This window comes from Cherax quadricarinatus, chromosome 32 (genome assembly GCF_038502225.1).
Source record: "Cherax quadricarinatus isolate ZL_2023a chromosome 32, ASM3850222v1, whole genome shotgun sequence".
Classification (NCBI taxonomy): Eukaryota; Metazoa; Arthropoda; class Malacostraca; order Decapoda; family Parastacidae; genus Cherax; species Cherax quadricarinatus.
The window spans coordinates 23,191,529-23,335,707 of NC_091323.1; the positions used below are offsets into that span (position 1 = coordinate 23,191,529).

At 41.3% G+C, this 144,179-nt stretch overlaps 4 protein-coding genes across 21 annotated transcripts in view; all 4 read left to right on the plus strand.

Moving 5' to 3' along the window:
- Nucleotides 1-58,265: 58,265 nt before the first annotated feature.
- Nucleotides 58,266-80,769, plus strand: LOC128690124 (beta-1,3-galactosyltransferase 5-like). 2 transcript variants are annotated; one of them, XM_053778685.2, is made up of 3 exons: nt 58,266-58,560; nt 59,816-60,731; nt 78,705-80,769. In XM_053778685.2, the coding sequence occupies exons 2-3, from the start codon at nt 59,818-59,820 to the stop codon at nt 78,853-78,855; spliced, it is 1,065 nt and encodes a 354-aa protein (XP_053634660.1). In that variant the 5' UTR covers nt 58,266-58,560; nt 59,816-59,817; the 3' UTR covers nt 78,856-80,769. The 2 variants fall into 2 exon arrangements, with proteins under 2 accessions (XP_053634660.1, XP_069946844.1); XM_070090743.1 differs by lacking the exon at nt 58,266-58,560 and adding an exon at nt 59,456-59,719.
- Nucleotides 80,770-83,294: 2,525 nt separating this feature from the next.
- LOC128690295 (integrator complex subunit 15) lies at nt 83,295-108,471 on the plus strand. Of its 3 annotated transcripts, none has more exons than XM_053778910.2 (9): nt 83,295-83,497; nt 84,100-84,192; nt 84,363-84,469; nt 86,679-86,903; nt 88,825-89,005; nt 91,181-91,352; nt 100,049-100,277; nt 107,609-107,768; nt 108,230-108,471. In XM_053778910.2, exons 2-9 carry the CDS (start codon nt 84,120-84,122, stop codon nt 108,310-108,312), a joined length of 1,230 nt encoding a protein of 409 aa, XP_053634885.1. In that variant the 5' UTR covers nt 83,295-83,497; nt 84,100-84,119; the 3' UTR covers nt 108,313-108,471. The 3 variants fall into 3 exon arrangements, with proteins under 3 accessions (XP_053634885.1, XP_053634888.1, XP_053634886.1); XM_053778911.2 differs by having other exon boundaries at nt 83,315-83,383; XM_053778913.2 differs by lacking the exon at nt 107,609-107,768 and having other exon boundaries at nt 108,230-108,465.
- An 11,888-nt stretch (nt 108,472-120,359) lies between these two features.
- Nucleotides 120,360-144,179, plus strand: part of LOC128690290 (uncharacterized) — a 60,206-nt gene continuing 36,386 nt past the window's right edge. For 2 of the 15 annotated variants that reach the window (XM_070090505.1, XM_070090516.1), the window contains exons 1-4: nt 120,555-120,787; nt 125,527-125,730; nt 139,659-139,746; nt 141,083-141,226. In XM_070090505.1, the coding sequence (XP_069946606.1) occupies nt 125,537-125,730; nt 139,659-139,746; nt 141,083-141,226 (426 nt within the window). In that variant the 5' untranslated portion in view covers nt 120,555-120,787; nt 125,527-125,536. The other 13 variants (XM_070090513.1, XM_070090507.1, XM_070090511.1 and 10 more) reach the window with 13 other exon arrangements.
- The window catches only part of LOC128690292 (phytanoyl-CoA dioxygenase, peroxisomal), a 166,927-nt gene continuing 156,571 nt past the window's right edge, over nt 133,824-144,179 (plus strand). Inside the window, exon 1 of the mRNA XM_070090526.1 lies at nt 133,824-133,937. The gene's annotated coding sequence lies outside the window, so the exon portion shown is untranslated. The remainder of the gene's footprint in view (nt 133,938-144,179) is intronic.

Consider the following 144,179-nt stretch of genomic DNA (forward strand, 5'->3'; position numbering starts at 1 on the left):
CGACCACTGCATCAGTCTATTCAGATCTTCCTGTAGCTCTCTAGTGTCCTCTTCAGAATTAATCCCATGGCCCATTTTGGTGACATCGATTTATTCCCTCATCTATGTCGTTTATGTATATTGCAAACAACAAAGGATCCAACACTGACCCCTGTGGAATACCTCTTGTGATGCGTTCCCACTTTGACTTCTCCCCCTTAATGCAAACTTTGTCAACCACGCCGGTGGAACTCTATCAAAAACCTTACTGAAGTCAACATACACAATAACATATTCATTACCATGTTCTACCTCCTCAAATACCCTAGTGAAAAAAGTTTGTAAATTCGTAAGGCAGGAACGCCCCTTTGTAAAACCGTGTTGAGATTCATTGATCAATTTGTCTTTCAAGTTGGCTTCGAATAGCCTTGGCAATTATTGATTCCATCAATTTTCCCATAATGAAGGCTAGGCTTATTGGTCTATAATTCGAAGCTAAGAACCTGTCTCCTGTTTTGTAGACAGGTATCACATTTGTCATTTTCACTCATCAGGCACTATGCCAGTTTGTATTGATATGCTGAAAAGACTAGCCAGAGGTTTGCTAAATTCCTCCTTACATTCCTGTTTAACCCTTGAGAACAGTTCATCAGGGCCCGGGGATTTGTTGGGTTTTAATCTTTCTGTTTGTCCGAGAACCATGTCACTAGTGACTTTGATCGTGCATAACTTACTTTCGTTCTGACCTACATAATTTTTTATTTTCGGAATTTCCCTATTAACATCCTGCGTGAAAACTGACAGGAAATAAGTGTTAAAGATTGTACACATTTCTTTGGCATTGACAGTGAGCTGACCTGAACAACTTTTATGTGGGTTTATCTTGTCCCTAATCTAATTCCTATATACCTGAAAGAAACCTTTTGGGTTGATCCTCGAATCCCTTGCACTTTATAATCTCTTTTGGTTTTTCTTAATAATTTTTTATGTCTCTTTTCATTTGAATATATTGATTTCTTGAGTGCCCCCCTCCCTTTATGATTCACCAGTAAATGCCTTTCTTTTGATCTATGAAATATTTTAATCTATTGTATATCCATTTAGTGTTTATGCAATACTGGGCGGTATTTATATGGTATTTGGTGGTGTTTGTACAATACAGTGTCAGCATTAGTGCTGGTTATACATGATCCTCCACTGAGTAAGACAGCACGTTTACCTCTCTTACCAAGACTGTCAATCACATGGAATTGCAGCAGCTTCAAAACCCAAGTTAACATGGTCTAGAACAGGTCACTCCTGCTTTTCGCAATTGCTGGATCATTACGACATGGCCTTGGATACACTGGTAGACAAACAAAATGTAGATGTAGTATACACTTTGCACAGAAATTGCGCACGAAAGGAGTAACTGAAAAGGTTGCAGGTGAATATTTAGCCTTTTAATAGAACACTTTCTAATAAAAATCTCTTTAGCAAAAGTAAAGAGTATAATCAGGGACTGCTACAGTAAAGAGCTGTGTCCCCCAAGGCACGATACTCGCCCCACTTCTTCATTCCCATATCAAACATAGAGAGGGGACATAAACCACTGTATCATCCTATGCACACAACACTAGAGAATTTGTATGAGAATGGCATCCACAGAAGACACAGCGATCCTTCATGCTGATATAAACCCAGTCCTCCAGTGAGCCACTGATAATATTATGTTCACTGAGTTCAAATCTCAGTTACTACGTCACAAAAGAATGGAGGAAATAAAATCAAGATCAGAGTACAGGACAAACTCAAGCCACTCAGTAGAGGGTAAGTGAGAGACCTGGGAGTGATAATGTCAGATCATCTCACGTTCAAAGCAGCACAACAATGTTATCATCGCAACTACAAGAAATATGATCAGGGCCTGATCAACCAGGCTGTTACTGATGGACGCACGCAACCCGACGTACGAACCACAGTTCGGCTTGTCAGGTACTGACTTTAGGTGCCTGTCCAGCTCCCTCTTGAAGACAACCATCTCCTCTTCTGTCACTAATTCATGGAAGTCTTAATATAGATAGAAGTGGGTGAATCTGACACTTGTGCAACACCTGGATATCTATATTTTAAAGATATTTCACCAATCATTGGTTTTATCAATTCGATTAACAGCGTATTAATTGGAGACTGTAAAAGATGAGCTAATCAGTCCCTCAGCCTTGAATATGTTGAACCTAGAGACAAAAGATGAGCTAATCAGTCCCTCAGCCTTGAATATGTTGAACCTAGAGACAAAAGATGAGCTAATCAGTCCCTCAGCCTTGAATATGTTGAACCTAGAGACAAAAGATGAGCTAATCAGTCCCTCAGCCTTGAAAAACGTGTTAACTAAGTCTTGTCAGTACTGTATATCATTAATGTCTAGAAAAAAGTAGAATGTTCTCAAGAGGTTGCGTCAGTTGTGGACACACAACTGCCGTTTTTGGTAATGAGTGACTGAACAGTGCATCTAAAACTACAAAGCACTTGAAAAAGTCTTGGTAGTACTTTTCGATCACATTTACAAAATCCCATATATACCTTTCCATAAGGCATCGATAGAAAATCGGAACCATAATTGGTTCACAGCAATATGAGGAGAAAAATGTCTGTCTACAGTTAGATGATAAAACTTAGAACTCAAGTCTGACAACAGAGAAGCATTCTGGAAAGTCAACAGCAGACTGAAAAGACTTCTTCAGTGGACACGAAATAAATTCTAGGAAAGCAAAGGGAGAGGTATGACGAGAGACTAGTGTGTATCACTACTAGAGAAAACATAGAGAAGTTACAAAGAAAACAAGACCCAGTTAAATGAAAGTCACACTAGACACAGTGTACGCCAGCTATGCTAGACACAGCTACACGAGAGATCCTAGACAGCCAGGGCGCAGCTACTCTCAGCCAGGGCGCAGCTACACTCAGCTGGCATGCGGCTACAGCCAGGCAAGGCGTAGCTAAGTAGTGGGAAGAGGTCAGTGTGGACACTCAGCCGTCCCTACAGGTGAGACTCTCTATCAGCCTCCATGCGTGCCTCACTGGCCTAACACCAGCTTTGAACCTAACATCTAGGGTCTCCTTGGTTCAGACGTACACCGGTCCTTGGTTCAAACCTACACCGGTCCTTGGTTCAGACCTACATTGGTCCTTGGTTCAGACATACACCGGTCCTTGGACCTGGTTGAACAATGCCAGGAGTCCACACTTGCGGTCGCTAAACGTCCACTTGAAGCCTCCACTCAGACTTTCTGAAGCCGTTCTTCAAAAGCTCAAGATGGACCCTGAAGACTTTGACTTGACACTCCTGCTGGGTAGTTCCTGTTACATGCAAATATGAGGAAGGGATTAGCGAGACATACATCAGCGAGCATCCTTCACTGATCCTCCCTCAAGAAGTGTGCTGAACTGGCGAAGGGCTTTTGTTCCAAGGAATTTAAGTTACCGGTTCCATAGATTAAATCTGCCTTTCCCATTCCCCAGGTTCTGTATGATCCCCTCACTGAACATAATATAAAAGTAACTGTTCAGGTCAACGATGACACGGCAGCAACTGTACTCGCATTTCTGCTCTCTTGGTCACCTTGTTGCCTGGTTTTGATATAGCCGCTTCTTAACACGGCTCCGCTCTTCCTTCTTCCCTGAAATCTAGTACAGTAGAACTTAAATCACAAGAAAATTAGACAATACTGAAATAGAAATTGTCTGTCAATCATACTTCATTCTCGTTCTGTTTTATATATATACAATGTCGTGCCGAACATACACGCACACTCATTGGCAACTGGGCAGGTCTTTCCCCTTTGCCCCCACAAGAGCCTGAATTCTTCATGGCATGGAATAAAGTGCTGCAAACATTCCTTAGAGATTCTGGTCCATGTTGGCTGTTGATTTGTCCATAACACATTCAAACTGCGAATTTCTCATTCCACCACACCTCAGAAATTTTTGCCAAATTCTAACCCTACCATTTGCATATCTCAAAAGAAATTGCGATTTTGTCAGACAAGGCGACTTTTTCAAGGCTTTACCAATCTAGTTCTGGTGAACCTGTGCCCACTGTAGCTTCATTTTCCTGTTCTTAGCTATATCCCATCCTGTTGCGATATTTCCCATCCACATCAAGGTTCGACGTGTTGTGCGTTCAAAGTGCTCTTCAACATCCCACTGTTATATCATGTGGATATTTGGGTTACGGTCTCCTTGTTAGCTTGAAGCAGTTTGGCCATTCTCCTCTGACCTCTTAACAGGGAGTTTTCGCCCACAAAACTGCCGCTCACCGGATGTTTTGTGTTCTTTACACCATTCTCTGTAAACTCTAAAGACTGTTGTGTGTGAAAATCTCAGAAGATCAGCAGTTACTGAGATACTCAAACCATCCCGTCTCTCTGACACCAGCAATCATTCCTCGGTCAAAATATTTTTTCTTCCCCATTCTGATTTTTAGTCTGAGCCATAGCCGAACATCTTGACCATGTGTGTATGCTTTCAAGCCTTGAGGTGCTGCCACGTGACTGCCTGATTGCATATTTGCATTAACGAACAGGTGTACACAAAAATGTGGAAACTGAGTACACATATACACATACACATACACACACACAACAAGAGAGTGCAGCAGGTTCATCAGCAGCAGATTTATTAGCAGCAGGTTCACCAACAGTAGGTTCACCAACAGTAGGTTCATCAGTACAAGGTTCACCAGTACCAGGTTCACCAGCAGCAGATTTATTAGCAGCAGGTTCACCAACAGCAGGTTCACTAGCAGCAGGTTTACTAGCAGCAGGTTCATTAACAGCAGGTTCACTAGCAGCAGGTTCACCAGTACCAGGTTCACCAGCAGCTGGTTCATTAGCAGCAGGTTCACTAGCAGCAGGTTCACCAGTACCAGGTTCACCAGCAGCTGGTTCATTAGCAGCAGGTTCACTAGCAGCAGGTTCACCAGTACCAGGTTCACCAGTACCAGGTTCACCAGCAGCAGGTTCACAAGCAGCAGGTTCACCAGCAGCAGGTTCACCAGTACCAGGTTCACCAGCAGCTGGTTCATTAGCAGCAGGTTCACCAGCAGCAGGTTCACCAGTACCAGGTTCACCAGCAGCAGGTTCACTGGCAGCATGTTCACTAGCAGCAGGTTCACCAGCAGCAGGTTCACCAGCGGCAGGTTCACTAGCAGCAGGTTCACCAGCAGCAGGCTCATTAGCAGCAGGTTCACTAGCAGCAGGTTCACCAGCAGCAGGTTCACTAGCAGCAGGTTCAATAGAAGCAGGTTCACCAGCAGCAGGTTCACCAGCAGGTTCACTAGCAGCAGGTTCAATAGCAGCAAGTTCACCAGCAGCAGGCTCACCAGTAACAGGTTCATTAGCAGCAGGTTTACTAGCAGCAGGTTCACCATCAGCAGGTTCACCATCAGCAGGTTCACCATCAGCAGGTTCACCATCACCAGGTTCACCAGCAGCAGGGTCACCAGCAGCAGGTTCACCAGCAGCAGGTTCACCACTGGCTCGCCGGCAAGGAGCTCTCACCACTCTCACAAAATCCATAGTATCGCCAGCCATGTTTGTACAGGCGTGTCCTCAGCCACCATTTTGACTCAATATACTTGCAAATGGAGGGAGAGGAGCCTCGCCCTGATCCCTCTCCTCTCTCCCTTCTCCCTGGATTGTTGAGCCGCTCCCTCATTCTATCTCCCTGGATTGCTGGGTTTTCCGGCCTCCTCCGCCATCCCTCCCTGTCTTCCCCTCCACTCTCTCTCTCTCCTATATGCGATAATTCTGTGTGTGTGTACTCACCTAATTCACCTAATTGTGGTTGCAGGGGTCGAGACTCAGCTCCTGGCCCCGCCTCTTCACTGATCGCTACTGGGTCCTCTCTCTCTCTGCTTCCTGAGCTTTGTCATACCTCTTCTTAAAACTATGTATGGTTCCTGCCTCCACTACTTCACTTGCTAGGCTATTCCACTTGCTGACAACTCTATGACTGAAGAAATACTTCCTAACGTCCCTGTGACTCGTCTGAGTCTTCAGCTTCCAGTTGTGACCCCTTGTCCCTGTGTCCCCTCTCTGGAACATCCTATCTCTGTCCACCTTGTCTATTCCCCGCAGTATCTTGTATGTCGTTATCATGTCTCCCCTGACCCTTCTGTCCTCCAGTGTCGTCAGTCCGATTTCCCTTAACCTTTCCTCGTACGACATTCCCTTGAGCTCTGGGACTAGCCTTGTTGCAAACCTTTGTACTTTCTCTAACTTCTTGTGTGTGTGTGTGTGTGTGTGTGTGTGTGTGTGTGTGTGTGTGTGTACTCACCTAGTTGTACTCACCTAGTTGAGGTTGCAGGGGTCGAGTCCAAGCTCTTGGCCCCGCCTCTTCACTGGTCGCTACTAGGTCACTCTCCCTGAACCGTGAGCTTTATCATACCTCTGCTTAAAGCTATGTATGGATCCTGCCTCCACTACATCACTTCCCAAACTATTCCACTTCCTGACTACTCTGTGGCTGAAGAAATACTTCCTAACATCCCTTTGATTCATCTGTGTTTTCAACTTCCAATTGTGTCCCCTTGTTGCTGTGTCCCATCTCTGGAACATCCTGTCTTTGTCCACCTTGTCAATGCCTCTCAGTATTTTGTATGTCGTTATCATGTCCCCCCCCCTATCTCTCCTGTCCTCCAGTGTCGTCAGGTTGATTTCCATTAATCTCTCCTCGTAGGACATACCTCTTAGCTCTGCAACTAGTCTTGTTGCAAACTTTTGCACTTTCTCTAGTTTCTTTGCGTGCTTGGCTAGCTGTGGGTTCCAAACTGGTGCCGCATACTCCAATATGGGTCTAACGTAGACGGTGTACAGGGTCCTGAACGATTCCTTATTAAGATGTCGGAATGCTGTTCTGAGGTTTGCTAGGCGCCCATATGCTGCAGCAGTTATTTGGTTGATGTGCGCTTCAGGAGATGTGCCTGGTGTTATACTAACCCCAAGATCTTTTTTCCTTGAGCTAGGTTTGTAGTCTCTGGCCCCCCTAGACTGTACTCCGTCTGCGGTCTTCTTTGCCCTTCCCCAATCTTCATGACTTTGCACTTGGTGAGGTTGAACTCCAGGAGCCAATTGCTGGACCAGGTCTGCAGCCTGTCCAGATCCCTTTGTAGCTCTACCTTGGTAGCTGTGTGTGTGTGTGTGTGTGTGTGTGTGTGTGTGTGTGTGTGTGTGTGTGTGTATGTATGTATGTATGTATGTATGTATGTATGTATGTGTGTGTGTGTGTGTGTGTGTGTGTGTGTCTATATATATATATATATATATATATATATATATGTCGTGCCGAATAGGCAGAACTTGCGATCTTGGCTTAAATAGCAACGCTCATCTTGCCATATATGACAAGGGAAAATTTGTGTATGCAATAATTTCGCCAAAATCACTCTGAACCTAACGAAAAAAAGTATATTTCATTGTGTTTGTATAGTATTAAATTATTGTAAACAAATCTAAAATATATTTAGTTAGGTTAGGCTAAAATAAATTGTTCTTGTTATAATAAGGTTAGGTAAGTTTCTAAGTTTCTTTTGGTGCAAAATTAAAAAATTTTACATTAACGTTAATGAAAAAAACATATCTTTAAATGCATAAGAGAAATTTTTAGAAAGGGCTTAATTTTAAATGAGTTCTTGCTAATTGACCAGTTTTACGTATTCGGCACGACATATATATATATATATATATATATATATATATATATATATATATATATATATATATATATATATATATATATATAAAATTTATTTCAGTCTTTCTCAATATTTGCTGAGGCAGGAAGAGACAGATGCAGGGAATTTGAGTCTGCCTTGCCGAGCTCCCACATGCAAATGCTGCCAAGCTGTGAAAGTGACTGCGGGTTTAACTTATCCCCAGCTCGTCTTGTGCACGATTTATCTCAGGTTTGGTTTACACTGTGCACGCCTTACATCAAGTTTCTTGCTTTGTTTTACCTTTGTGCGCACGACGACTTGTTTTATTCATTGGGGGTTGCTTTGGTTATTTCATAGTTTGTGTGTGGGTTATTAAAAAAATATCCCGTTCACTCTTTCCCCAGTTTATTTTTGTTTGGGTCTTCGTATGTGCAACTTTATTTGGGTTTATTCATATTCGCTTCGTTATGTTGACGTTTTATCGAAATTCTTTTTGGGTTCAGGTCTTGGAAAGTGTGTGACTCGATGCTCGTAAACGACTCTTGATTCAAGGGACTGCAGCTGCCCTCCACTTACTTGTATCATAATGGAATTCCTCCCATTAATTAACATTGCGCTGTGTGACCCCATCTGCATTAGTACATCTGTATGACTAGGATGGTAATGTTTAGGTTCACATTTTCTGCCCACTTCATGGGCAACTGCTGTTGTGATGGGTCTTCCATGTGATGGGTCTTCCATGTGATGGGTCTTGTATGTGATGGGTCTTCCATGTGATGGGTCTTGTATGTGATGGGTCTTCCATGTGATGGGTCTTGTATGTGATGGGTCTTCCATGTGATGGGTCTTGTATGTGATGGGTCTTCCATGTGATGGGTCTTGTATGTGATGGGTCTGCCATGTGATGGGTCTTCCATGTGATGGGTCTTGTATGTGATGGGTCTTGTATGTGATGGGTCTTGTATGTGATGGGTCTTCCATGTGATGGGTCTTGTATGTGATGGGTCTTCCATGTGATGGGTCTTGTATGTGATGGGTCTTGTATGTGATGGGTCTTGTATGTGATGGGTCTTCCATGTGATGGGTCTTGTATGTCATGGGTCATGTATGTGATGGGTCTTCCATGTGATGGGTCTTGTATGTGATGGGTCTTGTATGTGATGGGTCTTGTATGTGATGGGTCTTCCATGTGATGGGTCTTCCATGTGATGGGTCTTCCATGTGATAGGTCTTGTATGTGATGGGTCTTTTATGTGATGCGTCTTCCATGTGATGGGTCTTGTATGTGATGGGTCTTGTATGTGATGGGTCCTGTATGTGATGGGTCTTCCTTGTGATGGGTCTTGTATGTGATGGGTCTTGTATGTGATGGGTCTTGTATGTGATGGGTCTTCCATGTGATGGGTCTTGTATGTGATGGGTCTTCCATGTGATGGGTCTTGTATGTGATGGGTCTTCCATGTGATGGGTCTTGTATGTGATGGGTCTTCCATGTGATGGGTCTTGTATGTGATGGGTCTGCCATGTGATGGGTCTTCCATGTGATGGGTCTTGTATGTGATGGGTCTTGTATGTGATGGGTCTTGTATGTGATGGGTCTTCCATGTGATGGGTCTTGTATGTGATGGGTCTTCCATGTGATGGGTCTTGTATGTGATGGGTCTTGTATGTGATGGGTCTTCCATGTGATGGGTCTTGTATGTCATGGGTCATGTATGTGATGGGTCTTCCATGTGATGGGTCTTGTATGTGATGGGTCTTGTATGTGATGGGTCTTCCATGTGATGGGTCTTCCATGTGATGGGTCTTCCATGTGATAGGTCTTGTATGTGATGGGTCTTTTATGTGATGCGTCTTCCATGTGATGGGTCTTGTATGTGATGGGTCTTGTATGTGATGGGTCCTGTATGTGATGGGTCTTCCTTGTGATGGGTCTTGTATGTGATGGGTCTTGTATGTGATGGGTCTTGTATGTGATGGGTCTTCCATGTGATGGGTCTTGTATGTGATGGGTCTTCCATGTGATGGGTCTTGTATGTGATGGGTCTTCCATGTGATGGGTCTTGTATGTGATGGGTCTTCCATGTTATGGGTCTTGTATGTGATGGGTCTTCCATGTGATGGGTCTTCCATGTGATGGGTCTTCCATGTGATGGGTCTTCCATGTGATGGGTCTTGTATGTGATGGGTCTTCCATGTGATGGGTCTTGTATGTGATGGGTCTTGTATGTGATGGGTCTTCCATGTGATGGGTCTTGTATGTGATGGGTCTTGTATGTGATGGGTCTTCCATGTGATGGGTCTTGTATGTGATGGGTCTTCCATGTGATGGGTCTTGTATGTGATGGGTCTTCCATGTGATGGGTCTTGTATGTGATGGGTCTTGTATGTGATGGGTCTTCCATGTGATGGGTCTTGTATGTGATGGGTCTTCCATGTGATGGGTCTTGTATGTGATGGGTCTTGTATGTGATGGGTCTTGTATGTGATGGGTCTTCCATGTGATGGGTCTTGTATGTGATGGGTCTTCCATGTGATGGGTCTTGTATGTGATGTGTCTTGTATGTGATGGGTCTTCCATGTGATGGGTCTTGTATGTGATGGGTCTTGTATGTGATGGGTCTTGTATGTGATGGGTCTTCCATGTGACGGGTCTTGTATGTGATGGGTCTTGTATGTGATGGGTCTTCCATGTGATGGGTCTTGTATGTGATGGGTCTTGTATGTGATGGGTCTTCCATGTGATGGGTCTTGTATGTGATGGGTCTTGTATGCGATGGGTCTTGTATGTGATGGGTCTTGTATGTGATGGGTCTTGTATGTGATGGGTCTTCCATGTGATGGGTCTTGTATGTGATGGGTCTTGTATGTGATGGGTCTTGTATGTGATGGGTCTTGTATGTGATGGGTCTTGTATGTGATGGGTCTTGTATGTGATGGGTCTTGTATGTGATGGGTCTTGTATGTGATGGGTCTTCCATGTGATGGGTCTTGTATGTGATGGGTCTTCCATGTGATAGGTCTTGTATGTGATGGGTCTTGTATGTGATGGGTCTTCCATGTGATGGGTCTGGTATGTGATGGGTTTTGTATGTGATGAGTCTTGTATGTGATGGGTCTTGTATGTGATGGGTCTTCCATGTGATGGGTCTTGTATGTGATGGGTCTTCCATGTGATGGGTCTTGTATGTGATGGGTCTGCCATGTGATGGGTCTTCCATGTGATGGGTCTTGTATGTGATAGGTCTTCCATGTGATGGGTCTTCCATGTGATGGGTCTTGTATGTGATGGGTCTTCCATGTGATGGGTCTTGTATGTGATGGGTCTTCCATGTGATGGGTCTTGTATGTGATGGGTCTTGTATGTGATGGGTCTTCCATGTGATGGGTCTTCCATGTGATGGGTCTTGTATGTGATGGGTCTTCCATGTGATGGGTCTTCCATGTGATGGGTCTTGTATGTGATGGGTCTTCCATGTGATGGGTCTTGTATGTGATGGGTCTTCCATGTGTTGGGTCTTGTATGTGATGGGTCTTGTATGTGATGGGTCTTGTATGTGATGGGTCTTGTATGTGATGGGTCTTGTATGTGATGGGTCTTGTATGTGATGGGTCTTGTATGTGATGGGTCTTGTATGTGATGGGTCTTGTATGTGATGGGTCTTGTATGAGATGGGTCTTGTATGTGATGGGTCTTGTATGTGATGGGTCTTGTATGTGATGGGTCTTGTATGTGATGGGTCTTGTATGTGATGGGTCTTCCATGTGATGGGTCTTCCATGTGATGGGTCTTCCATGTAATGGGTCTTGTATGTGATGGGTCTTGTATGTGAAGGGTCTTGTATGTGATGGGTCTTGTATGTGATGGGTCTTGTATGTGATGGGTCTTGTATGTGATGGGTCTTCCATGTGATGGGTCTTGTATGTGATGGGTCTTCCATGTGATGGGTCTTCCATGTGATGGGTCTTGTATGTGATGGGTCTTGTATGTGATGGGTCTTCCATGTGATGGGTCTTGTATGTGATGGGTCTTCCATGTGATGGGTCTTGTATGTGATGGGTCTTCCATGTGATGGGTCTTGTATGTGATGGGTCTTGTATGTGATGGGTCTTGTATGTGATGGGTCTTGTATGTGATGGGTCTTGTATGTGATGGGTCTTCCATGTGATGGGTCTTGTATGTGATGGGTCTTGTATGTGATGGGTCTTCCATGTGATGGGTCTTGTATATGATGGGTCTTCCATGTGATGGGTCTTCCATGTGATGGGTCTGCCATGTGATGGGTCTTGTATGTGATGGGTCTTGTATGTGATGGGTCTTCCATGTGATGGGTCTTGTATGTGATGGGTCTTCCATGTGATGGGTCTTCCATGTGATGGGTCTTCCATGTGATGGGTCTTGTATGTGATGGGTCTTGTATGTGATGGGTCTTGTATGTGATGGGTCTTGTATGTGATGGGTCTTGTATGTGATGGGTCTTGTATGTGATGGGTCTTGTATGTGATGGGTCTTGTATGTGATGGGTCTTGTATGTGATGGGTCTTCCATGTAATGGGTCTTGTATGTGATGGGTCTTGTATGTGATGGGTCTTCCATGTGATGGGTCTTGTATGTGATGGGTCTTGTATGTGATGGGTCTTGTATGTGATGGGTCTTCCATGTGATGGGTCTTCCATGTGATGGGTCTTGTATGTGATGGGTCTTCCATGTGATGGGTCTTGTATGTGATGGGTCTTCCATGTGATGGGTCTTCCATGTGATGGGCCTTCCATGTGATGGGTCTTGTATGTGATGGGTCTTCCATGTGATGGGTCTTGTATGTGATGGGTCTTCCATGTGATGGGTCTTGTATGTGATGGGTCTTGTATGTGATGGGTCTTGTATGTGATGGGTCTTGTATGTGATGGGTCTTGTATGTGATGGGTCTTGTATGTGATGGGTCTTGTATGTGATGGGTCTTGTATGTGATGGGTCTTGTATGTGATGGGTCTTCCATGTGATGGGTCTTCCATGTAATGGGTCTTGTATGTGATGGGTCTTGTATGTGATGGGTCTTGTATGTGATGGGTCTTCCATGCGATGGGTCTTCTATGTAATGGGTCTATGTGATGGGTCTTCCATGTGATGGGTCTTCCATGTGATGGGTCTTCCATGTGATGGGTCTTCCATGTGATTGGTCTTCCATGTGATGGGTCTTCCATGTGATGGGTCTTCCATGTCATAGGTCTTCCATGTGATGGGTCTTCCATTAGTGCCCCACAAAAGGGCCACCGAGGCTGCGTCTCACCTGTACACTAGTCAAGAAAACTTAAAATATTTAAAACAAACACTAAGCTCTCTGTGTATTTACACTGGGAGAGACAAACTTCTCGGTGTATATACCGTATTTACTGCGGTCTTATTCCGCCACTGCCTTCGTATATCCTACAGCTGCCATCAGTCATGTCCTCATCTATGTCGTGTATATAGATCGTTAACAAGAAGGAACCCATCACTGACTTCTGTACAACGCCAGTTGCAACTAGTGTCCATTTTCATTCCTTTCCTGCAGACTCCGCATTGTGTTGTCTTCTTCCGTGCTGTAGTAGTACCTCATGTGTTAATACGAATATTTTTAATACTAAAATACATGATACCAATAATTATTTTAATGGAGTGTCTTGGTATTGGTATAAAGCTATCGATCCAAAGAATCGAAATGGCTATTTCCTTTACTCGGGTCAAATCTAATTACCTTCCATTCCCCAGGTGAGGTATGACTCTTAGGGGTTGAGCACTTCCCTGTAAAGCGAATAATAATAATGTAGGTGATAGACCTCAGGGGAAGTCTAGATACAGCTTTAAATGATTGTGTCAGCTTGCCTCTGTTACTATAGTCTCTTTTTAAAACAAGTGGTTGGGGAAGCTTATGTATTTTGTAAGTAGCTAAATCCATATGAATCATTCATCGCAAGTAATCGGCGTCCCACATCATAGAAGCTTTGAAAGAGTTTTATGCATAGAGACTGATAAACACAGATTCGCAATAATTGCATAACTCAGGGCAACATTGGTTTAGAGAGAACTACAGGTCTCTCCTGGACCGCTACGACGTGGAATACAATCAAAACGCAGTAGTAGTGTACACAGACTTTACAAGAACCTTCTGTAAGCGTGATCATGGTGTCATAAAGCACAAAATGCGTAAAAAACGAATAAGCTGGAAAAATAAGCAGATGTATATTTAACTTTAAAAAAAAAAGTAATAGAGAAGAAAGTAAAATCAGAGGCTGACGCAGTAGAGAGATCTTTCCTCTAGGAACATTACTCACCCCAAGTCCTTCTTACATCCTCATATCTGACAGATAGACCAAAAAATTATAGCACAGTATTGTCCTTTGCAGAAGATAATTATATTCCTATTCTCTTTCTTTTTTCATTCGTTCCTCTTTAATTTCCTCCTTTTTTCTCATGAATCTTCCTAATCTTCTCATTTTCCTCCTCATTGCTTTGCTTCTTCAAGCCTTCCTCATTCTCCTTCATTTCCTTAATATTTTTCCATATTCTTTATCATATTCTATTCCTCTTCTCTGTTCTCTTGCGCCCCTTCTCATTTTCCTATTCCGTCTCTTGACATCTACATCCTTTTCCCTCTTCAACCATCTCTTCCTGATCTTCCTCCACTACCTTCACCAGTCTACTTTCACCTCTTCCTCTACCTCCATCTCCACTACCCACTACTCTCTCTCTCTCCCTTTACCCCTACTTCCACTACCTCTTTTATTACATCTTCCCCCTCCTCCTCCTCCTCCTCCTCTCCACTTCCCTCACTTCACTTCTCTTGAAAGGCTTTGGCTCAGACTGGTGACGGAAAAATAAATTTGGAGAAGCTGTCGTATGCAAATTAAATTATTTGATGGCTCGTCATTTGTTATTAATACCAGTGAATATTCTCCTGTGATGCCAGGTAATACCACCCTCACCTGTGATGCCTGGTAATACCACCGTCATCTGTGATACTTGGTAATACCACCCTCACCTGTGATGCCTGGTAATACCACCCTCACCTGTGATGCCTGGTAATACCACCCTCATCTGTGATGCTTGGTAATACCACCCTCACCTGTGATGCTACGTAATACCACTCTCACATGTGATGCTTGGTAATACCACCCTTACCTGTGATGCTTGGTAATACCACCCTTACCTGTGATGCTTGGTAATACCACCCTCACCTGTGATGCTAGGTAATACCACCTTCGCCTGTGATGCGTGGTAATACCACCCTCACCTGTGAGGCTTGGTAATACCACCCTCACCTGTGATGCTAGGTAATACCACCCTAACCTGTGATGCGTGGTAATACCACCCTCGTCTGTGATGCGTGGTAATACCACCCTCACCTGTGATGCTAGGTAATACCACCCTCACCTGTTATGCTTGGTAATACCACCCTCACCTGTGATGTTTGGTAATACCACCCTCACCTGTGATGTTTGGTAATACCACCCTCACTTGTGATGCCTGGTAATACCACCCTCATCTGTGATGCTTGGTAATACCATCCTCACCTGTGATGCCTGGTAATACCACCCTCACCTGTGATGCTAGGTAATACCACCCTCACCTGTGATGCTTGGTAATACCACCCTCACCTGTGATGCTTGGTAATACCACCCTCATCTGTGATGCTTGATAATACCACCCTCACCTGTGATGCTAGGTAATACCACCCTCACCTGTGATGCGTGGTAATACCTCCTTTACTTGTGGTGCCTGGTAATACCTCCCTCACTTGTGATGTCTGGTAATACCACCCTCACCTGTGATGCCTGGTAATACCACCCTCATCTGTGATGCCTGGTAATACCACCCTCACCTGTGATGCCTGGTAATACCTCCCTCACCTGTCATGCTTGGTAATACCACCCTCACCTGTGATGCTTGATAATACCACCCTCACTTGTGATGCTTGGTAATACCACCCTCACTTGTGATGCATGGTAATACCTCCCTCACCTGTGATGCTTGGTAATACCACCCTCACCTGTGATGCTTGGTAATACCTCCCTCATCTGTGATGCCTGGTAATACCACCCTCATCTGTGATGCCTGGTAATACCTCCCTCACCTGTGATGCTTGGTAATACCACTCTCACATGTGATGCTTGGTAATACCTCCCTCATCTGTGATGCCTGGTAATACCACCCTCATCTGTGATGCCTGGTAATACCTCCCTCACCTGTGATGCTTGGTAATACCACCCTCACCTGTGATGCTTGGTAATACCACCCTCACCTGTGATGCTTGGTAATACCTCCCTCATCTGTGATGCCTGGTAATACCACCCTCATCTGTGATGCCTGGTAATACCTCCCTCACCTGTGATGCTTGGTAATACCACCCTCACTTTTGATGTCTGGTAATACCACCCTCACCTATGATGCCTGGTAATACCTCCCTCACCTGTAATGTTTGTCAATCCCTCCCTCACCTGTAATGTTTGTCAATCCCTCCCTCACCTGTAATGTTTGTTAATCCCTCCCTCACCTGTAACGTTTGTTAATACCTCCCTCACCTGTGATGTACATTTCCCCTCTCCTGATGTATCGTAGAGAGGATACAAAATAATTCAGGATTTTATCATACACATGTTTGATACAATAATTCAGGATTATATCATAGAGATGTTTGATACAATAATTCAGGGTTATATCATAGAGATGTCTGATACACTCTCAGTGTGAATATGCTGAGACTTCACGGAGTATTAAAATGAGTTGTGCCAATATGGCCCTAAATTCCGTTGGCAATAAGAACGAAAACCTCATCGGGTAAACACGAAGGATAATTCTATTGGGCGGGGAGAATGCGGCGGGGATGAATGTAATGGAGAGTGGGCCTTAACATCAGATGTTTCAAGGGCGACGTTAGCGTAACCCTGGCGTCCTGAGCACTATACTTGGTGTAAGAGAGAGTGGATCTTAGCGTCAGGTGCAGTAAGGGCGGTATTAGCGTAACAAGGGCGTCTCACACACTATTTTGATAGCATGATCGCCCGGAATCCTTCACACAAAAGGTTTATAATTGGAATGTTGTCCAGCCGGGGACAAAAGATTGCCTTTTACGCCAAGGTTTTTCCACCCATTCCACAATGAATCGCGGGCGTGAGGCGAGAGAGGTGTTGACGTGGGCGTGAGGTGTTGACGTGGGCGTGAGGAGAGAGAGGTGTTGTGGGCGTGAGGAGAGTGTTGATGTGGGTGTGAGAATGTGTTTTGGGCGTAAGGAGAGGTGTTGACGTGGGCGTGAGGTGTTGACGTGGGTGTGAGGAGTGTGTTGATGTGGGCGTGAGGAGAGGTGTTGACGTGGGCGTGAGGAGAGGTGTTGACGTGGGCGTGAGGAGAGTGTTGATGTGGGTGTGAGGAGAATGTGTTGTGGGCGTGAGGAGAGGTATTGACGTGGGCGTGAGGTGTTGACGTGGGCGTGAGGAGTGTGTTGATGTGGGCGTGAGGAGAGTGTGTTGATGTGGGCGTGAGGAGAGGTGTTGACGTGGGCGTGAGGAAAGTGTTGATGTGGGCGTGAGGTGTTAACGTGGGTGTGAGGAGTGTTGCTCTGGGCGTGAGGAGTGTTGATGTGGGTGTGAGGAAAGAGACGTGTTGACGTGGGCGTGAGAAGAGAGGTGTTGATGTGGGGGTGAGGAGTGTTGATGTGGGCGTGAGGAGAGAGTGTTGATGTGGGCGTATGGAGAGAGACGTGTTGACGTGGGCGTAAGGAGAGAGAGGTGTTGACGTGGGCGTGAGAGTGTTGATGTGGGCGTATGGAGAAACATGTTGATGTGGGCGTGAGGAGAGACACGTGTTGATGTGGGTGTGAGGAGAGACACGTGTTGATGTGGGTATGAGGAGAGACACGTGTTGATGTGGGCGTGAGGAGAGACACGTGTTGATGTGGGCGTGAGGAGAGACACGTGTTGATGTGGGCGTGAGGAGAGACACGTGTTGATGTGGGTGTGGAGAGACACTTGTTGATGTGGGCGTGAGGAGAGACACGTGTTGATGTGGGCGTGAGGAGAGACACGTGTTGATGTGGGCATGAGGAGAGACACGTGTTGATGTGGGCATGAGGAGAGACACGTGTTGATGTGGGCGTGAGGAGAGACATGTGATGTGGGCGTGAGGAGAGACATGTGATGTGGGCGTGAGGAAAGACATGTGATGTGGGCGTGAGGAGAGACACGTGTTGATGTGGGCGTGAGGAGAGACACGTGATGTGGGCGTGAGGAGAGACACGTGTTGATGTGGGCGTGAGGAGAGACACGCGTTGATGTGGGCGTGAGGAGAGACATGTGATGTGGGCGTGAGGAAAGACATGTGATGTGGGCGTGAGGAGAGACACGTGTTGATGTGGGCGTGAGGAGAGACACGTGATGTGGGCGTGAGGAGAGACACGTGTTGATGTGGGCGTGAGGAGAGACACGCGTTGATGTGGGCGTGAGGAGAGACACACGTTGATGTGGGCGTGAGGAGAGACATGTGATGTGGGCGTGAGGAAAGACATGTGATGTGGGCGTGAGGAGAGACACGTGTTGATGTGGGCGTGAGGAGAGACACGTGATGTGGGCGTGAGGAGAGACACGTGTTGATGTGGGCGTGAGGAGAGACACGCGTTGATGTGGGCGTGAGGAGAGACACACGTTGATGTGGGCGTGAGGAGAGACACGCGTTGATGTGGGCGTGAGGAGAGAGAAGTTTAGACGTGTGTTTTAAGACACGTGTACATAACACATGTGAAAGACACATGTGCAAGACATGTACATGACACATGTGCAAGACATGTACATGACACATGTGCAAGACACATGTACATGACACATGTGCAAGACATGTACATGACACATGTGCAAGACACATGTACATGACACATGTGCAAGACATGTACATGACACATGTGCAAGACATGTACATGACACATGTGCAAGACACATGTACATGACGCATGTGCAAGACATGTACATGACACATGTGCAAGACACATGTACATGGCACATGTGCAAGACATGTACATGACACATGTGCAAGACATGTACATGACACATGTGCAAGACACATGTACATGGCACATGTGCAAGACATGTACATGACACATGTGCAAGACACATGTACATGACACATGTGCATGACACATGCACATGGCACATGTGCAAGACACATGTACATGACGCATGTGCAAGACATGTACATGACACATGTGCAAGACACATGCACATGGCACATGTGCAAGACATGTACATGACACATGTGCAAGACACATGTACATGACACATGTGCAAGACACATGCACATGGCACATGTGCAAGACACATGCACATGGCACATGTGCAAGACACATGTACATGACACATGTGCAAGACACATGTGCAAGACACATGCACATGGCACATGTGCAAGACACATGCACATGGCACATGTGCAAGACACATGTACATGACGCATGTGCAAGACATGTACATGACACATGTGCAAGACACATGTACATGACACATGTGCAAGACACATGCACATGGCACATGTGCAAGACACATGTACATGACGCATGTGCAAGACACATGTACATGACACATGTGCAAGACACATGTACATGACACATGTGCAAGACACATGTACATGACACATGTGCAAGACACATGCACATGGCACATGTGCAAGACACATGTACATGACGCATGTGCAAGACATGTACATGACACATGTGCAAGACAAATGTACATGATACATGTACATGACGCATGTGCAAGACACATGTGCAAGACATGTACATGACACATGTGCAAGACACATGTACATGACGCATGTGCAAAACATGCACATGACACATGTGCAAGACACATGTACATGACGCATGTGCAAGACATGTGCAAGACACATGTGCAAGACACATGCACATGACGCATGTGCAAGACACATGTACATGACGCATGTGCAAGACTTATGTGCAAGACACATGTGCAAGACACATGCACATGACGCATGTGCAAGACACATGTACATGACGCATGTGCAAGACACATGTGCAAGACACATGCACATGACATGTGCAAGACACATGTGCAAGACACATGCACATGACATGTGCAAGACACATGTACATGACACATGTACTTGTGTCTTAAAAATAAAGGATATTCCTCTCATCTGTTTCCTACTTTCTCATCCTCTCTCATATTCCCTCTTCCTCTTCCTATGCTGCGTCTTCCATCTCCTCCTCTTCCTCCATCTATTCATCTCGTCTTTCCCATTATCCACCCCTCATATCCTCTCTCATTCTTCTTCCTCCTCATCGTCTCCCCCCCCAGTTCCTTCTCATCCTAGTTCCCTTCTTCCTCCTGTACCTCCCCATCCTCACATCTGTCAACCTTTCTTCCTCCACCTTTTCTTCCTCTTCCTCCAACTCCTCCGCTTCCTCTTCCTTCTTTTCCTTCCCTTCTACCCTCGTATCCTCTCTCATTCTTTTCCTCCACGTAATGTTCCTGCAGTTTTCCTTCCTGCCCGCTGCTGCTGCTGTTATTGCTGCTGCTGCTGCTGTTATTGCTGTTGCTGCTACTGTTATTGCTGCTGCTGTTACTGCTGCTGTTATTGCTGCTGCTGTTACTGCTGCTGTTATTGCTGCTGCTGTTACTGCTACTGCTGTTGCTGCTGTTACTGCTATTTCTGCTGCTGCTGCTGCTGCTGCTGCTGCTGCTGTTACTGCTGCTGCTGTTACTGCTGCTGTTGTTGCTACTGCTGCTACTGCTGTTGCTGCTACTGCGATTGCTGCTGCTACTGCTGTTGCTGCTATTGCTGTTGTTGCTGCTACTGCTGTTGCTGCTGTTGTTCCTATTACTACTACGGCTACTGTGTCACCCGCAGCAGTAGATGACAGTAGTGGTACCTGGGTCACACCTCCCCTAGGCTCGTTACTCACCTTAATGACCCCTGACGACGTTAAAAAAAATTCCTGCGGGGCAAAAACTGCTTCTGCAGCGACTGCTGCAGAAGCAGACTACTATAGAGTGTTGTGAGGGAGGAAGGGAGGCTGCTGGGAAGAGCAGGTGATTCTGGAGTGTTAGGTAGGGAGGCTGCTGAGAGGAGTAGACGACTCTGAAGTGTTGTGAGGGAGGGAGGCTGCTGGGTGGAGGGAGAGACGGAGAATGATAGGGAGGGAGAGGATGTATGAGGGAGGAAAGAATAAGAAAGGAGAGGTGGTGTGGAAGATGGGAAGGAAAGAGGGAGAGGTAGATATATAAGAGGGGAAGGAAGGAGGGAAGGTAGATATAGGAGAGGTGGTGTGGGAGATGGGAAGGAAAGAGGGAGAGGTAGATATATAAGAGGGGAAGGGAGGAGGGAAGGTAGATATAGGAGAGGGGAAGGTAGATATAGGAGAGGGGAAGGAAGGAGGGAAGATAGATATATGAGAGGGGAAGGAAGGAGGGAAGATAGATAGATATATGAGAGGGGAAGGGAGGAGGGAAGGTAGATATAGGAGAGGGGAAGGTAGATATAGGAGAGGGGAAGGAAGGAGGAAAGGTAGATATAGGAGAGGGGAAGGAAGATAGATATAGGAGAGGGGAAGGAAGGTAGACATAGGAGAGGGGAAGGAAGGTAGATATAGGAGAGGGGAAGGAAGGTAGATATAGGAGAGGGGAAGGAAGGTAGATATAGGAGAGGGGAAGGAAGGAGGGAAGATAGATATAGAGGGGAAGGAAGGAGGGAAGATAGATATAGAGGGGAAGGAGAGGTATGAGAAAGGGCTGATACTGAAGGCCAGGAATGAATGTTTTGTGAGGAGAGGAAGGGGGAGAAGGAAGAGGAAGGAGGGAAAAGAGAGAGGAAGAAGGGAGAAGAGAGAGGGAGGAAGGAGAAGAGAATGAACGATACAAACTTATTTCCTTAGTCCTCTCTTCTTCGAAGTGTATTAATCTATCTAATTCACATCTCGTTTACAAGATGTGAATTAGACAAGACATTTCAGAATATTATGAAGTGTTCCAGCCACAACTCGTACATTACTTCTCAAATGCTTCAATTATGATTTTGTGGATGAGTACTGAATTGATCACGAAATCGCTAGGCAAACAACTCGTTAGGGAAACTAAGTCTTCCAAAGCACCTAAGTTTCTGTTCCAGAGCCTCAGTGTTGAGATCCAGAAAGGTAACGCCTGTTGTATCTTAGCCCCCCACACCCCATCTCTGAGGAGCTGTATGTACTTGAAACAATTGTCACCACATCTTGGTGCTTGTATCGTAGCCCTCAAAGCAATTATAACATTGAAACAGGTGAAATTAAAGAGAATGTAAGGCACGATATATATATATATATATATATATATATATATATATATATATATATATATATATATATATATATATATATATATATATATATATAATATTGTGCAGACAGGAGAATTGAATATAAAGGAAAATATTAAAATGGAAGAAGTCAAACAGCATCGTCATATTAAAGGAAAGTTTCGGTGGAAAGAGGTGAAATTAGGTGGTTAAATTTGGAAGTAGGTGAGAAGGGAAGAAAATGTTGTAGATGTGAATATATTACCGAAGACTGATGATAGGACAGGTGTGAGCAGATGACTGCAGGTGTGAACAGATGAGGGAGGGCGGTAACGGACGAAGGCAGGTTTGGCTAAATAATGTCAGGTGTAGGAATATTCAGGCAGGTGTATAGAGGCAATAGGCAGGTGAGAACAGGTGAAGGCAAATGAGTGGAAAGAAAAAAAAGTACCTCACCCAGGTGAGTACAGGTGAAGGCAACTAACGACAGCAGGTGGTGGTGGAGTGGCGGTGGTGGAGAGGTGGTGGTGGTGGAGAGAGTGGTGGTGGCGAGAGCGGTGGTGGTGATTCACTGAACCAAGGTGTGTCAATATCCATAATATTGTGCTTCTCGCCAAGTGTGCCGCTGTGGGGGAAGATATACTTCATGAAGCTCAACTTATCTTGGTAATGCGCACCTACAAGATACTAATAAGCAGTTTTAGAAAAGTTATCGCCGATAGTTTAAAAAAAATAATAAGACACATACCTGGAGGTTACCTGGAGGTTATTCCGGGGATCAACGCCCCCGCGGCCCGGTCCATGACCAGGCCTCCCGATGGATCAGGGCCTGATCAACTAGGCTGTTACTGCTGGCCGCACGCAGTCCGACGTACGAGCCACAGCCCGGCTGATCCGGCACTGACTTTAGGTATCTGTCCAGCTCTCTCTTGAAGGCAGCCAGGGATAAAAGTGGTTTTAAAAATTATTCCGACAAAAGGCTTACAGACGACGATCTCTTATCTTACCTCAGTTTTTACAATATAACAGATTTTATGTAATAACACTAGAGTAATAGTTTCTACATCTATGACAAAAACAACTTGATAACCACTAAAAGACTGACACTACCAAAACAACCACCATTATACCCCGTCGCCACCAAAACAACCATTATATCCCCTCGCCACCAAAACAACCATTATATCCCGTCGCCACCAAAACAACCATTATATCCCCTCGCCACCAAAACAACCATTATATCCCCTCGCCACCAAAACAACCATTATATCCCCTCGCCACCAAAACAACCATTATATCCCCTCGCCACCAAAACAACCATTATATCCCCTCGCCACCAAAACAAGAATTATATCCCGTCGCCACCAAAACAACCATTATATCCCCTCGCCACCAAAACAACCATTATATCCCCTCGCCACCAAAACAACCATTATATCCCGTCGCCACCAAAACAACCATTATATCCCCTCGCCACCAAAACAACCATTATATCCCCTCGCCACCAAAACAACCATTATATCCCCTCGCCACCAAAACAACCATTATATCCCGTCGCCACCAAAACAACCATTATATCCCCTCGCCACCAAAACAACCATTATATCCCCTCGCCACCAAAACAACCATTATATCCCCTCGCCACCAAAACAACCATTATATCCCGTCGCCACCAAAACAACCATTATATCCCGTCGCCACCAAAACAACCATTATACCCCTTCGCCACCAAAACAACCATTATATCCCGTCGCCACCAAAACAACCATTATATCCCGTCGCCACCAAAACAACCATTATACCCCGTCGCCACCAAAACAACCATTATATCCCCTCGCCACCAAAACAACCATTATATCCCCTCGCCACCAAAACAACCATTATATCCCGTCGCCACCAAAACAACCATTATATCCCCTCGCCACCAAAACAACCATTATATCCCCTCGCCACCAAAACAACCATTATATCCCCTCGCCACCAAAACAACCATTATATCCCCTCGCCACCAAAACAACCATTATATCCCCTCGCCACCAAAACAACCATTATATCCCCTCGCCGCCAAAACAACCATTATATCCCCTCGCCACCAAAACAACCATTATATCCCCTCGCCACCAAAACAACCATTATATCCCCTCGCCACCAAAACAACCATTATATCCCCTCGCCACCAAAACAACCATTATATCCCCTCGCCGCCAAAACCACCATTATCCCCCTCAATACCAAAATAACCACCATTATCCCCCTCACCACCAAAATAACCACCATTATCCCCCTCACCCCCAAAATAACCACCATTATCCCCCTCACCACCAAAACAACCACCATTATCCTCCTCACCACCAAAATAACCACCATTATCCCCCTCACCACCGTCAGCTTATAACACCCTACCATAACTACTCTTGCCCAGGACTGCCACCATCCTGCTTAAATGGCAGCCCTGGAGGGCAGCAGCTCCTGCGGTCTGGCACTTCTCAAACTCACGCCCGCTCAGGCCGCTTATCTCGCTCATTTGCATGTCCCACAGTAGATGATTGTGATGATATCTTCCAGCATCCGCACCCTTGAACATCTGAGGCCGCAGAGACGAGATGCCTCTCTCTCCCGTCCCTTTGATGTGTGGGGAAAGACGAACACTCTGGCCACAATCTACTAGGATTTTGAGCGATACCTTGTGTGTGTTGTGGGGTGTATTTTGAACAGTGCTTTGTGTATTTGTGTGTGCTCTATGGCTCCCATTTGTTTGCTTTTAGTGTTGAGGAAGGGTTGTAATTTAGCTATGTTGTAGGTGTTGTAAGTCTGTGTGTGGTGTGGGCGTACGAGAGCCGAGGTATCGAGTCTATATCGGAAGGATGGCACCGTGTCCTCTTCATTTAGAAACATTGTAATGTGTTAGTGCCAGCCTTGAAACACCTTGCGGGTGCCGTGGCACCTTTGTGCGGCCCTCCAGTGTTGTCCCTGGGATAGTAATCACCTCGTCTCGTTTAATGTTAATACTGGAAGACACACACGACGTCTGCCACATCCTCTGTCCGCTGCTGTCTCCCCTTACTCCTCCCCAGGCTGTCTCGGACACTATAATAATTATACAGGGAGGGTGTATTATACAGGGAGGGTGTATTATACAGGGAGGGTGTATTATACAGGGAGGGTGTATTATACAGGGAGGGTGTATTATACAAGGAGGGTGCATTTTACAGGGAGGATGTATTATACAGGGATGGTGATGATGAGTTTCAGGGATATTACACAGGGAGGGTGTATTACACAAGGAGAGGGACTGACCTCCTCAAATACTTTTTCTCCAAGGCTGATGAGCTGATTACATCATTATTATTTCATTACTACTACACCCTCTGTATCTGAAGAAACCTACTGTGTAGTCGAAACGTTTCATCAATAAAGATACCCAACTGTTGCACGTGTCTTAATCTTCAACTTGTCGGTATTTTATACCATTTTCAACAAGGCTGCTGTGTGTTAATACTGTGGTGGGTCGCAACCAGTGAAAAATATGTAAGGAAACCAGTGCTGCTGGAATGTCACATCCTGTGTAAGAAAATACTTCGACCCTGTGAGGCGAGCTTTGTCAGGAAACAGAACAAGTGTTTCCTGACACGGGTCTTAGCCATATGATGACCCGCCACTCGAGCTTTCGGTCGTCTGACAGAGTCCTTCCGCTGGCTTACCTGTCCATCTCTTTAAAAATTAAATTTAAATATTTTCGATCCTGGGTCAAGCAATTCTAGCACCTGCTGAGTGTGTTGGTTTTAAGATATCACTATACCTAATTACAGTAATCAAAAATGGTGTGTTGGGTCACCAGACAGTGTATCTCTGGGACCTCCTGGCCCCACGTCGCCTGCATGACCCTCACAGTTGCACGTCAGGGAGTGGCCAACGTCGCCTGCATGACCCTCACAGCTGCACGTCACTATTTACACACTACAACCCGCAGAGTACATGCTTCTTCTTACAAAATTATGTCAAATGTTTCATTACTCTGGGGCGTAGATGTTTATGTTGTTAGTCCTCGTAGAAATTAGTTCCTAGGTTTGTTGTATGACCCTCCACAGGTTTATCTGTGACCTCCGGTTAGTGTATTATGCACCCCATATCCATCCTGCACAGGGCAGCGCAAGAGCATAAGGATATACAGATAACCTATGAACTAGGCTCTAGAGAGGATTAGCAGGAGTACATCTATATTTATATTTATGGGTGTCTTATCTGTTGCAAGTAAATTTAGGATACTTGCCCTACAAGCATGATGGATTTGGGATACACAGTACACTAGTCACTACAGTCCTCAGGATGGATTTGGGACGCACAGTATGTCAGCATAGTTGCTGATCCCTGTGTTATATAGCATAGCATATTAGTATCATCCATGTGCTTTAGATAGGAGATCCCTTGTAGGCCTGTGACTGTGTGTGACGTCACGGGATGCGCATGTGTAGGCTCGTACCTCTGCCTCCCCCTCACTCAGTCGGCGTAGACCTGCAGGCGAAGACAGGCACAGGCTGGGCTCCACATTCATCATCACAGTCTGACAATATATATGTTACCATCCAACAAGTGTGTCTACCTTCAACCCTCGATATCTCCATTTAAGAATCCCTTACGATAAGTACACTAGTCACTACCGTCCTCAGAATGGATTTGGGACGCGCAGTACACTAGTCATTACCGTCCTCAGAATGGATATGTGACGCACAGATGCCAAGCCAATGATGATCCTTTTTAAATCACTTGTTCTTTCTACGCTGGAATACTGCAGTACATTAACATCCCCATTCAAGGCAGGTGAAATTGTAGATCTAGAGAATGTACAGAGAACCTTCACTGCACGTACAAGTTCCATCAAACACCTTAGCTACTGCGAGCGCCTGGAAGCACTTGACTTGTACTCACTGGAGGGCAGGCAGGAGAGATGTATCATAATCTACACCTGGAAGATTCTGGAGGGACTGGTCCCTAACCTGCACACAGAATTCACTCCCTACGAAAGCAAAAGACTTGGCAGGCGCTGTAACATACCCCCAGTGGAAAGTAGGGGCGTCACTGGTACACTAAGAGAAAACACAATAAGTGTCCGGGGCCCAAGACTGTTCAACAGCCTCCCACCAGCCATAAGGGGCATTACGGGAAGACCCCTGGTTGTCTTCAAGATGGAGCTGGACAGATACCTAAAGTCAGTACAGGATCAGCCGGGCTGTGGTTCGTTCGTTGGACTACGTGCTGCCAGCAGTAACAGCCTCGTTGATCAGGCCCTGATCCACCAGGAGGCCTGGTCATGGACCAAACCGCAGAGGCGTTGATCCCCGGAATGCCCTCCAGGTAGACTCCAGATAGTAGACAACGTACGATCGAGATTTTACAGTAAGCCCTGCACTGGCAGAAGTAAGCCGCCCATTATTTCTATATATATATATATTTTTTTTTTTTGTTATCAGGTAATTGTGCGTAAAAATGGGTTAAAATAACTACGAGATCAACTAGGTCAGCCGGTGATATACCATGTCAGCCTCTATAGTTATCAACGTTATCAGCAGGCGGGCGTCAGCTCGGGGCGTGTAATCAGCGTGACGAAGTGTCTCCTAGCAGTTAACCTCGTGGGTGCTCGACTCATTACGAGCAACGAGAGCCAGACCTGGGCAGTGATGGTGCCCAGCTGCCCCGCTGCCCGACAACTACACTCACTCGTCTAAAACACTTGCCACATAGAAAACGCTTCTCAGACGCCCAGCACTAAACACTTGCCACACAGAAAAAGGTGTCTCGGGTTACCACTTAGACCTGTTTGTGGAGATTAATAAGTACATAATGAATCAATACAAGCGTATTCTATCAGTGGGATGTATATACAGAAGTAGCCCATGCAGGGAAGGAGAGAAAATTGGTCTTATCGTCAGAGAAAACAAGGTAATTACCTATCCAAATACAACTTGATATCAGCAGCCCCCTCGAGGGAATGATGGCACTCTTCTCCCGCAAATTGGATGCGATTTGCTCCTGTTACTGCGCTAATTGAGGCGGTCATTCCTCATGTCAGTGCGCTCTTGATTTAAGATGCCGGTGAACTGATTCTATCTTGATCTGCTTGTGGACCTTGTTGATTTTGCGATTAAAAATATGTTGAATTTTCTGTTTTATCATGTTGAATGCAGGTTATCCTTTGAGGCTGCCTAATAAATGAGTTAGATTTATGTATGGTAATCTAGCGTCAGTGTAACAGATGACATAATATACGAATATCCAAACACACTAATGTCACAAACACTGGTCGGTGGCACAAAAGAACAAATATACAGAGAATAAAGCAGAAGTTTGGATAAATGCTGTACATTTCGGTCTACCAAGGAGGCCGTCTTCAGCAGACATCGCAGGACCTCGGTGGAATGCCGGAATATTATTTACCCTGATTATATTGTGTTTTATTGTTTCCATTATAAATTTTGTATTAGGTTTTTGCTTCGTGTTTGTTGTAGCTTGATGAACCTTACCTTTTTATTAATGTCTGTTTACTCTAACTAATTACGTACTAGTACGTATTTACTTGTACCTAGTTACAAGTGGGTCTATGTCGATATGTCTGCTGGTGCAACAGCAGTCAGCAGAAGACAGCAGTCAGCAGTTGCTAAAAGTTCTTGATAAATTCTTCCTTCATACAACCTCACACTTATCTGTACTCTCAAGCATAAATTAGGAAGACTGGCTGTGGCCTGCATGGATGTCGTAGTGTGATGACGGGCCACTCAGATAGCGGGATGAAGGGCCACTCAGACAGGAGGATGAAGAGCCACTCAGATAGCGGGGTGGTGAGCCACTCAGATACTTCATACCGAGACTGGGACTATAGACAAGATCCTTACAAAAACTTCAGACGTCACAGGGAGAGAAGTAGGAGTTAGCGGTGATGAGTCTACACTGGTAGGTGGAGATGGTAGTCTCTCTCTCTCACGATTAGGTTGGGTTCGTCAGGAAACAGGACAAGTGTTTTCTTACTCGGGTCTTAGTTATATGATGACCAGAAGCTGGAACTTTTGGTCAACTGTTTCCCTCACGAGTCACTCTCCTTCACACCACTGACGGTGATGACCTTCAGATAGCGGTTTCCTGACGGTAATTCTCACTGGATGGTTGCCGATCATCGTGCCAAGTTTGCTGAAACCAGCAAGGGCGGTGCTGAGATTTTGCATGTCAGGAGAAATAAGAATATTTCTCCTGACATGAGTTTTAGACATATGGAGATTTTTGTTACTTGGTTACGTAGATTTTCTGAACAAAAATCGAAAGCAGATCGACACTAAATTTTGAGGTATTTACTTATGAGGCAGACATAACGTTAGTTGGTTAATGGAGTTTAAAGCCTATGGAGTACTCTAGGGTCATTAAGGCTGCACGTAACCTTTCCACCACTGACAAGAATACTTTAATCCCTAAAACCGGGATTAAAATTAAACTCTGAGCATATATACACTGAGAGGCGTCCATCTCTCGTTGTATATATCCCGTATGAACGTAAGTATTTAAATTTCCCTTCCATGCTGTGCATACTATGGCATACAAATTCTTGTGTATTTTTGTATAATTATTTGAAATACTAAATTATTTATTATCACACTGGCCGATTCCCACCAAGGCAGGGTGGCCCGAAAAAGAAAAACTTTCACCATCATTCACTCCATCACTGTCTTGCCAGAAGGGTGCTTTACACTACAGTTTTTAAACTGCAACATTAACACCCCTCCTTCAGAGTGCAGGCACTGTACTTCCCATCTCCAGGACTCAAGTCCGGCCTGCCGGTTTCCCTGAACCCCTTCATAAATGTTACTTTGCTCACACTCCAACAGCACGTCAAGTATTAAAAACCATTTGTCTCCATTCATTCCTATCAAACACGCTCACGCATGCCTGCTGGAAGTCCAAGCCCCTCGCACACAAAACCTCCTTTACCCCCTCCCTCCAACCTTTCCTAGGCCGACCCCTACCCCGCCTTCCTTCCACTACAGACTGATACACTCTTGAAGTTATTCTGTTTCGCTCCATTCTCTCTACATGTCCGAACCACCTCAACAACCCTTCCTCAGCCCTCTGGACAACAGTTTTGGTAATCCCGCACCTCCTCCTAACTTCCAAACTACGAATTCTCTGCATTATATTCACACCACACATTGCCCTCAGACATGACATCTCCACTGCCTCCAGCCTTCTCCTCGCTGCAACATTCATCACCCATGCTTCACACCCATATAAGAGCGTTGGTAAAACTATACTCTCATACATTCCCCTCTTTGCCTCCAAGGACAAAGTTCTTTGTCTCCAGAGACTCCTAAGTGCACCACTCACCCTTTTCCCCTCATCAATTCTATGATTCACCTCATCTTTCACAGACCCATCCGCTGACACGTCCACTCCCAAATATCTGAATACATTCACCTCCTCCATACTCTCTCCCTCCAATCTGATATCCAATCTTATACTAAATTATTATTATTAATTCAAACACCGTAGTTTATAAAGTTATGTGTAAAATATACCACTGCATGTTTTATACAATAATAAATTTATACCAGCGACTTGAATAAAATAGCAGGTTAACATGCTAAATAATATGACCTTAAATATCTGTAATACTGTTAAATTCATGGGTCACGCAGCGCCTGGGGAAGGGAAGGCAATCAGGTTCGATCCTAGGAAAAGAAGGGTAGCTTAAATTCCTTTGATTAAGAACCCTTCACTGGCACTAAGGTATTCTCCCCTGGTGGCTAAAGCTCTCCTTCACACACGGAGAGCCCGGGTTCGATTCCCGACGGGGTGGAAACATTTCGACGCGTTTCCTTACACCTGTTGTCCTGTTAACCTAGCCGCAAATAGGTACCTGGGTGTTAGTCGACTGGTGTGGGTCGCATCCTGGGGGACAAGACTGAGGACCACAATGGAAACAAGACTGTCCTCGATGACGCACTGACTTCCTTGGGTTATCCTGGGTGGCTAACCCTCCGCGGTTAAAAATCCAAACGAAATCTTATCTATCTTACCCCTAGTGAAGGGCCCGGGAAAAAAGGGGGGAGCCCCATTATGACCCCTTCACCAGCATTAATTAACCCCTCCCTCATCCCTGAAGGGACAAGGAATGGAAAAAGAATTCTACTAAGTTCTCTTCACTAAGAAGCTCCAATAAGAGACCTTCACCAGCATAAAATCATCTTCCCATCCTTGAAGGATACTCTAGTACTCTACCTTGACAAAAAAAAAAGTGAAGATAGACTGCAAATCACCCAGAATAAAATGGTAAGATTCATCCTGGACCCGAGTCCACGAGAACATGTAGGCCTGGGTCCACGAGAACATGTAGGTCTGGGTCCACGAGAAAATGTAGGCCTGGGTCCACGAGAACATGTAGGCCTGGGTCCACGAGAACATGTAGGTCTGGGTCCACGAGAACATGTAGGTCTGGGTCCACGAGAACATGTAGGCCTGGGTCCACGAGAACATGTATGTCTGGGTCCACGAGAACATGTAGGTCTGGGTCCACGAGAACATGTAGGTCTGGGTCCACGAGAACATGTAGGTCTGGGTCCACGAGAACATGTAGGTCTGGGTCCACGAGAACATGTAGGTCTGGGCCCACGAGAACATGTAGGCCTGGGTCCACGAGAACATGTAGGTCAGGGTCCACGAGAACATGTAGGTCTGGGTCCACGAGAACATGTAGGCCTGGGTCCACGAGAACATGTAGGTCAGGGTCCACGAGAACATGTAGGTCTGGGTCCACGAGAACATGTAGGCCTGGGTCCACGAGAACATGTAGATCTGGGTCCACGAGAACATGTAGGCCTGGGTCCACGAGAACATGTAGGCCTGGGTCCACGAGAACATGTAGGCCTGGGTCCACGAGAACATGTAGGCCTGGATGAATTACAACAATTGGATATGCTGAATGTTGAAGACAGAGTAAAACAACTGAAGTTAAATCAAGTTTATAAAATTACTCACAATGTCCAGAATATCTTACTGCCAATTTTGTCAAGGTTGGGAACCGCAGCAATCATAGTACTAGGGGGAGAGAACACAACACTGTAGCACCCACAGTCAGTGGCCAGGCTTCAAACACCTTTTACTGTTCAGCAATAACGGGATGGAACAGACTTCCCGTACATGTCAAAGCCAGTCATAGCATGAGCCAGTTCAAGAAGAGAGCCAAAAGGTACCTGATGAATGTAGCGACAGAAAGGGAGGAGAATGGTTTTTTTTTTTTAAGCTAACACATATGTAAATATAAATAACTCATTTTACATTATTACTAGTATATCTCCTTTATAATATAATATTATTATTATAATCAAAAAGAAGCGCTAAGCCACAAGGACTATACAGTATAATATAATAAATAGATATTATCTCTAAAAGAGTATAAAAATAATAAGGTATTAAAAGGACCCTCAATGGAAATAAGTCACTCTGACTTTTTTGGGTTATCCCAGGTTCTCTACACATACGCTGTTATGTATGATGTAACTGTATTTATATATACCTGAATAAACTTACTAAGAGCCCATCAACATTAAATCATTTCTTTCCCATCTTTGAAGGGCCAAGGAAGGAGGAAAGAAACCCTTATCAAGAGCCCTTCAACATTACATCACCTGCCTGCACACCTTCAAGGCCCAAGGAGGAGATAGGAGCACTATTTATAGCCTTCACAAGGGAAGGAAAACTTTAGTTAACCTTAAAGTTGTCTTTTCTGTTAAAGAAAACAATAATGTTATTACAAAAAAGTAATTTTTAAAAGGAAGAGAGATGTTAAGATTTACTTCTTTTGTAATAAAGAGTTCGGGATACATAAATACACACATTAATATAAATTAATCTTTAATATATAAAAATCAACTATCTTTGGTCTAGAGGTATTTGAACTATGATATAATAATATGTACATGTTACTATAATAAATTATAATCAGCATTTTACTAAAATATAATTAATAACCCTACACAGGGTACAATTCTTGACACTACTGTCACTATATATATATATCTCTATGCTAAAACAATAAATTATAAATAACATTTTTATAATAATAAATTACAATCAACTGCCTCTCACGACACGAAGTCAGTCACACGACACTGTTCAGTGTACACTACAACCAGGCCATCTTCAGTGTCCCACGACACCCTTTTCATCTCAGTGTTCCACTACGGTCCTGTGCATATCTCAGTGTTCCACTCCATCGTACGTCCCTCAGTGTCACACTACGGTCCTGGCCCAGTTCAGTGTAACACTCCAACCTTTTCTTCATGTAATGTCCCACTAAACAGCATCTGACGACTCCGGCCCACAGTTGATCAACGTAGACGGTGAGTCCACAGACATCACCGGTAGTCCAGTAAATCCTCTCCAAAGGCGGTTGACACACCGCTAGCCGAACACCATGCTGCAAGCTCACTGAATGCGGCCGTCAAGTAACTGAGGCCAACAGACTCAGTGAGCTGCGGTGAGCGGTTCTTCTAACGCCAGTAGATAGGTACGATTCGGTGGTCAGGTACCTACTGCTTAGGTGTGTACAGCGAGGCGCTCAGGTACATAATATTTCTAAAGCCAGTAGACGTGTACCCTTCGGTGGTCAGGTACCTACTGCTTAGGTGTGTACAGCGAGGCGCTCTGGTACATACTGTTACTAAAGCCAGTAGACGTGTACCCTTCGGTGGTCAGGTACCTACTGCTTAGGTGTGTACAGCGAGGCGCTCTGGTACATACTGTTACTAAAGCCAGTAGACGTGTACCCTTCGGTGGTCAGGTACCTACTGCTTAGGTGTGTACCGTGAGGCACTCAGGCTCTTACTGCTCTAAGGCCGGCTCAGCAGCCCCCACATTGGGTTTGATGACGCACCCAGTGGTACTGCCGGCCGGCAGGTTAACTATTTAACCGCTAGTTTGGCAGGGGCCGCAACAAATGTTAAAGGGTAAACTTTGACCAAAAAAAAAAAAAAAACTGCCCTACTTCAATACGTTTTTATTTAGAATAATTCACAAATATTTTAGAAACACAAATATATATAGAATATATGATATATACTATACATTTGGGCTTAACATTTAGGCCTTGTGTGTGTGTGTGTAATCGCAGTATGTAGCATTTAAGTTACTGTATTGGAGGTTAAAGAGAATGCGGTATTTTAATTTAATATGGTTGGGTACTATTTTAGTTTAAAAAGATCAATACCAGGCACCTACCCTACCCTTCTAGGGTAGGGTAGGTGCCTGAGCCCGAGCCTTTAGCTCATAAGACTGTCATTCCCATTAGCCCCCTTGGGGCGGGGATGGCAGACCAGAGAGGCCTAGCTTGTGGCTAGGCCTAGGGACAGTTAGTCCCAAAGATGAGGAGGAACTTGTGCCTCCTCCCATGGGAGACTTAGGTCTCAGACACTCCCTAAAGAGGGAGCCAAGGCCGGGCCACCACTTGGTAAAGGCCCGGGCCGGGAGAATACCGGCGAATCTTTAATAATAATAATAAGTTTAAAAAGTTACTGAAGTATTTTTAGTAGTATTCCTGTATTTTTAACAGTGTTCCTACATGCAAAGGTTACGTGTAGCCTTAAAGCTTTTATTGTCAATTTTATTTGTCAAAAACAAATATATAAAAATCTGTTAAGCAATAAGTGATTATATTTTTTTTAAATATTTTAAAATTAATGTATTTTAAAATACTTTACTAAACACTGCTAAATTAAAACTTTATAAGGAGCTTACATAAAAACTTTATACGTACTTTTAGGTAAAGAATAACACTGTCTCTTCTTTCTCCAAAATTATAAATTTTGCATATAGTATTATACTGTAAATTTTGAAGCACTTAATTGTGTGAATAATTGTCTGGTGCAAACAAGTCTCTGATTATACAAATAAACAATGTCTTAGTCTGCTGTTACAAGTAAACAATGTCTTAGTCTGCTGTTACAAGTAAACAATGTCTTAATCTCTGCTGTTACAAGTAAACAAGGTCGACGACAGGTCATCCTGTCGCAGTTAACGTCACTTGTTACCTCGCAGTTAACGTTACTTGTTACCTCGCAGTTAACGTTACTTGTTACCTCTCAGTTAACGTTACTTGTTACCTCGCAGTTAACGTTACTTGTTACCTCGCAGTTAACGTTACTTGTTACCTCTCAGTTAACGTTACTTGTTACCTCGCAGTTAACGTTACTTGTTACCTCGCAGTTAACGTTACTTGTTACCTCGCAGTTAACGTTACTTGTTACTTCTCAGTTAACGTTACTTGTTACCTCGCAGTTAACGTTACATGTTACCTCGCAGTTTATAACATCACTTGATGCCTCGCAGGCAAATAACGTCAGTGATAACAGTTGATAAACATTAATATAAATGGAAGTAAATAGTGCTCGACCGATGTCCCCGTTGTGGTCACTAGAAGTCCTCTGAGAACTGTCTTATCAAAGTACTCCCGTGAGTCATTGTACTTCGTCCGTGGGCTACCGCGAGTGTCTATAGGACACCGGCGGTAGTCTGGAATGATCCACGGCAGTAATCGAATAAAGAACAGCGAAGAGTGGCGTTATCTCGGGGCAGTTTGATGACCTCTCTGTCTGCAGTGCTGGACTCTTGTCTCCCACTTTCTCTGATCATACCTTAGTGTTCCCATTCCCCTGTCACTGACCCCTACGAGATAATAATAAAGAATAATATAGAAGTGTTGAGATGAGTTGAAGCTGAAATGTAAGTAATGAACTCAAGAGTGTAGATGTAAATACTGAAAATTTACCCACCTCCTTTATTACTCCATCACATCCCTCTTGATTCAACACCTCCCTCATTACTCCACCTCCCTCTTTATTCAGCACCTCCCTCATTACTCCACCTCCCTCTTTATTCAGCACCTCCCTCTTTATTCAGCACCTCCCTCATTATTCCATTATTTAGTCCATTACAGCAATAGTCTCTTTTTTACGTTTGGATTTGCTAGCTGTGTGTGTGTGTGTGCGCCAGCTGTACAGAAGTTTAAGTCTTTCTCTAAATGCTTCAGTTTCGTGTGTGTGTGTGTGTGTGTGTGTGTATGTGTGTGTGTGTGTGTGTGTGTGTGTGTGTGTGTGTATGTGTGTGTGTGTGTGTGTGTGTGTGTGTGTGTGTGTGTAGGAGGGGAGGGCCGAAGAGATTTCTCGTAACATATTGAGAGAAGATAATTTACTTATGCGTGGTGGATCATTATTTATTTAGATTATTTATTATTTAATGTATTTAGTAGAATGTGTTAAGTGTGTGTGTGGGTGGCTGAATAATTACCTGCACAGGTGGTCAAGGGTCCACCTGCTCCTGCTCATGTACACGCACACAGGCAAATACACTCATTCATGTACACACGGAAGTATACACTAGGGACCTGATCTGCTTTTATGCAGTGTTAAATGTTAAGGTGTTGTTCTAGTGTTTCTTAACCACCTTCTCAAGTGTTGAGGTGTTCTACAGTGTTTCTTAACTTTCTTCTCAAGTGTTGAGGTGTTCAACAGTGTGCCTGAACATTCTTCTTAAGTGTTGAGGTGTTCAACAGTGTGCATAACATTCTTCTCTCCACATAGATACATCAAGAGCCTAACATTCTTCTTTCCACATAGATACATTAAGACTGTCGAGATGGTGGGCTTCTCTCCTAGTTCTCTCCTACAAAGTGAGAAATATTCTCCTCGGAACGCAGCAGGTTGTCTCAGTAAAGAACTCTTCGGTGCGAACAAAGGCAAGATATTTTTCCTGAGTCGACGCTGCTGGTGTAATTGGGCAAGATGTTGTGTGTAGCAGCTCTGAGCTTTTTTTAAAAGGCTGAAGGTGCTGAGCCTTCTAAATTATGTAAGACTTAAGGCGATCACCGACACTACCGCTATTATCACACGAGCTCAAAAGATGGCGCCACCGGCAATAACAAATATTTGTGTTGTGACTAAATCTGCCGCTTGAAGTGCAGTGTGCCAGCCACTGCAACACCACCCAGGGCAAAACTGTTGTTCTGACGCCCGGAAATAAGGGGTAGTTTGGGATGACACGGAGTGGGTTATTACCTCGCAGCGCCCTGGGTAAGAAAGAGCGTCAAATTTTCCTGCTTATCCTGGGCATTAGAGCGAGCTGTCACAACACGCAACTCGGGGAGCGTTAGGATAAACTGTCTGCCTGAGGTTGTTTCCTGATCACATCATGATCTTGTCTCTCCGAGCTTGTCTACTGATCACACCATGATCATGTCTCCCCGAGTTTGTCTACTGCTCACACTATAATCATGTCTCCCTGACCTTGTGTACTTATCACAGCAATCTCGTGTGTCTGCTTTATAGACAGTGGTCACCCTCGTCACCTCAGGTTTGTCACGTAATACTCTCAAAAGTCAATGTCTCACGTACTCACCAGCCCATCCTCTTAGTACGTAAAGAACGTGCGGTTCTTCGCGGTTTCGTATTTTTAAAAGCTGTCACACGTTTATGCAGTGAACTATTCATATGTATACGTTCATTTAAAGTGAAAAGAAGTACTGCAAGCGCATATATATATATATATATATATATATATATATATATATATATATATATATATATATATATATGCGCAAAACAACCACTGTGAAAAAATAGTGAAATTCCAAGCGCATTTGCGACTATTCACATTATCAAGGAACAATAAAAGTAATATATCAAAGGAAGGCATACAAAGGGTCTAGACCAAACCTCATCACATCCCACAACAAAGCAACACCTGACGCGCGACGATGCGTGACTAATAAGAAAGCGAACACCACAGCAGGCCCGCTGGCCCAACTAGACAGGTCTTTCACAGCATCCCACAAACAAATTATTTTACCCAAGAATTAAGATTTATTATTTGTCCAATGTATTATTAAATTATTCCCAAATTCTACTATTTATAAATGGATCTAATTTATATAAACCAAAGGAAATATTCATATTGTCAAAACTGCTTTTTATCAAACAAGATTCAATTATATTCCTGTGGACCATGAACTTGCTTGATACAACTTTCTCAACTTTTTGAAAATCAATTGGATGGTTAAAATCTCACATGAATAAATAGAGCATTGGAATATTGTCCAGTTCTAATGCTATATTTATGTTGTTTTAATCTTAGTTCGAGACTTTTACCAGTTTGACCGTAATAAACTTTATTGCAAATTTTTACAAGGAATCTTATAGACATCCGTCAGCATTTTGGGGGGAATTCTTTATCAAAATTTTTTTTTTTACTGTATCAAGATTTTTATATGCAACTTTGATATTAAAAGTCTTAAGAGAAGGCATATCAACCAAGTTTTCATGGTAAGGGAGAACCAACATATTTTTAGTTGACTAAGGTTGGTTGTCCCTTTTTGGATTGTAAAAAGTGTTTCTAGCAATTTTAAAAGATTTATCGATTACGTTTCTTGGGTATTTCAGATCATTAGCTATTTCATAAATTTTGGATATATCTTCATCTATGAACTCAGGACTACAAATACGCAAAGCTCTCAAAAACATTGATGAGAAAACAGACAGTTTAACTCTATCTTGATGTGAAGAATAATAGTGTACATAGGAACAGTTATTTGTAGGTTTTCTGTTAATTTTAAATTTGAATTCATTATTATCCTTAATAATTAAAACATCTAGAAAAGGCAATGAGTTATTTTCCTCAAACTCAACAGTAAAGTTTATAGAATGGGCTAAGCTATTTAATTTAACAAGGAAATGGTGTATATCTACATTCTTGGGCATAAGACACAAAATGTGGTCTAGACCCTTTATATGCCTTCCTTTGATATACGTATTACTTTTATTGTTCCTTGGTAATTTGAGTAGTCACGAAAGCGCTTGGAATTTCACTATTCTTTCATAGTGGTTGTTTTGCATATCCTGAAATCGCCTGTTTACTGTGATCATATATATATATATATATATATATATATATATATATATATATATATATATATATATATATATATATATATATCTTTCAACACACCGGCCGTATCCCACCGAGGCGGGGTGGCCCAAAAGGGAAAACGAAAGTTTCTCCTTTTACATTTAGTAATATATACAGGAGAAGGGGTTACTAGCACCTTGCCCCCGGCATTTTAGTCGCCTCTTACAACACGCATGGCTTACGGAGGAAGAATTCTGATCCACTTCCCCATGGAGTTAATAGGAAATAGACAAGAAAAAGAACTAGAAAGAAAATAGAAGAAAACCCAGAGGGGTATGTATATATATATGCTTGCACATGTATGTGTAGTGTGACCTAAGTGTAAGTAGAAGTAGCAAGACGTACCTGAAATCTTGCATGTTTATGAAACAGAAAAAAGGACACCAGCAATCCAACCATCATGTAAAACAATTACAGGATTTCGTTTTACACTCACTTGGCAGGACGGTAGTACCTCCCTGGGCGGTTGCTGTCTACCAACCTACTACCTACTATATATATATATATATATATATATATATATATATTATGACCACATAGCATCGACAGGTGTTCTTTACACTTGTATGTTATTCGCAATATTGTAAAATAAGATGACAATCAAAAATCGACGTTGTTTAATACGTAAGAAAAGCAACGTTAGTTGATTGAGTTTAAAGCGTCATCAACTACATGGGGGAGGGGTCATTAAGGCTGCTCATAACCTATTCGCTACAGGTCAAGAATACTTTAATCCTTAAAATAGGCATTAAGGTCAAGTATGTGTCAGTGTACATACACTGAGAGATACACTTCTCGACGTATATGCCTCTTTGTTGTGTAGTAAGGATGAGTTAGTCACGCTAGTGATGCCAACACATTCCGATTTCATTAAAAAATTGTGGCCACTGAGACAAGCCAACAAGCATTCATAAAGTCACGTAATTAAGAGCCTTCATTTGTCACTCAGCCTTGGTGGAGGACGGACGTTGGCAGTTGAGCTAGCACCTGTTGGTAGCACTGAGTGATTTTCACAAAATGGCGCAGGCTATCAGGCGGAGAATCAACACTGTGTGTATTGAGGTGTTGAAAGGAGCAGTTTATCAAACCAATGCCTCTGTTATGCTGCCTGCTATACTACGGGATACCTACTGCATCAGCAAAGACGATCTGTATGGTATCGCCTTAAATGGAGCAACAAGGATATTTGTGAAATTTGTGACGGCTGCGACTTATGACAAGATGGTGGAAAAATACCAAGACGTGTGTATGACGGTTAATCCTGGTCTGGAAGTACGCATGAGGGACGTATCCAAGTATTATACTTGGGTAAAGTTACGGAATGTCCCATTTGAAGCGGATGAAGAAGATATAAAAGCAACATTCAACGAGTATGGTGTTATACATCAGGCAACAGTTGGAAGGTGGTCTGATAATATGTATGGTGGACTGCGTGAGGGCTCCTTTACCCTCAAAATGTCTTTGCGCAAATCTATACCATCATATGTGACTCTGAGTGACTTTAGAATACAGGTATATGTAACATATGCGGGGCAAAGACGAACCTGTAGACTATGTGGAGCCTTTGATCATATAGCAGCAATGTGTCCTCGTCGATCAACACCTGAGAAAAATGGAGAGGGAAAAGGTGTGTGGAAGGAGAGAGAGGTGACGACCCAGTCTACAGGGGAGCATCTTCAAGATCATAGAACATGGAGTGAAATCGTGGAAGACAATCCGGAAGAATGTGTAACATTACCGGAGGTATCTCAGGTTATTGAGAATATGCGTTTGGAGGATGAGGTGAGACGAGAGGATTTGGGTAGTCAGGTTACGGCTACAATAGATAATGTTATTCAAGAATTCTTAGGTAATCAGAATGAGGGCGAGACACTAAGCATGGTGTCAGAAGGGAAACTTATAGGTGAGGAAGGAATTGAAGAGGTGAGTAATGTGGGTGTTGGGGATAAGCAATTAAACAGGATTAGTGAGGTTGTGGTTGAAGTACACAACGTAGATTGTGGAGATGAGGGAATGCACATAGTAGAGGCATCACGTAAGAGAGAGGCAGGGGCTTCTGATAGTGATGATGTCCTCACACCAGCGCAACGAACTGGTAAGAAACTATCAGTGGATGTAAAAAAAAAAATAACAGGGGGGGGAGGAAAGGGGCAGAGGAAAGGTGAGGCAAAGAATGGACAATGCGATCAGAATGTTCAGCAAAAACGTAAGGAAAGGCAAGGATATCGGTCGATTGGTAAGCCCCCGATAGCATTTTTAAGTGTCTAACCTTAAATGTTAACGGCCTAAGGGCTGATGTAAAGCGTAAGATATTTAGTGTTTTTTTAAAGAGACTTGGCATACAAGTAGTATTTTTACAAGAGCATAATTTCAGGTATGGAAGGGATTTGTCGGTAGATGGATATAAAGTTTATGCTGGGTATACTGGGAAGCTTAAGGGAGGTGCTGCAGTTTTAATAGCTGAGACCAGTCCGTTCCAATTGTTACATTGGGAAGAAGGGGGAGATGGGAGAGTAGCGAGGGTGGATGGGACATGGGGTGGGGTACGTGTGTGTTTTGTGAGTGTATACATGCCGGCGGACAGTAATAGACGTGTTAAAGAGGAATTTGTAAGGGACACACTAATTTATCATATGCGGGGTTTACCTGTTTATTCATTATTTGGAGGGGATTGGAATAGTGTGATACGTAGAAAAGATGTGGAGCCGAGGGATGCAGGGTGTGTTCTGGGGGTTTTACGAGATGTTTTAGGGGGAGTTGGCTTAACGGATGTTGTGAGGGGGGAGGGGTGGAACGTGGAGCATACATATGTGAGGAGAGGATACGCGGCACGACTAGATCGTATTTATGCTTCTCCCGGGTTACAGGTGGCTACTACAGAAACTATAAATGTAGTGTTTTCAGATCATAGAGGAGTGGTCGTGGATGTGGGATGGGGAGGTTTACCAAAGCGTTACATGAGTTATTGGAAACTTAATGTGAGATTGTTAGATGAGCAGGAAGACGGTGATAGTTTTGTTGAGTGGTGGACAAAGGAGTGGAACAAGGGGAGAAAAGGAGGTGATATCCTACGATGGTGGGAGGAATATGCCAAACCAGGAATCAAAAATTTTTATATGAGGAAAGGAAAGGAGGTAAGTCAATGGAAATATGGCTTACAGAGATATTTGGAAGGGCTGCTGAAACAGTGCTATGAAGGTTTTAGTGGGGTTTATCCAGTACAAGAGATTGAGGGCATCAAAGCGCAATTAATGGAAATGCAGAATGCAAGATTTGATGGTGAGAGAATGAGAGGTGGATTGGAAGATGTTTTATGGGGAGATAAGCCATCCGCCTGTGTTTTGCGGCGATTAAAGACGCGACAGAAGACAATGACTATGATGAATTTGGACGTACATACGGATGTGGGAGGGTATACGATGGGACAGAGGTTAGTAACTACGGAAAGTATGAGTGGTTATGCTGATAAGTGGTTTGAGATATATATGAGAGGGGGAAACAGAAAGATAGCGGATATGAAGATTTTAGAGAAGGGGATACAGAGCAACATAGAGTCAGCAGATAGAGCGATGATAGAAGGGCCTATAGATGAAGAGGAAGTGAGGACGGCATTAAAAGGGATGAGTGTCGGGAAAGCACCTGGGATAGATGGAATCCCAAATGAATTTTATTTGAGCAACTGGGATGTCATGAAGGAATTCTTGGTGCAGTTGATGAATGTAATGAAGGATAAGGGAAGCATGAGTCTAACACAAAGGACAGGTGTAGTAGTTATGGTTCCAAAGGGGGAAGTACAGAATAGCATCCTAGATTATAGAGGTTTATCATTAATGTGCGGGGATTATAAATTGTTTGCCAGGGTGTTAGGTAATAGATTGCGTAAAGTAATTGGGAAGGTTATAGATGGGGGACAGATGGGTGTGCCAGGGAGAACAATGTTTAGTGGGCATGGGAGGATAAAAGGTTATATAGAGGAGCGTAGGATGGATGGTGGAGGTGTTCTTGCGTTGGATTGGAAGGCGGCTTATGATTGTGTAGAGAGAGAGACATTATGGATGATTATGAGGAAGATTGGGTTCGGTGAGGAAATCGTGCAGTGGGCGGAAACTTTATATAGAGGTGCAGAAATACGAGTGCAAATTAATGGAAGGGTGGGGAAGATGGTTAGTATGGGTAGGGGGCTGAGGCAGGGATGCCCCATGTCTCAGATCCTATTTGCATGTCTGCAAGACCCATTATATAGGTTGATAAATGTTGGTGTAAGTGAGGGGGAGGTAAGACTTAGGGGTGCTACGGGTATAGTTGGCTATGTAGATGACACGACGGTCTTAGTGGGGGGAGAGGAGGGGTTAAAGAATGTAAGTAGAATTGTTGAAATATTTAGTGGAGCAACAGGTATGAATGTTAATAGTGAGAAGTCGAAATTACTGGAGGTGGGGTCATGGGTGGGAGGGGAACTGGGAAAAAAGTTTGGATGGCAGGTAGTAGAGCAGTTAAAAATTTGTGGAGTATTGTACAGAGGCGCAGCGCAGGAGACTCGAGAGGCAAATTCTAAAAGGGTAGTGCAAAGAGTATTGCTTAGGTTAGGGGGAATAAGAACGAGTGGTTTGACTATACAACAGAGAGTCATTGTAGTTAATACACTCATTTATCCTAAATTGTGGCACGTGGCTGTGGTGTATCCATGGATGGCGAAAGATGTGCGGCAAGTGCAAAGGAAAGTAATGAATTTTATATGGGGATATGGTTGTCATTGGCTGAGGCAAACGGTTGTAATGACACCGCTGGCAAAAGGGGGTTTAGGTTTAATTCCTTTGGGTAGCAGACTGAAGAGCATGTACGTGAAGCATTGTTATCTGAGATTGGGCGGGGAACGTGGTGTCAGAGTGAGAAAAGTGATGGAAGATGTGAGGCGGTGGTGGGGGGGTAGGGAATTAGAGGAGTGTACGAGTATGTTGAGATACTTATTACAAGTAAGAAATCCGGAAAATGTAACGGCGTGTGTTTTGGGGAGGTTGGAAAGGGTTCAAGAGGTGTTGGAAGGGGAGACAGTTTTTCCATTATATAATTGGACACGAATCTGGGGAGACTTCAGTAAGTTACGGGTGAAGTCAAGGGTGAAGGAAACTATGTATAGGTTTTTACATGGGATTTTGCCAACTAAAGTACGACTGTATCAGATGGGAATTTTGAAGTCTCAATGTTGTGTTTTGTGTGGGGGGGAGGAAACAGCATATCATGTGGTGTATTTCTGTGAGCATATCGAGCGGGCACGTCTATGGTTACGCAGAGTGTTGGATATGGTGGGTGGGAGTGGGTTAGTGGTATTAAGGGCACTAAGTTTGGATATAGAGGGAGTGGGAGATAGTGTGAGGAGGGCCGTCATGTATTTAGTGGTAGATTATGTCTATATATCGTGGGTGATGAGGGAAGTGGGGGGGGAGGAACGAATAAGGGCTTTAGCAGGACACTTCTATAGAACAAAGTGTATAAATGAGGTAGTGTATGGACGTAGATGGGCCAGAGATTTTCCGGTATCGTATAGAGGTATGACTGTGAGAGGGTTGCGCGCATTAGTGTCGTAATGGCTGGGTGGACTGGTCTCTGTAAAAGGGGGGAGGGTAAAATGAATTATATGGATATAGAATATCATGATTATTAAGCATAGTTTCCTGAGAAGCAAGAGGCGGCTTACCAATTCGATTAGGGGCTATAATGTTGTATTATTAACCATAGTGCGTGAAAGAGCAAGTCTAAAAATCGCTCTGAAACATGTCATTAAACATCTAGAATTTGTTGAACAAGACAATACGTGTTTAATAATATACATTCTTGGTATATGTAATACAAGTGTGTATTTCAATATCCAGTGTACAGTTATCATATTGTTTGACATTGTTCACTATAGTAAAGCAGTGTTATTATACAAATATTGTCATAAAGTATAATAGATGTCAGTATTTTAAAAGTTCATTGAATAGTTTTAAGATGTTGTGGAGTCTATGTTTCATGTCGGCTCATAGATAAACGTGTAAGTGTATTGCACATATGTAATTTCATTTAGTTCTGTGGAGGATCAGCTAAGGCGTCTTTTCTTTATTAACGCATAGTAATGTTTTAAACTAAAAATGAGAATGTATGGAGTATATAATACTGTTAAAGTACATGTTCATCATTGTGGTTTAGCGCAACTTTTTGAGTGTAATAATAACAATTACGTAAATGTTGGGGGGGGGGGGTGAGTCACTAATATTGTAAGTGCTTTGTATCATTGTACATTATGTTAGTTATGTAGTTAGGTGCATATCAGACTCATAATGAATAGTGTTACTTAGTGGGCAGGAAATTAAGAGCCTTCCCTTTATTTACACCTAAGTAAAGTTTAAGATCTGAAGTCTAAATCAAGACTGCATTATCACTACAATAATGGTATGCAGTGCCTATAAGATAATGAATTAGACACATGAGCAACACTTGCGTATGACTTCTGCAAGGCTGACTGACGGATAATTTCATCTTCGTCTGTCATCTCTGTATTGAACTGAAAAAATCCACTTGTTGGCGGAACGTCTTCAAGTAAAAATACCCTTGTGTTTCGCATGTGTCTTATTCATCAGGCTGCATTATGAATCGTTTGTGTGTCGTAACTGTATGAAATACAAAGTTGATAATGCTGTATTAGACCAACCTGGACCTCTATGATGGAGTCACTAATTAAAAAGACTACACGCAGTCCTTCCATAAATAGAAAGGAAAAGTTTTGGACGGTTCGTTACCTGAGAATAGACGTGAATCATTGGACAATAATTGTGTGTCTGCTGCCTCGCTGAGACCTGCCTGGCTGCTGTGTGTACTCACTTATATAGTATATATATGTATGTGTGTGTATGTGTGTGTACTCACCTAATTGTTGTACTCGCCTAATTGTGGTTGCAGGGGTCGAGACTCAGCTCCTGGCCCCGACTCTTCACCGACCGCTACTAGGTCCTCTCTCCCCCTGCTCCATGAGCTTTATCATACCTCGTCTTAAAACTATGCATAGTTCCTGCCTCCACTACATCGCTTGCCAGACTATTCCACTTTCTAACTACTCTATGGCTGAAGAAATAATTCCTAACATCCCTTTGACTCATCTGAGTCTTCAGCTTCCAATTGTGACCCCTTGTTTCTGTGTCCCATCTCTGGAACATCCTGTCTCTGTCCACCTTGTCTATTCCACGCAGTATTTTGTATGTCGCTATCATGTCTTCCCTGACCCTCCTGTCCTCCAGTGTTGTCAGACCGATTTCCCTTAGCCTTTCTTCATAGGACATTCCCCTTAGCTCTGGAACTAGCCTTGTTGCAAACCTTTGCACTTTCTCTAATTTCTTGACCCCTCAAGGAAGGTTCCTTGATGTTGGTGAGGGGCTCTTGATTTAGGGAATTGGATCTGTGCTCCAGTTCCCCGAATTAAGCCTGAATGCCTTCCACATCCCCCCCAGGCGCTGTATAATCCTCCGGGTTTAGCGCTCCCCCCTTGATTATAATAATACTAATAATCTAATTTCTTGACGTGTTTGACCAGGTGTGGGTTCCAAACTGGTGCTACGTACTCTAGTATGGGCCTGACGTACACAGTGTATAAAGTCTTGAATGATTCCTTACTGAGGTACCGGAACGCTATTCTCAGGTTTGCCAGGCGCCCATATGCCGAAGCAGTTATCTGGTTAATGTGTGCTTCTGGCGATGTACTCGGTATTATACTCACTCCTAGGTCTTTCTCCTTGAGTGAGGTTTGCAGCCTTTGGCCACCTAGCCTATACTCTGTCTGTGGTCTTCTTTGCCCTCCTCCGATCTTCATGACTTTGCATTTGGCGGGGTTAAATTCTAGGAGCCAGTTTCTGAACCACACATCCAGCCTGTCCAGGTTTCTTTGTAGACCTGTCTGGTCCGCGTCTGATTTAATTCTCCTCATTAACTTCACGTCATCTGCAAACGGGGACACTTCTGAGTCTATCCCTTCCGTCATGTTGTTCACATATACCAAGAATAGCACTGGTCCCAGGACTGACCCCTGTAGGACCCTGCTCGTCACTGGCGCCCACTGTGATACCTCATCACGGACCATGACTCGCTGTTGCCTCCCTGTTAGGTATTCTCTGATCCATTGCAGTGCCCTTCCTGTTATACGTGCCTGTTCCTCTAGCTTCTGTACTAATCTCTTGTGAGGAACTGTGTCGAAGGCCTTCTTGCAGGCCAAGAAAATGTAATCAACCCACCGCTCCCTCTCATTTCTTACTTCAGTTACCTTGTCAAAAACTCTAGTAGGTTTGTGACACAGGATTTGCCTTCCATGAATTCGTGCTGGCTGTCGTTTATAATCTTGTTCCGCTCCAGGTGCTCCACCACTCTCCTCCTAATAATCTTTTCCAAGACTTTGCATACTATACACGTCAGTGACACTGGTCTATAATTTAGTGCTTCATTTCTATCTCCCTTCTTAAAGATGGGGACTACATTTGCGTGCGTGTGTGTGCGTGTGTCTACTCACCTAATTGTACTCCCCTAATTGTGATTGCAGGGGTCGATACTCAGCTCCTGGCCCCGCCTCTTCACTGATCGCTACTAGGTCCTCTCCCTCTGCTTCCTGAGCTTTATCATACCTCTTCTTAAAACTATGTATGGTTCCTGCCTCCACTACTTCACTTGCTAGGCTATTCCACGTGCTGACAACTCTATGACTGAAGAAATACTTCCTAACGTCCCTGTGACTCGTTTGAGTCTTCAGCTTCCAGTTGTGACCCCTTGTTTCTGTGTCCCCTCTCTGTAACATCCTATCTCTGTCCACCTTGTCTATTCCCCGCAGTATCTTGTATGTCGTTATCATGTCTCCCCTGACCCTTCTGTCCTCCAGTGTCGTCAGTCCGATTTCCCTTAACCTTTCCTCGTACGACATTCCCTTGAGCTCTGGGACTAGCCTTGTTGCAAACCTTTGTACTTTCTCTAACTTCTTGACGTGCTTGAACAGGTATGGGTTCCAGACTGGTGCTGCATACTCCAGTATGGACCTAACATACACAGTGTACAGTGTCTTGAACGATTCCTTATTAAGGTATCGGAACGCTATTCTCAGGTTTGCCAGGCCCCCGTATGCTGCAGCGGTTATTTGGTTGATGTGTGCCTCCGGTGACGTGCTCGGTGTTATGGTCACCCCAAGGTCTTTCTCCCTGAGTGAGGTCTGTAGTCTTTGTCCACCTAGCCTATACTCTGTCTGCGGTCTTCTTTGCCCCTCCCCAATCTTCATTACTTTGCATTTAGCTGGGTTGAATTCGAGAAGCCAGTTTCTGGACCACATGTCCAGCCTGTCCAGGTCTCTTTGCAGTCCTGCCTCATCCTCATCCGATTTAATTCTTCTCATCAACTTCACATCATCTGCGAATAGGGACACTTCAGAGTCTATTCCTTCCATCATGTCGTTCGCATATATCAAAAATAGCACTGGTCCTAGAACTGACCCCTGTGGGACCCCGCTCGTCACAGGCGCCCACTGTGATACTTCTTCACGTACCATGACTCGTTGTTGCCTCCCTGTCAGGTATTCCCTGATCCATTGCAGTGCCCTCCCTGTTATATGCGCCTGATCCTCCAGCTTCTGCACTAATCTCTTGTGGGGAACTGTGTCAAAGGCCTTCCTGCAGTCCAGGAAAATGCAATCAACCCACCCCTCTCTCTCGTGTCTTACTTCTGTTACCTTGTCATAAAACTCCAGAAGGTTTGTGACACAGGATTTGCCTTCCATGAACCCATGCTGGTTTTCATTTATAATCTTGTTCCGTTCCAGGTGTTCCACCTGGTGTGTGTGTGTAATATGCTGAAACAAATGAGTTTGTTTTGTAGTCTGTGTTTCTTTTATACAATTTAAATGTTAATTTTTTTTAAGTTAGGCTGTATTAGATTATGTTAATTTAAGCTAATTTAAGCCGGATTAGAGAACATAAAACAATGAAACCACATATTTAATTACAAATGTCTGGCAACTTGGTGGTCGAGGAAAAACAAGAAACGCGTAAATGTGTACGTTTACAACTCTAGATGCCAGAACAGGCTCAGGTTAAGCACCATTGGGTTGGGTCAGTAACTGAGAATAGCCTCGCCCTTGGATTGGATTGACTGAGGTTCGCAGGTACTGTCCTGGTCCGGGTCTTTTCCAGTTGCCTCGCCCTTGGGGAGGAAGACAAGAGTAAGCTACGGACTTATCATCATTATTATCCCCAGAGTGGTGGTTGGCAGAATCCTCCCCCCCCCCTCCGAAGTATCATTTTTATTTCGTCCGTGCGATGAGCTCTTATGCGTCGGCTTTAAATTTTCAACACTGGTGTACTGTAATTCAGCCTACTAACTCATTAATACTCATGCACTCATAATCAAACTCGTACTCAAACTTATGTATACTTTTTAAGTTGTGTAATAGCAGGATTCCAAATCTTCCATCATTGGGTCCAGTTTCTATTTACTCTAAGAGAGGGTATTGTATGAGGCGGAAATACGATTGAAATGATGTATTTAACTAACCAAGATAAGCTAAAAAGAAACTAGTCAAGGTTTTTAGTCACAGATGGCCAATAGGTGAAGCTAGACTAAATGTACTTTTAGCCAGCTCTGAGATTTTGTCACCTAAGTGGCTAGTATATTAGGAACCCCGTATCTAATAGATCCTGTGGATGGTAATGGTTAGATTCTTGTGTATCTCGTAAGTATCGTGTGAACGGTAGCGCAGAAGTATACGGATACGCTAAAGCCTAGTATTAAGCCCCTACGATGGTCAAGAGGTATACATTTTGGTATATTTATTGTATTTACAAAATGTCATCGAGTGAATCTCTCCTCAGCCTGTCATCCCACGCTCGATTCACCTACACCCTCGTCAGTAAACAATGAGACGCAGCTAAAAGTAAACGCTATGACTAGCGAGGGGTTAAAAGCAATAGGTATGATATCATGATTTATTCCTGTCACTTTGATTAGCACACCAGAAGAGCTAAGAACTGCTTAGGAGCTATGCTGAGTTTCCGCTTAGGCCAGGGGTAGCTAGGCGGCAGGCAGCAAGACTCACGAAATCGTAATGACACGATTGCAAACAAACCATACCACGGGCGGGATTTGAACCCGCGGTCAGATTATTATCAAGGGGGAAACGCTAAACCCGGAGGATTATACAGCGCCTGGGGGGGGATGTGGAAGGCATTCAGACTTAATTCGGGGAACTGGAGCACAGATCCAATTCCCTTAATCAAGAGCCCCTCACCAACATCAAGGAACCTTCCTTGAGGGGCCCGCGGTCAGAGTCTCAAAACTCCAGACCGTCGCGTTAGCCACTGGACCAGCTAGCCACAATAAGATTCGTCCAACTAGGTCCAGTGGCTAACCCGACGGTCTGGAGTTTTGAGACTCTCTGACCGCGGGTTCAAATCCCGCCCGTGGTATGGTTTGTTTGCAATCGTGTCATTACGATTTCGTGAGTCATGTTGACGGCAGTGAGGGGACTTGAGCTAGAGTTCGTCACGGCCACGCTAGCTGGAGATTCATCTGTAAAAACTTGCATTTGTGGTCACAGTGGTGCCTATGCTAACCTTCCTATGGTGTAGAAATATACCTAGTTGGACGAATCTTATTGTGGCTAGCTGGTCCAGTGGCTAACGCGACGGTCTGGAGTTTTGAGACTCTGACCGCGGGTTCAAATCCCGCCCGTGGTATGGTTTGGCAGGCAGCAACCATGGAAGTACGTACTAGACTTTCCAGCTGTCATATGACCGGCTGGACCACGGGAGTTACTGGTTATTTAGTTACTTGAGCAGTCGATACACAAGGGTCAGGGTCATTAAGGCGGCATGTAACCTGTTCACCACAAATCGATAATACTATACGTAATACCAAACATCGACATTTAGAGATTAAAGTAAACTCTGTGCATAAACTGAGATGACTATGTTCCACGTGTACATTCACTGTTCCTCTCAGTGCACACACATCAAGAGAGCTGTACACTTCAGAATATATATACAAATTGTTGATCCCCAGACCCCATGAACAGATATTGGCTGAGGAGACGTGAAGGTGATAGCTTGCTTCAGTGCAGTCACAGGTGCTGAGTCACACTATTAAGAGTGTTGATAGAACTATGCACTACTCTTGCTTGGCAAACCTCCAGCACAAGTGATGGTATGAAGCTGTGTCCATCAGTCTGGTTACAATGGCCTACAAATTTTGAACAATTTTGTGCTTCGGAGGAAAAACAAGGAATTAAATTTTGTTTTTTTGTGAACGAATATGACCATAATGACAATAGATTTGTTAAGGAAGTTTATATATATATGTATATATATATATATATATATATATATATATATATATATATATATATATATATATATATATATATATATATATATATATATGCAAAATAACCACTCTGAAAGAATAGAGAAATTCCAAGCGCTTTCGTGACTACTCACATTATCAAGGAACTATGAAAGTAAAGCATCCAAGGAAGCTATATAAGGGGTCTGGCCAACACCTCACTATCAGATCCCACAACGGTTAAACACCTGACGTGCGCCGACCCAACTGGACAGGTCCTTTGCACAACCCACCAACAAACTATTCTACCCAAGAAAATTTTAAAAATTATTATTTGTCCAGTGTATTATTAAATTCTTCCCAAATTCTGTTAATTATAAATGGATCTAATTTATATAAACCAAAGGAAATATTCATATTATTGTCAAAACTGCTTTTTATGAAACAAAATTCAATTATATTCCTGTCGACCATGGACTTGCTTGGTACTTGATATGGTGTATATCTACATTTCCTTGGAAAATTAAATAGCTTAGTCCATTCTTAAACTTTACTGTTGAGTTTGAAGAAAATAACTCATTGCCTTTTCTAGATGTTTTAATTATTAAGGGTAATAATGAATTCAAATTTAAAATTTACAGAAAACCTACAAATAACTGTTCCTATGGTTTAGAAAGACACGTAAGCAAACACTATAACATATTTATTAGAAAACGTTTCGGTCCTGGGACCTTGATCACTTCTTACAGAAGTGATCAAGGTCCCAGGACCGAAACGTTTTCTAATAAATATGTTATAGTGTTTGCTTACGTGTCTTTCTAAACCAACTTGTCGGTATTTATTACCAAGGTTTATACCAACTGTTCCTATGTACACTATTATTCTTCGCATCAAGATAGAGTCAAACTGTCTGTTTTCTCATCAATGTTTTTGAGAGCTTTACGAATTTGTTGTCCAGAGTTCATAGATGAGGAAATATCCAAAATTTATGAAATGGGTAATGATTTAAAATACCCAAGAAATGTAATTGATAAATCTTTTAAAGATGCTAGAAATACTTTTACAATCCAAAAAGGGACAACCAGCCTTATTCAACTAAAAATATGTTGGTTCTCCCTTACCATGAAAACTTGTGGAAAAAGACACTTATGTACAGTTCAGGACATTTATTAAAGGAAACGTTTCGCCACGAGTGGCTTCTTCAGTCCTAATACAGAGAAAACTAAGAAAACATTTATATATATAGTGGAGAAAATGCATTGAAGCTGCACTAATTTCTGTCAGTAACACTATAAAGCAAAAATCCGGTAGTTACAGTATTTCAAAATTACTAAGCAAGAGGATATTACCCATCCTGGGAACTGGTGTTACATGATGCCAGCAGGTCCCTCTCTAGCCTCACCTCCTTAGTTCCATTACTACTACTACTACGACCACCTCTACCCACGCGTCACCTCACCTGACTCCTGCCACTATATACATAAATGTTTTCTTAGTTTTCTCTGTATTAGGACTGAAGAAGCCACTCGTGGCGAAACGTTTCCTTTAATAAATGTCCTGAACTGTACATAAGTGGTGTAAGAATGGTATATAATACCGACAAGATGAAATTAAGACACATGTGCAACATCTAGGTATCTTTATTGTAAACGTCTACAATAAAGATACCCAGATGTTGAACATGTGTCTTAATGTACATAAGTGTCTTTTTCCACATCTTGTCGGTATCACCATACCATTTCCCCATGAAAACTTGGTTGATATGCCTTCTCTTCTTAAGACTTTTAATATTAAAGTTGTATTCAAAAATCTTGATACAGTAAAAAAACTTTTGATAAAGAATTCCCCCCAAAATGCTGATGGATGTGTCTATAAGATTCCTTGTAAAATTTGCGATAAAGTTTATTACGGTCAAACTGGTAAAAATCTCGAACTAAGATTAAAACAACATAAATATAGCATTAGAACTGGACAAGATTCCAATGCTCTATTTATTCATGTAAGAGATTTTAACCATCCAATTGATTTTCAAAAAGTTGAGAAAGTAGTATCAAGCAAGTCCATGGTCGACAGGAATATAATTGAATCTTGTTTCATAAAAAGCAGTTTTGACAATATGAATATTTCCTTTGGTTTATATAAATTAGATCCATTTACAATTAACAGAATTTGGGAAGAATTTAATAATACACTGGACAAAAAATAATTTTTTAAATTTTCTTGGGTAGAACAGTTTGTTGGTGGGTTGTGCAAAGGACCTGTCCAGTTGGGCCGGCACGTGTCAGGTGTTTAACCGTTGTGGGATCTGAGAGTGAGGTGTTGGCCAGACCCCTTATATACCTTCCTTGGATGCTTTACTTTCATAGTTCCTTGATAATGTGAGTAGTCACGAAAGCGCTTGGAATTTCTCTATTCTTTCAGAGTGGTTGTTTTGCATATTCTGAAATCACCTGTTTACTGTGATCTTATTGCACACACACTATATATATATATATATATATATATATATATATATATATATATATATATATATATATATATATATATATATATATATATATATATATATATATATATATATATAGGGTGTTCTGGGGTCAACGCCCCCGTGGCCTAGTCCATGGCCAGGCCTAGAGGTGGATCAGGGCCTGATCAACCAGGTTGTTACTGCCAGTCGCACGCAAACCGATGTACGAACCACAACATTGTGGGTATGAAGCAAGAAGCTTTCTCTTGTACAGTTTATTTACACACCTTCCTTTCCAGGTCAAGCTAACAGCAACTAGCCGAGTCCATACCTGGAGTCTACTTGAAGGGTGTTTCGGGGGTCAACGCCCCCGCGTTGGTGGATCAGGGCTTGGTCAACAAGGCTGTTACTGCTGGCCGTATCTTTATAAACAGAGCCAATTTGCAAAGGGCTGGTTGCATTTTCGAGGCATTTTTGCCGTAGACCAATGTTGCCGGGTTGATTGGTTAAAAGGGTTTAAAACCTACACTATGGTCATTAAGGCTGCACGTAACCTTTTCATGTACACCTTTCGGCGTAAGATAAGATTTATTCGGATTTTTTACCCGGAGGATTAGCCACCCAGGATAACTCAAGAAAGTCAGTGCGTCATCGAGGACTGGTTGTCTTATTATCATTGTGGTCCTTCAATCTTTTCCCCCAGGATGCGACCCACACCAGTCAGCTAACACCCAGGTACCTACTTAATGCTAAGTGAGCAGGGACAGAAGGTGCAAGGAAACGTGCTCAACGTTTCTACCATTATTATTGTTAAAAATACCTCATCCTCTTTAAACTCAAATACAGCAACTTTCTTGAATTAAAATACATATTTCAATTACACAAACATAAAGCCTACGTGTAAAGCCGAAATGTATAGTACATATTATAAATTGTTTCTAAAATATTTGTAAACTGTCCTCAATAAAAGTTTACCCTTTAGCATTTATCGTTTTCTTTAACTGAAAAGACAACTCGAAGGTTAACTAAAGTTTTATTTCCATTGTGCAGGCTATAAAAATATATGTTAATAGTGCTCCTTTTCCCTTCCTGGATGAGAAAGCGATTTAATGCTGGTGAAGGGCTCTTATTGGAACTTCCTGGTGAAGGGGTCTTATTGGAGCTTTCTGGTGAAGGGCTCTTATTGGAACTTCCTGGTGAAGGGCTCTTATTGGAGCTTTCTGGTGAAGGGCTCTTATTGGAACTTCCTGGTGAAGGGCTCTTATTGGAACTTCCTGGTGAAGGGGTCTTATTGGAGCTTTCTGGTGAAGGGCTCTTATTGGAACTTCCTGGTGAAGGGCTCTTATTGGAACTTCCTGGTGAAGGGGTCTTATTGGAGCTTTCTGGTGAAGGGCTCTTATTGGAACTTCCTGGTGAAGGGCTCTTATTGGAACATCCTGAAGGGCTCTTATTGAAACTTCCTGAAGGGCTCTTATTGGAACTTCCTGAAGGGCTCTTATTGGAACTTCCTGAAGGGCTCTTACTGGAACCTCCTGAAGGGCTCTTATTGGAACTTCCTGGTGAAGGGCTCTTATTGGAACTTCCTGGTGAAGGACTCTTATTGGAACTTCCTGGTGAAGGGCTATTGGAACTTCCTGGTGAAGGGCTCTTATTGGAACTTCCTGAAGGGCTTACTGGAACCTCCTGAAGGGCTCTTATTGGAACTTCCTGGTGAAGGTCTCTTATTGGAACTTCCTGAAGGTCTCTTATTGGAACTTCCTGGTGAAGGGCTCTTATTGAAACTTCCTGAAGGGCTCTTACTGGAACTTCCTGAAGGGCTCTTATTGGAACTTCCTGGTGAAGGGCTCTTATTGGAACTTCCTGGTAAAGGGCTCTTACTGGAACTTCCTGAAGGTCTCTTATTGGAACTTCCTGGTAAAGGGTTCTTATTGGAACTTCTTGGTAAAGGGCTCTTACTGGAACTTTCTGGTGAAGGGCTCTTATTGGAACTTCCTGGTGAAGGGCTCTTATTGGAACTTCCTGGTGAAGAGCTCTTACTGGAACTTCCTGGTAAAGGGCTCTTACTGGAACTTCCTGAAGGTCTCTTATTGTAACTTCCTGGTGAAGGGTTCTTATTGGAACTTCCTGAAGGGCTCTTATTGGAACCTCCTGAAGGGCTCTTATTGGAACTTCCTGGTAAAGGACTCATATTGAAACTTCCTGAAGGGCTCTTACTGGAACCTCCTGAAGGGCTCTTATTGGAACTTCCTGGTGAAGGGCTCTTATTGGAACTTCCTAGTAAAGGACTCTTACTGGAACTTCCTGAAGGTCTCTTACTGAAACTTCCTGGTTAAGGTATCTAATTGGAACTTCCTGAAGGACTCTTATTGGAACTTCCTGGTGAAGGGCTCTTATTGGAACTTCCTGGTAAAGGACTCTTATTGAAACTTTCTGAAGGGCTCTTACTGGAACCTCCTGAAGGGCTCTTATTGGAACTTCCTGGTGAAGGGCTCTTATTGGAACTTCCTGGTGAAGAGCTCTTATTGGAACTTCCTGGTGAAGGGCTCTTATTGGAACTTCCTGGTGAAGGGCTCTTATTGGAACTTCCTGGTGAAGGGCTCTTATTGGAACTTCCTGAAGGGCTCATATTGGAACTTCCTGAATGGCTTACTGGAACCTCCTGAAGGGCTCTTATTGGAACTTCCTGGTGAAGGGCTTTTATTGGAACTTCCTGAAGGTCTCTTATTGGAACTTCCTTGTGAAGGGCTCTTATTGGAACTTCCTGGTGAAGGGCTCTTAGAAGAACTCTTTTTCCATTCCTTACCCCTCCATGGATGAGGGAGGGGTTAATGCTGGTGAAGGGCTCATAATGGGGCTCCTCTCCCCTTCCCGGGCCCTTCACGAGGGGAAGGGGAAAATGCCTTTGTGTCAGTGAAGAGTTTTTAATCCAAGGAATTTAAGATAACCTATTCTGCCTTGGATCGAACCTGATTGCTATCACTTCCCAAGGCGCTGTGACCCATACGGGTTTAGCACTTTCCCATGAAAGTAATAATCCCCTTGATAAATTAGACACATGTGCAACTCTTGGGTATCTTTATTGAGGAAACGTTTCGCCACACAGTGGCTTCATCAGTCCATACAAAGGAGAAACTTGAAGAACAGGAGGAGAATGAGGTAATCAGTCCCTCAACCTTGAGTCGATGTGGTCAGTCCATCAATCTTGTATTTTATTCAAGATTGATGGACTGACCACATCGACTCAAGGTTGAGGGACTGATTGCCTCATTCTCCTCCCTTTCTTCAAGTTTCTCCTTTGTATGGACTGATGAAGCCACTGTGTGGCGAAACGTTTCCTCAATAAAGATACCCAAGAGTTGAACATTCAATCAACTTCGACAACCTCTACTAGTGAGAACGGCTGGATTTGAGAGGGACCTGACCTCCCAACATCTGCGTTCTTACTTCTACTAGTGACCTTCGTCTCACCTCCTGGCGCTATATAAGGCTCCATCCTGTCACTTCAACTCCATATTGTTTCAGACTATGGAACAATGCTCTTCTCCAGACTGAGGGACTGACCACCTCAAAACTTTAAGGGTGATGGACTGATTACATCGTCTTCAAGTCTCTTCTGCTTCTATCAACTTTTCTGTACTCGACTAAAGAAGCCTACTGTGTAGGCGAAACGTTTCGAAATAAAGATACCTAACTGTTGCATATGTGTCTTACCTGACATACCCAAGAGTTGCACATGTGTCTAATTTATCAACGTGTCGGTTCTCTGAACCATTCATCTACAATAATCCCCTTCTTGGGATCAATCCTGACTTCCCATTCCCCAGACGCTGTATGATATTTATGGGTTAAGCGCTTCCCCCCATAACTTTAACAGTATTTAATTACATATTTAGCATGTTAAACTGCTAAAAAAATTCAATCATGAGTACAAATTTATTATATAAAAAATACAGTGGTGTATTTTACACATGCTTTACAAACAACAGTGTTTGAATTTATAATAATAATAACAAAATAATAATAATTTAGTATTTCAAATAATTATACAAAAATACACAAGAATTTGTATGCCCATAGTATGCACAGCATGGAAGGGAAATTTAAATACTTATGTTCATACGGGATATATACAACGAGAGATGGACGCCTCTCAGTGTATATATGCTCAGAGTTTATTTTAATCCCGGTTAAGTAAATACCTCATAAGTAAATACCTCAAAATTTAGTGTCGATCTGCTTTCGATTTTTATTCAGAAAAACTACAGTGTTACTTGAATTAGGTGGAACACCTAATTCAAGTAACCAAAATCTCCATATGTCTAAAACTCATGTCAGGAGAAATATTCCTATTTCCCCTGACATGCAAAATCTCAGCATCGCCCTTGCTGGTTTCAGCAAACTTGGCACGATGATCGGCAACCATCCAGTGAGAATTACCGTCAGGAAACCGCTACCTTCAGGTCATCAGCACCGTCAGTGGTGTGAAGGAGAGTGACTCGTGAGGGAGACTACTAACCATCTCCACCTACCAGTGTGGACTCATCACCGCTAACTTCTACTTCTCTTCCTGTGACGTCTGAAGTTTTTATAAATATTTTGCTTACCCTTGTGACGTCCGCAGTTTTTATAAGGATCTTGTCTACTCCTGTGACGTCTGAAGTTTTTATAAGGATCTTGCCTCACTGTGACTTCTTCAGTTTTTTAAGGACTATCTTCTCCGGTGACTTCGTCAGTTCTCATAAGGATCCTTCGCACGTCAACTTGAAAGTATTTTGTCTTCCGGTAAGTTTTTGTGTCTCGTGCATATGTGCATGCTATTCAGAAATAAATTGTGTTTTGATTTCAGGCAGAACTATTTAGGTAAATAGTTCCACCTTCGGATTTTTAACCTCGGAGGGTTAGCCACCCAGGACTGTCTAACTTATTTCCATTGGGGTCCTTAATCTTGTCCCCCAGGATGCGACCCACACCAGTCGACTAACACCCACGTACCTCTATTTGCTGCTAGGTGAACAGGACAACAGGTGTAAGGAAACGTGTCGAAATGTTTCCACCCGCCGGGAATCGAACCCGGGCCCTCCGTGTGTGAAGCGGGAGCTTTAGCCACCAGGCCACCGGGCCACTCCACCAGGCTACCGGGAAGGAGGGTTGAACTCTCGATTACACCGTTTTTTATCTTTTGTTTTATATTTCTCTTAAATATGTATTATACATCCTCCTCCTTGATTCGCCGATACGCTCCCGGCCCGAGTCTTTTCCAGATGGTGACCCGGCCTTGGCTCCCTGTCTAGGGAACGTCGTGAGACCTACGTTTACCATGGGAGGAGGTACCAGTACCTCCATACAGGTAAATAGTAAAGGGTTTTATAGCTGAGTTTTTAATAAGTATACTGTGAACATATATGCATCAAACAGAACAACAATAACTGCTTCACAAACAGAAGAGCAACAGTAACTTCTTCACAGACAGAACAACAGTAACTGCTTTACAAACAGAACAACAGTAACCTTACAACAGAAGAGCAACAGTAACTGCTTCACAAAAAGAACAACAGTAACTGCTTCACAAACAGAAGAACAGTAACTACTTCACAAAAGAACAACAGTGTTTCACAAACAGAACAACAGTAACTTTTTCGCAAACTGAAGAGCGACAATAACTTTTATGCACGTTACAACAGTAAATCTTTCTACTGCTATCACCACTACTTCTACTACTAGTAGTAATAGTGATAGTAGTACTACACAAAAAAGTACAGCCACATTAATCTCTTACAGACCGTGTAACACAACTAGGCGCGTTAATCAGGGAACCGTGTCCACCAAGTAGTTGGATCAGAGAATCGTACACCTGTGCACTCACCCCTTCACCTTTACATTTACTTCTGCGCTTATTAGAAAGTAATCGACGTCAAAACTGACATCGTCTGCAGATTATGCGGTACCAAGTTAGAGTTTATGGATACAACTCCTGGAATAAATTAAGCAGTATATGCACGCGTAACAATTAAACCTGACGTGGTATGAATCTTTACAGATATGTTGGTCGGGAGTCGATCAAGTCCGCGGCGGATGCTGATAGCAGCGACAACTACTATGTCAGCGGGACTTGTGTTCACCCTCCTGCTAGCACTCCGATCTACAATACGAGCTCCTGCACGTCACCCTCGCCACGCCCAGCAACGGGAGAACTCTTCCGCTTCGCTCGCTTCGGAAAGTAATGATATACATGAAGACACCACAGATCACATTGATTTCATACCAGGCTGGCCGTACGGTTTGAAAATCAACGAGCCTGAGATGTGCAAGGGTCATGATGTTTATCTTTTAAACACCGTCATTTCCAACCCATCTCAAGTTTATCATCGTGAAATGATCAGAAATATGTGGGGGCATGATAGCATAGGCAAAGAGCTTAAACTGAAGACTGTGTTTATAGTCGGAGCTGTTCCCTCTGTAGTGACGCAGAAACACCTTCAGGAAGAGAGTGATAAATACAAAGATATTATACAATTTGATTTTCTGGAGACTAGGAAAAACCTAACCGTCAAGTCTCTGGCTGCTATATACTGGTTCAGAGCGTTTTGCAGCAATGCTACCTGGATATTGAAATGTGATGTCGACTCCTATGTCAACTTCTGGGCCTTACTGGATGTGCTAAAACCTGTGGATGACTCTAAGGATGCTGTATGTGCTCGCTCCACGTCCAGGTCTGTGTGTCGGGAAGTGACGGCGACCGGGTGTTTACCACATTACGTGGTGGACCGTAAAGACTACTCATCTAATGTGTATCCCCCTTACTGCCAGGGCTACGCCTATGTGCTCCACAGGAGGCTAGCGGACCGCATGCTGCAGTTGGACCGACAGAGGACCAGTCCACCTTTCTGGCTGGAGGATGTATATGTCACAGGTCTTCTGCCTCGCAACCTTCATCCAAGATGGCTGGATATAAGGTATAACTGACGTACTTCCCTAAATTTACTTAGAGCTCAAATAAGTAACTTTTTCAGCGTATTAATCACCTGACGTGTTTATATCATGAGGATTTTTCTTTAACCCCTTAAAGATTCTCTAAATTTTTCAAGGTTTTTGCCCAGCATTTTTTGGTAAGAGGATGCTGTATGAGGTTTATAACTGTCAATGATGAAGTACAGAGACTAATATTTCGAATTGTGGGTATGACTTGCCTGTACCTGTAGGACTCAGGAGGTCATTGACCTCGCGGCATGGTCACACAAGCCTCCTTGCGTGCCAGCTGCACGCAATTCAAAGTACACCAGTCTGGCTAGTGAGGAACCGACTTAAGGAACTTACCAAGTTACTTCTTCAAGACGAGTCTCAAGTACTATGGTCATTAACTACTTCGTTTATGAAGGATACCAGGTATTGCCAACAAGTATGGCAGTATAGGATGACAGATATTGTCAACAAGTATGGTAGTGTAAGATGACAGATGGAAATAAGTTAGACAGTCCTCGATGACGCACTGACTTTCTTGGGTTATCCTGGGTGGCTAACCCTCCGGGGTTAAAAATCCGAACGAAATCTTATCTTATCTTAACAAGTATGGTAGTGTAGAATGGCAAGTAATGTTACCAAGTATGGTAGTGTAGGATGACAGATATTGTCAATAAGTATGGTAGTGTAGGATGGCAAGTACTGTTAACAAGTATGGTAGTGTAGGATGACAGATATTGTCAACAAGTATGGTAGTGTAAGATGGTAGGTACTGCTGACAAGTATGGTAGTGTAGGATGACAGGCATTGTCAACAAGTATGGTAGTGAAGGATGACAGGCATTGTCAACAAGTATGGTAGTGTAGGATGACAGATATTGTCAACAAGTATGGTAGGTATTGCTGACAAGTATGATACTCAAGAAAATACACACGTTGCAGAAAAAGAACTGATTGGAACAAAGTTTCACTCTGCGTAGGGCTCTGTGAGAAATAAATCACCGGCATAACCCCATTATGTTCATACAAGTAATTTAGGTAGGATACAACTAAGTGGGTAAAAATGTTATAGAGGGAGTAGTAGGTAAATTTGGGATGCCAGGGGTAAATGTAAATGGGGAGCCTTTAATTGAGCTATGTGTAGAAAGAAATTTGGTAATAAGTAATACATATTTTCTGAAAAAGAGGATAAATAAATATACAAGGTATGATGTAGCACGTAATGAAAGTAGTTTGTTAGATTATGTATTGGTGGACAAAAGGTTGATGGGTAGGCTCCAGGATGTACATGTATATAGAGGGGCATCTGATATATCGGATCATTATTTAGTTGTAGCTACAGTTAGAGTAAGAGGTAGATGGGAAAAGAGGAAGGTGGCAACAACAAGTAAGAGGGAGGTGAAAGTGTATAAACTAAGGGAGGAGGAAGTTCGGGCGAGTTATAAGCGACTATTGGCAGAAAGGTGGGCTAGTGCAAAGATGAGTAGTGGGGGGGTTGAAGAGGGTTGGAATAGTTTTAAAAATGCAGTATTAGAATGTGGGGCAGAAGTTTGTGGTTATAGGAGGGTGGGGGCAGGAGGAAAGAGGAGTGATTGGTGGAATGATGAAGTAAAGGGTGTGATAAAAGAGAAAAAGGTAGCTTACGAGAGGTTTTTACAAAGCAGAAGTGTTATAAGAAGAGCAGAGTATATGGAGAGTAAAAGAAAGGTGAAGAGAGTGGTGAGAGAGTGCAAAAGGAGAGCAGGTGAAAGAGTGGGAGAGGCACTGTCAAGAAATTTTAATGAAAATAAGAAAAAATTTTGGAGTGAGTTAAACAAGTTAAGAAAGCCTAGGGAAAGTATGGATTTGTCAGTTAAAAACAGAGTAGGGGAGTTAGTAGATGGGGAGAGGGAGGTATTAGGTAGATGGCGAGAATATTTTGAGGAACTTCTAAATGTTGAGGAAGAAAGGGAGGCGGTAATTTCATGCACTGGTCAGGGAGGTATACCATCTTTAAGGAGTGAAGAAGAGCAGAATGTAAGTGTGGTGGAGGTAAGTGAGGCATTACGTAGAATGAAAGGGGGTAAAGCAGCTGGAACTGATGAGATCATGACAGAAATGTTAAAAGCAGGGGGGGGATATAGTGCTGGAGTGGTTAGTACTTTTGTTTAATAAATGTATGAAAGAGGGGAAGGTACCTAGGGATTGGCGGAGAACATGTATAGTCCCTTTATATAAAGGGAAAGGGGACAAAAGAGATTGTAAAAATTATAGAGGAATAAGTTTACTGAGTATACCAGGAAAAGTATATGGTAGGGTTATAATTGAAAGAATTAGAGATAAGACAGAATGTAGGATTGCGGATGAGCAGGGAGGCTTCAGAGTGGGTAGGGGATGTGTAGATCAAGTGTTTACATTGAAGCATATATGTGAACAGTATTTAGATAAAGGTAGGGAAGTTTTTATTGCATTTATGGATTTAGAAAAGGCATATGATAGAGTGGATAGAGGAGCAATGTGGCAGATGTTGCAAGTATATGGAATAGGTGGTAAGTTACTAAATGCTGTAAAGAGCTTTTATGAGGATAGTGAGGCTCAGGTTAGGGTGTGTAGAAGAGAGGGAGAATACTTCCCGGTAAAAGTAGGTCTTAGACAGGGATGTGTAATGTCACCATGGTTGTTTAATATATTTATAGATGGGGTTGTAAAAGAAGTAAATGCTAGGGTGTTTGGGAGAGGGGTGGGATTAAATTATGGGGAATCAAATTCAAAATGGGAATTGACACAGTTACTTTTTGCTGATGATACTGTGCTTATGGGAGATTCTAAAGAAAAATTGCAAAGGTTAGTGGATGAGTTTGAGAATGTGTGTAAAGGTAGAAAGTTGAAAGTGAACATAGAAAAGAGTAAGGTGATGAGGGTATCAAATGATTTAGATAAAGAAAAATTGGATATCAAATTGGGGAGGAGGAGTATGGAAGAAGTGAATGTTTTCAGATACTTGGGAGTTGACGTGTCGGCGGATGGATTTATGAAGGATGAGGTTAATCATAGAATTGATGAGGGAAAAAAGGTGAGTGGTGCGTTGAGGTATATGTGGAGTCAAAAAACGTTATCTATGGAGGCAAAGAAGGGAATGTATGAAAGTATAGTAGTACCAACACTCTTATATGGATGTGAAGCTTGGGTGGTAAATGCAGCAGCGAGGAGACGGTTGGAGACAGTGGAGATGTCCTGTCTAAGGACAATGTGTGGTGTAAATATTATGCAGAAAATTCGGAGTGTGGAAATTAGGAGGTGTGGAGTTAATAAAAGCATTAGTCAGAGGGCAGAAGAGGGGTTGTTGAGGTGGTTTGGTCATTTAGAGAGAATGGATCAAAGTAGAATGACATGGAAAGCATATAAATCTATAGGGGAATGAAGGAGGGGTAGGGGTCGTCCTCGAAAGGGTTGGAAAGAGGGGGTAAAGGAGGTTTTGTGGGCTAGGGGCTTGGACTTCCAGCAAGCGTGCATGAGCGTGTTAGATAGGAGTGAATGGAGGCGAATGATACTTGGGACCTGACGATCTGTTGGAGTGTGAGCAGGGTAATATTTAGTGAAGGGATTCAGGGAAACCGGTTATGTTCATATAGTCGGACTTGAGTCCTGGAAATGGGAAGTACAATGCCTGCACTTTAAAGGAGGGGTTTGGGATATTGGCAGTTTGGAGGGATATGTTGTGTATCTTTATACGTATATGCTTCTAAGCTGTTGTATTCTGAGCACCTCTGCAAAAGCAGTGATAATGTGTGAGTGTGGTGAAAGTGTTGAATGATGATGAAAGTATTTTCTTTTTGGGGATTTTCTTTCTTTTTTAAGAACATAAGAACATAAGAACGAAGGAACACTGCAGCAGGCCTACTGGCCCATGCGAGGCAGGTCCAAGTCTCCTACCGGCTTAAGCCAATGCACCCAACCTAGTCAGGTCAGGTCACCTTGACTTAAGGGAGGAACACGGCAACCGTCCTGGTAGCACAAGCTAATCAGGTCCAACTGTAGACAGCCTGTACTGGCAGAGCACACAGCCTAGCCGTCTGCTCTGACTAGTTCATATTTCGCGGCATTCAGTGCTGCCCTCTGTAGGCCTACCTAGGTCGGTGGGACACACAGTCCACCCTCTCTCACTCCCGCCTGGACCGACCTGCCGTACACAAGTTCTCCCCCCTCCACGGACTGGCTTGCGGTCACTTCCTCACACTGCCCGTTGTGTACTCACTCCTACCCGATTAAAGCCAATCTAGTCCACGGCCGTATCATTGCTACCTACGCTACCTTCATCGGCACTAAACCGCTGTTCAGCAGCAAGAACAGCAATAACAGTGGTGACAGCGGAGTCAGCGGCATTGTGAGCCTTTTCAGGGTGGAGGGGATCGGTCGACACCAGTCAACATCATCCGTCGTCATCCAACGCACCTGCTAGCCTAAAGAGTTATCTGCTACTCCCAGCGTCTTGACGGGACCCGAGATAGATCTTCGTCCTAGATTTTTCCCACAAAATCTGGACATAGGCATCACGGCGTCATCTCCAGCCTTAGCAGTCACGTGTTCACCTCATCACCCTCTCTACAGCCCTTCAACACTCTCCAGCACCATTCTCCTGCCTCCTACAGCGTCCCTACGCCCTTCTCAGCTACAAGAAGTAGAGTTCCTCCAAGAAGTTCTACCGGGCTTAGCCACGTGGGAACCCAGTTGGCTTAGCCCCTAAGCCAGCAAAGTTCAGCGTCTACAGCAGCTCGTGACTCATCATAGTGTCTACTACTACTCAGCGCCTACGTATCTCCAGCCAGTGCAGTTTTTTTTTGTGTTGCCCAGTTTAAAAATTTTTTTTTTTTTTCCCTTTCCCTTGTTGTTTTATTCCCAGTTCATCACCAGTTCTGTTTTCCCCAGTGATTTGTTACAGTAAAACTTACTCGTCCCAGTTCAAAGTTTCACTTAAGCTTGTTTTTAGCACGTTCGAGTAGTGCAGTAAATGTTTTGTTCTCCGTGTGCTGAAGCCGCAGTCAGTCAGCGCGCCCAGACACGCTTGCCAGTGTAAACAACCATACACCAGCTGTGGTTCACGCCGGGTACCCACGTCTAATATTTTATACCTCCACAGAGTTACTCCGGTCTTTCCTGTTCTTCCCAAGTCCTTTCTGATATTTTTTTTCTACGACATTGAAGCCCCATAGCAGTATACAAATGCTACGAGGCGTGTAGTGTCACTAGAACATCACTGAAAGTTCCAGCACCTGCCGTACCTTCGTCCACCTGCACTCAAAGTTAAGTAAACAGTGACTTACCTAGCATTTCCTAATATTTTGTGACATTATTTAACTGTCCTGCACCAATACAGTTAGTTACTGAAGCCATACTTCAGTAAATTGTTCAGTGTCATCAGTGCACATTTTGCCATTTACCTACAGCTTAAATTTTGGGAATTTATTTTTGCACTCCTACATTTTAAATTCCAGTTTTTTTTATTCTGCTTCTTGCACCTCAGTTATTGATTTAAATTGTTCAGTGTTAACCATTTATACAATTTACCTCTCACACACAGTTTTCATGTAATTCCTGTGTGCTGTTATTTTTTTTTAGTTGCACCTGCAAGTTAGCCACAGATTGTTGACACCCCTGCACTGTTTTGTTTGTTAGTTTTTTTTTTTTTTTATAAGTGTAATCTTCAAGTACTTAAGTATTAGTATATTCTACCTGCAGTCATACAATCTGTGCCTAGCCCATTAAATTTTTTTTTCTGTTCCCCCATTTATTTTGCTCTACATATATTCTATGTTTTATCAGTGAATATTCACCTATGTGCATTGCTTTTTGCTATTTTATATACCCAAGTCATTGAGTGTATTTTTGGGAACCTGCTTTTTTACCATTAATTACCAAAATTCCTTGTGAAGTTAATTAATTTTGACCTTGAGATTGTGCAAATTTTTTTTTTTCTTTTTGCCAGTGTACACCCTGCTAACACCAGTTAACCTTTGCCATATTCTTGAATTTAATAATTTGCATTTTTATTAATTTTATTTTGTGTGCAATATAGCAATTCTGGTCAGTGTATTTTTTTTTGTGTGATTTTTGGCACTATTCCATACTCTGATATCTTTTTGTGCCAACTTCCCTTGTGCTAGTGAATTACCCCTTTTTTTTTTTGCATTTCAATTTGCAACTGTTAGCACCCGCAATCTTTTTAAACTGTGATTGCAGCACAGTTTAGTGTTGTGTAGTACCTGATTTATTTTAATTTTGTGCAATTTTTGCTACCAGTGTTTACAGTTCAACTCCTTTTCATAAATTTTGTTGCCAGATTCCTGGTGAAATTATTGACTAACCTTAGCTTCATTTTGTGCACTTCCCTGTAGTACATTCACTTGCATACATCTCTTATTTTGTGTTCAGAGTGTATCACTATTCCCCTTTTTATTGTTGTTTTGCTCAAATTATTTCTATCACTAAGCAGTTTACCTAGTACTGTGGTGCTGAGTTCTCTTTGACTCTGTTTTGAATTGTAGCCAGTGCATACCATTTCTTGCTCTGACCTGTTTACCATCTTCGTGACCTACTTGCATTTCAACAATTGACGTCATGACTAAGACACGCAGTGGCCATGCCGTTACCCCAGATTCTGCTGGTGCCAGCAATGGTGCCTCAGCCAGCGTGAGCACGCGGCAGGGCATCGAAGCCCCAGCGACAGTTGGTCAACTTGTGGCTCACGCCTCGAACACCAGTGGGCCGGCTCGTCGTCCACACCTGACCCTTATTTTCGACGGTCGTGCAAATAGTTTAGAGCCATGGCTGCAGTCAGTCGAGGCGACTGTTCAGGCTCTATTTGATAGCCCAACAGATACACAGTACATTCGTGCTGCTGTTGCAGCAGTGGATCTCACCCAGGGTGATATAGGTGCCTTTGTGCAGCTCAAGCGCGTCTGTAAGATTCAGTCTTGGGGTGAACTTAAGGAGGAATTTAGGCGTTATTTTCGGCGTAGTCGCCAACGCCATTACATTGACATCGTTACCAGCGTCTTGGCCGAATGTCAATACCGGCACGAAAGCCCCCTGGCTTGCGTTTGCCGTTTCGAGCAAGCCGCCACGGACTTTACTGATGCCGTCAACTCCACTAAGTGGGCGGATGGTGATGGCCGTATTGCTATTAAAGACATCATCCCCATGCTGGCTGTCGGCATCATGCGGAGGGATTCCGCCCCTAACCTCTGGGCTGCCATTGATGCGCTAGGACTCGGCCCTCAGCACGACGTCCTGGGTGCATATGACGCCATCGACTCGCTCAAGCCGCCTTCCGAGCAAGGCAAGGTTTGCCGCTTTGCGGATGATCCCCTACCCATCCTTGCAGCGCCGTCCGCAGTGACCCCGCGGTCGCAGCCGGAAGTCACTTTTGCTGCTGCTGTCAGACAGCCAGCTCACAAAGGTTCTAACCCCAGTCCCACTAATACGCGCCTAAGTAAAAATAGCGACCACAGTAACAACAGTCGGTCTTATACAAAAAAGCAGTCATCGACTTCCTGGACCAGGGCGAAACGTCGCCAGCAGACACCACCCCCAACCTCACCCGCTAAGCGTGTAGTGACTTGTTTTAACTGTGGCAAACGAGGGCACTACCGATCTGAGTGTTACAAACTTAAGTCCCCGCAAAGTAACCGTCACAGTCCCCACGCTCAGTATCAAGGTAACCGTCACCGTCCCCATGCCCAGTCTCGCGAGGGAATCTGTGTTTACCACAATACTTCCAGTCATACCTCCCATGAGTGTAACAAGCTGCGAAGTATGCTGACAGCTGAGTGGAGCAAGCAGTCGTCGCGCAATGCACATGCTCGTAGAAGCCCTTCCACTAGTTCGGGGGAAGAGGCGCGTCCGCAAAACCAGCGAAAGACGTAGTAACCCTGTCGGAGTCGCTGTATTCCGTCCCTGTCCGCAATGCATTCGCCGCCCTGGGCAGTGATACGCTTGCCGACAGTGAGGAAACCGAGTGTCTTGACGTTGTTGCTGAGACTCTTACCGTACCTTCCAGGTCGAGCCTCGTCAACAAGTGTCGAGCCTCGAGCAGCTGTGACTCCGGGGATCTCGTCGGCCTGTCATGCCTTCATGTTCGGTATGACAACCCATGTGGACCGCTCATCGAGTCCACTGTCCACAATAAGCCTGTTCAGCTTTTCCTAGACACAGGTTCGGTGGTTAACATTGTCCGCTCCACCTTTTTCCGAGACATTGGCCTTCACGCGGCCATGTTGACAGAGCCATCTGCCATTCAGACCTTGAGAGGAGTCTCAGGTAAACCGCTGACGGTTCGCGGTCGCACAACGCTAGAATTTGTGGTCCAGGGTCACAAGCTGTCCGCAAAATTCTTAGTCGTGGATGGTATTGTTTTCCATGGTGACCTGCTCATAGGGTTCAAAACCATGGCAGATCTTAGGATCCGTTTAGATCCAGCTGAGTGGAAAGCGGAATTCAACGGAGTGGATGTGCCCTTCTGGGGCGTGCGCTTAGGATCCACTACGTGCTACTCCGTCTCAGAGTACGCACAGTGCCTAGAATCGTTGGAAACTGGTGGTTTCCATAGCACATTCTCCCCGGGGTCGGTCTCTCGTCCTGATCGACCTCGTAGTAGAGCTCGTTGCCCATCACCTCCTGGCCATCAGCGCATAGTTACCAGTGAAACCCAGTCTGGGGACGCCCAGTCTAACCTTCACTCTAACTCTGACGCTGTTGTAGAGACCAGCAGTTGTCAAGCCGCAGTATCCCTGTCGGCAGGCGACTGTCTGACTCGTGTCATGGCATCAGCGAGCAGAGTTACTGCTTGTACAAAGTATGACGTCACTTTGTCAGCTAACTCGCTCACTCCTGTTACGGTGTACGTGAGCAGAGCTTTTGAAGGAGACCATGTGCTGGTTGACAACGACACATGCCGAGTCAAGGGCCTCTCCCTTGAACCATCCTTGCACACAGTGCAACGTGGTAAGTTGCAAGTCCTTGTTGTCAACATGCATAGTCGAGAATTTCCCCTGCGGAAGAATACCTCACTTGTTGACCTTGTCAGATTCCCTCTCCCGGTGAGAGTGGAGGGTGAAGCCCCAGCTGACTTCCTTGTGAGTGCAGTTCTCCCAGGCGAGTCTGCTGCTGACTCTTCCAACACCCGGCCAGTGCAGGAAGATGATCTAGCTTTGACAGACTATCCTGAAGAGGTTCCAAAACTTCTCCAGGTTCTCAATCGTGCACGTTCTGCAGTTGCACTAGATGGTGAGTCAATGGGTTTGACCCCACTGATCTCTCACCGTATTCCACTTGACAAAGGTACTAAACCCATTTATGTACCTGCGTATCGCCTGCCACATGCGCAAAGAGTCTTCGCCGAAGAACTCATTACACGGATGCTCCGTGATGGAGTTATTGAGGAGTCCACTTCCCCGTGGAATGCTCCCCTTATTCTGGTTCCCAAGAAAGACGGAACCTGGCGCCCTGTTATCGATTACAGGAAACTGAATGCATGTACCATCCCAGACCGTTTTCCATTGCCAGTTCTGAACGACCTGTTGCAGAACATCGGCGATAATAAGGTCTTTTCAACTCTTGATCTTCTTCAAGGGTTCTGGCAGATCCCCCTCGATGATGAGAGTAGAGAGTTGACAGCTTTCTCTACTCCAACTGGTCATTACCAGTTCAGGAGGATGCCCTTCGGCTTGCGCGGAAGCCCAATCACGTTTAGTCGTTTGATGACGACAATTTTCCGTACCCTCCTAGGTGGCACGCTCATGGTCTACCTGGATGATCTCATAGTCATGTCGCAAGATGTCCCGTCACATCTTGAGAAACTTGACAGGGTATTGGACAGGCTAGCTCAGGCAAATCTTAAGGTAAAGCTCTCCAAATGTCATTTCCTCCGGAAGGAAATAAAATTTCTGGGTCACGTAGTAACTCAGAATGGCATAAAGACGGACGAGTCTAAAATCTCGGCCGTGCAGAAATTCCCCAGACCCATGACGGCGGATGCAGTCCGGTCCTTCATAGGCCTGGCGGGTTTCTACCGCACCTTTATCGCAGGTTTCTCCACCATTGCGGCACCCCTGACACGCTTACTCAAGAAGGATGCCCCTTTTGAGTGGACGTGCGATCAGGAACGAGCTTTTGTCATTCTTAAGAACAAGTTAACATCAGCCCCAACCCTTAGATTCCCTGATTTCACCAAGGCATTTACCTTGACGACTGATGCCAGCAAAGTTGGCATCGGTGCAGTCTTGTCACAAGAATCTAATGGGAAGCAACAGCCTATTGCCTATGCTAGCCGTGTTCTTACTAAAGCGGAAGTCAATTATTCAGTGACAGAGCTAGAAGCTTTAGCCATTGTATGGGCCCTGAGTCATTTTCGGGATATCATCTATCATTATCCTATCAAGATTTATACAGATCATTTACCCTTATTGGCCCTTTTTGCAAATAAGAACCTCTCGGGAAAGCATGCTCGGTGGTCGCTCACGTTCAATGACTACAACCCTGAAATTTGCTATGTCCCAGGTAAGCAAAATGTTGTAGCTGACGCCCTGTCGAGACATATAGCATTCGTGAGTGTCGGCAATTCGTTCTCTGTTGAGGATCTCGAGAGAGCCCAACGACAGGACCCTGTGTGGTCTCCAGTCCTTCGTTTCCTTACCAAGGAGGACGTTGACTTACAGGTCAAGTCTCCCGTTCCACTGAAGGATTTAGTGGTCAACCAAGGAGTACTGTGCCGTGTTGCACAGCTGGTGGACCCCGGCAGAACCGTATACCAACTGGTGATACCAGAGTCCATGATACCAGCTACTCTTAGGTTGATCCACAATGTCCCAGGTGTAGCGCACCCCGGGAAGGACCGCAGTATCAAACAGGCACGAATGAAATATTTCTGGCCTAAGATGGCATCGGACATTGCCAAGCATGTACACCAGTGTGTTGTCTGCCTACAGCACAAGGGTACCATTACAGGTCCTAACCCCATTCTAAAGTATCCCATTACAAAGGAGCCCTGGGAGAGAACTTCTGTCGACCTGTTGACGAACTTCTCGACCTCGGAGAAGGGAAATAAGCACCTGCTTGTAATGGTAGATAACTTGACGCGGTACAGTGAATTAGTACCCATTCCTGATAAAACCGCTGAAACGGTCGCTAGTGCTTTCCGTGAGCATGTTGTTCTTCGTCATACTTGCCCACGTGTCCTTCTGTCAGACAATGGGTCTGAGTTTATAAATGGCATAATGCAGGATCTTTGCTCCAGATTCAACATTCATCAAGCGCCAGTAGCTCCACGCCACCCTGCGAGTAATGGTCTTGCTGAACGTACAAATCGCAAAGTCCTGGAGGTGCTCAGAGTAACCGTTAACCCAAGTTGTACTACATGGGATGAGGCTATCCCAGATGTTCAGTGTACATTAAATTCCTCCCTCAACAGCTCGATCGGTGAGACACCTCATTTTGCTTTGTATGGCTATGACAAGCGCTTACCATATGAAATTCTGTTTACTCCACCTAGACCTACTTACGATACTGATAACCCCAGTGTAGTAAAGATGAGGACAACGCAGCTTGTCTTCCAGCGGGTACGAGAGAACCTTATGAAAGCTACTGATAGGTTCACGTCAGAGCGCAATGCCCGCGCCAAGGAAAGCAAAGTGGAACCAGGTTGCAAAGTTATGTTGCTCAACCCAGTGCAGACCCCAGGTATGCACAAACTTGTCCCAAAGTTTGTGGGTCCTTACCGTGTCCTACGACAGCTCCGTGGCAATAAGTTCGAGGTGAGGGAGATTGCTACGGGAGCTATCAAGGAAGCCCACCTTGATCACATGAAGTATGTGGACCATATGCAGGCCGAAGTAGAGCTGGAGGCGCGTGCGTTGCAACGCCACGATCAGACTAATGTTAGGGACAAACCGTCTACCCCTTCTCCCGCTACTGCTGGTACGGAAGACGGCCCAGTAAGGCTCCATACTTATGGCCTGCGACCCAGGACAACAGTACATTTCTGTGACATTGACGTACCTACTGACTTGTCCGACTCCTACGCTAGTTATGCTAATTGTTTGCTTGCAGAAATGGGTATAAATGCACACACATTGTATAGCTAGTCGATAATAGAGTCAGGGTGGACAACATCATGTAATTATGTAAATACTTTTAGAAGGGTACCCAGAGTGTAATGAATTCCATGGATATAGTATTATTGTATGTATGTGCACCAGTGTTTTTTTTAACTAAAGGAAAAAGCCTGTATTACGGTCAGGGCAGTGCTGCCCTCTGAGTTACATGTCACACCTTAGGAAATGCTACTGTCAGTCATTGTTTGCAGATGTGAGCGTGCAACAACGTTAGTAGACGAGTGGTCAACTGATGTTCAGCCCTGCGGACAACCTGTATATAGAAGATTTTAGTTCCAGTGCTGACGTCTCCCGGCTCTCTACTCGATGAAACAGCGCGGGCAAACCAGTTTTCTCTTCCCCTGGATGGGAGAGTTTTTTTTTGCCTGTTGCATTTTTTTGTCCATTTTTTATTTACTAGTGAGCGAAAGCCAGTCCCTCTCTGGGGTAGCTAGTGTAATTCCTTTATACCTATGGGCCCACCAGTATTGTCGCGTCGGGACGACGCGAGGTGCGTGGCCGAGCAAATGTAGACAGCCTGTACTGGCAGAGCACACAGCCTAGCCGTCTGCTCTGACTAGTTCATATTTCGCGGCATTCAGTGCTGCCCTCTGTAGGCCTACCTAGGTCGGTGGGACACACAGTCCACCCTCTCTCACTCCCGCCTGGACCGACCTGCCGTACACAAGTTCTCCCCCCTCCACGGACTGGCTTGCGGTCACTTCCTCACACTGCCCGTTGTGTACTCACTCCTACCCGATTAAAGCCAATCTAGTCCACGGCCGTATCATTGCTACCTACGCTACCTTCATCGGCACTAAACCGCTGTTCAGCAGCAAGAACAGCAATAACACAACTCACACCCACCCACACCCACTCATGTATTTATCCAACCTATTTTTAAAGCTACACAACGTTCTGGCCTCTATAACTGTACTTGGGAGTTTGTTCCACTCATCCACAACTCTATTACCAAACCAGTACTTTCCTATATCCTTCATGAATCTGAATTTTTCTAACTTAAAACCATTGCTGCGAGTCCTGTCTAGGCTAGATATTTTCAGCACACTATTTACATCCCCTTTATTTATTCCTGTCTTCCATTTATACACCTCAATCATATCCCTCCTAATTCTACGTCTTTCTAGAGAGTGAAGATTCAGGGCCCTTAGTCTATCCTCATAGGGAAGGTTTCTGATACATGGGATCAACTTTGTCATCCTCCTTTGTACATTTTCCAGAGCATTTATATCCATTCTGTAATACGGTGACCAAAACTGTGCAGCATAATCTAAATGAGGCCTAACCAAGGATGTATAGAGTTGAAGAACAACCTGAGGACTCATATTATTTATGCTTCTTGATATAAAGCCAAGGATTCTATTAGCTTTATTGCGAACACTTATGCACTGTTGTCTTGGTTTCAGATTACTGCTAACCAGAACTCCTAAATCTTTTTCGCAATCCGTAATATTAAGATCTACATTATTTAGTTTATATGTGGCATGGTTATTGTCCTGTCCAACATTTAGAACTTTGCATTTGTCTATATTAAACTGCATCTGCCACCTCTCCGACCACTGCATCAGTCTACTCAAATCTTCCTGGAGTGCTCTGATGTCCTCGTCAGAATGAATTCGACGGCCTATTTTGGTGTCATCGGCAAACTTGCTGATGTCGCCCTTTATGCCCTCATCTATGTCGTTTATGTATATTGTGAACAGCAGGGGGCCCAACACTGACCTCTGTGGAACACCGCTTGTGACGCTTCCCCACTCTGATTTCTCCCCATTTATGCAAACTCTCTGCTGCCTATTAGTCAACCATGCCTCTATCCAGGAAAAAATTTCTCCTCCTATTCCATGTGCCTTAATTTTCCTCAATAGTCTCTGATGTGGGACCCTGTCAAAAGCCTTACTGAAGTCCATGTACACAATATCATATTCATTACCATGATCTACCTCCTCAAATACCTTAGTGAAAAAAGTTAACAAATTCGTAAGGCAGGAACGCCCCTTTGTAAAACCATGCTGAGATTCGTTGATTAATTTATGCTTTTCAAGGTGGCTACGAACTGCCTCGGCAATTATTGATTCCATAAATTTTCCCACTATGGAGGTTAGGCTTATTGGTCTATAGTTTGAAGCTAAGGACCTGTCACCTGCTTTGAAAATAGGTATCACATTTGCCATTTTCCACTTATCTGGCACCATGCCAGTTTGTAGTGATATGTTGAAAAGATTAGCTCCTCTTTACATTCCTTTAGAACCCTTGCATACAGTTCATCAGGGCCTGGGGATTTGTTAGATTTTAATTTATCTATTTGCCTAAGGACCATGTCACTTGTGACCCTAATCGTGCACAGTTTATTATCGTCCTGTTCCACATAATTTATCATTTCTGGAATATCGCTGGTATCCTCCTGTGTAAAAACTGAGGAAGTATGTGTTAAAAATTCTACACATTTCCTTATCACTGTCAGTGAGCTGACCCGAGGAACTTTTGAGTGGGCCTATCTTGTCCCTGATCTTACTTCTGTATACCTGAAAGAATCCTTTTGGGTTAGTCTTCGAATCTCTTGCAACTTTAACCTCATAATCTCTTTTTGCTTTTCTAATTCCTTTTTTTATTTCTCTCTTTAACTGAATATATCGATTTCTTAATTGCCCCTCTCCTCTTTTGATTTGCCTATATATGCCTCTCTTTTGACCAATTAGATATTTTAATCTATTGTTCATCCATTTAGGATCATTTTTGTTTGATCTGATTTCCCTATTTGGAACATAATTTGACTGAGCAGCTAGAACTATGCCCTGGAAAGCGTCATATCGGCATCCATCACCACCTACCTGACCCTTAGTCAGGTCATTCCAGTTCAGCCCACCTAAGTAATTTTTCAGTCCTATGAAATCAGCCAAGCGGAAGTCAGGGACAGAGACTTGATTGCCATTATTAGGGGAATTCCATGATATATTAAAACTGAGTGATTTATGATCACTTTCCCAAGCTCATCATTAACCTCAAGATTATTAATTAGTGTTTCCCTACTGGCAAGAACCAAGTCAAGGAGGTTATTTCCCCTAGTTGGCTCTGTCACAAACTGTTTTGAAAAACAATCCTGGATCGTATCAAGAAAGTCACCTGACTAAATTTCCTGTCAAATTGCTCCAGTCAATCTGTCTATAGTTGAAATCTCCCATTAGCACAACATTTTCGTTTGTAGATGCCTTACGAATTTCGTCCCATAGAAGTTTACTGCACTCCCTATCAAGATTTGGGGCCCTGTAAATCACACCCAAAATTAGTTTTTCTCGACCCTCGAGAAGCTGTAACCAAACAGATTCAGTGGCTGACGCTTCTAATTTTATATCTTGTCTAACACAACAATTTATATTGTCTCTGACATACATCGCTACTCCACCACCTTTCCTGTTGACCCTGTCAGTGTGGAATAATTTATAGCCTTGTATGTGACATTCAGAGGGCATCTCTCTATCTTTCAGATTGAGCCAGGTCTCTGTTATAGCAATAATATCTATGTTTCCTGCACTTGCAATTAATCTTAGCTCATCTATCTTATTTCTTACACTCCTGCTATTAGTATAGTAAACCTTAAGGGAGCTAGTCCCTTGCTGCCCTCTGCTGTCCCCCTTTGTTTGCTGACCTGATCTATTGTTTTTATTTATAACTTCATGCTGAATGCCTTTTATACATTTACTGTTTCGAACCCTAGTGTTGCAACCTGCTTGTTTCCCACACACACCCATACCTCTATCTTCTATCAGTTTAAAATCATAGGCATTTCACCAATGGCCTTCTCAATCGAGTCTGCAAGTGCTACCACCCCAGCCCCAGAGAGATGTACCCCATCCCTTGCATACATATCATGTTTGCCATAAAAGTTGTTCCAGTTGTCAATGAATGGGATTGCAAGTTCCTTGCAGTATCTGTCTAGCCAGCAATTTACACCAATTGCCCTAGACAACCATTCATTTCCTACTCCCCTTCTAGGCAAGATGCTACATATGATTGGGATCCCTCCCTTAGACTTAATGAAATCTATAGCTGACCTGTACTTATCTAGCAGCTCTTCTCTCCTACCCTTCCCAATATCATTTCCACCAGCACTGAGACAGATAATGGGCTTGTTCCCATTACCTGACATGATATCCAGCCTGTTGACTATGTCCCCAACACCAGCTCCAGGGAAGCACACTCTATCTCTCATCTTCTTATTCCTATTACAAAAAGCACGATCAATATATCTTACCTGAGAGTCACCAACCACAAGAATGCGCTTACCTCCATTAGCAGGGGCAGTAGTACCCTTACCTTCACTGGCCACTGAAGTACATTCATCCTGAAGAACAGAGAAGCGATTTCCTACCTTCAGATCTTCACTCGTAACTTTCCTTACTCTGATGCGCCTCCCATTACTGTGAACCACTCGCCACTTGTAGCAGGTGCTGGGCTGCACCTCACTGCTGGTAGCCGTTGCTACCTCCCCACCTACAGCCTCCTCACAGCGAGAGACAGACTGCACCTCACTGCTAGAAGCCTCATTTCCCACAACTCCAGCCACCTCACACTCTCTCCCAGACCCATTGAGGTGGACCTTCAGCCTCTTAATCTCCTCCTGGAGAAGCAAGACCTCCTTCAACTCTCCAACCTCAATTTTTAAAACACTGCAGAAGCAAGCCATGCTTTGTAACCGTCCACGCTAATCCCCAAAGCAGCTCAGGGCCTGTGACCCTGCCTCGGTGGGAGACGGCCGACTTGTTGAAAAAAAAAAAAAAAAAACTAAGGCAACTATTACTTAACAATTGTTGCACTTCTGAGGCATGTGGGAATTTTGAGGCACTAGGTCACCAGAAGTCTCCCTTCGATACCCACCACTCTCATACACGCTCATATTACCGAGACCTAAAAAAAAATATTATATTTAACAAACATAACCAGTAGTTCTGGTATAAAATTTTATTGAAAAGGGTGGACTTGCAGGATGAGGGGGGGAGAGGGTACACTATCATTAACAATATTACAAATTAATTGAAACTTACCAAATTTTCTCTGGAGGTCGCTCAACTGTCACTGCATCACCCACAACCTGCCTAAATACAAAGACACTAAATTGGCCAGTCAACTATCTATAAAGAAAGACGGATATACTTAACTGTGGGTATGAAGACGGCATTCTTTATCTTCCCCCTTCACCATCCATTCTCGAAGTCCTGCCAAGTTACCGTAGTTGCGCATTCAGCAGGACGATATTTCCGATTTGCTTTGTTTCTATTTGGGAGGCTTGAGCCCCATTTAACCTCCGAAACTATCGAAAATTAACGCCAAATTAACATGCGATCGCACTCCGGGATATCAATATGGCGAACACCTTATTTCACCGTATATCCACTGTGGTTTAGTAGTTCCTTCGCTATTTTCTTCCCAGTTCGAAGTATAGTGTATTCAAGGATTACTTTCTGCTCGTCTGAGACCGATCCAATTTAATTTGTCGTCAATGAAGCTTGATTATGCTAGACAGTTTATCACCGCACTTACAATCTCCAAACTAGCGTCTCACTCTTCCCCCTTCCCCCCGACAGTACTTGCAACACCCTCCCCCACAACACACCAAATTTCTAAGGGTGAAATCAGTGTACATATATATAAATCTGGGAAAATTACATCAAAATTTTCCACAGGTTCCATCAACTCCTGAGGTGATACATGTTCTATACAGTGAAATTATGTTCCAGTAAAAGCTTGTTTTGTATATAGTTAATCTTTTACTTCACTGGTATCATTTCCGTTGGCTTCAGCACCTACATTATTGTTGTGTCTCTTGCAGGCGTCGCAGCCAGGTGATACCTATGTCGCTGCGACCTGAGTACCACAACGGTACCTTCCTTTTCCTCCACGACCTGGAGGGACAGATCGGCCAGGGTGCCACCAACTACGTCTGGCTCAAGACCCTCCAGCATTATAATGTTACCCTATAAGTGATTTTCCTCCTTAATGACTCGTCATAAAACACACACACACACACATACACCTAGTAACGACTAGTTAAGAGGCGGGGTCAGGAGCTATGACTCAACCCCTCCAACCACATATAGGTGAGTACATATTGTTCAGTACACACACTAGCTGTTTCACCTACGTATTTCTACCCTCCTTCCTCACAGGGTATTATGCATACTCCTTCACAAGTGATACAGTCGCTCTTATTGTGGAAAATACTGTATATATTTTCCAGAAATACAGTAGTTATATGTAAATAGATGGCCATACTGTATTTAATAATATTTATGTCATAGAAAACGGAAAGCCTGCGTCTGGGCAGAAGGGGACTGGCCATCTTGGTTTTGAATTTTGTACAAACGTTGGTGTAATGGGAAGAATTTTCGAGCTCTAGAGGTTAAAATTGTGTTGACACCTCTCAAATAGGAGGCGAAATTGGTGGATGTGCATTCTTGCATAACTTGAGATATCAGACGACTGGACAAGACAGCTCCAGGAACCTCAGATAAGCTCTCTAGATTTGTGTGTAATTCTGGTCAGCATTATTTTCATAGATTTAGTTAGAGTGAGGTTCTGAGTATGATACACATTAATCTCCAGTCAAACTGGTGAGTGATATTAAGATATATTTTCCTTCTGTTATGTAATTGTGTATATATATAAAACCATTTATTATTTTTAATATACAGTCCACAAATTTATATATTTACCAGTATTCTTGGTGTATGTATATTTCATTTAATTAATAGGTCCAGAGCAACTTGTGGATATGACAGTGGTAGGTATCGAAGGGGGACATTTTTTGCGACCTATGTGTCCCAAATTCCTACTTATCTAACTGATAAATAATAGTTATCATTGTTCATTTAATGTTATGTATAAAATTATACATCCAAGTAAATGCAATTTTCCACACTTATATTCGTGCACTAATTTCTTTATGGATATCGAGTAGCCAGTATTTTTTTTACTAAGTTTATGGTCGAGTTTCTTGGATACATTAAGTGCCACTTTTCTGACTGGCAGCACCATATATTGTGTGGGGTAGAAAACTCAAGATCTTTGGAACTTACGACCTGTAAATACGAACATGCACGTAGCTGTGATGACCGTAACAACTGTGTACAACGCAGCAGTATTCAATCATACATTATGAAGGATCGAGAAGCCAAATTAGTCATTCGTGAAAGTGATCTTTATAGACAAAAGTGTATGGAGGCCGTCTTAATTGCAGTTACAAACAGCATCCTACAGAAAGTTCAGCAGTTTTAATATACAGTGGGGTATGTTATGACGAATCCAATTGATTTTAGAACCTCGTTCGTTATAGCGTTCGTTCGTTATAGGAGTAATTCGTTCTAGGACCTCAAATACAACTACTTAACAATGAAAAATATAATATAAAATTGTAAAAAAAAAAAATTGCATAAATATGCATTTAAACTCCTAGAATAAATATCATTAATACTTATAATAAAAAAATAATAAATTAGTACAATAAATAATAAAAAAATACTGTAGTTTATCTACCTTAGTGTTGAGGATGCAGGACAAGAGGCAGAGGAGAGAATTCCTGAGAAGTGGGAGGGTAATCATCCTTCCTAGTTCTCTTTGTTGACTCATGCAAGCAGTTCCTCTGTAGTATCCTTTTGAACTTTTTATTATTTTCAGTTTTATAGGGAAAAATAGCTCGTTATGTAAATATTCGTTATATAAGCCGTTCGTTATAGCATACCCTACTGTATGCACACTCCTGGCAGACAGAAAGCTGCCCAATATGACTCCTACCTTCACGTGATGCCCACCATCTTCACGTCATTACTCTGGCTTCGTGTCACCTGTTCTCTCATTATACCTTCTTAGTTGTCTGTATTAAGACTGAGGAAGCCTCTCCTGGCAAAGTGTTTCCTCTAATAAATGTCCTGAACTGTACCTAAGTGTTTTTATTTCCGAAAACTTACTTATTCGCTCAAAATGCTATGCACACGACAGACATTTAAATTGTTGTATTATATTTACGTACTATGAATTTAAAATTATTACTATTATTATTATTATTATTTGTATGGGGCCTAGTCCCTGGACACACTACATGTCGACCTACCCCTTTGTGGCGTATTTTTTTGGGGATAATTTTGTTTAGTATCATTGGGTCTTTATCTTATTCTTCCAGGGCACTATCCACCAGCTTTATTTTTCAGATCAGGGAATATTTTACGGTTTTGGTGGGAATCTGATTGCTGACTCGGATGGTTTTTAGTTGGGTTGCCTAAGCAGCTAGCTTATTGTGCACCCGCAGCTCATCCTATCAGCAGTGGCGCAAAAAAAAAAAAAAAAAAACAGGATTACAGAGGTTACAATGGGTCTGTCAACCCCCAACTGAGCATTGTCACATCACCAGAAAAAAACAATAGTAATTTTATATTTTACAATTAATTCTTATACTTAATATACACAATACGGTACGGAATACAATCTCGAAAAAAAAAAATCTTATTACCGTTATTCATCTAATCGATGCAAAATTTGGATACAGCCTCAAGATGTTAGATATCTTATCCTTAACAGTTTAATAGTTAGTTTAATATGTTTATTATGCACTCCATACCCATCCTGTGGGCGGTAGTCAAAAGATTACAGAGGTACATAATGGGTCCAGGGACTGGGCCTCAAAGTTTTGATAGCTGAGCAAGTTACAGAGGTAATGAATTCACAATTTACAAAGGTAATGAACTCACAATTTACAAAGGTAATGAACTCCAGGTAGGTCTAGTCACAATCATGACAAGTTACAAAGGTATTTACAGATTACAGAGGTACACAATGGGTCCAGGGACCGGGCTCCAAAGTTTTGATGGCTGAACTAGGTACAAGGTAATGAACTCACAAGTTTATCCTTAATAATGAGGTGTTTTGTCATATCTTGTAAGGTTTGTATGGAGGTGTCTCTCAAGGTTGGATGCGTTGACACTATAAAGAACAAAAATGCACAATACCGTGACTGGAACAATACACACATAACCCGTACATGAGAGAGACGAGCCTACGACGACGTTTTGGTCCGACTTGGGCCATTTACAAAGTCATACTATAAGATATAATGCTCCAATGTATGACCCTGTCTCTGTCCACACACTTTACATTTTATGTCTTTGACAAACAGTACTGCGAAAGATACTTATAACCTAGCCTTAGTCTAGCAGTAACATTATCTTGCAGTCTACTGACCTTGATACTTTTACACAGATATGTTTAACCTGACACATTTCACTGATATGTGTAATGGATCTACTAGTTTCTATCTGTATCTTCTACTTCAAACTCGTTTACTAGTTCCTTTTTGATAATGTTTCGCAAATTTCTGTTTGAAAAAAAATTATTCTCAACATTCTTTTTTTTAATGCTTATTATTTAGTAAATTCATTCTGGTAGGGGAATGAGTGTCCTGCTCTTCAGTGGCTTAGGCAAAGGGAGCTGTATAGCCCTTGTGGCTTAGCGCTTCTTTTTTATTATAATAATAATAATAATAATTAGGCAAAGGGGTCCAACTAATCAAATAATTTGAAAAATCACGAAAACGCTTGGAATTCTACTATTTTTCACAGTGATTGTTCTGCATATTATGATATCACCTGTTTATTGTAATCTTATTTGCATATCAGCATATGTGTAGATTACTTACAATAACCAAGAAAGTCAAAGTGACTTATTTCCATTGGGGTCCCTGTAATATCTTATTATTTAAACATTAAAAGGAGATATACTACGAATAAGGTAAACTGAGTTATTTTCATTTAGATGAAAAAGGGAATAGATCAGTAATAGGGACATGTATGTTAGTTATACCAGAAATCACTCTCCTCCCTTTCTGTCGCTCCATTCGTTAGGTACCTTTTGGCTCTTTTCTTGAACTGGTTCATGCTATGACAGGCCTTGTGCAGGCAGACATATAATAGTAGAGCTATTAGCCAACTTCCTTCCACCTTGGTCGAGGTTTCATTTTCGGGCACTGGAAGCAGTGTCTCCGAGAGAAATTTTGCAAGGCGGAACAAGACTGCTCTGGGGCCTCTGGGGGCAGGCTGAGACCTCCAGTCTAAGTGAATTATACATAATTATTTTTCTAAATAAACTAAAAATGGTTGAAATTACAAAAAAAAAATGAAACGTCTACGGCTATGGGGTCCCTTTCAGAAATTCACAGCCGATCCCCGGATCAATGTACCGGTTGAACCCTCCTCTAGTAAGTAAGTAAGTTTATTCAGGTATACACAGATACAGTTACATATAATTATCATACATAGCAGAATATGTGTAGAGAACCTAGGATAACCCAAAAAAGTCAGACAGAGTGACTTATTTCCATTGGGGTCCTTTATATGGTGGGGCCTCTCATAGGCCCTGACTGGAAGGCTGGACGGCGTACACTGGCAGTGGCCCTATAAACCCCAACAACAACAACAACAAGAGAACTGTCCCACCACACTACAACTCTTGCAGTCCTCGGAAGTAGAAGAGACCTTTAATTAAGCTGCATATATCCTTACATAGTGGTAGTTAGTTATCCTGAAAAAAAAGTTCTTTGTAGAAGTGCTACTTGAGAAAACTTTTGGGTCATCCTAGGTAATCTATATATATGCTGCTATGTATGACAATTTATGTAACTATTTATGTGTACCTGTACCTGAATAAACCTGAAAAAAACTTACTTATTCATTCTCTGGAAACTTTTATTTATTTTTAACAGACATCTCTTCTAAATTAAATTAATGTAATACATGTTTGTATTAAACACAGAAATTACTCTTTGGTTGCTATTAATTAACGGTTATATAATAAAATTCAAGCTAATAGAGCTTTACAGCTATATAAAGCTTTAGTTTTAAGTAGTTTCAGCCCTAGTTTAAATCATGGGAGTTGCCTTGATGCTGATAAAAGACTCTTGATCCAAGAAATTGGGGATTGGTTCATGGTTCAAATGGTAGTTCCACTGGTTCATTACTGAAGGATTCGGTTTTAAATCTGGGCTGAATCTGTACAACATATCTTGATTATTTTTCATCAAAATATTGTCAGTGTTTTATATACAATAATACCATGAATAATTTCTTTAAACAGAAGAAAAAAAATATTGAACTAGGTTGTGATTATTGTGCATGAGTTCAGAATAATTAAGTATAATTCCACACCAAATACTCTGCTTACCATATTAAATTTTTTTGCAGATTAATGAAGAAACGTGAACATGTCTGTTGATCTGAGTGAATTGAAGTTAAGTGACTTCCCACCATGTGTACGACTAGGTCTACGCAAATTAGGTAATAAAATACTAAGAATTCAAATTACGGTAAACCCTTGATTTAACAAATGTTAAAATTCTGATATTTTGCTTGTGGTTTTATTCGATCTTTCTTGTGAAAGCTGTTACGTATTGTGTATGTATTTGAAGTCATTAATTTTTTCTATTAAATTATGATATCTCCAACAGAGGAGGTGTTGGCTATGCCCCCTGCTCCTCATCTACATGATGTTCAACAGCATATCATGGATAGATATATATTCTGCTGTAGAGACTCAAGGTCTTCTAAAATAAGGGTGAGTGTCATACTGTATCTTATTCACATTATTTTCCTAATTTTTTTGTTGATATATTTTATGTATTCTACTTTATAATGTACAGTATATTGGAAAAGGGAATATTTTGGAGGATGGCTATAAATCCATGAATTTGTTAACTGGATATACAATAGGTTCCTGGCTTTCAAGCATCAAACTTAAAATCACCTGTTGTATTAATGGTGGTAGAATTACCAACTGCTACTACTACTACTACCACTAGTGTTACACCTCACTCAAAGCCTATGTATACCCTCTGTGTCCATGTATTGTTTGTAACGGCTTGACGAAGCTCCTGGAGAGTGAAGCGTTGCCATAATAAATGTCACATTAGTTGTACTTGTGTCCTTTTTCCAGACAAAATCACCTGCACTTATGATCATGGCACTTTGAAACTAATTACTGTACTTAGGAATGCAGATCTTTAGATACTGTACAATCATTGCAAAAATTCAAGCAAAAATTATTTTCAATAAATTGTTTTGCTCTTCCTCCCTCTTATAGCAGTAAGAGGAAGGGAGAGCATTTGTAAAAAGTGTGTCAGATGCATTGAAAAAAAAGTGGGAGTAAGGGAGTGCGAGAGGGAGAGAGGGAGGTAAAGGAACATTAGAAAGAAATAGGAGGGAGGAAGGGAAGAGAGAGACTAATTCATCTAAATACAATACCTTGTTTTCATTTTCATTTTTAGAACTGTTAATTAAATTATGATAGATATAGAATTCACCACTACAACATAAAATGAGGGAAACTTGTATTTTGGTTGGTGAACACATCCTGATTATAACATTAGTGTCTGTGGGGAAATAGGTTTAGAGTTCTAAATACTACTCTATTAACAAATGATTTTCAGGAGCACATTAGTTCATATATGGGGACCTACTGTATATCAACAGCTCTTGAGCAAAAACAAATTTTTACTAGTTTTTTATGGGTTTAGTTTCAGTTAATAAAGACAAGTTAAAATGCCTTGATTCAAGCAACTATGAAGTACTGTACTACAGTACATGGTAACAACTGATAGATGAATGAATAGATAAATGATGAACACTAATGGAAAATTATTTCACTAAGAAATTTTTAAACTGTTATTTGGCGCTTCTTTTGAAGTGCTTTAAAATTTGTATAGGTGTTAGAAGAGAGTAATACATAAACATAAATTATAAATGAAATGAGGTAAAATAAAAAAGTGATTTTTGTAAAGCTGAGCATTATTTTTTGCAATAAGTCTTTTTTTCAGTGAAATTAAATGAGAAAATCATAGTGGAAGTTTTTGAACCTTGCCGGAATAGAGAAGGAATGAATTAGCTACAAGAAGCATTAAGGATAATAAAGAATGCAGACAGTCTTGTATATTAATAAGAAATGGATCTTGTGATCTATAAGAACAGGGTTAGTGAAGAAGTGAAGTGGCAGTCTTAGGAATCTCTCTAGATATGCAGTATACTAAACTAACACTTAAAGTTTAGGAGAGAATGGTGTACAATAAATCTAGTAGGATACTCTCACCATCATTCTGGAAATTAGAATTTCATTTACTGTATACAGCCTCTCCTCATTTAACGACAGAGTTCCATTCCTAAGGCCACATCAATAAACGAATTCATCGCTAATGGTTGTGGGTTTGTGTCAACCATCTTGATATTGTTTTAATGTCACCTTTGCACCATTTATAAAATTTTTAGTACATTTTTAAATGTTTATAAAGTAGTGTACTGTATATTGTAATACACATAATAGAGGAAATCAGCTCTAATATACATTATTTAGGTATGAATATCAGTCAGAGAGCCCGTTGTAAGTCAGAGTTGTCAGTAAGCGAGTACGTCACTAAGTGAGGAGAGGCTGCATATTACATGATTGGCAATACAAAAGAGAGAGAGAAAGAGATCATGTTTTGAGTTTTTGAAGAGTGCCACATTTTAATGTAGTAACATTTATCTTTAAGTAAATACACAAATAACTTGCACCTAGGAGAAAGAAACTTACGACAACTTTTCAGTATGACTTGGGCCATTAACTAGTCACCAAGTCAGACCGAAATGTTGTCATAAGTTTCTTTCTCCTAGGTGCAAGTTATTTATGTATTGTTCAAGTCACAGTATTATGCCTTTTTGTCCTTTAAATAAATGTTTAAAAAAAGTAACTTTTTTGTTTGCTCTGAATACTATGATAAATTTCTCTGAAACAGGCTGTAGGACCAGTGGAAGAACTGGTAGTAGTACGAGAACTGGGACAGCACCTAGGAAAGATAGTGGATACTGCTGCTCGCAATTCTCTCTTTATCACTTTGTTCCATCCATCTTCACATGATCCTCGTACACCACACAAACTCCGCATACTCTCAGCTTTGGTGTCTCTAGCCATTGCTACGCACAATGTGTCTGTGCTAGAAGCCACAGCAGTGTGGATGCAGGTTGGTTTTTATTTAGTTACTCTTTGAAATATGTTCACAAATAGTATACTTTTTTACCACACCAGCTTCTCCCACCAGTGGAAGGACCAGTGGAAGGTGACCAAAAAAAAAAAGGAAATGCATTTACCGTCGTTCAGTTGCTGCCTTGCCAAAAGTACATGGATATCACAATTCAAATGACTCCTCACCCTTCGTTCAAAGTGCAGGAGCTGTACTTCCCACCTCAAGGACTACAGCTTACTGGTTTCCCTGAATCTCTTCATATATGTTACCTTGCTCACACCCCAACACAATGTTCAACCATTAAAACCACTTGTCTCCACCCATGATAACTGATACAAACCTGCTAGATGTTCAAGCCCCTACCAGTCCAAACCTCCTTTACCCCTTCTCTCAGCCTTTCCTGGGATAACCCTTAACCCTCCTTGTTTCCTCCTCAGATTTTTACTCCTTGTTATCCTATTCTTCCCCGACCTCTCTAAATGCCCAAACTACCTCAGCAACCCCTCCTTTGCCCTTTGAATTATGCCTTTGATATCCCAACATCATCATCTAAGGGGATGTTGCATTTCAGAGGATCATTTGAACTGTGATGTCTGTGTACTTCTGGCAAGACAGGTGCTGAATGAATTATGTGAATATGAATTCATTTCTGTGTTACCCTACCTTGGTAGGAGGCAGCTGATGCATTAGGAAAGGATTTTATGTACTGTACCCCATTGAATGTTGTCTCCATAATGTTCTCAGATCTTGGAACCAACCCTGACTGCTCAGCAAGGTATGCCTGTGTTTGATGTTTCTAATATTTAATGAAGTCTTGTTGTATGCCAACCAAGCAGTTTCGTGTCTGCATGTGATAAGTGCATGACCACCTTGGCTGTCAGTTTTGCTTTTCTATAATATTGTTTATAGAAACTTCATGGGCACTTTTTAATTGTAAATATGAGCTTTTGTCAGATTAAATTGCCACTTTCTGCTACCCCCCAAGTGTTATATTACAACCTATTGATGTTTTTTCTTTTACTCCTTAATTTTATTATACTCCATATACTCCATATATATGCACTTTTTATATCAGTAACAAGCACTAATATCATTAGTTTGACCAATGGAGCACAAGAATTTGTGTGTAGGTGTGTGCAGTTTAGATGTCTGAATCACTTATACTCTATCACCACCTCCTAATACAGTCGTTTCTCAACATTCATAGGGAGTTACATTCCTGGTGGTCCTGAGAAATTATAAACTGCAAATGATTAAGGTAATTAAGTTGGAACAACAAATTTTGTTGCAGATTTGGGTTTATTTTGTGTTTCAGAGACCATCTACCTTTAATATAATATTGGCATTTATAAGAAATGTTGACTAAAATAAAAAAAAATTATTGGTATAGAAAAGCTATCAAATCAGATAAATACATTGGATAATTGAAGTTGTCCATCAATTGCTCATCAGTAAAAACATTGGATAATTGAAATCCACAAATGTGAAAGCCTGCAAATTTGAAGGAATGATTGTACTGTACTTATCTTGGGGCCTTGCAGTTTTGTCTTTTCATACAGGTGCAGTTCTTATGAGTTTAGCACACTGGCAACCACAAAAGTATTTTCAGGAGTTAAACCGTACTTTTGTTAGATGCAAAAAATCTGCTTAAAAACTCATCAGTTGAAAGCTGTATGTCAGTCTATATAATAGTATTTAACTTGCTAACAAGAGATAGATAGCCAGCAATAGCCAGTCTTTGTGAGCTATAAATGCCATTTTCTTGGGAAATGCAAGAGGAGAAAATGCCTCCTCTTATCCCTTCCTGTGAGCACCTATGATTTAGTATTTACCCTGTGAATATAATAACACACATTTAACATGAAAATATGAATGGGACAAATTCCTTATAGGGATTTTTTTTTTATTCTTGTGACAGCAAGTATGTTGCCTCAGTAGCTGGAGTGGAGAAGTGTGCCGAGGCTTAGTACAGGACTATTTCCAGTTCACCTCATCCTCTCCACCACATTTTGCTGCAGCACTTCGTGCCTTGCCCACTATGGCTCCTCTCTTCACAGCTAATCTTATTACAACACTCTCACAGCTCTATGCCAAAGTTGGTAAGTCTCCTTCATCAGTATTAACAAATTCTTTTATTTTATAGAATTAAGCAACTGAAATAGCTTTGTGCATTAAACCAGTTGGCTTCTATCATCTAGTGATGCTATCAGTTGTAATTACTTACCATTGCCTAAATGTTAGCATATACATATAAGGAACAATTGATATTTGCCATTCAAGGCCATCCACTCTTAATGAAATCTTATCATAAAACATACATGGTAACAAAGTATAATTCTTTCTTCTTTCTTTCAACACACCAGCCATATCCCACCGAGGCAGGGTGGCCCAAAAGGAAAAACGAAAGTTTCTCCTTTTGCATTTAGTAATATATACAGGAGAAGAGGTTACTAGCCCCTTGCTCCCGGCATTTTAGTCGCCTCTTACAACACGCATGGCTTACGGAGGAAGAATTCTGTTCCACTTCCCCATGGAGGACAAAGTATAATTATTTTACATTAATATGCTGATGAAAGCATTTTCTTTTTGGGGATTTTCTTTCTTTATGGGTCACCCTGCCTTGGTGGGAGATGGCCAACTTGTGATGAGGTATATACAGTATGAGTTTGGTCATTCTCTATCAAGAGGTGGTGGATTTTGGAGAAAATTTCATTGTCATATAGTACAGTATGTTCAGTTTGTTTTTATGACATCAGATCTTTTCAATGAGAAAATCCTCATCTCTGTCTTAATCGATCATGTTTATACACATTGCTTCATTTCCCTATGTTCTCCTTTGTTTCACCACAGACATGGTATATATGAAAGAATTGTTAGAAATGAAAAGATGTACTGTATGTTTTTTTTTTCAACAAACTGGCCATATCCCACCAAGGCAGGGTGGCCCAAAAAGAAAAACAAAAGTTTCTCTTTTTAAATTTAGTAATTTATACAGGAGAAGGGGTTGCTAGCCCCTTGCTCCCGGCATTTTAGTCGCCTCTTACAACACGCATGGCTTACGGAGGAAGAATTCTGTTCCACTTCCCCATGGAGATAAGAGGAAATAAACAAGAACAAGAACTAGAAAGAAAATAAAAGAAAACCCAGAGGGGTGTGTATATATATGCTTGTACATGTATGTGTAGTGTGACCTAAGTGTAGGTAGAAGTAGCAAGACGTACCTGAAATCTTGCATGTTTGTGCAAGATTACAGGTTTCCGTTTTACATCACTTGGCAGGACGGTAGTACCTCCCTGGGTGGTTGCTGTCTACCAACCTACTACCTACAATGTGCTGTATATAATGGAATATAACCAGGAAAACTGAAGGTCAAATGGATACTTACAGAATCGAAGATTGAGACAATTATGCAACCTATGGGAATTTTTATTCAGGAAACGTTTCGCCACACGGTGGCTTCATGATGAAGCCACTATGTGGCGAAACGTTTCCTGAATAAAGATTCCCATAGGTTGCATAAGTGTCTCAATCTTCAACTTGTCGGTTTTTCAAACCATTCATCACTACTTACAGAATCATAAGATAATTCATAGGATCATGAAATATGGTAAACCAAAGGAAGATAATAAAGGAGGGCATAATAAGGATTTTGACGAAACACAAAGAAATATACAAGATCGTGATATTTCACACTAGATCATGAAAGAACTTAGGGAAATTGAATTTACATGTTGTACAAAGTAATGCAAGGCAACAAAGAAATGCAATGGAACATAAACAAATGCCTAATAACTTGTGTAAAAATGGTGTAATGTGAGCTTGAACCAAGCTCTACAGAGAGGTTATCTCACTCATGTATACCTGCACCAAACTGATGTACATATTGAAACCAGGATTTTTGTGGTACTTTATCCATTGATCAATGGATTCATTTTGTTTTGTTAAATATTCTTGGTATGTTAGAAATAGTAATAGTTTATTTATGTCACCATCTTATTCTACTTATACTGAAGTACTAATTCCTTCAAGAAAGGGGCCTTGATGCTGGTGAAGAGGTGTTGATCCAAGGAATTGGAGCTATCCTCTCTTGGATTGAACATGATTATCTCCCAGTCTCCAAGCACTGTGTGACCCTCATGGGTTTAATGCTTCCCCACAAATAGAAGAAGAAGAAGAAGAAGAAGAAGAAGAAGAAGAAGAAGAAAATATGAAGAAGAAGAATTGAAGTGCTGTAGATCAGGAAGGCTTTTAAGAAACTTAACTTGTAATTTCAGGGAGCGGGGAGATATGTGAACGTCCACCAGAAACCCTTGTAAGCACTGTTGTTTGGTGGTTGAAAGGAGTCCCTGGCCTTCCTCCTCATCTTGCCCTAGCTCCACTTACCCATTCACTACCAGGGGTTTCTCTTCCCATGACAGCCGTACCCCCTATTGCACCCCTCATGAAGTAAGTGGTGATAATGCCTCATCAGGATCACTAGACAAAACACATGAATGTCACACTGTAACTTCAACTAAAGACAATTAGCAGATTTGGGACTCAGCCTAAGCTTGTTCAAGTATTTCCTAGTTACGCCCACCCATTCACATATCCTTTTTACTAATAATCATACAATATCCCTTCCATTTTGGTTATGAATATAAATATAGTCAGTTCCTACAATTGTTCATTTATGAAAGTTTGATTTAAGAAGTGAGACATTAAAGAATAAATTAGTATAGCTCTTGTATGATTCAGTTAAGTACATTCCTTACCTTGTAGCTCACTGGGCCTGATGGTAGCAGTTCTTGTGCTAGCCTTGTCTGTCTAGACCCAGCTGCACCCATTAGCATTTGTTGTTAATTCATGTGAATACTTAATATTAATTTGTGCTTACCAATTTGTAGTTACAGGAGCAGAGTTATGGTAGTGGTGGCCTCTCTTCATTGTTCATTTTGTCATATACTGTAAATAATTTTTTAAATTTTCCCAAATCTTTTTCAGAAGATCCTGGAATGTAAAATGGCTCCTTATTAAATTGTGCCACAATTGTGACCACAGATTTTTAGAGAGCAATTTGCATAATAATTTAGATAACATAGTGCAGGAATTAGTGGTGTGTGAACAGGAGTGTGTTGAGGCAAGTAATTAATGAGTCTGAACTTGAAGTAGAACTGAATTTGCTGACAATGTGTAGAGATTGCCTTGTAGGAAATAAATCTCTTACTTAGAATTTTTCATAGTAAGTAAGAATGGTTTCCCAACAGTTCACTGCATTATTTTATCAAGAAAATTTTGAATTTCAGGGAAGTACTACCGTCCTGCCAGATGACTGTGAAACAAAAACCTGTAACTGTTTTGCATGATGGTAGGATTGCTGGTTTCTTTTTCTGTCTCATAAACACGCTAAGATAACAGGGATATCTTGCTACTCCTACTTACACTTTGGTCACACTTCACAGACACGCACATGCATATATATATATATACATACATCTAGGTTTTTCTCCTTTTTCTAAATAGCTCTTGTTCTTTTTTATTTCTTCTATTGTCCATGGGGAAGTGGAAAAGAATCTTTCCTCCGTAAGCCATGCGTGTCGTATGAGGCGACTAAAATGCCGGGAGCAATGGGCTAGTAACCCCTTCTCCTGTATACAATTACTAAAAAAGAGAAGAAGAAAAACTTTATAAAACTGGGTTGCTTAAATGTGCGTGGATGTAGTGCGGATGACAAGAAACAGATGATTGCTGATGTTATGAATGAAAAGAATTTGGATGTCCTGGCCCTAAGCGAAACAAAGCTGAAGGGGGTAGGAGAGTTTCAGTGGGGGGAAATAAATGGGATTAAATCTGGAGTATCTGAGAGAGTTAGAGCAAAGGAAGGGGTAGCAGTAATGTTAAATGATCAGTATGGAAGGAGAAAAGAGAATATGAATGTGTAAATTCAAGAATTATGTGGATTAAAGTAAAGGTTGGATGCGAGAAGTGGGTCATAATAAGCGTGTATGCACCTGGAGAAGAGAGGAATGCAGAGGAGAGAGAGAGATTTTGGGAGATGTTAAGTGAATGTATAGGAGCCTTTGAACCAAGTGAGAGAGTAATTGTGGTAGGGGACTTGAATGCTAAAGTAGGAGAAACTTTTAGAGAGGGTGTGGTAGGTAAGTTTGGGGTGCCAGGTGTAAATGATAATGGGAGCCCTTTGATTGAACTTTGTATAGAAAGGGGTTTAGTTATAGGTAATACATATTTTAAGAAAAAGAGGATAAATAAGTATACACGATATGATGTAGGGCGAAATGACAGTAGTTTGTTGGATTATGTATTGGTAGATAAAAGACTGTTGAGTAGACTTCAGGATGTACATGTTTATAGAGGGGCCACAGATATATCAGATCACTTTCTAGTTGTAGCTACACTGAGAGTAAAAGGTAGATGGGATACAAGGAGAATAGAAGCATCAGGGAAGAGAGAGGTGAAGGTTTATAAACTAAAAGAGGAGGCAGTTAGGGTAAGATATAAACAGCTATTGGAGGATAGATGGGCTAATGAGAGCATAGGCAATGGGGTCGAAGAGGTATGGGGTAGGTTTAAAAATGTAGTGTTAGAGTGTTCAGCAGAAGTTTGTGGTTACAGGAAAGTGGGTGCAGGAGGGAAGAGGAGCGATTGGTGGAATGATGATGTAAAGAGAGTAGTAAGGGAGAAAAAGTTAGCATATGAGAAGTTTTTACAAAGTAGAAGTGATGCAAGGAGGGAAGAGTATATGGAGAAAAAGAGAGAAGTTAAGAGAGTGGTGAAGCAATGTAAAAAGAGAGCAAATGAGAGAGTGGGTGAGATGTTATCAACAAATTTTGTTGAAAATAAGAAAAAGTTTTGGAGTGAGATTAACAAGTTAAGAAAGCCTAGAGAACAAATGGATTTGTCAGTTAAAAATAGGAGAGGAGAGTTATTAAATGGAGAGTTAGAGGTATTGGGAAGATGGAAGGAATATTTTGAGGAATTGTTAAATGTTGATGAAGATAGGGAAGCTGTGATTTCGTGTATAGGGCAAGGAGGAATAGCATCTTGTAGGAGTGAGGAAGAGCCAGTTGTGAGTGTGGGGGAAGTTCGTGAGGCAGTAGGTAAAATGAAAGGGGGTAAGGCAGCCGGGATTGATGGGATAAAGATAGAAATGTTAAAAGCAGGTGGGGATATAGTTTTGGAGTGGTTGGTGCAATTATTTAATAAATGTATGGAAGAGGGTAAGGTACCTAGGGATTGGCAGAGAGCATGCATAGTTCCTTTGTATAAAGGCAAAGGGGATAAAAGAGAGTGCAAAAATTATAGGGGGATAAGTCTGTTGAGTGTACCTGGTAAAGTGTATGGTAGAGTTATAATTGAAAGAATTAAGAGTAAGACGGAGAATAGGATAGCAGATGAACAAGGAGGCTTTAGGAAAGGTAGGGGGTGTGTGGACCAGGTGTTTACAGTGAAACATATAAGTGAACAGTATTTAGATAAGGCTAAAGAGGTCTTTGTGGCATTTATGGATTTGGAAAAGGCGTATGACAGGGTGGATAGGGGGGCAATGTGGCAGATGTTGCAAGTGTATGGTGTAGGAGGTAGGTTACTGAAAGCAGTGAAGAGTTTTTACGAGGATAGTGAGGCTCAAGTTAGAGTATGTAGGAAAGAAGGAAATTTTTTCCCAGTAAAAGTAGGCCTTAGACAAGGATGTGTGATGTCACCGTGGTTGTTTAATATATTTATAGATGGGGTTGTAAGAGAAGTAAATGCGAGGGTCTTGGCAAGAGGCGTGGAGTTAAAAGATAAAGAATCACACACAAAGTGGGAGTTGTCACAGCTGCTCTTTGCTGATGACACTGTGCTCTTGGGGGATTCTGAAGAGAAGTTGCAGAGATTGGTGGATGAATTTGGTAGGGTGTGCAAAAGAAGAAAATTAAAGGTGAATACAGGAAAGAGTAAGGTTATGAGGATAACAAAAAGATTAGGTGATGAAAGATTGAATATCAGATTGGAGGGAGAGAGTATGGAGGAGGTGAACGTATTCAGATATTTGGGAGTGGACGTGTCAGCGGATGGGTCTATGAAAGATGAGGTGAATCATAGAATTGATGAGGGAAAAAGAGTGAGTGGTGCACTTAGGAGTCTGTGGAGACAAAGAACTTTGTCCTTGGAGGCAAAGAGGGGAATGTATGAGAGTATAGTTTTACCAACGCTCTTATATGGGTGTGAAGCGTGGGTGATGAATGTTGCAGCGAGGAGAAGGCTGGAGGCAGTGGAGATGTCATGTCTGAGGGCAATGTGTGGTGTGAATATAATGCAGAGAATTCGTAGTTTGGAAGTTAGGAGGAGGTGCGGGATTACCAAAACTGTTGTCCAGAGGGCTGAGGAAGGGTTGTTGAGGTGGTTCGGACATGTAGAGAGAATGGAGAGAAACAGAATGACTTCAAGAGTGTATCAGTCTGTAGTGGAAGGAAGGCGGGGTAGGGGTCGGCCTAGGAAGGGTTGGAGGGAGGGGGTAAAGGAGGTTTTGTGTGCGAGGGGCTTGGACTTCCAGCAGGCATGCGTGAGCGTGTTTGATAGGAGTGAATGGAGACAAATGGTTTTTAATACTTGACGTGCTGTTGGAGTGTGAGCAAAGTAACATTTATGAAGGGATTCAAAAACTTCTCTCAGAAGTACAGTTTGCACTTGAATATTGAAAATATGTAAAGCAGCAAAGTGATATACAGTGGGGCTCCACTTTATTCGGCAGGTTAGAATTTTTCCATTGCAAATATATACAGTGCCGGAAAGCAGACTTCGCCGGAAAGCAGAACTCCATTTTTTCCATTTATAAATGCATATAAATGCCAGATAACAAGTTTACACTAACATATTAAGTTAGCAATAGAAATAGGCTTTAAAAAGTAAAATACACACACAGTACACTCATTATTTACCTCAAAATATTTGTAGTCTTAATGTAGGGCAAAAGGTGAGTAGTATTACTCTAAAAAGTCAGGTGTGGTAGCCCTCCTGGCCACCCCACCCACACATACTATACTACGATGCTTAAAGCTCCCTAGAGCGATAAAATGCATATACAGCACACGCATTACTAACCTTTAAATATTTGTAGTCTTAATGGTCTTAATGTAGGGTGAGAGGTGAAAAGTAGAAAGTCGTGTGGAAGGCATGGCATCCTGCCTGGCCACTCCCACCTACTACGACATTAAGCTCCCTAGAGCGATAAAATGTATACAGTAAGGCCCCGCTTTACGGCGTTTTGCCTTACGGCGTTCCGTTAATACGGCAATGTCAAATTATGACCAGAATTTGCTATACGGCAAGTGGTCTTTCAAATACGGCGCCCCCCACCCGGTTTGTTTACATTTTCCGTGACCACATCTATTATGTCAGGAAACTTTCCAAAATTTCAAGTGTTTTAAAGTTACTGCATATTTTATATGTACTCTGATAATTATACAGTGGACCCCCGGTTAACGATATTTTTTCACTCCAGAAGTATGTTCAGGTGCCAGTACTGACCGAATTTGTTCCCATAAGAAATATTGTGAAGTAGATTAGTCCATTTCAGACCCCCAAACATACACGTACAAACGCACTTACATAAATACACTTACATAATTGGTCACATTCGGAGGTAATCGTTATGCGGGGGTCCACTGTACTTATGTGTACCTGTACCTAAATATACTTACACACTGTGCTGGTGTGCAGGTACACATTAAAATCGCTAAGTCTCTCTCTACTCATGACGCCAATACTACTTAATAATAACCACTCTTTGGCACACTAAATGTCTTATTTTACATCAATACATGTATAGGCATTTTCATTAATCCATCTATGATATTTTCCTCAAAATTATATATGAAACCCATTACACAGCATATAAACATGATACATACACTCACAGAATAAAAATTGATGTAAACATGATTTGTTTACAAAGCAGCTGTGTAGATAGTGTTGGAAGAGTTATGTTTTCTCTAGTCAAACTGGGGGATAACTGTAGAAAAATATTCTTTTTGTATGCCTTTACTCTATATATAGCAATTCATGACCCTTGTGGGTTTAGTGCTTTTTAATAATAATATTATTATTAATAATAATATAATAATAATATTATTATTATTATTATTATTTTTTTTTTTTTTCCAACAAGTCGGCCGTCTCCCACCGAGGCAGGGTGACCCAAAAAAGAAAGAAAATCCCCAAAAAGAAAATACTTTCATCATCATTCAACACTTTCACCACACTCACACATTATCACTGCTTTTGCAGAGGTGCTCAGAATACAACAGTTCAGAAGCATATACGTATAAAGATACACAACATATCCCTCCAAACTGCCAATATCCCAAACCCCTCCTTTAAAGTGCAGGCATTGTACTTCCCATTTCCAGGACTCAAGTCCGACTATATGAAAATAACCGGTTTCCCTGAATCCCTTCACTAAATATTACCCTGCTCACACTCCAACAGATCGTCAGGTCCCAAGTATCATTCGCCTCCATTCACTCCTGTCTAACATGCTCATGCATGCTTGCTGGAAGTCCAAGCCCCTAGCCCACAAAACCTCCTTTACCCCCTCTTTCCAACCCTTTTGAGGACGACCCCTACCCCTCCTTCCTTCCCCTATAGATTTATATGCTTTCCATGTCATGCTACTTTGATCCATTCTCTCTAAATGACCATACCACCTCAACAGCCCCTCTTCTGCCCTCTGACTAATGCTTTTATTAACTCCACACCTTCTCCTAATTTCCACACTCCGAATTTTCTGCATAATATTTACACCACACATTGCCCTTAGACAGGACATCTCCACTGCCTCCAACCGTCTCCTCGCTGCTGCATTTACCACCCAAGCTTCACATCCATATAAGAGTGTTGGTACTACTATACTTTCATACATTCCCTTCTTTGCCTCCATAGATAACGTTTTTTGACTCCACATATACCTCAACGCACCAATCATCTTTTTTCCCTCATCAATTCTATGATTAACCTCATCCTTCATAAACCCATCCGCCGACACGTCAACTCCCAAGTATCTGAAAACATTCACTTCTTCCATACTCCTCCTCGCCAATTTGATATCCAATTTTTCTTTATCTAAATCATTTGATACCCTCATCAATTTATTCTTTTCTATGTTCACTTTCAACTTTCTACCTTTACACACATTCTCAAACTCATCCACTAACCTTTGCAATTTTTCTTTAGAATCTCTCATAAGCACAGTATCATCAGCAAAAAGTAACTGTGTCAGTTCCCATTTTGAATTTGATTCCCCATAATTTAATCCCACCCCTCTCCTGAACACCCTAGCATTTACTTCTTTTACAACCCCATCTATAAATATGTTAAACAGCCATGGTGACATTACACATCCCTGTCTAAGACCTACTTTTACCGGGAAGTAGTCTCCCTCTCTTCTACATACCCTAACCTGAGCCTCACTATCCTCATAAAAACTCTTTACAGGACTTAATAACTTACCACCTATTCCATATACTTGCAACATCTGCCACATTGCTCCTCTATCCACTCTATCATATGCCTTTTCTAAATCCATAAATGCAATAAAAACTTCCCTACCTTTATCTAAATACTGTTCACATATATGCTTCAATGTAAACACTTGATCTACACATCCCCTACCCACTCTGAAGCCTCCCTGCTCATCCGCAATCCTACATTCTGTCTTACCTCTAATTCTTTCAATTATAACCCTACGGTATACTTTTCCTGGTATACTCAGTAAACTTATTCCTCTATAATTTTTACATTTCATATTTATGTTAATTTATTCTACTGTGACGTATTTAGATGGATTAAGCAAAATGTCTATATTAATGGTTTATACAATATTTAATGTTCCTTAGAGTGATTATTATTGTTATTATTATTATTATCATTATTATTATCATTATTATTATCATTATTAATATGGCATCTTCAAGACTATAAGACACTCTCAGTGATTTTAATGTGTACCTGCATGCCAGCACAGTGTGTAAGTTTACTTAGGTACAGGTACACATATGTATAATTATCAGTTATAATAATAATGTAGGTATGTAGTCTGCCTGGGTTACGTACCTACACCTACCTACATAGCTACACAATATTTAATGTGGCCCAGAGCCATATTATTACCATCGACATACCATGTTCACTGAGTTTAACTGTGTCTAACAACTACCTTTAGATGCCATCATAAACAAAGAGAGAAGAAATGAATAATTCAAGCCAAGAATTGTAAACAAAAGCATTATGTATTAAGGGGAGTGACGTAATGTTTTCCCTCTGCCCGGCTACTACACCTCCATAGTATATAAACATAAAATGTTTATATGTTATGTAACATGTTTCTTATATAATTTTGAAGAAAATATAATAGATGGATTAATGAAAATGTCAATATTAACATAAAGTAAGACATTTAATGTGCCGAAGAGTGATTATTATCAGTGATTATTATCAGTATTACGTAATGTTTTCCCTCCACTCAGCAACCACTCCTCCATAGCATATAAACAGCATGTTTATATGCTATGTAATGTGTTACTTATATAATTTTGAAGAAAATATCATAGATGGTTTAATGAAAATGTCTATATTGATGTAAAATTGGACATTTAATGTGCCCAAGAGTGATTTTTATTACATAATAGAGAGATGTGCTCATGGAGAATGTAAACAAACTGGGTGGCCTGCGCTGTATTTGAAAGACCACTTGCCATATAGAAAGTTTTGGTCATAATTTGAGATCGCCATATTAGCGGAACGCCGTAAGGCGAAACAATGAAAAGCTGGGCCCTCCTGTATGTATTTATTTTTTTTGTTCAAAAATTTTCAGAATAAGAAAGAAATTGGCATTTCATTTCATTTTTTTTTTTTCAACAAGTCAGCCTTCTCCCAATAGTTTTTGTTAATAATTTGGATTCCTCAGAGCACAAATTACTCTGAAAAATAGATATAGAGTAGCTCTATAGATATTTACATCCTGTTATTTCTTTCTTTTTCTAACTATTTTATGCCAGTTTTTTTACTCTCTTCTTGTCACTGTTAATAGTACATCAACATTTTAATTTCCAAAGATAATGTTGTTCTCTGTAACTCTCGTATAAACTCTTGGGTTTGTGTTTCAGGTGGTGTGTGGAAGCTCCATTCTTTGAAAACACAAATAATTGCTCAGAATCACAGGGAAGAAGATCAAGTCTTCCTAAACTGATGGAAGCTGAAGGATTTTTTGATAAAGCAACTTCAGCAAAATTAGGACCATCAGAAAGCACTAATTTGTATTCTCAGCTTCATCTTTCCATTCTTCATACGTTGCAAAATGTGCCTTCTGTCCGTGCTCGCATGACACAAAAGCAGGTATGTGTACTGCTTAATGATTAGTGCAAGTACTCCTACTACTTTCTGTGTGTCTTGGGATGTGCAGCTGACTCTGAAACTCCCGTTAATTATTTGCCCACAGCTTTGGTCTTTTCACTCAAGTTTTTTTTTTTTTTTTTTTTTTCAACAAGTCGGCTGTCTCTCACAGAGACAGGGTGACCCAAAAAGAAAGAAAATTCCCAAAAAGAAAATACTTTCATCATCATTCAACACTTTCACCTCACTCACACATAATCACTGTCTTTGCAGAGGCACCCACATACAACAATTTAGAAGCATATATAACATATCCCTCCAAATTGCCATTATCCCAAACCCCTCCTTTAAAATGCAGGCATTGTATTTCACATTTCCAGAACTCAAATCTGGCTATATAAAAATAACTGGTTTCTCCGAATCCCTTCACTAAATATTACCCTGCTCACACTCCAACAGCTCGTCAGGTCCCAAAAACCATTCATCTCCATTCACTCCTATCTAACATTCTCACATATGCTTTCTGGAAGTCCAAGCCCCTTGCCTACAAAACCTCCTTTACCCCCTCCCTCCAACCTTTTCGAGAATGACCCCTACCCTGCCTTCCTTCTCCTAGAGATTTACACAATCTCCAAGTCATTCTACTTCGATCCATTCTCTCTAAATGACCAAACCACCTCAACAACCCCTCTTCAGCCCTCTGACTAATACTTTTAGTAACTCCACACCTCCTAATTTCCACACTCCGAATTCTCTGCATAATATTTACATCACACATTGCCCTTAGACAGGACATCTCCACTGCCTCCAGCTGCCTTCTTGCTGCAGCATTTGCAACCCAAGCTTCACACCCATATAAGAGTGTTTGTACCACTATACTTTTGTACATTCCCTTCTTTGCCTCCATGGATAATGTTTTTTGTCTCCACAAATACCTCAATTCGCCACTCACCTTTTTTTCTTCATGAATTCTATGGTTAACCTCATCCTTCATAAACCCATCTGCTGACAAGTCAACTTCCAAATATCTGAAAACATTCACTTCTTCCATACTCCTTCTCTCCAGTGTGATATCCAATTTTTCTTTATCTAAATCATTTGATACCCTCATCACCTTACCTATGTTCACTTTCAATTTTCTACCTTTACACACCCTCATAAACTCGTCCACTAACCTTTGCAACTTTTCTTTAGAATCTCCCATAAGCACAGTATCATCAGCAAAAAGTAACTTTGTCAACTTCCATTTTGTACTTGATTTCCCATAATTTAATCCCACCCCACTCCCCAACACCCTAGCATTTACTTCTTTTACAACCCCATCTTTCTTCTTTCTTTCAACACACCGGCCATATCCCACCGAGGTGGGGTGGCCCAAAAGGAAAAACGAAAGTTTCTCCTTTTTCATTTAGTAATATATACAGGAAAAGGGGTTACTAGCCCCTTGCTCCCGGCATTTTAGTTGCCTCTTATGACATGCATGGCTTACGGAGGAAGAATTCTGTTCCACTTCCCCATGGAGAACAACCCCATCTATAAATATATTAAACAACCATGGTGACATTACACATCCCTGTCTAAGACCTGCTTTTACTGGGAAGTAATCTACCTCTCTCCTACACACCCTAACCTGGGCCTCACTATCCTCATAAAAACTCTTTACACCATTTAGTAACTTACTACCTATTCCATATACACCTACCATCTGACTTACGACCACTCGACTTACGACCGTGATTTTTATGCCAAATTTCTGGGAAATAAACAACTATTTGTGCTGTACACAGTGTTTATCCTAAACCTTAAAGTATAAAATACAGTACTAACAGCATAAAAAGTAAAGTAAAACATGAAATACTAAAATAAAACAATAAAGTAAAGTCATTACAAAAATGTGATGTTGATATTCAGTAGTAAACTTCGGCTTACGTCCATTTCGACTTACGACCGGTTTCTTGGAACCGAACTCGGTCGTAAGTCGGATGGTAGGTGTACTTGCAACATCTGCCACATTGCTCCACTATCCACTATATCATATGCTTTTTCTAAATCCATAAATGCAGTGAAAACTACCCTACCTTTATCTAATACTGTTCACATACATACTTCAATGTAAACACTTGATCTACACATCTGCTACCCACTCTAAAGCCTCCTTGCTCATCTGCAGTCCTACTCTCTGTCTTACCTCTAATTCTTTCAATAATAACCCTACCATATACTTTTCCTGGTACACTCAGTAAACTTCTTCTTTCAACAAACTGGCCATATCTGGACTCAAGAAATCGTAATGACACGATTGCAAACAATCGTGTCATTACGATTTCTTGAGTCATGTTGACGGCAGTGAAGGGACTTGAGCTAGAGTTCGTCACGGCCACACTAGCTGGAGATTCGTCTGTAAAAACTTGCATTTGTGGTCACAGAGGTGCCTGTGCTAACCTTCCTATGGTGTAGAAATATACCTAGTTGGATGAATCTTATTGTGGCTAGCTGGTCTAGTGGCTAACGCGACGGGCTGGAGTTTTGAGACTCTATGACCGCGGGTTCAATCCCGGCCGGGGGTATGGTTTGGCCATATCCCACCGAGGCAGGGTGGCCCAAAAAGAAAAACAAAAGTTTCTCTTTTTAAATTTATTAATTTATACAGGAGAAGGGGTTACTAGTCCCTTGCTCCTGGCATTTTAGTCGCCTCTTACAGCACGCATAGCTTATGGAGGAAGAATTCTGTTCCACTTCCCCATGGAGATAAGAGGAAATAAACAAGAAGAAGAACTAGTAAGAAAATAGAAGAAAACCCAGAGGGGTGTGTATATATGTGCTTGTACATGTATGTGTAGTGTGACCTAAGTGTAAGTATAAGTAGGAAGACGCACCTGAAACCTTGTATGTTTTCTTTCTTTCAACACACCGGCCGTATCCCACCAAGGCAGGGTGGTCCAAAAAGAAAAACGAAAGTTTCTCTTAAATTTAGTAATTTATATGGGAGAAGGGGTTACTAGCCCCTTGCTCTCGGCATTTTAGTCGCCTCTTACAACACGCATGGCTTACAGAGGAAGAATTCTGTTCCACTTCCCCATGGAGATAAGAGGAAATAAACAAGAACAAGAACTAGAAAGAAAATAGAAGAATACCTAGAGGGGTGTGTATATATATGCTTGTACATGTATGTGTAGTGTGACCTAAGTGCAAGTAGAAGTAACAAGACATACCTGAAATCTTGCATGTTTATGAGACAGACAAAAGACACCAGCAATCCTACCATCATGTAAAACAATTACAGGCTTTTGTTTTACACTCACTTGGCAGGACGGTAGTGCCTCCCTGGGCGGTTGCTGTCTACCAACCTACTACCTAGAATTCAGTAAACTTATTCCCCTATAATTTTTACGATCTCTCTTGTCCCCTTCCCTTTATATAAAGGAACTATACATGCTCTCTGCCAATCCCTAGGTACCTTCCCCTCTTTCATACATTTATTAACTCTTAAACTGTCCAAACGTAGATCTATGTTCATGTGCGTTGTGCTCCGACCTTAATTTTCCCCATTTGAAAGCATGTAAAAAAATGTAGATCTACGTTCGGAGCCCCCCCCGCACGTGGACGTATATCTGTGTTTGGACAGTTTAAGGGTTAAACAAAAATACCAAGCACTCCAACACTATATCCCACCCCCCTGCTTTAAACATTTCTGTCATGATCCCATCATTTCCGGCTGCTTTACCCCCTTTAATTCTATGTAATGCCTCACATATCTCCCCCACACTCACATCCTGCTTTTCTTCACTCCTAAAAGATGTTATACCTCCCTGGCCAGTGCATAAAATTACTGCCTCCCTTTCTTCATCGACATTTAAAAGATGCCATCTATACCTCCAGCTCCAGATCAACTAACTCCCCTACTCCCTTTTTAACTGACAAATCCATTCTTTCCCTCGACTTTCTTAACTTGTTTTTCTCCAATTTTTTTTCTTATTTTCTGCAAAATTTCTTGACAGTGCCTCTTCCACTCTATCATGTGCTCTCCTTTTGCACTCTCTCACCACTCTCTTCACCTTTCTTTTATTCTCCATATACTCTACTCTTCTTATAACACTTCTCTGTAAAAGCCTCTCATAAGCTACCTTTTTCTCTTTTATCACACCCTTTACTTCATCACTCCACCAATCACTCCTCTTTCCTCCTGCACCCACCCTCCTATAGCCACAAACTTCTGCCCCATATTCTAATACTGCATTTTTAAAACTATTCCAACCCTCTTCAACCCCCCACTACTCATATTTGCACTATCCCACCTTTCTGCCAATAGTTGTTTATATCTCACCCTAACTTCCTCCTCCCTTAGTTTTTACACCTTCACCTCTCTCTTACTTGCTGTTGCCATTTTCCTTTTGTCCCATCTACCTCTTTCTCTAACTGTAGCTACAACTAAATAATGATCTGATATATCAGTTGCCCCTCTATAAACACTTACATCCTGAAGCCTACCCATCAACCTTTTATCCACCAATACATAATCTAACAAACTACTTTTAGTACATGCTGTATCATACCTTGTATACTTTGTCCTCTTTTTCATGAGAAATAAATGTAAAGCACTAATGAAATGGATAAATGAACATTTAAATCACTTTTACCTTTATTGAAGACTCTTGTTGGCACATGGAAGACGGCAAGAAGGGGAGAGGGAGGAGAGGTTATCTCTACCACAATCACTACCACCCTCTACCACAGTTACCACCACCCTCTACCACCATCACTACCACTCTCTACCACCATCACTACCACCCTCTACCACCATCACAACCATTATCACCCTCTACCACATCACAACCATTATCACCCTCTACCACCATCATAACCACCCTTTATGAGTAACAAAGGCAGAAGACTGAGTCACGAACTTATGAGCAGCCGCATCCTGCAGGTGTCTGGTATGGATGATTTCTGAGCGGATCTACAAAAAACGGGGAAAATTTCACCGAAAAAAGTGGTTGAAAACTGAATTGTATGATAACCGGACCAGATGAAAACTGGGGTTCCACTGTATATAGATTTTTTTTTTTTTTTTTGACAGGAATGCTAGTGATCTCTCAAGCCACAGCACTATTTATGCCCATCCCATAACTTCCTTCCTTGTGGTTGGTGAATAACAAATGCAGATACACTAAATAGAAATAGAACAATATTTCATTTACTTTATGTAGTGTGATACGTTTGAGGTATGGCTCAGTTGGCAATGCATATAGTGAATGTCCTTGGTTCAATCCCTGGCATGGGTGGGAACATTGGTCAATGTTTCCTTACACCTGGTGTCCCTGTTCACCTAGTAGTAAGTAGGTACCTGGGTATTAGCCAGTTGTTGTGTATTGCATCCTTGGGGTACAAGATTTAAGGATTATCCTGGGTGGCTAACTCTTTGGGTTAAAAATCCCAACAACAGGGGCTCTGGTGGCCTGGTGGTTAAAGCTCTCGCTTCACACGGTGAGGGCCTGGGTTCGATTCCCAGCCAGAGTAGAAACATTGGACGTGTTTCTTTCCACCTGTTGTCTATGTTCCCCATCAGTAAAATGGGTACCTGGGTGTTAGTCGACTGGTGTGGGTCGCATCCTGGGACACTGACCTAAGGAGGCCTGGTCACAGACCGGGCCGCGGGGGCGTTGACCCCCGAAACTCTCTCCAGATAAACTCCAGAAATCTTATCACTGATAACTTATACCTGTTATAGAGCTTTTTTTAATTAAGGAAAATATGAAAAATTAAACTACAGTACATTCATTATTATTGTGATTATTATTTACAAAAATGTCTTGCTGATATTATTTTAGTTTCAGTTACATCTTTAAATATGAATGAAAACTTACCACAAGGCACAGTACTCGCTCCCATCTTGTTCCTCATCCTCATATCCGACATAGACAAGGATGTCAGCCACAGCACCGTGTCTTCCTTTGCAGATGACACCCGAATCTGCATGACAGTGTCTTCCATTGCAGACACTGCAAAGCTCCAGGCGGACATCAACCAAATCTTTCAGTGGGCTGCAGAAAACAATATGAAGTTCAACGATGAGAAATTTCAATTACTCAGATATGGTAAACATGAGGAAATTAAATCTTCATCAGAGTACAAAACAAATTCTGGCCACAAAATAGAGCGAAACACCAACGTCAAAGACCTGGGAGTGATCATGTCGGAGGATCTCACCTTCAAGGACCATAACATTGTATCAATTGCATCTGCTAGAAAAATGACAGGATGGATAATGAGAACCTTCAAAACTAGGGAGGCCAAGCCCATGATGACACTCTTCAGGTCACTTGTTCTATCTAGGCTGGAATATTGCTGCACACTAACAGCACCTTTCAAGGCAGGTGAAATTGCCGACCTAGAAAATGTACAGAGAACTTTCACGGCGCGCATAACGGAGATAAAACACCTCAATTATTGGGAGCGCTTGAGGTTCCTAAACCTGTATTCCCTGGAACGCAGGAGGGAGAGATACATGATTATATACACCTGGAAAATCCTAGAGGGACTAGTACCGAACTTGCACACGAAAATCACTCACTACGAAAGCAAAAGACTTGGCAGACGATGCACCATCCCCCCAATGAAAAGCAGGGGTGTCACTAGCACGTTAAGAGACCATACAATAAGTGTCAGGGGTCCGAGACTGTTCAACTGCCTCCCAGCACACATAAGGGGGATTACCAACAGACCCCTGGCAGTCTTCAAGCTGGCACTGGACAAGCACCTAAAGTCAGTTCCGGATCAGCCGGGCTGTGGCTCGTACATTGGTTTGCGTGCAGCCAGCAGCAACAGCCTGGTTGATCAGGCTCTGATCCACCAGGAGGCCTGGTCACAGACCGGGCCGCGGGGGCGTTGACCCCCGGAACTCTCTCCAGGTAAACTCCAGGTAAACAACAACATACAGTACATAAGGAATCATTTACTATTTTGCCACCTGTGCTCGTAGTTCCTGTACATATGCATGCACTCATATTTTACAATCTTTTTCTGCCAATCAATCAGTTATGCACTAAACAACGCTCTGATACTTAGGTAAAATGTTTCCTGGAAATTCTTTTACAGTAAATGTACAAGGTATTTGGCAAGAGTTTTAAGGGAATGCATATTGCATTTTGGACAACAGCATCAAACTAAATAAAAAAATTATACTTGAGAACATTATAATGCTACACTGAAAGTTTGGAAACTGATTTCTCAATGATAAGAATCTTTTAATAAAATTGTAATTAACAGAATATCTATCGTACATATGATTTGCTTAAATACTTATTTTTATAATAAAATGGCAATGATGGTTGCAGGTATTATGTCCCAAACATGTAACCAGTGTTGTTGATGCTGTGTGTGAAAGAATCAGAAGCTGTGGACCAGAAAATGAAGAGGTTATCAACATGTCGCTTGATAGACTAGCTCAGATCATATTAGTTGCATTACACACAGAATCTCTTGCTGGATCCCTTAGTAAGTATTTTTATCATATACAGTACCTCAATTTCATGAATATTATTGTAGTATTTCCAAATAACTGTGAAAATATAAATTATTGAAAACATTTTAGAAAACAAGAATTTTCTTAAATATTCTTAATTGTGACAAATTATGCTTATTTGTGACAAATATTGTAACAGTATTATCCCACTGCATAGAAACTGGATGTCTATGCTCATTTCAAGAATAGAAGTGTATGCTTACCTTAAATTAAAAGGGTATCCTCTACTACAAAATTATCCAGTAATTTAGCACAGACTTAATGCTTTACCCATGGTAGTGACCACTTTTTTTGTTTCCACATTGGCCATTTCCCACCACAGAAATGACTGAAAGGTATATGTAAGGCTGAAAGAGACAAACAATTTAAAGAGACATAATGCAGATTAAACAATCTGTTATGCATTGTATATAATTCCAACTTTCTTTTGCAGGTGATATGTGGGATTCGTTGCACAGACTACCTATAAAAAATCGTCTTATCACCACTCTGTTAGCAACTCGAGAAGCCAGGTGACTGCAAGAGTTACAATGAAGACTGGTTAATATAGTGTTAACTGTATTATACTGAATGTGTCTAGATGCCATTTCTGTCTTGCAGTTATTGCACAGATCTTAAAAGTGGAGTGTGTGTGTCATTTGTAATATTAATTACTTTATGTATGAAAAAATAAGTTTATGTATGTTTTACAAAATTGCTGGTCCTCCATAAGTGAATTCTTCCTGTAAATGCGTGTTGTGGACTAAAAACCTGTAATTGTATATATTACTAATTGTTTTACATGATGGTAGGATTGCTGGTGTCTTTTTTCTCTCTCTCATAAACATGTGTGATAACAGGTATATCTTGCTACTTCTACATACACTTAGGTCACACTACATTTGCATGTACATGCATGTAGGGGTCGTCCTCAAAAAGGTTGGAGGGAGGGGGTAAAGGAGGTTTTGTGGGTGAAGGGCTTGGACTTCCAGCAAGCTTGTGTAAGCATGTTAGATAGGAGTGAATGGAGACAAATGGTTTTTGGGACTTGATGAGCTGTTGGAGTGTGAGCAGGGTAATATTTTGTGAAGGGATTCAGGGAAACCAGTTATCCGGACTTGAGTCCTGGAAATGGGAAGTACAATGCCTGCACTGTAAGGGGAGGGGTTTGGGATACTGGCAGTTTGGATGGACATCTAAACTGTCATATCTGAGTGCCTCTGCAAAGACAGTGCATATGTATGAGTGATGGTGAAAGTGTTGAATGATGATGAAAGTTTTTTCTTTCTTTTTGGGTGACCCTGCCTTGGTGGAAAGCGGCCAGTGTGTTAAAAAAAAAAAATCTGGGTTTTCTTCTGTTTTTTAAATAGTTCTTTATTTCCACTTATCTCCATGGGGAAGTGGAAAAGAATTCATCCTCCCTAAGACATGTGGGATGCAAGGGGCTAATAACCCCTCCTCTGGTATAAATTACTAAATTTAAAAGAGAAACTTTAGTTTTTCTTTTTTAGGTCACCATGCCTCAGTGGGATATGGCTGGCTCATTGAAAAAAAAAAAAAACTTTCATTTTCTTATTAAGTCACCCTGCTTTGGTGGGATATGGCTGGTATGTTGAATCATACATGAAAGTCACTGTATTAACACTACATTGGAAAGCATTAGTAATGAACTGTAGTCTTGGTCATCTGGTAGTCTAATGAAAGCCAAAGAATGATGAGACTGAAAATCAGTAGGTTTGATGCCTTAATTTTGTCTGGAAACTCCTATTTTTCTGAGATTTGGAATACGATCTACATCCTTGACTCCTTTCCCTGAAATACGGAGATGATGATATCCTTAGACAGGCTAAAGTAGCTTTTCATAGACAGCATCAGTGACCCATGATAGTCATCTTTCCGTTATACATGCTACACTGTGTTTTTGTGCTTTGTCTATTTTCTCCTTGTAACTACTGTTGTCATGTTTTTTCTTTGTTTACTTATTGCTGCTTCATGTCTTTTTTTTGCCTCATACATACTTTCTAACTTGAGGGCAATGTGTGTTGTGAATATGATGCAGAGAATTTGTAGTTTGGAAATTAGGAGGAGGTGCGGGATTACCAAAACTATTATCCAAAGGGCTGAGGATGGGTTGGAGACTGGAATGAAACAGAATGACTTTGAGTGTATAAATCTGTAGTGGAGGGAAGACAGGGTAGGGGTCGGCCAAGGAAAGGTTGGAGGGAGGGAGGGAGGGAGGGAGGGTAAAGGAGGTTTTGTGTGCGAGGGGCTTGGACTTTCAGCAAACATGCGTGAACGTATTTGATAGGAATGAATGGAGACAAATGATTTTTAATGCTTGATGTGCTGTTGGAGTGTAAGCAAAGTAACATTTATGGGGGGATTCAGGGAAACCTGCAGGCCAGACTTGAGTCTTGGAGATGAGAAGTACAGTGTCTGTATTCTGAAGGAGGGGTCTTACTGCTGCAGTTTTATAACTGTAGTGTAAAGCACCCCTCTGGCAAGACAGTGATGGAGTGAACGATGATGAAAGTTGTCCTTTTTCGGGCCACCCTGCCTTGGTTGGAATCAGCTGATGTGTTAATAAAAAGAAAAACTTTCTAACTTGCATGCTTTTGAGGAAAGGCACTTCTTTCTTTTTCATATCCTCTCTCTTTTAAAAAGGGTCAAGAACTCATGCAAAAATCTTCAAAAATGCTTGAAAACATTTGAAATATCTGGAGAAAGACACATGTGCAGTCCTCCTACATTGAGGAAAAGGTCTTAGAAGGGACAAGCACTTTTCTCACAGCTAAACCTTTGACTGTTTCAGGACCCTCTCTGAAACTGTCATTCTATGTCGCCAAATATTCGAAAAAAAAAAAATTATTTTTTCTTATGAAAATGTTAGGAATATTTTTACTAGTGTTTTAAGCCTAAAAAAAATTTTTGCCATCAGTACTTACCGAGATATAGAGCCGCAAAGTTTGCAGAAATTGACGTGTGTACGGCAACAGCGGCGACTGCCGCCCACCCGGTATTCTTTTATTTACTCTAATTCAAAGGTTTCTTGCATTTTTCAATATTTTTCTTTTCCAGGTAACTTATGTGGCCTGTGAGACCAATGTAAGGTGCATTGTTCAAATATACACTCATTATTTACAACACAATAACAGAACAAACTTTATCACTATTAGTTTGTGTATACACTTTGTTTACACAAACAAACAATACAAAACAATGTTTATTACTATTGTTCCATAATATATATACATATGTACAGTCACTAACCACGTTCCTAGAACTGCTGCAGCTTGTGGAACTCTTTGAAACATGGGTATATGCAGAGGGGCACTTCACACTCCTCACACATCATTTGTGTATTGCATTATGTTTAAACACCCAGTTAATATAAAAAATTGAATTTATTTTGTCAAGTATAGATTATTCATTAATATCAAATTGAGAATGTACCATGAAATTACTGTTTTGTATATGTTGTCAGTGCAACAGTATTATATGCTCTTATTAGTACATTACATGGCTGAAGTTTTTAACCCTTTCAAGGTTTCCGACATACTAGTACGTCTTACGCACCAGGGTTATTGACGTACAAGTACGCATAAATTCTAGCGCCTTCAAATCTAGCGAGAGAAAGCTGGTAGGCCTACATATGAAAGAATGGGCCTATGTGGTCAGTGTGCACAGTATAAAAAAATCCTGCAGCACAGTGCGTAATGAGAAAAAAACTTTGACCGTGTTTTTGGTTTAAAACAGCGACTTTGCACTGTATTTTCGTATGGTATTTATGGTTGTATTCTAGTTTTCCTGATCTCATTTTATAGAATGGAAGGCATATTACAGAAATTGAGATGATTTTGATTGGTTTCACAATGAAAAGTACCTTGAAATTGAGCTCAAAGTAGCAGAAATGTTCGATTTTTGCTAAAGTTCAAAAGTAAATAAATTATGCCACGCGTCCAATACATGTCAGCTGGTGAGTCTAATATTCTTTCACAAGTGCGCTGATATTATTTATACCATTCCTACACTAATGCAGTAGTCTGCATAACAGTAAATCTTCTATTTTTTTGTGAGAATAAAAATTCAATGTGGAAAGCAAAAGAAATGTAAGAGGGGCCTGGAGATGTGACTAATGAACAGAGGAAATGTTATTTTAGTGCCAGGAATGTCTGTCTTGTTTATTCTGGACCCTATTTGGAAATTGGCATCTTTTGAAATTTGTGTGAAATTGGCAAAATTGCAAATTTCTGACCACTTTATTGAATAGTTGAAATCGGTAAATGGGTGGTTTCTTGTACTCATTTGATAGAAAAAAATGGAGTTCTAGTGAAATAGTTATGATTTTTGTCGACTAGTACACTGGAATTGTCCGAAAATAGGGCTCAAAGTGGGCAAAATCACCAATCCGTAAACATCTTTGAGACTGCTAACTTCGTGAGAGCATAATTCCGTAAGTTTTCCATCAAATTTCATACTTTTGGTGTCATTATGATCGGGAAAAGATTCTCTGTCATTTCATAAAAAACTATTTTTTTTTTTTCCGAAAAATTTTTGACCCTGAGAACAAGTTTAGGACAGGGCCTCTCAACCCTGAAAGGATTAAGTACTGTACAGTACAAAATTATACTTACATGTTTTGTCTTGTAATTTAAGTGTGCATTACATTTTTTTTCTTTTTTTTTGAATATCTTTGCCAGTTTGATATACATAGATATATAGAATATGTATGTATAGAATATATATATACCAACTGGCAGAATATATGATGATGTGACCTATGTTGAATAACATTACTCTTACATCATTGTCTTTAAAACATAGTACTGTATACCAACTTTAATTTGATTATGAGAAAACCTGATTTGGAAAGTAAAATACTCTGTAAATATGAGTACAGATTTTGGCATCATGTATCAAACAAAAAGAATTAAAAATGTAATGACAAGCATTAGAACAGATGATGAGGTAGATGTTTTGTATTTTCTATGTTTCTTAGTAAAGCTCATTAAGCTTTTTGTGCATTTTATTCATCTTTTCCAAACTTTTTTATTTGGTGTCTTTTTTTTTTTTTTTGGGGGGGGGGGCGAATTGTAAATCGCTAAGTATATTTTTTAGTTAAAAGAATGGTTACACTCTCGTAATTACAAGTAAGTACACTGTAAATGAAATTGAAGATTTTTTAAAAGTGTAAGAAATATTCCATCATAGATTAAAATAATTCTCCATGGGGAAGTGGAACAGAATTCTTCCTCCGTAAGCCATGCGTGTTGTAAGAGGCGACTAAAATGCCGGGAGCAAGGGGCTAGTAACCCCTTCTCCTGTATATATTACTAAATTTAAAAGGAGAAACTTTCGTTTTTCCTTTTGGGCCACCCCACCTCGGTGGGATACAGCTGGTACGTTGAAAGAAAGAAGAAAGGTTAAAATAATACACAATAACTTGTGATTTCCTTGAAACAGTAAGTGTCCAAAGAAATATATTGAAAATGAGTTTTTGTAGATGAGAAAGAGAGAAAAGCAGTAATTAGTAACTTAATGCATATAATGTTTTGCATAAACTGCAGGCTATTTCAAGTCACATTTTTCTGAGCAAGAATAAGTCGAAATAAAGTTTCCAGGAACTGTACTGCTCTTTTGTGTGTATCATCTACAACTTGTTGTTATTCCCATATTATCTAAAGTTAATGTGATGCTGAGTTTGTCAGAAAGACTTAATCCTCTTTACACTCCTTGATTGTCAGTTATTAAGGGGTGCCTATACATAATAAAGTTCTTGAAACTCATACCAGAGACAAGGCTCTTAACTAGATGTATCTTAATTGCCCCACATTTCAGAGAAAGGTATTCCTATATTGCATAACCCCAGACCCCTGTACCTCTATACACATGACTGGATTAGTGCAGTGTGTGGCATAAGTTTCTAATATCAGCACTGAAGATCTGAAGTGAATCAGAAGAGAAATTCACAAGTTTTCACATGGACACTAACATACCAATTTCTTTAATAAAAAATGACAAATTAGGACATTCTCAGTCTAAAACTAATTCAAGCCATCCAATAAAACACTAGTTTACAAGGTTTAAAGCCAAACCGAAGAGGCATTCTCTTAGCTCAGAAATACCAATATCCTAAAACACGTAAGTACATTAAGTTTGAAGCTGCTCAGAATATGCATTATCAAGTTACCTGCAATTAAGGGTTGAATCAATCAAATGAGGCACACAGAAATTTTTTCATAAAAAAATATAATTTATTCCCAATTTTTCCATACAAAGGCAAATGGAGACGTAAACAAACTAGCACTGACCAGTGTTTTAAGTTTGATTAATAAATTCATATTTATACTTTGGTTATATCACATAATTTTTTAAAATGGTTTTGGAGAGGGTGCACAAGTTATTGTTGCATAAAAAAAGTAAATCATTATGTTATCCTAGGTTAAATCTACGTAAAGAAAAAATACTTACTTCTTTCTTTCTTTTGTTTCTTCTTTTTTTGGGTCGCCCTTTCCGGTGGGAGATGGCTAATGTTTTAAAAAAAAAAAAGACACACATTTTCAAGTTATTTATATTTATACTTTGGTTATATCACATAATTTTTTAAAATGGTTTTGGAGAGGGTGCACAAGTTATTGTTGCATAAAAAAAGTAAATCATTATGTTATCCTAGGTTAAATCTATGTAAAGAAAAAATACTTACTTCTTTCTTTCTTTTGTATAATAATAAAAAATTTTTCAAGAAATTTGACTTATTTAAACTTACACAACTTAAAATCAAGAGGAAGCTTATTTTAAGGAAAACACATCAACATTAAAAGGTTGAAGCTGATCAGAAGATGCATTCTCAAGTTATTAACTAAAGACAATTGGACCTACACAGGCCAAACCCAAAAGTGTTTCATCCATTTCTTAAGATACTTCGGCCATTAAAAATTTAAGCCATTCAGAGTGTTTTTAATTTTAATCTAACTGTCTTACGGCACCTAGAGAATGAGAGGTATTCAGGCTTGAGCCAAGGAAGAGGAGAATATGACTAGTTTCTTGTGTCAAAAGCCCCTCATCAGTATAAAAGCATACTAATTATCTAGAGCAAAACCATAATACAGTGGAACCTCGGCTTACGAATGCTCCACCACACGAATTTTTCAGGATACGAACCTTCATTCCGTCGATTTTTTGCTTCTGGATACGAACGAAATTTCAGGATGCGAACTTCCTCATCAAGGGAGGTTCCTTAAATAAATAAATAAATAAAATATTTATTTCTTTGCAAAGATTGCAATGTGCTTACATATAATATGATTGGAGCAAAGAAAGCCACTATCATGCTGAGGCATTTCAGGCAGACTTACCCTAATACTTATAGACTACTTAAGTCTAGATAGGTGAAAAGTGTACTAGTAGTGGTTACCAATGTTTTGCTGATGGTGGTGCCAACTACTGGCTGCCTTTTGAAGTTTCTCCTTACTGTTATTATTATTACTATTATATTGTATTATTATTATTGTTATAATAATAATAATAATAATAAGTAGCAGCAGCAGCAGCAGCAGCCGCCGTCGCCGCCGCCACCGCTGCCACCGCCGCCGCCACCACCACCATCATCATCATCATGGTGAGGGCTCTTGATCTAGGGAATTGGATCTGTGTCCAGGCTCCCACCGAAGCAGGGTGACCCAAAAACAAAGACAATCCCCAAAAAGATAATAATGATAATACATAATAATAATTACGTATAAAAAATAATAACATAATAATAATAATACTATGTACATTTTTTTTTCTCTATCAACAAGTCGGCCGTCTCCCACCGAGGCAGGGTGACCCAAAAAGAAAGAAAATCCCCAAAAAGAAAATGCTTTCATCATCATTCAACACTTTCACCTATGTACTAATGTGTATAATTTAGTTTGACAACACCACCACAATGCTCACAAGTGCACATGTGCTTCGAGAGCTACCCTCGTGGTCCAAGGAATTCTCATGATTTCTTTACGTTTCGTGCAGTTAATTCGCCAGATTTCTTTCTTCTAATCATGGGTCTTAAGAAAGCAAGTGCAAAGGACAGTGCCGAGAAGAAAAAGAGGATAATTTGCATGGAATTAAAGCAAGAAATCATTGATAAGCACAGACCAGGTACGTAATGTAATGAGATAAACATAAAAATTGTACATAGCGACCACTCTCACGACCACAATCCTCCTCCCTCCACCGTCCACATAACGACATATTTTATTCATTCTAGAGTATGTACGTATCAGTTTTCTATGTTATTTATATTGTTTATTATGTCATATTAGATGAATTGTGAGAAATAAATAAGCCGTAGATTTGATATTAGGGTTATTTTGTCATGCCTCCTGAGAGCAGGAATTCAGCTGGAACGAATTAATTGCATTTCACTTAATTTAAATGAGGAAAATTGAGCCAGCATACGAACAAGCCCATGGAACAGATTAAATTCGTGAGCCGAGGTTTCACTGCACTGTATACCTTTCTAAAATTAGCTTTGGTGGACTGGCATCTGCACACTGCACTAACAACAACATTCATAGTAGGATATACTCATCTTGAAATTTTTAGGCTGATCAAAAAAGGCTTTCTAAAGCTATTGCTTGAGAACTGAAATTGGGAATGGTCACTAACAAATTGAGTGGAGGGAAATAGTGCATTGCAAATTTTCCAAGAGCCTTTGCCTAATTATTATTAACCAGGGTTGAAAAGATCAAGGCAATTAGACAAGGTATTCTATAGTTATAAATGAAAGTGTTGATGCACTAATACTGATACCGTAGTGTTAATACACTAGTGTTAATACAAGTATTTACCTATATGTACTCACCTGTATCAGGTTGCAAGGGGCAAGTCACAGCTCCTGGCCCCACCTCTGTGCTGGTCATAAGGTCCACTTTCTCCTGGGTTCAAGAGCCTTGTCATACCTCTTAAAGCAATGCATGGATCCCACCTCTACCACTTCACTCTCCAGATTGTTTCACTTCCTAACAATGCTAAGGCTGAAGAAATACTTCCTAACATCCCTATGACTCATCTGAGTTTTCAATTTCCATCTGTGTCCTCTTGTTCCTATTTCCCATCTCTGAACATTCTGTCCCTATTCACCTTATCAATCTCTCTCAGTATTTTCTGTGTCATTATATCCCCCTAGTTCTCCTGCCCTCTAGTGTCATCAGGATGAACTCCATAACTAGTCAATGCTCTAATGTTAATGCACTAGAAATAATGTTCTAGCATTAATGCACTAGTGCAGATGCAATAGTGCTAATGCCCTGGTGTTAATACTCTGGTGCTAATGCCCTGGTTTTAATGCCATGGTGCTAATGCCCTGGTTTTAATGCTATGGTGCTAATGCCCTGGTTCTAATACCCTGGTGCTAATACCCTGGTGCTAATGCCATAGTGCTAATGCCATGATGCTAATACCCTGGTGCTAATACTCTGGTGCTAACACCCTAGTACTCGCCTAATTGGATTCACCTAATTGTGGTTGCAGGGGTTGAGACTCAGCTCCTGGCCCTGCCTCTTCATTGAACACTACTAGGTCCTCTCTCTCTCCCTGCTCCATGAGCTTTATCATACCTCATCTTTAAGCTATGTATGGTTCCTGCCTCCACTACCTCACTTGCTAGACTATTCCTCTTCCTGACTACTCTATGACTGAAGAAACGTACTTCCTAACACCCTTTGACTCATCTGAGTCTTCAACTCCAAGTGTAACCCTCTGTTTCTGTGTCCCCTCTCTGGAATATCCTGTCCCTGTCCACCTTGTCTATTCCACGCAATATTTTGTATGTCATTATCGTGTCTCCCCTAACCCTCCTGTCCTCCAGTGTCATCAGGCCGATTTCCCTTAACCTTTCTTAATAGGACATTCCCCTTAGCTCTGGAACTAACCTTGTCGCAAATCTTTGCAGTTTCTCTAATTTCTTGACATGCTTGACCCGGTGTGGGTTCCAAATTGGTGCTGCATACTCCAGTATGGGTCTGATGTACACGATGTACAGTGTCTTGAACGATTCCTTACTAAGGTATCGGAACACTATACAGTGGACCCCCGCATAACGATATTATTTCAATCCAGAAGTCTGTTTGGGTGCCGTTATAGACCGAATTTGTTCCCATAAGAAATATTGTGAATTAGATTAGTCCATTTCAGACCCCTAAAAATACACCTACAAAAGCACTTACAAAAATAAACTTACATAATTGGTCGAGTTGGGAGCTGATCGTTATCCGAGGGTCCACTGTACTCAGGTTTGCCAGGCGCCCATATGCTGCAGCAGTTATCTGGTTGATGTGTGCTTCTGGAGATGTGCTTGGTGTTATACACACCCCAAAATCTTTCTCCTTGAGCGAGGTTTGCAGTCTTTGGCCACCTATACTCTGCAGTCTTCTTTGCCCTTCCCTGATCTTCATGACTCTGCATTTGGCGAGTTGAAATTCGAGAAGCCAGTCGTTGAACCAGGTGTCCAGCCTGTCCAGGTCTCTTTGAAGTCCTGCCTGATCCACATCTGATTTAATTCTCCTCATTAACTTCACATCATCTGCAAACAAGGACACTTCTGAGTCTATCTCTTCCATCGTGTCATTCAGTGCTAAAGTCATGGTGCTAATACCCTGGTGCTAGTGCTGTGGTGCTAATTCCCTGGTGCTAATGCCCTGGTGCTAATACCATGGTGCTAATGCCATGATGCTAATACCCTGGTGCTAATGTCCTAGTGCTAATGCCATGATGCTAATACCCTGGTGCTAATACCTGGAGTTTACCTGGACCTTGGTGCTAATGCCATGGTGCTAATACCCTGGTGTTAATACTGTGGTGCTAATGCCCTAGTGCTAAAGCCTTGGTGCTAATACCCTGGTGCTAATGCCATTGTGCTAATACCCTGATGCTAATGGCATGGTGCTAATGCCATGGTGCTAATACCCTGGTGCTAATGGCATGGTGCTAATGACATGGTGCTAATGCCATGGTGCTAATACCCTGGTGCTAATGGCATGGTGCTAATGACATGGTGCTGACATGGTGCTAATACCCTGGTGCTAATGCCATGGTGCTAATGCCATGGTGCTAATACCCTGGTGCTAATACCCTGGTGCTAATGCCATGGTGCTACTACCCTGGTGCTACTACCATGGTGCTAATACCCTGGTGCTAATGCCATGGTGCTAATGCCCTGGTGCTAATGCCATGGTGTTAATGGCCCGGTGCTAATGCCATGGTGTTAATGCCCTGGTGCTAATGCCATGGTGCTAATACCCTGGTACTAATGCCATGGTGCTAATACTCTGGTGCTAATGCCATGGTGTTAATAACCTGGTGCTAATGCCATGGTGCTAGTACCCTGGTGCTAATGCCATGGTGCTAATGCCATGGTGCTAATACCCTGGTGCTAATGCTATGGTGCTAATGACATGGTGCTAATACCCTGGTGCTAATACCCTGGTGCTAATGCCATGGTGCTAATACCCTGGTGCTAATGCCATGGTGCTAATACCCTGGTGCTAATGCCATGGTGCTAATACCCTGGTGCTAATGCCATGGTGCTAATACCCTGGTGCTAATGCCATGGTGCTAATACCCTGGTGCTAATGCCATGGTGCTAATACCCTGGTGCTAATGCCATGGTGCTAATACCCTGGTGCTAATGCCATGGTGCTAATACCCTGGTGCTAATGCCATGGTGCTAATACCCTGGTGCTAATGCCATGGTGCTAATACCCTGGTGCTAATGCCATGGTGCTAATACCCTGGTGCTAATGCCATGGTGCTAATACCCTGGTGCTAATGCCATGGTGCTAATACCCTGGTGCTAATGCCATGGTGCTAATACCCTGGTGCTAATGCCATGGTGCTAATACCCTGGTGCTAATGCCATGGTGCTAATACCCTGGTGCTAATGCCATGGTGCTAATACCCTGGTGCTAATGCCATGGTGCTAATACCCTGGTGCTAATGCCATAGTGCTGAAGGATGAAGTTCTTCCTTCCCTCCATCATATCTTTTCTTTCTTCTATTCCTTTCGTCTTCTTTCTTTTCTATTTCTTCTTTGTCCTCATGTGTTTAATTTCTATTTCTCTTTTTTATTATTTCTAATTCTTTTCATCTTTCTTTTGTTACCTCATTTTCTTCCTTCTATTTATTGGCTTCTAATTTGTTTATTTTTTCTTCACCTACTTGGGTGCTCTGGACGGGGCCAGGAGCTGTAAATCTACCGCTGCAACTACAGATAGGCGAGTACATAGCTCTTCCCCCCCCTTCCTTGCAGATTTTTACTGTAGTGGTGAATATATAATAATGATATATTTTATTTTGACATGTATGCATAGTGTAGTATAATGGTTGATTGTACATGCCAAAAGCTCCTTTATATGCAGAGCATTTAGGCAAACTTAAAATTAAGATTAAAAGGCAATAACAGTACATATGGTCATTAGATGAGTTACAATGAATACAAGAGATTTGAGTAATCTATTAAGTCATGTTGTATTGCTTTAATAAGTCTTGTAGATAAAGCCGGTCACTGACTCTGGTGTAGCGTGAGATTCTGGCTCTGCCGTGGTTCAGATGTGAACTCACTCTGGCTTAATTGGAAAGGATTGTTCCAATTTCTATTTTCGGTGGATCCATGCAACTCCCGCATAAGTTTATTCAGTATTTTGTTTGCCGGGCAGCAGGCTGAATACGGCGGTGCGGGTGGTGGCCATATAATCCCCCAACAAGGAGACGTCAGTACTCTCACGAAATCGTAATGACACGATTGCAAACAAACCATACCACGGGCGGGGATTGAACCCTCTGTGATCGCGGGTTCTATCCCCACCCGTGGTATAGGCGTCAGTAGTTAAGTGCAGAAACTGGTGGGAGTGTGGGCGTCCCTCTCTGCTGGGGCTTGGCAAGGGGTCTACCGGATCTAATTGGAAACTTTTGTTCCTTTTCTCTCATCGCTCAGCCTTGGGTAACAATTTTTCCTCGTACCATCGTGTAAATTGTGAGTTCATTACCTCTGTAACTTGCTCAGCTATCAAAACTTTGGAGTCCAGTCCCTGGACCAATTATGCACCTCTGTAATCTTATGACTACCGCCCACAGGATGGGTATGGGGTGCATAATAAACATATTAAACTAACCATCGAGAAGTCGGGCTCGATACGACTTATGCTGTCAGTGACCCTGATAAACCCAACAAAGAAAGGCGCTGCAGAAACGGGGTATCTCCTCAGATGGCTGTATTTCTCTTTGAAGAGTTTCTCCATTTACAGGGACGGCTTGGCACAAACTTCCTCTCCTCCTACGTGTTCTCCTTTTTATTTATTATTATTATTATTATTTATTTATAAATTTGTGCACACATACGTACTACAGATAAGAGCTTCGCCACTTATACTATGCATAGCCGGGCTGGCTTAAGATTAACTAAGCAATGATGAAGTCATTGCTCACTCGGTCCTAGGCGGGGAGCTCGTCTCCATTCACCAGGCTTTGATTTTCGCCCTTGCTCACCTTCAGACTTTAGCCCGTGGTTCTCTGATTCTCAACCTTCCCTGGCACTTCTGTGTTCGGCCCGTCCACACGTCCTGCCTTTAACCCTACCTCTCCTCAGTGGGAAGAGGTTTGACCCTCCAGACCGTCAGAAGATCCTGGCATGTATCTACGCATTCTTGTCGCTGTATAGCCCTTGTGGCTTAGCGCTTCTTTTTGATTATAATAATAATAATACGCATTCTTGTTGGCTTAGGGCACATTAGAGACATAATACTCACAGTTAATTAGTCATAGAGACATAATACGCACAGTTAATTAGTCATAGAGACATAATACGCACAGTTAATTAGTCATAGAGACACAATATGCACAGTTAATTAGTCATAGAGACATAATACGCACAGTTAATTAGTCAACTTCCTTCCACTTTGGTCGAAATTCTTTTTCCGGGCACTGGAAGGCAGGGTTCGATATGATAAGTTCATTCAGGTACAGGTACCCATAAATAAGTAAGTTTAGTTACATAATGCAAACAATCGTAGACAGGCGATCTTAACTATGTAAGACAAGCCACGGGGAGTGAAAATCTTTAGCTCAATACTTCACACTTCTCAGTGCATCATCAGTTGCATTGCAATATTGCAAGGAAGCAATTGAAGGATTGAGGGGAAGTTTTTCTCAGAGTAGCGCAGCATTGGTTGACATCAGTCACAGTCTCTCTGTGGCTGGTGTCAACCTGGAGAGACTGCAGCTGGTGTCAACCTGGAGAGACTGCGGCTGGTGTCAACCTGGAGAGACTGCAGCTGGTGTCAACCTGGAGAGACTGTGGCTGGTGTCAACCTGGAGAGACTGCAGCTGGTGTCAACCTGGAGAGACTGCAGCTGGTGTCAACCTGGAGAGACTGCAGCTGGTGTCAACCTGGAGAGACTGTGGCTGGTGTCAACCTGGAGAGACTGCAGCTGGTGTCAACCTGGAGAGACTGCGGCTGGTCAACCTGGAGAGACTGCAGCTGGTGTCAACCTGGAGAGACTGCAGCTGGTGTCAACCTGGAGAGACTGCGGCTGGTGTCAACCTGGAGAGACTGCGGCTGGTGTCAACCTGGAGAGACTGCGGCTGGTGTCAACCTGGAGAGACTGCGGCTGGTGTCAACCTGGAGAGACTGCGGCTGGTGTCAACCTGGAGAGACTGCAGCTGGTGTCAACCTGGAGAGACTGCGGCTGGTGTCAGTCAACCTGGAGAGACTGTGGCTGGTGTCAACCTGGAGAGACTGCAGCTGGTGTCAACCTGGAGAGACTGCAGCTGGTGTCAACCTGGAGAGACTGCGGCTGGTGTCAACCTGGAGAGACTGCGGCTGGTGTCAACCTGGAGAGACTGCGGCTGGTGTCAACCTGGAGAGACTGTGGCTGGTGTCAACCTGAAGAGACTGCGGATGGTGTCAACCTGGAGAGACTGCGGCTAGTGTCAACCTGGAGAGACTGTGGCTGGTGTCAACCTGGAGAGACTGCGGCTGGTGTCAACCTGGAGAGACTGCGGCTGGTGTCAACCTGGAGAGACTGCGGCTGGTGTCAACCTGGAGAGACTGCGGCTGGTGTCAACCTGGAGAGACTGCAGCTGGTGTCAACCTGGAGAGACTGAGGCTGGTGTCAACCTGGAGAGACTGCAGCTGGTGTCAACCTGGAGAGACTGCGGCTGGTGTCAACCTGGAGAGACTGCAGCTGGTGTCAACCTGGAGAGACTGCGGCTGGTGTCAACCTACACTGCGCTACTGTGAGAAAAACTTCCCCTCAATCCTTCAGTTGCTGCCCTTGCAACATTGCATAACTCCTGATGACACACTGAAGTGTGAAAGTACTTGAGCTGAAGATTTCCACCCCCATGGCTTGTCTTGCATAGTTACATAAATTATGATACATAGCAGCATATGTATGTGTAGATTACCTAGGATAATCCTAGACAGTCAGACAAAGTTATTTATTTCCACTGTGGTCCTTGAATTTTTTGTTTGTGTAGTATACAATGTAGTTTACATATATTAAAATATTGTTAAGTACAAAGAAAGTCACTAGCATGCATGTGCATTTTAATTAAGATTATTTAGGTATAGGTACACAGAAATACAGTTACACAAATTATCGTACTACTTAAGCAAGTTTATTTTAGGTACAATTATTTATTTATTTATTTATTTATTTATAATTTGAGCACACTTACAGAGGTACAAAAAAAATACAGATGAGAGCAGCATGCCAAAGCCACTTATACTATGCATAGCATTACGGGCTGGCTTAAAATTAACTTAAGATTAACTAAGCAATGATGAAATCAGTGAAAAACATTAATGTAAACTGATTACTATAAAGCACAAGTGAGTATTACAAAGACAGGTCATATGGTTGCATGCATTGTTGTAAATTCAGTAGAATGGAGTATTCTGTTAGGTAGTGTATTTAAAAAATAATAAAGTTAGATTGGGTTTTAGGTTTAACATTTATGTGATATAATTGTGAGAAACATTTAAGATATACAATTTATAAGGTTCAGTTATTCAGTATTTATTTGGTTTTGGGTGAGTAAGTGATCTTTGAGAAGAGACTTGAATTTATAAACAGGTAGTGTTTCTTTTATATTTACAGGTAATGAATTCCAGATTTTAGGGCCTTTTATGTGCATTGAGTTTTTGCATAGCGTGAGATGGACACGAGGAATATCAAAGAGTGATCTGTGCCTTGTGTTATGGTCATGTGTTCTGTTGAGGTTGGCAAGGAGATGTTTGAGGGGAGGGTTAATATCAGAGTTGAGTGTTCTATGTATGTAATAGGTGCAGTAATAAGTATGGATGTTTTGTATGGTGAGTAGGTTGAGTGTATTGAATATTGGTGGAGTGTGCTGCCTGTAGTGAGAATTTGTTATCATTCTAACTGCAGCCTTTTGTTGGGTAATTAGTGGTCTGAGATGGTTACTTGTTGTTGAGCCCCATGCACAAATTCCATAGGTGAGATAGGGGTAAAGCTCTGTTACCAAACTGAATGAAGTAGGTTTTGTCAATGTTTAGTGTAAGTTTGTTAGTACTCATCCAGGTAGATATTTTCTGTAATTCGGTATTTAAAGTATTGGCTAGCGTGACTGGGCTCGGGTGGGAGAAGACGTATGTTGTGTCATCAGCAAATAGTGTGGGTTTGAGTAATTGAGAAGCATTTGGTAGGTCATTTATGTATAGGAGAAAGAGAAGAGGGCCAAGGACACTTCCCTGTGGGACACCAACTGTAATTGGTTGTGCAGAAGAGTTTATGAATTAATTACAATTGCCTTGCACAGTACCTGTGTGTAAATTACCAAGGACAGCCCATAAAAAAAAGTTAAGTTTTTATTTAGGCAATCTATAGGTAATATGAAAAGGATGATAGAACTCCTATATGTACTGCATTATGTAAGATTAACCTCACTTGACTCACGAAATCGTAATGACACTATTGCAAACAAACCATACCACGGACGGGGATAGAACCCGCGATCAGAGAGTCTCAAAACTCGCGGGTTCTATCCCCATCTGTGGTATGGTTAGTTTAACCTCACATAAGCCAGTAAAGCTAATACACTGATATTTCCAAGAGTAAGCAATCAAGGAGGTACATTAGTTAGCTCTCATTCCCCAGGTAGTGTATGACCCTCATGGATGTACCACCTCACTCTGAGTATGGTGATAACAGTAATAACATGCCATTCAAGACTAGTGAACTGCAGTAGTAAATATGGTTATAATAATAACTTTAAATTTTAAAGGGGTGGACAGGTAAACCAGTGGAAGGCCTTAGTCAGATGACCAAAAGGTCTAGCTGTGGGTCATATGACAAAGACCCGCATCAGGAAACATCTGTCATTTTTCTTGACAAATCTTACCTAACCTAAGCAACCTGCAAAGTTAGGTGTTTGTTTACTCCTGGAAATAACTTACCTTGGCTGGGGAAGAGATACATGTAGTTCATTCCATGTTTATTTTGGTCAGCATTCTAAGATGGTGGTGTTATAAATTTTTATTTAGGTGCAAATTTTTTTTATATACAAGTTCTCATGTATTTCCAATTTATATTAAATTCTCTCGTCTGCTCTTGTAGGATTTCCTTAAATCCTACTACCATGGTATACAAAATTAGCATGTATGATGGTACCATTTTACAAAACAAATCTTATGCTCTGTGATTTGATAAGCTACATTTCTTCACAGCCTAATTTAAGTAAAGCTTTCAGATAAAGGAAAATGTGTGCCATGTATGAAGCGTGCAACATTGTTCTTCATAAGTGGACTGAGGCACTTGGTACACTTGGATTCTCAAAAAATGCTCAAACCACTGCCCTACAGTTGTGGGTGATGTATCTCCAGCGTTTGGGAGTGGCATTCATACCAAAAATGACCTTTTTCAAGAACTCTGAAAAATCTGACATTGACAAGAGGTATGTTATTGGCTCTTGTGTTTTTGAAATTGTAACATACTATAGTTTTATTGAGTCAAAGCCTTTGACAGAGATTTTATGTACTTATAATCAGTGCAGGATTTAATAGCTTGGTAAGCATGAAACAGGTATACCTCACTCAATGTTCAGAACTGACTCAGATTTCAGAATTTACAGGAGAAAGATAAATAGGCTCTTAAACACTAAGGGAAATTAACCAAGGTATCAAGAATGAAAATATTTGAACCTAAATCCCCTATAAATATTTTTGAGTAAGTTAGGTTTAAGTTCCAAAATTTATCCAAAATATATTTGGGTAGGTTGGGTTTCAAAATTTATAAGGAAAGGTTGGGCTCCTTATCCAAGAAATAGGCTTGTCCTCCTTTAAGATTGAACCTGATTCCCTCCATTTCTCCAGGTGTTGTATATAATAATAATTCAGAAGGAAAATTTTTGAACCTAAATATACCAACATATTTAACACATCATTTACTTAACTAAATAGTTGGCTGGTGGTGAAATAATATACATTAATTCAATACATTAGTATACTCAGCTAGTTGTATTTAGTAATTGTGGCCAGTGTATTTCGCGGAGGTGTGTGTGTACTTCCGGCGGATACAGATACTTCTGTAAGACTTACGCCCAAGAAAGGTTTTTTTTTATTAGGAATGTGCGTTTCTTTTACAATAATATATGTGTGTGCTGTTTCTTGTACTTACACCTACATGAGTATGGTGTGATAATTTCATGTGCTTTTCTTATATATACTGATAGGAGGCTTGAGTGATGTATAGTGTGCTTGATGGTCTTTCTTTTTTGTTTTTGTCTGTGACGGGTTGCTTCTCCTGTGTCCAACAACGTGTGCGTGTGTGATAATTTATGTATATACTTATTGTTCTCCACAGTGTTATACTATATATATGTATTTTGTCTGTACAAAAAGTTGTATTTGCAGGGGTTGAGTCATATCTTCTTGCAATGCCTTTTATCTCTTATCTACCAACTTTATTGGTCCCTGGTTACCTGGTTTTCATTATACCCACTTTTGAGACTCTGTATGGTGTTTGCCTCCTCCCACCTCATCTGTTTAAATTTTTTATTCACCTTAATATGATGGGTAAAATTCTGTACTTCTTAATGTCCCTGAGGCTTATATCTGTATCTTTAGCTATTATCTATGTCCCCTGTCTTTCCCCTTTCTATACAGAGCTGTGCAGTGTTTAAATGTTTAGCTCTTAGCATGCAGGACACACACAACAGATACCTTGATCATTGCATATTTGTAAGTATTTTTCATTTATTAGTACAGAATATTTTGAACATTGAGTATACAGATAAATAGCTATGGCTGTTGTGTAGTTGATGGGCTTTGGAGTCCATTGAAGAACAGACAGACATCCATTGATAATAAAAATTCATTAAAAATATTGTGAATCACAGATGGTGAGTGGTAAATTATGAGAGTATGGGAAGCAGACACATTTAAATGTATATACAGTACTGTGTAATTATATGTTATTCTTATAAAGCAGAGCTTACAATCATTTTCCCATTCAGTGGGGGGCATCTTCCCTGTCGCCTGATCTCAGATTAGGTCTCTTAGGTTGGAAAGGAAATACGTACTACAGTTGAACCCTGGATTTCGGCCGTAATCCGTTCCAGAAGGTCGGCCTAAATCCAAAAAGGCCAAAAACTGAAGTATTATTTCCCATGACAATTAATGTAAATACAATTAATCCATTCCAGACACCCAAAATTATTAACAAAAAATACATTTTTTAAAGATTAACTATAGTTTTACATACAGAAAGCAATGAGAAATAAATATCAAGCACAAATTTTAATGATAATTGAACATTACATACCTTTATTGAGGACTCTTGTTGGCGTATTGAAGAAGGCGAGGAGGGGAGAGGGAGTTGGGGGGTTATTGTTTGGAAGGGGAATCCCCCTCCATAAGGACTTCAGGTGTCGAGTCCCTATCCGGGGTTACTTCCCTTCTTTGTCTTTTACTGGCACTAGGACCAACTTGAGAATCACTGCACCCCTGTCACACAAAAAAAAAAACTGTCTAGAGAGGTCTGTTTCTGATGTCTCTAAGATTTGCCTGAAGTGGGACAAGGTTGTCACTGAATTCTATCATGTTTCTCACTTTCTTTACCAAAGGGCTGGCAGTAGGAAGTTTCTTTGGACCCATGGTGGCTTATTTTGCAGTCACACTCGATAAACAACCACAAAAAACAATGGATTATAATGAAATGTTTCAATGAATGTGCGGAATGTTACTCACTCACCCAAAGACACAGCCAGACTGACTCACGAGCGTGGCAGAGTGGCGAGCGGACGCATCCAATACGGCCAATTTCTGAGTTGCCGGCTGAAATCCAGGACAGAATTTCGGCCAAAAAAGCAGCCGAAATTGGATTTGGCTGATATCCGCATTGGACAGTATCCAGGGTTCCACTGTACAGCATCACATGAAAAGTATGTGTATAATGAATACTTTAAGTGAAAGTTTGTAAGACTTAACTATCATCTTCTGCACAGCCAATTACAGTTGGTATCTCACAGGGAAGTGTCCTAGGCCCTCTTCTCTTTTTCATATACATAAATGACCTACCAAATGCATTGCAACTACTCAAACCCACACTATTTGCAGATGACACTACATACGTCTACTCCCACCCAAGCCCAGTCATGCTAGCCAATACTGTAAATACTGAATTACAGAAAATATCAACCTGGATGAGGACCAACAAACTTACTCTAAACATTGACAAAACCTACTACATTCAGTTTGGTAACAGAGCTGCAGATGTGTCTCTTAACATAATGATAAATGGATCACCTATCACAAAACTCACAGAGGGAAAATTCCTAGGAATCCACGTTGATAATAGACTCAAATTTCAAACACATATACAACAAATTTCCAAAAAATTTCCAAGACCGTAGGCATACTATCGAAGATACTGTACTATGTTCCACAGTCAGCCCTCCTGGCCCTATATCACTCACTTATTTACCCCTATCTCACCTATGGAATTTGTGTATGGGGCTCAACAACAATAAACCATCTCAGTCCACTAATCACCCAACAAAAGGCTGCAGTCAGAATGATAACAAATTCCCACTACAGACAGCACACTCCACCAATATTCAAAACTCTAAACCTACTCACAATACAAAACATCCATACTTATTACTGCACCTACTACATACATAGAACACTTAACTCTGACATAAACCCTCCCCTCAAACATCTCCTTACCAACCTCAACAGAATACATGACCATAACACAAGACACAGATCACTCTTTGATGTTCCTCATGTCCATCGCACGTTATGCAAAAACTCAGTGCACACAAAAGGCCCTAAAATCTGGAATTCACTACCTGTGAATATAAAAGAAACACTGTCTGTTTATAAATTCAAGTCTCTTCTCAAAAATCACTTACTCACCCACAACTAAATAAATACTGAATAATTGTATCTCATAAATTGTATCTCATATATGTCAACCTGTGACCCAATCAAACTTTGTTACTATTTAACTTCATTACCTAACAGAATACTCCATTCTACTGATTACACAGCAACACAGTAAATGACCATATAACCTGTCTTTGTAATACTCATTTGTACTAAATTATTATCTGTTTTACAATAATTTTTGTACCACTGAATATATCATTGCTTAGTTAATCTTAAGTTAATTTTAAGCCTGCCTGTAATGCTATGCATTCAAGTGGCTTTGGCATGCTGCATTTAACTATATTTTTTTGTACTTCACTGTATCATGTTCAAATTAATAAATAAATAAATAAATAAATCTTAGATGGTCATGAGACAAAGAGAACATCATCAATTCTGCAAGAGTGCCAAAAAATTAACTTGCTTCCATTTCACACTCATTTGACAAAATGGTAGATTGGAAAGGAAATATTGCAGAATTAAGAACCAATAAGCTCTGCTAAAATGAATCCAAACAAATCAAAATAATGTAATGTTCTTGCTCTTAAATATTATTAGCTAAATTTAGACTAATCTCAAATAGGTTGGATAACTTTTATTAAGAGTAAAAGGTAGATGGGATACAAGGAGAATAGAAGCATCAGGGAAGAGAGAGGTGAAGGTTTATAAACTAAAAGAGGAGGCAGTTAGGGTAAGATATAAACAGCTATTGGAGGATAGATGGGCTAATGAGAGCATAGGCAATGGGGTCGAAGAGGTATGGGGTAGGTTTAAAAATGTAGTGTTAGAGTGTTCAGCAGAAGTTTGTGGTTACAGGAAAGTGGGTGCAGGAGGGAAGAGGAGCGATTGGTGGAATGATGATGTAAAGAGAGTAGTAAGGGAGAAAAAGTTAGCATATGAGAAGTTTTTACAAAGTAGAAGTGATGCAAGGAGGGAAGAGTATATGGAGAAAAAGAGAGAAGTTAAGAGAGTGGTGAAGCAATGTAAAAAGAGAGCAAATGAGAGAGTGGGTGAGATGTTATCAACAAATTTTGTTGAAAATAAGAAAAAGTTTTGGAGTGAGATTAACAAGTTAAGAAAGCCTAGAGAACAAATGGATTTGTCAGTTAAAAATAGGAGAGGAGAGTTATTAAATGGAGAGTTAGAGGTATTGGGAAGATGGAAGGAATATTTTGAGGAATTGTTAAATGTTGATGAAGATAGGGAAGCTGTGATTTCGTGTATAGGGCAAGGAGGAATAACATCTTGTGGGAGTGAGGAAGAGCCAGTTGTGAGTGTGGGGGAAGTTCGTGAGGCAGTAGGTAAAATGAAAGGGGGTAAGGCAGCCGGGATTGATGGGATAAAGATAGAAATGTTAAAAGCAGGTGGGGATATAGTTTTGGAGTGGTTGGTGCAATTATTTAATAAATGTATGGAAGAGGGTAAGGTACCTAGGGATTGGCAGAGAGCATGCATAGTTCCTTTGTATAAAGGCAAAGGGGATAAAAGAGAGTGCAAAAATTATAGGGGGATAAGTCTGTTGAGTGTACCTGGTAAAGTGTATGGTAGAGTTATAATTGAAAGAATTAAGAGTAAGACGGAGAATAGGATAGCAGATGAACAAGGAGGCTTTAGGAAAGGTAGGGGGTGTGTGGACCAGGTGTTTACAGTGAAACATATAAGTGAACAGTATTTAGATAAGGCTAAAGAGGTCTTTGTGGCATTTATGGATTTGGAAAAGGCGTATGACAGGGTGGATAGGGGGGCAATGTGGCAGATGTTGCAAGTGTATGGTGTAGGAGGTAGGTTACTGAAAGCAGTGAAGAGTTTTTACGAGGATAGTGAGGCTCAAGTTAGAGTATGTAGGAAAGAGGGAAATTTTTTCCCAGTAAAAGTAGGCCTTAGACAAGGATGTGTGATGTCACCGTGGTTGTTTAATATATTTATAGATGGGGTTGTAAGAGAAGTAAATGCGAGGGTCTTGGCAAGAGGCGTGGAGTTAAAAGATAAAGAATCACACACAAAGTGGGAGTTGTCACAGCTGCTCTTTGCTGATGACACTGTGCTCTTGGGAGATTCTGAAGAGAAGTTGCAGAGATTGGTGGATGAATTTGGTAGGGTGTGCAAAAGAAGAAAATTAAAGGTGAATACAGGAAAGAGTAAGGTTATGAGGATAACAAAAAGATTAGGTGATGAAAGATTGAATATCAGATTGGAGGGAGAGAGTATGGAGGAGGTGAACGTATTCAGATATTTGGGAGTGGACGTGTCAGCGGATGGGTCTATGAAAGATGAGGTGAATCATAGAATTGATGAGGGAAAAAGAGTGAGTGGTGCACTTAGGAGTCTGTGGAGACAAAGAACTTTGTCCTTGGAGGCAAAGAGGGGAATGTATGAGAGTATAGTTTTACCAACGCTCTTATATGGGTGTGAAGCGTGGGTGATGAATGTTGCAGCGAGGAGAAGGCTGGAGGCAGTGGAGATGTCATGTCTGAGAGCAATGTGTGGTGTGAATATAATGCAGAGAATTCGTAGTTTGGAAGTTAGGAGGAGGTGCGGGATTACCAAAACTGTTGTCCAGAGGGCTGAGGAAGGGTTGTTGAGGTGGTTCGGACATGTAGAGAGAATGGAGCGAAACAGAATGACTTCAAGAGTATATCAGTCTGTAGTGGAAGGAAGGCGGGGTAGGGGTCGGCCTAGGAAGGGTTGGAGGGAGGGGGTAAAGGAGGTTTTGTGTGCGAGGGGCTTGGACTTCCAGCAGGCATGCGTGAGCGTGTTTGATAGGAGTGAATGGAGACAAATGGTTTTTAATACTTGACGTGCTGTTGGAGTGTGAGCAAAGTAACATTTATGAAGGGATTCAGGGAAACCGGCAGGCCGGACTTGAGTCCTGGAGATGGGAAGTACAGTGCCTGCACTCTGAAGGAGGGGTGTTAATGTTGCAGTTTAAAAACTGTAGTGTAAAGCACCCTTCTGGCAAGACAGTGATGGAGTGAATGATGGTGAAAGTTTTTCTTTTTCGGGCCACCCTGCCTTGGTGGGAATCGGCCGGTGTGATAATAAAAATAATAAAACTTTTATTATATTAATCTTAGCAAGGTTAGGTTGCCGAGTTAGCTTTAGTCCAAAATAAAAAAAAAAATGTATATTTTTTTTTTTTTTTTTTTTTTCAACAAGTCGGCCGTCTCCCAAAATGTATATGTACAGTATAAACAAAAATATAAAGTATCTGTCAATGAACAGATAAAAATGAAGCAGTTTACTTTAAGAGTATGTATTTTCCCGAGTTACACCTTCAAGGGAAAGAAGTGGGTGTCTTGATCCTGGTGAAAGGCTCTTGACCTGAGAAATTGGAGCTACTCCCTCCTTCCTTAGATCAAATCAGATTTTTCTCCCATTTTTTATTTATTTATTTAAGCATACATACAGAGGTACAAAAAATACAGGTAAGAGCAGCATGCCAAAGCCACTTATATGCATAGCATTACGGGCTGGCTTAAAATTAACTTAAGATTAACTAAGCAATGATGAAATCAGTGATAAAACATTATTGTAAACAGATAACTATAAAGCACAAATGAGTATTACAAAGACAGGTCATATGGTTGCTTGCATTGCTGTACATTCAGGCGGATGGAGTATTCTGTTAGGTAGTGTATTTAAAAAAATAATAAAGTTAGATTGGGTCCTAGGTTTAACATTTGTGTGATATAATTGTGAGTAACATATAGGATATACAATTTATAAGGTTCAGTTATTCAGTATTTATTTGGTTTTGAGTGAGTAAGTGATCTTTGAGAAGAGACTTGAATTTATAAACAGGTAGTGTTTCTTTTATATTTACAGGTAATGAATTCCAGATTTTAGGGCCTTTTATGTGCATTGAGTTTTTGCATAGCGTGAGATGGACACGAGGAACATCAAAGAGTGATCTGTGCCTTGTGTTATGGTCTTGTATTCTGTTGAGGTTGGCAAGGAGATGTTTGAGGGGAGGGTTAATATCAGAGTTAAGTGTTCTATGTATGTAATAGGTGCAATAATAAGTATGGATGTTTTGTATGGTGAGTAGGTTGAGTGTTTTGAATATTGGTGGAGTGTGTTGCCTTTAGTGAGAATTTGTTATCATTCTAACTGCAGCCTTTTGTTGGGTAATTAGTGGTCTGAGATGGTTAATTGTTGTTGAGCCCCATGCACAAATTCCATAGGTGAGATAGGGGTAAATAAGAGAGTGATAAAGGGCCAGGAGGGCTGACTGTGGAACATAGTACCGTATCTTCGATAGTATGCCCACAATCTTGGAAATTTTCTTAGAAATTTGTTGTATATGTGTATGAAATTTGAGTCTATTATCGAGGTGGATTCCTAAGAATTTTCCCTCTGTTAGCTTTGTGATAGGTGATCCGTTTATTGTTATGTTAAGAGGTACATCTGTAGCTCTGTTACCAAACTGAATGAAGTAGGTTTTGTCAATGTTTAGTGTAAGTTTGTTAGTCCTCATCCAGGTAGATATTTTCTGTAATTCGGTGTTTACAGTATTGGCTAGCGTGACTGGGCTCGGGTGAGAGAAGACATATGTAGTGTCATCTGCAAAAAGTGTGGGTCTGAGTAATTGCGAAGCATTTGGTAGGTCATTTTTGTATAGGAGAAAGAGAAGAGGGCCAAGGACACTTCCCTGTGGGACACCAACTGTAATTGGTTGTGTGGAAGAGCTTGCCCCATTTGCGTACACATATTGGCTTCTGTTGCTGAGGTAAGACTTGAGGTAGTTGAGGGAGTGTCCTCTAATACCATAGTGTGACAATTTTACGTGGAGCAAGTCATGGTCAACTGTATCAAAAGCTTTACGTAAGTCAATGAAGATCCCCAGTGGGACTTCTTTTTTCTCTATTGCAGTGTATATATGTTCTAGCATGTGTATAATAGCATCATTAGTATTTTTATTAGGCCTGAATCCAAATTGGCAGGGGTTGAGAATGTTTTGGGAGATGAGGTAGGAGTAGATTCGTTTATGAATTAATTTTTCAAAGATTTTTGAGAGAGGGTGTAAATTGGATATTGCCCTATAGTTATTCAACTCTGTTTGGTCTCCTCCTTTATGGATCGGGGTGACCCTTGCTATTTTGAGAACTGTAGGGAAGGTGGAGGATTCAATGGATTTGTTAAAGAGTGTTGCAATGATTGGTGATAGTACTTGTGATGCTTTTTTGTATATAAAGGGTGGTAAGGTATTTAAATCTCCTGCCTTGTTTTTCAGTGCGTTGATAATAAGGGAGACTTCGTATGGGTTAGTCGGAGCTAGGAACAGTGTGTTCGGGTAGTTGCCAGTGAGGTAGTCATTTGGTGGGGTATCTGAGCTTGGGATTTTATTGGCAAGGTTTTGACCTATAGTGGAGAAGAAATCATTGAGTCTGTTTGCTGTTTCTGTTGGTGGGAGTTGGGGTTCATCTGATTTTGCTAATTTTATTTCGCTATGTCGTGATATCTTTTTTGTTCCCAGAATTTCTGATAGGGTCTTCCAGGTCTTTTTTATATCACCTCGTAAGTTGGATAATCTGTTCTCATAATACAATTTTTTTGCCCTTCTTATCAGGCTGGTTAGGATTGACGAGTAACGTTTTGTTTGGTCTCTGGTTATGTGACCCATTCTGTACTGTTTTTCACAGACACTGCATGACCCTTACAGATTGAGAGCTTCAGAATGAATACTAAATGCTTGATTTAATGAACTATTAAGGGGGAGCAGGAGGCAGGTAATGAGACTGTAGCAGATAGAGATGAGAGTGTTTAGTTGTGATTGTAACAGTATCAGACAATTCTGTAACCAGTGAACTTTGCTGCTTCCAATTCAGTTTTGACCCATATTTCCATAGTTGATTAAATTGAAGGTTTACCATTATAATAATAATAATAATAATTTCTAATAAAAATAATTTCCTAGTTTCAATTTTTTTTTTTTCAACAAGTCGGCTGTCTCCCACCGAGGCAGGGTGACCCAAAAAACAAAGAAAGTCCCCAAAAAGAAAATACTTTCATCATCATTCAACACTTTCACCACACTCACACATTATCACTGCTTTTGCAGAGGTGCTCAGAATACAACAGTTTAGAAGCATATACGTATAAAGATACACAACATATCCCTCCAAACTGCCAATATCCCAAACCCCTCCTTTAAAGTGCAGGCATTGTACTTCCCATTTCCAGGACTCAAGTCCGACTATATGAAAATAACCGGTTTCCCTGAATCCCTTCACTAAATATTACCCTGCTCACACTCCAACAGATCGTCAGGTCCCAAGTATCATTCGTCTCCATTCACTCCTATCTAACATGCTCATGCACGCTTGCTGGAAGTCCAAGCCCCTTGCCCACAAAACCTCCTTTACCCCCTCTTTCCAACCCTTTCGAGGACGACCCCTGCCCCTCCTTCCTTCCCCTATAGATTTATATGCTTTCCATGTCATTCTACTTTGATCCATTCTCTCTAAATGACCAAACCACCTCAACAACCCCTCTTCTGCCCTCTGACTAATGCTTTTATTAACTCCACACCTTCTCCTAATTTCCACACTCCGAATTTTCTGCATAATATTTACACCACACATTGCCCTTAGACAGGACATCTCCACTGCCTCCAACCATCTCCTCGCTGCTGCATTTACCACCCAAGCTTCACATCTATATTAGAGTGTTGGTACTACTATACTTTCATACATTCCCTTCTTTGCCTCCATAGATAATGTTTTTTGACTCCACATATACCTCAACGCACTCACCTTTTTTCCCTCATCAATTCTATGATTAACCTCATCCTTCATAAACCCATCCGCCGACACGTCAACTCCCAAGTATCTGAAAACATTCACTTCTTCCATACTCCTCCTCCCCAATTTGATATCCAATTTTTCTTTATCTAAATCATTTGATACCCTCATCACCTTACTCTTTTCTATGTTCTCACTTTCAACTTTCTACCTTTACACACATTCCCAAACTCATCCACTAACCTTTGCAATTTTTCTTTAGAATCTCCCATAAGCACAGTATCATCAGCAAAAAGTAACTGTGTCAATTCCCATTTTGAATTTGATTCCCCGTAATTTAATCCAACCCCTCTCCCGAACACCCTAGCATTTACTTCCTTTACAACCCCATCTATAAAGATATTAAACAACCATGGTGACATTACACATCCCTGTCTAAGACCTACTTTTACCGGGAAGTAGTCTCCCTCTCTTCTACATACCCTAACCTGAGCCTCACTATCCTCATAAAAACTCTTTACAGCACTTAATAACTTACCACCTATTCCATATACTTGCAACATCTGCCACATTGCTCCTCTATCCACTCTATCATATGCCTTTTCTAAATCCGTAAATGCAATAAATCTTCCCTACCTTTATCTAAATACTGTTCACATATATGCTTCAATGTAAACACTTGATCTACACATCCCCTACCCACTCTGAAGCCTCCCTGCTCATCCGCAATCCTACATTCTGTCTTACCTCTAATTCTTTCAATTATAACCCTACTGTATAATTTTCCTGGTATACTCAGTAAACTTATTCCTCTATAATTTTTACAATCTCTTTTGTCCCCTTTCCCTTTATATAAAGGGACTATACATGCTCTCCGCCAATCCCTAGGTACCTTCCCCTCTTTCATACATTTATTAAACAAAAGTACTCCAACACTATATCCCCCCTGCTTTTAACATTTCTGTCATGATCCCATCAGTTCCAGCTGCATTACCCCCTTTCATTCTACGTAATGCCTCACGTACCTCCACCACACTTACATTCTGCTCTTCTTCACTCCTAAAAGATAGTATACCTCCCTGGCCAGTGCATGAAATTATTTTTGCTAAATAATAATGGCTGTCCAAGTTATGTGTTTCATGTGCTAATGGGTAAGGTTATGAATATCCTGAATGATGAAAATTTAAAAAAAAAAAAAAATCAATCACTGTCTTGATCAGAATAAAATTTTGTATTTAAAGCCATGATAAGCAAACATTATTTCACAAGAAGGAAATTTTGAGAAAAATTGTTAGTAACTCTTAAGAGTTATCTTAGAAGTGGATGACCTTAAATTTAAACTAATGTACAGTGTGCAGTGCTGTGATTTAATTTTTTTGTGTTAATTAACCTTTGACTGTTTTGGTCGTATATATACATCTTATGAGCCAGTGTTTCGGACATATATATACGCAATAATTCCAGCGGCTTCAAATCAAGCAGGAGAAGGCTGGTGGGCCCACATGTGAGAGAATGGGTCTGTATAATCAGTGTGCACTGTATAAAAAAATCCTGCAACATGCAGTGCATAATGAGAAAAAAAAACTCCGACCATATTTTTTAATTAAAATGCCAACTTTGAGGTTTATTTTTGTATAGTATTTATGGCTGTATTCTCGTTTTTGTGGTCTCATTTGATAGAATGGAAAACATGTTACAGAAATAGAGATGATTTTGATTAGTTTCACGATGAAAACGACCTTGAAATTGAGCTCAAAGTAGTGGAAATGTTCGATTTTTACCAATGTTCAAGAGTAAGCAAATCACACCACACGTCCAATACACATCAACTGGGGAGTCTAATATTCTTTCACTAGTGCACTGATATTATTTATATCATTTTTACAATAATGCAGTAGTCCACATAACAGTAAATCTTCTATTTTCTGTGTGAATAAAAAATCAAAAGAAAAAGCAAGAGTAATATAAGAGGGGCCTAGAGACATGACTAATGAACATAGGATATGTTATTTTAGTGTCAAGAATGTCTGCATTGTTTATTCTGGACCCTATTTTGAAATTGGCATCTTTTTTAATTTGCATGAAATTGGCCAAATTGCCAATTTCTGATCACTTTGTTGAGTAGTTGAAATTGGTAAATGGGCTGTTTCTTGTACTCAGTTGATTGGAAAAAATGGAGTTCTAAAGAAATAGCTATGAGTTTGGTCGACTGGAACAATGGAATTGGCTGAAAATAGGGCTCAAAGTCGGTGAAATCACCGATGCGTATATATCGCCGAGATTGCTAACTTTGCGGGAGCGTAATTCCGTAAGTTTTTGATCAGATTTCATACTTTTGGTGTCATTACCATTGGGAAAAGATTTTCTATCATTTATAAGAAAAAATAATTTTTGTTTTTTTCCAAAAAATTTTCAACATAGGCGCTTGTGACAGTCAAAGGGTTAAACTACTGGAGAATGATATATTCTTAGCATGTGGGGTTATGGTTTGGAGAGATACTGTAATACAAAAGGTTAGTTATTGGGTAGATATGCTAGTGCCCAAGAGAAATTTAAATATCTTCATTTCACAGGGCATTTTATGCTTTCTGTCTGTGGGACTTCCTTGCATCCATTTTTCTTCTGTACAGAATATTTGAATAATTGGGTTATAAGAGTGAAGCAGTGGAGACTTGCTCTGTCTGCTCAAGTTTGAAATTCATTCACTTGCTTTGCATCATATAGAATTCTCCATCTTGCATGTATTGTTTTAATCATCTGGTTATATACTCTATCAGTACATCTTATATGTATCAATAAAACATGACTAAAATTTTTCTTAAATCCTTATCTGAAGCAAATTTGTATAGAGGTGGGCACCACTTTACAATGCTTCGCTTTGTAGTGTTTCACTAATGCAGTTTTCAATTATACCCATTCTTTATTTAACATGCTATATGGTTATAACTTTGACCATAATTTTTAAAGGAGTGGTCTGGTGAGCCAGAGGAAGGCCTCAGTCAGATGGCCAAAAGCCCCAGCTGTGGGTCATCATCTGACTAAGACCCACGTCAGGAAATACCTGTCATGTTTCCTGACAATCCTTACCTAACCTAACCTTCATTTATTCAGACTTTTTACAATACACGTAAATATATTCACCGCTTACTATAAGCTAAGGACAAAAATATTTTAAGGTAAGTAATATTTTTCTTTTTTTATTATCACACTGGCCGATTCCCACCAAGGCAGGGTGGCCCGAAAAAGAAAAACTTTCACCATCATTCCTTCATTTATTCAGACTTTTTACAATACACGTAAATATATTCACTGCTTACTATAAGCTAAGGACAAAAATATTTTAAGGTAAGTAATATGTTTACTGTATATGCATTTTTTATGCCTACCTCTATTACTTATTTATGATAGTGTAAACATATCATCAGGCTTAATAGTATATGCATTTGAAAGTGAAAAAAGGCTATGTTTCATTTTACAGTGATTTTCGCTGTACAGCAATAACCCGGAACCTAACCTGCTGTATAAGTTGGGCCCTTCTGTGTGCATGTATTCGTCTGAATACATGCATATAGGGAATTCTTTATGTACTTTATCCAAAATTGTGGAAAGATTAGTGTTTGTGGTATAGCAATTTTATTTTGTACGTTAAATTTTGTTTACTCTTACTTTATTTAAAGTTATGCTTACTGTAAGAATAACCCCTTCAGCAGTGTAGAGTCATCTGAGAGTGAGACGTCTTCTTCATCTCCATCATCAGTTGAATCCTTACATTGGACTAATGAAAATATAAAGAAGGTATTATATCTGAGTGTTAACTGATTAACATACCAGCATATACAGATGTAGATTTTTTTTATAATAAGACAGACTCAAAATGTATTGAATTAATTACCTTCCTGTGCATTTCCTGCCATAAGAAATATGGCTTTTAATATGCATGGTAGCCCCTTTCCTTAGTATTTATATTTTTTCTTTTACCTATTATTAGTCAGAGTGAATACAGCCTCTCCTCACTTAGCGACATACTTGTTTACCGATGCCTCGGACTTACGACGGGCTCTCTGACCAATATTCATACCTAAATAATGTATATTAGAGCTGATTTCCTCTATTCTGTTTGTTTCAGTATTCAGTACATTACTGTATAAACATTTAAAAATATACCAGAAATGGTGCAAAGGTGGCATTAAAATAATATCAAAGATGGTTGACACCAACTCACTACCATTATAGTTTGCTCCTCACTTACCGACGAATTTGTTTAATGACGTGGGCTTAGGAATGGAACTCCGTCATTAAGTGAGGAGAGGCTGTACATTTTATACTAGTATTGCCCTCATTTGCCATTGCATCCCTTAGTGTGCAGTACAGAATGAGTTGCCATTACCAGCCATCTGCTTCCAGTTGTTAGCTTGTAAAGTGAGGGTTTACTGTACTTCTTGGGAATCAGTAGGTTGATACATATATCTTCTTCTTTTAATAAACCGGGGGTATCTCACCGAGGCAGGGTGGCCCAAAAGAAAAAAGGAAAGTTTCTCCTTTTAAATTTAGTAATATATACAGGAGAAGGGGTTACTAGCCCCTTGTTCCCAGCATTTTAGTTGCCTCTTATGACATGCATGGCTTACGGAGGAAGAATTCTGTTCCATATGTGAAAGGGTTATATATATTACCAGGTCTAATTGTGATTTACAAGACCCTTGGAGTGACTGCCACATGGGGATTATTGTTTTCTTTTCTCTTCACAACCTCTTTTTTTAACACTATCATCTCATCCATTTAATATACATTTTATATTCTCATACATGTACTGTTCTATATTTTGCAGTTTCTATATTAGTCTTTTATTAAGAATTTATTAAGTATGGTAGAATAAAGACACACCAATGAAGAGCCTTGTGTTCATATGATATTTCATTCACCAGAGTTGATAGTCCTCGTTGGTTCCTGTTTGTTATAAGTATCATATTTATACCTCCATATGTTGGCTTAGTCATATATCGACATACTTATTAAGGATAATATATCAGTTTGTTTTGTTTAGGTTTGTTGTACTCTTTGTTTTTTCAGTCAAGCATGTATTTAATGTAGTTTTAATTTCTTATCATTAATGAGTGATTATCTTTTACAGGAGATGCCAACACTGTTCACCTTAAATGTGGGAGAAAGAGAGTCATTTTTTGCGAGATCTCAGGAACTTAGTCAAAGTAAACAAGAGCTTTATACTTTTTTGGAGAGCGGTCGGAAGTCATCTAGACTAGAGGGCAAAGAATATGTAAGGAATATGTAAAGAATATGTTAGATCTGTTTTCTTTTTAAAATATTTATATTTTTATGTGCAATGAAAATTACTCACTTCATAGAAATTGCTCACATTTATACTCCAGTTTATCTGTGATCAATGGGATCAGCTGTTACTTCCTTGAATTTACATTGATTTACAAGAATTTCTCTCTCACATGTACTTAACATATTTGCTTGAGCATTATCTCTCTCACAAATGTAGGATGTTTGCTTAAGCCTTCCTCTCTCACACAGAGCATGTTTGCTTGGACCTTTTGCTAAATGATCATTTTTTATCAAGAACTGTTATGATATCTTGTTATGTGGCTTGAAAGTCTGTTAAACCTTTCAGGGTTTCGGAGGTACTAGTACAGCTTATGCACTTGGGTTTTTGACGTACTAGTACGCCTAAATTCTAGCGCCCTCAAATCTAGTGAGAGAAAGCTGGTAGGCCTACATATGAAAGAATGGGTCTATGTGGTCAGTGTGCGCAGTATAAAAAAAATCCTGCAGTGCACAGTGCGTAATGCGAAAAAAAAAAACTTTGACCGTGTTTTTGGATTAAAACAGTGACTGCACTGTATTTTCATATGGTATTTATTATTGTATTCCAGTTTTCCTGGTCTCATTTTATAGAATGGAAGACATATTACATAAATTGAGATGATTTTGACTGGTTTTACAATGAAAAGTACCTTGAAATTGAGCTCAAAGTAGCAGAAATGTTCGATTTTTGCCAATGTTCAAAAGTAAACAAATCATGCCAAGCGTCCAATACACGTCAACTGGCGAGTCTAATATTCTTTCACAAGTGCGCTGATATTATTTATACCATTTCTACACTAATGCAGTAGTCTGCATAACAGTAAATCTTCTATTTTTTGTAAGAATAAAAATTCAAAGTGGAAAGCCAAAGAAATATAAGAGGGGCCTGGGGATGTGACTAACGAACAGAGAACTTGTTATTTTAGTGCCAGGAATGTCTTTCTTGTTTATTCTGGACCCTATTCGGAAATTGGCATCTTTTGAAATTTGTGTGAAATTGGCAAAGTTGCTAAATTCTGACCACTTTATTGGATAGTTGAAATTGGTAAATGAGTGGTTTCTTGTACTCATTCGATAGAAAAAATGGTGTTCTAGTGAAATAGTTATGATTTTTTGTTGACTAGTACACTGGAATTGGCCGAAAATAGGGCTCAAAGTGGGCAAAAATCGCCGATGCGTAAACATTCTCAAGACTGCTAACTTCGCAAGAGCATAATTCCGTAAGTTTTCCATCAAATTTCATACTTTTGGTGTCATTATGATCAGGAAAAGATTCTCTATCTTTTCGTTAGAAAACATAATTTTTTTTTTTTTTTTTTTTTGAAAATTTGGCGACCCTGAGAACAAGTCTGAGAGAGGGCCTGGTGACCCTGAAAGGGTTAAACATTGTTTCTTTCTTATAAGTTGGAGAAGCATAACAGTAGTTTAAAAATTATAAAGTAAGTAATTGGCTCTATGCATTTTACTCTACTAAATTATTCCAAGAATTGAAAGCATTTCTGCTAATTGAGCATGTACACAAGCGTTCAGATGATTGATAATGATTGAATAAACTTTCTCTTCTTTTTTTTTAACCTTAAATAAGCATATGCTTCAACTTTTTTTTTTTTTTTTTTTTCTGGGAGGGGGGCACAGTGTTGGCAGGGCAGGGGAGGATGAAGAATTGAGGTAGGGTAGAACAGTATAAAAAGATTGTTGGTGTAGAGAGAGAATTAGGTAAGAAAGAATAACTGGCCTGACCTCTTTGATTTTGGTACTTGGTATGCTTCATTCTTACTTTGTAACATTCTGGCTGCCTTTCATATGACAGTTTTTCAATAGATCATTGCATATTTTTTTTTTTTTTTTTTCAACAAGTCGGCCGTCTCCCACCGAGGCAGGGTGACCAAAAAAAGAAAGAAAATCCCCCAAAAGAAAATACTTTCATCATCATTCAACACTTTCACCACACTCACACATTATCACTGCTTTTGCAGAGGTGCTCAGAATACAACAGTTTAGAAGCATATACGTATAAAGATACACAACGTATCCCTCCAAACTGCCAATATCCCAAACCCCTCCTTTAAAGTGCAGGCATTGTACTTCCCATTTCCAGGACTCAAGTCCGACTATATGAAAATAACCGGTTTCCCTGAATCCCTTCACTAAATATTACCCTGCTCACACTCCAACAGATCGTCAGGTCCCAAGTATCATTCGTCTCCATTCACTCCTATCTAACACGCTCATGCACGCTTGCTGGAAGTCCAAGCCCCTCGCCCACAAAACCTCCTTTACCCCCTCTTTCCAACCCTTTCGAGGACGACCCCTACCCCTCTTTCCTTCCCCTATAGATTTATATGCTTTCCATGTCATTCTACTTTGATCCATTCTCTCTAAATGACCAAACCACCTCAACAACCCCTCTTCTGCCCTCTGACTAATGCTTTTATTAACTCCACACCTTCTCCTAATTTCCACACTCCGAATTTTCTGCATGATATTTACACCACACATTGCCCTTAGACAGGACATCTCCACTGCCTCCAACCGTCTCCTCGCTGCTGCATATGTCTTGTCAAAATTTTGGAAGCACTACCTCTCTCTGAGTAATGAATTTTTTTTTTTTTTTTTTTTTTTTTCAACAAGTCGGCCGTCTCCCACCGAGGCAGGGTGACCCAAAAAAGAAAGAAAATCCCCAAAAAGAAAATACTTTCATCATCATTCAACACTTTCACCACACTCGCACATTATCACTGTTTTTGCAGAGGTGCTCAGAATACAACAGTCTAGAAGCATACACATATGAAGATACACAACATATCCCTCCAAACTGCCAATATCCCAAAACCCCTCCTTTAAAGTGCAGGCATTGTACTTCCCATTTCCAGGACTCAAGTCCGACTATATGAAAATAA

Bases quoted from the DNA above. Each gene is read 5' to 3' on its own strand.
- LOC128690124 (XM_053778685.2), top strand. From the start codon at position 59,818: ATGTTGGTCGGGAGTCGATCAAGTCCGCGGCGGATGCTGATAGCAGCG. The intron at 60,732-78,704 runs GTATAACTGACG...TGTCTCTTGCAG, and splicing joins CCAAGATGGCTGGATATAAG to GCGTCGCAGCCAGGTGATAC.
- LOC128690295 (XM_053778910.2), top strand. From the start codon at position 84,120: ATGTCTGTTGATCTGAGTGAATTGAAGTTAAGTGACTTCCCACCATGT. The intron at 84,193-84,362 runs GTAATAAAATAC...TATCTCCAACAG, and splicing joins ACTAGGTCTACGCAAATTAG to AGGAGGTGTTGGCTATGCCC. The intron at 89,006-91,180 runs GTAAGTCTCCTT...TTGTAATTTCAG, and splicing joins ACAGCTCTATGCCAAAGTTG to GGAGCGGGGAGATATGTGAA.